Genomic DNA, 139,919 nt, shown 5'->3' with positions numbered 1-139,919 from the left:
ACATTTTGGTGGCCCGACGTGCGTTTTTTGTGGCCCCGGGCCACCGGACCACCATTGGTGTCGAGACCTGCCTTCGGGATCACTCGTCACTCTTCGAGTGATCCCCGAGGTCACTCTAAAATGAATGAAAATGAACATTTTCACTCTCGAGTGATCCTGATATCTAATACAGGAAAGCATCTACCAATGGCATAAGTTCAGATCAATTGTGACACTATAACCCACATGAAATCAGCCTAAAAACAATGTAAGAAAAATCTGATAACGGAAAATACAGTTTCAGCATGCTTATTTGTAAATGTGAATATACAGCACGAATAATCAATTTGGACAATTTTATTCGAACAATACTGAAAAGTAATTTCGCACAACACATTTAAGAGCAAAGTTGAGAAATTGCCGCCATGTTGGATTTTTTTTTTTTTTTTGGGGGGGGGGGGGTCGGATCAGAAGGGCTTTCAAGGACATCTACGGATCAGACATTATTACACATAAACCATCATCATTCACGTTTCTACAACAGCAGGGTAACATACAAGTAAAAAAGCATATCTTTGATACAGAAGCATTTCTTTTTTTATCAAAGATTGGGCCTTACCCAAACACTGGAATGAGCTCCACCCCCCCCCCCCCCCCAAAAAAAAAAGACCCTCAATATGGTTTACACTAGTACAATATCGTTCGGATGTATAGAAACATGTAATAGCCAGCAATATAAGAAGATTTAAAAAAACATATCAAATTATAAGTTATAAGTTGAGATTTAACTTTGACGCAACACACTAAAGGTATTGTTTACCATTGGGAGATATATCACATTCGATTTATATGTGCAGGTTAGTTGTATTACAAAACATTCTACCATGTAAAAAAAATATAATAAAGCCTAAAACATACGGAGATATCACCATTTCTTTTCAAGAAACCATAACCATGATAACTGTTGACATAAAAAAAAAAATTCTTATCAGATCTATTTAGTATATCTAACAATTATTTAGCATTAATTATACTGATTTAAGTTTGTACATTAATCCCTAACTCACAGTTTAGAACTAGTTTGAGGAATTAAGTAAAGCTGGGTTTTTGTTTTACGTGCACAAAGGTAAATAATGCCTTGAACGACAACCTCGATTAATTACCGCCATCTTGAATTTTGTGTGGATACTATTTTTATCGCTAAATATTACACACTGGCAAAATTTGTGCCAAATTTTAAGCTCCTATCTCTTTTTGGAAAATACTTTCTGTTCAATCTTATCTGCCTCAGAACAATCTACTATGATGAAATGCTACAGTAATAGCGACCAGCGTCACCTACCACTTGGCGTGAAAAGTTAGTTTGCAGGTACTTGCAAGTCACTAGACCATTTCAGTATCACATGTGACCATGTAAACACATTGTAAGCAAAATTTATAATGCATAAATATAATTTTTTCAAGTTTTAGATGTTAAAGGGATAGTACAGTATTGGTGGAGATGAGAATTGGACTTGTATCTTTTTGCGAGATACCAAAATAAACCACTGAAATGGTACAGAGCATATATACCATTTTAAGAGGAATTCAAAGATTATTTGACGAAAATCGGGTTTGGGATCACTGAAACATCCAAAAACAAAGTAAAACAAAGCAATCGTAATAAAAGGTGGGTCCCACACTTTATTAGAATCACTCTGTTTGGGATATCTCAGCCATTTTAAAACCAATTTTCATCAAATAAATGTTGAATTTCTCATGGAATTACATGCTGTTTCATATTTCATAGGAGGTTTCTCATTATCTCACCAAAAAATGTTAGAAACCTGAAATTAGGTCTCAACCAAAACTATACGATCCTTTTAACTTGTCAACAGTGTATGATATTGCCTGTAATTCCAGAAATATGAATTATGTCTCAATCTCAGTAAATCTCAATCGCAGGTTTCAAAATAATTCTTCAGTTCTTCTTTGATAAATACTAAATCATGCATTTTTACATTTCTTCCTTTTTTCAAAACAATAGAAAAATATGGATCCCAAAAAAGAGAAGCAAACACCCCCCCCCCAATTTATCACAATACACAGCTAAAGTGGTATCAACTTTTAGAAAGTATTGCTCTCCTTCATATGACATCAAATTTTTTGCAATCCAATGTCTCTATCAAATTTTATGTTTGAAATGTTAATTTCAATAAAATGGCGGCCCTGTTGGACCGCACTCTGTACTTTGCAGCAAATCTACTGAGGTGTACTTACGGAAGATTGCTTAGTATGCTTAATATTATGTATGGTCTTGTTTATAGAGAGAGTGGAACTCGAAAAGTAAGCACATCTTGGATTTGATCCTCTGTCTTTGGGAACAGATGCGTGTAAATAACATATTATGTAAAATGGGATTTCAAGTTTGAGACATTATAACTCCTGAACCAAATACAATACTGACCCCTAATTTTCTCCAAATATTGGTTATATGGGAAAGATGTTAATTTCTGCATTGTTTTCATAAACATTTTTGATTTTATTTTTTAAAACTTTTTAGAGAAATATTCATGGTGCATTCTGAAAAATGTCTCCATAAAAACCTAAGATGGTTTGAAATGGCATTAAAATGTTCAGAATATATAAAAACCATATAAATAGATAGCAAAACAGACAAAATTGTATCAAAATCGAAATGATACATTTACTTTGGCGCAATACACTATGTCAGCTTTGATTGCCTGCATTCTTGAATTTTTTGAGTGATTGATCCAGATTTTGTTTTAAACTTTCTATAGCAAGGTTGTTTCAAGCTTCTACCTCTATCTGAAAGATATTTTTTGCTTCATCTCATCTGCTTCAGAACAATCTACTTTGAAATAATAGCAATCAGCGTCACCTGGGCTACCACTTGGTATGAAAAGTTAGTTTGCAGGCACAAACCCTTGTTTGTCAAAGAAAAAGTCTGCGTTTGCCAAGACTACTACACGCACCACCGGCACTGCTACAAGCGCCAGTGGCAGTGGTGCGTGTAGTAGTCTTAGCGCGCGCAGACTTTTTTTTACGACCAACAAGGTCTTGTCACAACTAAAGTGGCCATTTTTACATAGTGAGTTTTCAAGTTTGAGACATTATAACTCCTGAACCGAAAACGGTACTGACCCCTAATTTTCTTCAAATATTAATTATATGTCAAACAAAATTCTTGAAACGTTTCAAGATAATCCTTCAGTCTTTCTTTGATTTATGCTGAATCAAGCATTTTCATGATTTTCCTTTTTTCAGAAAAATATCAAAAAATGAGTGTTTTTTCCTTAAAATCTCAATCCAATTATCACAATAACCCACAAAAATGGTATCAACTTGTACAAAATTTTATTCTCTTTCACATGACATCAAATTTGTTGAAATCTGATGTTTCAATCAAATTCTATCTTTCAAATAACAAATTCAGTAAATATGGCGGCCATCTTGGACGCCATCTTGGATTTGGAGGCTTTCGCAACAAATTTTTTGAGGTAGACCAGTGGAATGTTGTTTGTTACAATAAAAACTTGAAAATAAACATGGTCTACTTAGTTTGTAGAGAGAGTGCAACTCACTCGTTAAGTAAGCGACTTTTTGGGGTTTGGCCCTCCGGTTATAATGAACCTTAGGAATAACGAACCCGATTTCATTTTCGGATAAACGAGCCTCCGGAATATTGAACCCTGTTTCATTTTCGAATGAACGAACCTTCGGAATAACGAACCTTCGGAATAACGCCACAAATGTTCGGATTAACGAACCTTCAGAATAACGAACCTTGGGAATAACGAACAGCACCTTAATCACAGACCCATATCTTTATCAACTTCAATTTTTCGAATGTTAACAGAATAATGTATATCCGAACTGTAAAATTAGCGTAACTGTAAGATTAGTGCTATATTTTCAAATTTCCAGACTGGATGTAGAGAAAATTCACAACACTATGCACACGTTACTTTTCTTTGTTGAGAAGGTTACCCAATCTGTCATGCATTCGAAACATTTTCACATAATACAACATGCGTTTTCCTGAACACGATTTAAAAGAAATGAAAAGAAAAATTGAATTGAATTGACTTCCTTTCAGGATGATTTTGATTCATAAAATATACAGACACTACAGTAGAAGGAGAAGAAGTATGGGACATGAGATCAGAAGATACACTAGTTGTGAAGTTCATGAAACGTTCACTTGTTTTTTCACAGAACAGTGATTTAAAACAATTTATTTTCAAGTGAAGATTTGAATTTAGCCTAACTAATTGATTGCATTTTAAAATATGAGTTTAACAATGATTTGGGAGTGCATAATTGATGGGAAACTGGCAAGGTGATGACAACATTATGTAATTTGCATACTGGGAATTTGGAATGATTTATAACGCATTAAAAAAAATCCTTGTGATATATGTTATCATGTGTATTTAGGCAAAGTAGTACCCAAGCAACACCGATAAAACTACGCATAATCATTATTATAAGGACAATAGAACAGGATCTCGGGGCGGATTTTATGACCGGATTTCGCGGTCATTCTAAACCGGAATGGTCCGTTTTCTCCAATGAAACGTGTTGTACCTGTATGATTTAGAACGTGATCATAGATGTATGTCTGGAAAAAGGATTACTGTATAGCATAAGCCAAACCGGAAGTCGGAGAAGAAGTCAAGTTTTAGTGGAGAACTTTCCCTGTTAATTCCCACTTCGCGTGGCCGACAAACACTTAGGGTCCACAAAAGCAGGGTGAATGACTCGTATAGAATTGGTGTAGTCCGGTGTGTATCATTTGTACATGTCATATGCGGTACACAGCAGATATACGAACAAGATATATTTCACCCTCAGGGTTGATCCTTCATTGGTCACGTGAGATGTAGTGATGACGTAATGGTTTCATGACTCTCCCACTGCATCGTATCAGAATTTACTTTAAAAAAAAAACGAACATGATTTGATCTATAAATTAGCCACAACTTCCTTTTTTCGTTAAGTCAGGGTTTCTTTTTTTTTTTGGTTTCTTTTTTTCAATTCTTCAGTAATTCGATGGGGAATATGCAATTGAGTTTTACACCTGTCATTGTATACTCAGTTTGCTGTTGAAGAATTAACTTGGCATGTGAAAAGACAACGAGTGTAAAGATTAGATTGGTAATATACAGTTAGATATTTAAGTAAGCTATAAGAATCCACATGTTACCAATGAAGTTCTTTTCACGCATAAACATGCCTTGGGACAGGCTAGACCAGTACCCATACATTCCAACTGAACAATATCTTTGATCGTTACATAATTCAGTTTTTACCTAGCTGTTCATCTATCAGTTCTCGAGATAATTTGTTAACGTATCAGAATTGGTTAATACATCCTTAAAAATCTGGTTCTGTCCACTATACTGTACACTGATTCGGCGGCCACTACGTTTCAGTGCTAGTTGATCAATCACGGTCCCATACCAGTTAATTACACTGACAATAAATAGAAGTTGCTTTCTGTGACTTAACGAAAACTTTCGAAGCGATAGACAATGAATAAATAGATGAAAATTATCACACATATTATCATTGAATACTCTCGCCATTCTCTAACTCTCATTTAACAACTCGTGCACAACTCGAACGTTTGGAAGGCGCAAAATCAAACTCACTATTTCTTGAATTGAAGTGCAATTTAGTACCTCAAGAATCAGCTCTTGGCGCACCTCTCTTTCCTATCTTTCCTAAATATTAAGTGCACTTACCTTTACTTATCGAAGCTATATTCAGCTCGCAATCATCAAAAGGCTAATTTGCGTCTCGGTACAACGAAGACTCTTTATCACAGTCTCATCAGCATCGGTTGCGATACAAATGATGTCTTCTCATGGTGAACATGTTGCGTTATTTTCTACCAGCGGTGGAAGTGGGATGGGCCTATAGTGAACTGCACGGTGCATTCTGGGTGGGCCAGGAGAGAGAGAGAGAGAGAGAGAGAGAGCTGCAAATGGAATTTGTGTGGGTGGGACCAAAGAGGTTATAACATGTAAATGTACACAATCCTTTGGTGTGAGAGGGTCCGTGTGCGGATACATATTTGGGGACCCTCTCAACATAAAATAGTGAAATTGCATTTATATATGCATTATTTTAATTAATATTTTTGCATATGAGGGATATATAAAATAGACGCTCTCGTCATAAATACGATTCAGATTATACCAGGGCTGTCCACATTTCCAAGTAGGCCTATAATCCTTAAATTTCAGGAGTTGTAAACATTAAAAGCTTCACATCAGATCAGGTGTAAAAATATCTCTAGCATTTTTCTTCTCGCAAGCCTGAGATCTATGAAGAGCAGCTTAGGAACATAAAAGAATGAGAGTCAAACATTTTATGCTATCTTTACTTTAAAGGCATAATTCACAATTTGCAGATGAAACAAAAACACTGCATTAGTGCTATAAAATAGTTCTAAAATGTGAGTTAGAGATAGAAACAGTCACAGTAAAAAATTGAATCCGTACACAATCGATGTTAAGTATTGTTAAAAACACAAAATGCGAACAAAAGTTATAAAAAAATGTTTCAAGACTAAACCGTCTATAGTTATGGTTTATTGAGAAAAATATTGATATCTCCTTATATTTCAGGCTTTATATAATTGCGAAAATTCTATATATGGTAAAATGTTTTATGATACAACAGACCAACACATATGCATCAAATGTGATATCTTGAAAAAAAAAATCACTGCTTCCAAAGATAAAACATGACCTTTAATCATGAACACTCCGCATTTTTTCTTTTTAAAGTGAGGACCATTATTCATGTTACATGAAATGTACATAATTCCACTTGCAATGTCGGAATTTTGTTCAAGCTGTAAGCTGTAAGACATTATTATGAAAGACCCGCAGCTATTTCACTATATTTTCTGCATTTAAGTATTACTTAATTGTATTGTAAAAGAATTGTAGCACAGTCAAGCCAAATACAAAATATACTGTCAATACCGCTACCATAAAGTACTTGAATTCGCACTGACACTCGGTGAACAACGCGATCGCAAAAAAGTCTCCATTCTATCGCTCTATTTGGCTAATTAATATTTAATTTGTTGGAAAATGTCCACGATTTGCAGGCAAATAAGTTCCCGTCCACTTTCTCTTTTATTCATTACAAATGTTCACAATTCACACTATTTTTTTTTTCCTCCTAAAGCTCAAGGTTATTTCTATTCTTATTCCAAAGACTGACGGAGGCAAGGATCTGGTAGTTGTGTGCCTTAACAGGATAGCTACGTTCTAAGTCTAATTGTTTTATAGTTTGTCTTAAAACCGGGTGACTGATAATCAACGTGGCCTATACCAACTACAGAAGAATAAAAAAAAAATCATTTTGGTACACACTTCATAGATATCAGAAGTCATGTATTACTTTGTGACTCTCTTTTGTTATATTGTTCAAAAGGGCAATAGCTATCTGCTTACATTAAAAATTTCCACTTCTTTCTCTTTTCATACATGCAGGCCTTTATACTGGCCCAGGGTACTTTCTGTTTAAGAAAGCTAATTAGATATCAAATGGACTTTTCCATGTCATATGTCTCATACATTATACTTCATTTGTTGTATCTAAAGATACATTAAACAATTACATTGAATAAACTCTCAGCATTAACCTCTACGTTTGTAGCATACACAAATTATACACATGTGTGTATTCCCTCATTCAGTGTGAGAAGAAGCATTCAATGCATATATCTATGTATATATAATATATATATATATATATATATATATATATATATATATATATATTTATATATATGTTGATAAGGTAGTCCACGTGTTGGCAAGATAAAAAGATAAGTAACAAAGCTGCAACAAAGTTCATGCTGTATTCACCAACGGTTCTCGAAAATTTGTGTGAAGAAATAAACCGTTGGTGAATACAGCATGAACTTTGTTGCAGCTTTGTTACTTATATATATATATATATATATATATATATATATATATATATATATATATACATATATATACATAGCGGAAACTTTTGAGCAAAGAAAATGGGTTTTCATCGGGATTCGAACCTGAGACCTCCGGATTACTAGACCGGTGCTCTACCGACTGAGCTATTGAAAGCCCTAGATCGGTGTTCGTCCCAAACCCTTAACTCTCTTTGCTCGTGTGGTCAGAAGCTATAGTGTGTGTATGTGTGCCACACACACACACATTAACCTGACATAAACCCAAATTATGTAAATCAACTTTGGAATAAATGTGAGGGATCGCCGAAGCGATGCAGCTTTTTGTAATATATTTTGAAACAAGGAAGGAAAAACTGACCAGAAACAATTGTAATAATAAATGGCGAAAACTTTTGAGCAAAGAAAATGGGTTTTCATCAGGATTCGAACCCGAGACCTCCGGATTACTAGACCGGTGCTCTACCGACTGAGCTATTGAAAGCCCTAGATCGGTGTTCGTCCCAAACCCTTAACTCTCTTTGCTCGTGTGGTCAGAAGCTATAGTGTGTGTATGTGTGCCACACACACACACACACACACACATTAACCTGACATAAACCCAAATTATGTAAATCAACTTTGGAATAAATGTGAGGGATCGCCGAAGCGATGCAGCTTTTTGTAATATATTTTAAAACAAGGAAGGAAAAACTGACCAGAAACAATTGTAATAATAGATGGCGAAAACTTTTGAGCAAAGAAAATGGGTTTTCATCAGGATTCGAACCCGAGACCTCCGGATTACTAGACCGGTGCTCTACCGACTGAGCTATTGAAAGCCCTAGATCGGTGTTCGTCCCAAACCCTTAACTCTCTTTGCTCGTGTGGTCAGAAGCTATGTGTATGTGTGCCACACACACACACATTAACCTGACATAAACCCAAATGATGTAAATCAACTTTGGAATAAATGTGAGGGATCGCCGAAGCGATGCAGCTTTTTGTAATATATTTTGAAACAAGGAAGGAAAAACTGACCAGAAACAATTGTAATAATAAATAGCGAAAACTTTTGAGCAAAGAAAAAGACTTCCTATCTCAAACTCAAGTTACTGCAGCTACACTTTGCAGCTGATTTTCCCAAAGGGGGGAAAATATGGTCATTGACTTTCTTGCTGTTGCTATGGTAACTTTTTAGTTGAAATGGGTCAAAATGTATATCACTTAGTGATGTGAGTAAGTCTAGAAAATGTAACTGTGTCAAACTTTGGAAATCAATGTCTAATGACTTTTGATTATAGATTTTCATGCCATCCAGTTGTATAGCAAGTTGCATAAGATATCATACAACAAAGATGAGAAAAGAAGGATACTCAGAAGACAGGTTTGGCACTACGTATATGTTTATTTATTACCATATAGCATGCTGATTACCAAGGCATATCATATACCAATGATAGAAAAAAAAAAGAATCACATAGCAATGAACCACATTGTTCACGGATAGACAGACGGAATCATTTTTTTAAACGCCAAATTAATACTTTACAAATAATAAAACTCATTTAAACAAGAGACCCGCGGGTCTAGCGCTCACCTGAGTATCGCAAGTTCACCTTTCACGCAGTCACTAATCTAATATTATTCACAGCTCTACCAAAATTTGACCAGGCATTCGCAAGTAGAAAATGAAAATGTACAATAAGGGCCCACATTTTTAAAGATTCCTTAATTTGGGGGGAATGGGGCCCCCTGGGGCCCTCTGGGTGGGGCATGGTGCCCATTTTTATAAATTGAGATCCTGACCCCCTAGGGATGCTACCTGCCAAGTTTGACGAAAATACATCATGAGGTTTTCAGGAAGAAGATGAAAATGTACAATTCAGGCCCCCATTTGGACCTTCCCAACCGACCCCCCCCCCCCCCCCCCTGCCCCCAAGAGGGGCACCCCTGGATCTCCTATGAACAAACTTGAAACTACAGTCATTAATGTACTCACTCATAGTATTATCTTAGCTCTATAACTTCTGATTCTAGAGAAGATTTTTAAAGATTACTTCATTTGGGGGGTTTGGGCCCCCCCCCCCCCCCCTGGGGGCCCCCTGGGTGAGGCATGGTGCCCATTTTAACAAATTGAGTTCCTAACCCCCTAGGGATGCTACCTGCCATGTTTGGTGAAAATGGGTCATGGGGTTCTCAAGAAGAAGATAAAAATGTACAATTTAGGCCCCATTAGGACTCCTCCTCAACCCCCTCCCCTGGGTCCCAAGGGGGGCACCCCTGATTCTGCCATGAAGAAACTTGAAACTACAGTCATCAATGTACAAACTCATAGTATTAACTTAGCTCTATCACTTCTTGTTCTAGAGAAGAAGATTTTTACAGATTCCCTAATTTTGGGGGGTTTGGGCCCCCTGTGGGCCCCCTGGGCGGGGCATGGTGCCCATTTTAACAAATTGAGTTCCTAACCCCCTAGGGATGCTACCTCCCAAGTTTGGTGAAAATGGGTCATGGGGTTCTCAAGAAGAAGATGAAAATGTACAATTTAGGCCCCATTAGAACCCCTCCCCACCCCCCTCCCCTGGGTCCCAAGGGGGGCACCCCTGATTCTGCCATGAACAAACTTGAAACTACAGTCATCAATGTACTAACTCATAGTATTAACTTAGCTCTATCACTTCTGGTTCTAGAGAAGAAGATTTTTACAGATTCCTTAATTTTGGGGGGTTTGGGCCCCCTGGGGGCCCCCTGGGTGGGGCATGGTGCCCATTTTAACAAATTGAGTTCCTAACCCCCTAGGGATGCTACCTGCCAAGTTTGATGAAAATCGGTCTTGGGGTTTTCAAGAAGAAGATGAAAATGTAAAAAGTTTACGCACGACGCACGACGGACGACGGACGACGCACGACGGACGACGCACGACGCACGACGCACGACGCACGACGGACGCCGGACGAAGGGCGATCGCAATAGCTCACTTGAGCCTTTGGCTCAGGTGAGCTAAAAATTCCTATAAATACTGAATATAAACAGACACATGAGTAAACATAATAACAAATTGATTTTCAGTCAAATAATGAGTTGTGCAAAGTCTTCAGAAAGCAAGCTTGTGTTTGAAACAGCAAAGAACCAATGAAGAAAAAAATGCAGTTGGGCCTTTCTTATTTCACCGACTCGTGTTTCAGTCAGATATCCATTTAGAGCAGTCCTGACTCTTCCGGTGATTCAGATTGGTCTGATTTCAGACTATTGTGAGGTCCAATGACATTATGAGCTCTCAAAAGGAAAGTTGAAACTATTTTCAAACTGCAGTTCAGACAAAGTATTGGAGAGAATAATGATAACTCAATGTGTAATTATCATCAAATCATAATCATATTTTCAATGGTGCATTCACTCCGATGGTTTTATTTCTAAGCTTAACTCTTTGTTTGCCATGTTTGCATGCCTGACTCAGTCAACAGCGTGCCAAGTTCACATATTTTGCTCAAATGCACAAACTTGTCCAAACCGATTGATTTTATTTGTTTTTTCCAAAATGCCACATTTTAATGAAAGCTTGACTTGCAATTCCATTCTCTCATATGTTGCTTGCATTGTGTGGTGATTGAATATCATGTGGTGTAGTTCCCTATTGGATTTGCGAGTAAATTTTGTGTACAAAAGCCCTGCAAGGACAATCATGTAGCTAATGGTTGTCTGAAAGAAAAATGACTATAGAAATTTGTTTTTATTGCATTTCCAGCATAACAAATTCTATAAAATGTAACATGGATTTGAAATCCAGAGTGTTTGACCAAAGCATGCCTGCATTGCAGTCTCAGAATAATGTGGCACACAAGGGTTTACACCATGGCACATAAAGAGTTAAGGGGGAAAATGTTGCCCTCTGAATAACACTTGACATGTGTTCCCTCCAGACATGGCTGGCATACACTGTAGGTATAAGATACACTGTAGGTATAAGATACACTGTAGGTATAAGATACACTGTAGGTGTAAGATACACTGTAGGATCTTTGCCCAGTCAAGTACAATACAGAAAGATATTGCAAACTATCAATTTCTCATTTGAATGTGCAATTCTTCAGGTTGGAATGTCAAAATCAAATACACTGTAGAAAAAACTTACTGATTAATTTGCCCTGATTTGTCAGAAATGTTATTCTTCTTAAGTGATGCATTCTTTACATGCATAAAACCTTTATTTCATATGCATTTGAGATGCACTTTAGGTTCACAAAATTTCTAATAGCTTATATATGTAATGGATTAGGTGGATTTAGTAGCATTTTACCTTCATTTATGTTAGGACACTCTGGTATGCCATCTATACTGTGGCATCTACCTTATTTATCCCTGGGTAACTTGACAATGACTTGCATGCAGTAGTCCACTATATTAGAAAAAATATATATACATGTACGTGTAGATGTACACAATATCCTTAATACAAAGACACAGCAATCCCCTGTATCATGAGAAAGCTGAATGTCAAACATAAAAATGGCCTCCATTTTTTAAGATGGCAAGACATTGAATTATAATGAAGACATGAAAACCACAAGTGAATTGAAATGGACAGCCGAACTCTGTGCTTGAAGTTATAGGCTGACTGTAGCAAAGACAATTTACTTAGCACACAAGTTGGCAATGAACTCATACTGTTTATTGTTCACCAATTGGCATGGTGGCATAATGGAAGCAAAAGAACGCTGAACAGCTTCGCTGACAAATACGACAGGAAAACATGAACTGACATGAAAAAAACATCAACACACGTAAAAATAATAACATCAAATGCGCAAACATCCCTTCAAAGTAAGACGCGATAGATTTCAGATTCTCTTGCCTTATATACAGTATATGTTACAATGCTAGTGAATGCATATACACAAAAAGATTGAAACACACCTTCTGTCACTCGCTTCAAAAATTCAAGACATGTCTAGGACAGGTGCAGACCAAAAATATATCACAAATTTCATATAAAATGAGTTTGAGAATGTAACCAATCACAGGTGCTGACATGAGTCAGACGTGCACTCTTAATCTTCTTTATACTGAAATGTATGTGTGTAAAAAAAGTGCAGCAAAAAGACATTTCTAAATTCTCAATGACACCACAATGTACATAAATTGTATTTCAGCAGCAGGCACTCAATAAGTAGGCCTAACAAGCATGTGCTCAATCACTTGCTTACTGTAAACAGTTTCTGAGTTCTTAACACAGCTTGGCTTTTGAGCAAGTTCTACTTGTAGGCTAGCTGACTAGTATTCACCTATAAGCCTGGAGGTAAACAAACTGTATTTCATAGATCCATTTTATAAAACAAATAAGGCACAGGTTTAACTTTGTGATGGAAGTGGAGATGCAGCTCACTCTCAGGTATTCAGAATGTCATGCATGTTTCACCATTGTAAATACCTTCAAGTGCACTAGTTACTGCATCTCCGCTAACGCACTCTCACCTGTGTATTATTTGTATACTAACATGGAAAACAAACATTGAATGTTCCACGTCATGCTAAAGGTGCCCATGAAAATTTAAGAAGTATCAAATATTTGCACTGTTTACACATCAAAGACGACACGAAACTGTCCACTACACCATACACTGGCTGAAAAGTCTTCTGCAGCTAAGATCTGGCACAAAAACTGCATATGAATTTCATCTCAAGGTCCGCTTGTTACATCTACAATGTACCCACTTAGACCTTAAATCCATCCATAAGGCTTACTTGACAGTATTGAATGTTTTTACACAGACTGCGTATCTCATTCTTCATCAAAACACACACTTAAATACAACAGTAAATACTTTTAACACTTTTTTTTCCAGTGGCAAGGAAAGTACACAGCTATTACATGATGGCAAAAGAAGAAGAAGAAAAAGACGAAGTAGCAAGAAATGCAAAAATTCTACAATGAAGAATACAAAGGAACAATGCTAAACTTTCCCATGCAATGGTATGTAGCATTAACGCAAATCTCTCTGTATGTAGGTGTCTTGTATTTTGCCCATGGCAAGCTCTTCTTGTCTGCACGTAGCAATTACTCTACGCATATATGTGTATATATATTGACTTTTCTTGAGTTGTTGTTTAAATTCTAGTAACTTGTACATTCTCCACCAAACATATCACATCAAATTAAACAATCAAAATTCCACTTAAGCATCACAAACCCATCTGTGACAATCATACAGACAGATTGCCGCAACCAGCAAATTTTCAGATTTTAAACAGAAGCAAGGTAGAGCTAATGTCACGTCACTCTCAACATACTCACAGGTATTATCGATGAAAAAGAGAAACTTGTTGGTAAAAAATAAATAAAGAGGAGACTAAACAGGCAATTCAATTACAGTAAATTTTTCTACAATGCCTGGTATGATAGATAAGTATGCAGGGCATAAAGATAAGAAGGATATGACGGTAAATTGTTTACATCATGCTAGTGAAATCTGCTGAACTGACATCCTAACCTCCTCATTTTCACATCTAAAAGTATTTTACAGAACAAGAGAGAGTTTAATCACAATCTTGGAGAGAACAAATAGATTAATAACATGTACATGTACCTAGCACATTTATTCTAATAGGCAACAATATTTCAGTATATTGAATTACAAAATGCCAGTCCAATTTAACTACATGTATATCCTTTTAGAGACAGAAGTTTTAGTCTTTAAAATTTGGATCTGCAAACTGATTTGATAAAACGACTGATCCCATTTAACTATATCCTTTTAGAGACAGAAGTTTTAGTCTTTAAAATTGGATCTGAGGCATGATTTGATAGAATCATTGAATAATCATGCAGACTAACGCACTACTTTGCACTATTGTCATATTGCAAGTTTGCATTCATATCATAATACTTGTTACAACTTATCAAGGCTTCTCGATTTCATATACAATGAAAAGGTAAGAAGGTTACTATGTGACAATCTAAACTTTATTTTACGTGTTTTCTTTGACATCTGGTGAGTTACCTTCTTATCCCACCCTAAAATAGAAAGCAGCTTAATGAGTATTGAAAGTGGGCTTCATGCCTCCTCGCCCTAAATTTCTAATCCAAACGTGCACAGGATAGCCCATCAATCTTAATTACAAAGCAAGCAGATATAGCTGAAGAAAAAAAAAGTAAACATGACTAGTGAGTTTTCACATGGTTAATCTTCAACGAAAGGCAACTGTACTATGCAACTGCAACTACATCTAAAGTTCAAAAAATAGAGAAAAAACAACAAAACTGGGGTCAAAACATTTAGTAGACATTTTTCGGGTTAGCAGCATATAGGTATGAACACTTCTCTATGTGTGCAGCCACTACTTTGCACCATTTTACATGTTCAAAAACCATTCTACTTGTATTTTGAACACTATTTTACATGTAAAAACCCCATTTTACATGTACAAACACCAGTTTACATGTATGAACATCATGCCAAGCATGGAGTCATGTCTGACCCATTACTGTGTTACCCTAACTAAGTCTTAAATTCCAAAGGCTGAAAAAAAAAAATAAAGTGAAGTTGATACTGGAAAATCTGAGGGTTGAGATTCAATTACAAATTCAAAGTTGCTATCTGCATGTACCTCCTTTTCCACTGTCACAAGTCTAGGAATCTTTGGAAATAGTAAGCTTTTCAGGCTCTCTAAAGCATTAAAACCTTTAGTGAGCCCTAAGACTGGTCCAGGCCAGGTCTAAGTCAGATAAATTTGACAATCTACATTTACAATCAATCTTGGGCCATTCTTGCCAGATTAAACAACACTGATAACAAGATAAACAAGAAAACTCAGAATTTAATTCTGTGTCTGTTATCCTGCCAGTTAGAATTTTCTTTCGATACTGCCAACTGAGCAGAAAAATAACCCTTCATTTAAGCACTAGGAGTTCTCAGTATGATATTATGACTGATAATACGAAAGGAACTTGTCCCCAACTGTCCATCGCTCACATCTGTAATGAGATAGTCTTGGGCATCTGGAATGGTGTTGTCATCATCCAGTTGTGTGAGACGGAGGGTAAATGAAATCTCCACTCGCCCACGAAAATTTCTATATTGGGAGTTATGATAAGATCATGACACAACATTGTGAGTGACAGATACACACTACTGTCATTGATGAAGATTGTCCACCATTATCTATCAATTCATTCATTGTTTAGAGGGTGCAGAGGCAGTTTCAGATAACTCCGACCATTTGTGACTTCATGGGTGGGTAAAGTGAACTCCTGTTATAACGAAGTCCTCGGGACCGGCGGTTATCTTTCATGATATCGAAATTTTGTTATAACCGAACAAATAAACAATAAAAATACATGGACTGGATAATCTTGCAGAATGCAGAATTGTTACTTAGTTGTAAAAGAAATGTCATCATAACCACGTTCGTTATAACGGGAGTTCACTATATACTCGAGTATACCTTAACATCTCCCATAAATATACAAATTCACAAACAGTTGTCTCTAATTTTTTTCCTCTGCTTCACTGGAGCAGGAAATCTGCCTGAATTTTCACACCATGAAATATTCCACATTTCTAGTCCTATCACTTACTTCTACTCCTCATCCATTCACAAGAATTTCCTTTGAAGCTGGCATGAATACTGATTCATGGACTTGTACTGAAATTGTTTTAAAACTGTCACCGAGGATGGGAGGTGGATCCAAATAGCACGAAAAGTTAAAAGCAAGTTTGGTAGTTAACCAAATGTTAAGTGTTTAATGTTTTGTTTGCTTTATAAATGGTATAGAGGGTCGGGAGGATAAGCTGCCAAATCAAGGGAAAAGAATGGGTACTTTCCCTAACATAAATGCCTACTCATGCAAAGCACACACACAAAAATACTTTGTTTTGCCCTAATTAACAGGAAGCACAGATATGGTGCCTAATATTGGGTAAAAAAAGCTAACACACTCACACGAATTGATCAACAAAAACTCCATCCAGGAAACTTTCGTATGGTGATCCACTGTACGATCCTACAATCTGTGGAGAAGAAATAGAGAAACATTCCTTTGGCTTACTCTGAATAACAGCAGTTTGTCTTGAAGGGCAACTTACCATGTACTTTTTAATACATAGTTGTATCACACATATAAATATCCAATTCTATAAAGTTGCATTTTTTTTCAATCTTTATAGAGGATCTTTCACTCCTTTTGTGGAAAATTTCGCAGATTGGGTGAACGATGCACAAAATGAAAATAAAAGTGCTCAAAATGTTGAATTTCTGCTATGCCTAATACCATCATTCACAGAATGATATGAAATGATTTGAAAAGCTACTACATTAGAATGAAACATTTAAGCACAAAAAAGCATCAAATTCCCTGTACATGATTACAGGTGTTTGCAACTTTTGATGGTGCATAGTTAGGCATAATGTGCTTCCAGGAACGAAGGTTGGAAATTTATGATGGAAAGAGACTTTCGTATTGAAGTGTCATTCATCTCTTTACAAAATTATATAATATGGAGTAACAAAATACGAACATACGCCCCCCCCCAAAAAAAAAAAAAAAAAACCAAAAACAAAACAACAACAACAACAACAAAACCTTGGGGTATCATGCTCACTTGAGCATCACAAGTTCACATTCCATGCACTTTTGCAGACTATTACCTGAGAACATATCAAATGGGAGGGGGGCATTTCTACATTGAATGACACTGGCAAAATTACCTGGCAAGTATCAAGAAACTTAGCTGTGCAGTTTCAAAAAAGAAAAAGAAAGAAAGACGAAAATATCCAACTGGTCCAAATTCAGACCCCACCCTACCCCAGGATCTACCATTTATATAAACCTTGAAAGTATATTCACTAATGTATTTGCCATTACTCAGTAGTGTTTGCAGTTTAAACAAGATTTGTATTTTTGTTTGTTTCTTTGTATGTTTTATATTTACACAGATACTCAAATTTGAAGGTTCTGGGGTCCTTGTACTAAATATGTATTGTCACCCTGTCAACCCTGCCAACTCTGGCAACAAATTTGACCCCAATTTGTGCCCCCCCCCCCCCCAATGCCTAGAACCACACGGAACAGCGTTGAAACTGCAGTAACAGATCTTCTTTCTCATAGCACTATTGAAGTCTGCGTATCCATTCTTTTCTCATAGGTGTTGTGTAAATCATCATAATACATAAAACTATGGATCCAGCTTTAAGGAGACACATATAATATGCTCATAATTTCCATATTAACCCGTTGAGGACGAGTCTGAAGTACACTTGGGCAAGTGTCTATGGGAAAGGCATTTTATAGTAAAATCAGCCGTGCTCAATGGGTTAAAGAGATACCTTAGGAAGACAAGCTGGATCCAGAGTGATCTTTGATAGTAACTGCACTATATGTGAACTATGTGTCTGTCAGCTGTCCATTTTGTCTGTTTTGCTATTGTTGTCATTGTAGTTGAAGTTGTTTTACTACCTACAGGATACACAATGTATGGTACATACAAAGTATTCAGGCTGATATTATAACCACTAGTTTACTTAATACTGATAATCTTGACTGGACTGATTTTCTTCCCTTTAAAGTGGAAATCCAGTCCAAATATAAGTTAGCCTGATTAAAAAAAAAAAGAATAAAATCTTATGAGTTCAACTGTAAAAATTTAACTGAAATTGAATGAAAAGTAAGGAAGTTATGAAATTTTGAAGTTATGCTAATTTCTGCAATAACAGTTCTTGTACAGTGGATATGAATATGCAAATAAGTGAGCTAACCATGTCACACTCTCACAATTTTCAGTTGATCGTGTACAAAAAAAAAAATGACGAAAATTCAATGTTTCTGCCCTTCAAGTCTGAAACATGATGTTATTTCTCATTGAATAACTTTAAAACAGTGATCAGTTAGATACGAGGATTTGACCCTCAGGAACAATTGTGTTTGAATGAAAGACCGGAAATGTCCAAATTGTATGTACAACCTAAATGGTAAGTTGTAAGGAGATGACATGCTCACTTTTCCATTTGCATATTCACACTGACTGTTCAAGAACTGTTTCCCCACAAAGCAGCGAAACTTCAAAATATCATCTTATCACACTAACTTAGACTTTGACTGGATTTCCCCTTTAAACAGTCCACACTCTCCACATTTCATTTTTCTGACTTGGCAGTATAATAGTGATTTCTTTGGGATATAGTTTAAATCCCCCTGATTCATACTAGTGAATGATTTTCCGAAGCTACAAAAACAGATCTTTAGTTACTGGCACCGGACAGGTTTGCATCCTGTTTGGTGACCAAATATCAGGGTATCATTACTACCCACAATGACACTGTAACCACTGGCCATCTTGTGTATGAAGAGCTTTTTAACCACCATGGAATAGAGTCTATGGGCTGAACTTGAGCCATCCTATAGCATTATGAGCTGGTGGCGTCGACTTTAACAACAAAATTGTCAATAGAATATTTGAAGTGGTAGAGTATGACAATCACAATGATCATAGTTTAACTGTGTCAGTATATAGTTGAAGCCAGCTTGAAATTATTCTTTTGTGATATTGATACCCCATTAAAAGATTTCATATGCAATTTAGTTGATAAAATTTTTCCATAATGTATTCACTGCATTTTGAAATATTAGATAAATTATCGTCATTCATACACCATAATATTTCCAGGACTCGGATGAACATGAATACAATTTAGCTTTGATGGCAAAATATCACTGTAACGTTCAAAAGAGGGCATGTTATTTTTACAGCCTAAATGAGAGAAGATGATGGTTACAGAAGACATAATTTTTCATTATACATGTATATTTGTATAAATAAAAAAAGTTTGAAATTCCTCAAGATTACACAATGAAAAAAATTCAATAAATTTCTGCCTGCCAAAAAAGGTAGTTCCTGCCTGCCAAAAAAGGTAGTTCCTGGTAGTCAAAACACATATAGAAATCAAAGAATCCACATGTATTGAGAAATCAAAAGTGGCTGTACAAAAAAAGAAGAAGAAATTACTGGAAAAGTTATATTTTTGTGAATGAGGAGGTCACTGACATTTTAGCAAGATGTTATTTTTGCAAATTGACAAAGAGGTTATTATAAATGCACTATTACCTCAGTTTATTGCAACAATTTTGCATGTTGTTATATTTGCAGTCCAACAGTAATTCCTGAAACTTGTGAGGATTAAACCCTCCCAAAAACAACACTTAGGTAACCAACAATATATGTACAGGGGCCAGTAAAAATATGCATACTCAACACTAATAGGTACTAATAATAAATGTAAAGAAGCCAGTAAAATTTATGCAAAATCAAAAACTTAAAAACTGTAAAATTAATAACTTCCCAGGTTTACTTTTTGATCCCAAACTTTAAATTTATGTAGAAGAAATTTTTGTTCTTTAAGAAAATACTGTATAAAAACAAAAGACTGATCATGCTGACCAATTTCACCAGTTTTGTGTCCTCATTTAAAATTGGGGTTTGCGACTTTTTGTTGGTTTTGTAAATGCATGGTCATGTATCTAATTTTTCTTTCTGGCCAGCTTCTTCTTTGTCATGACAATGGCTTGGAGATGGGTAATGTCTACAACCCACCATCACTTTACAATTTATGGTGGAACAGAGAGCTCTGCCGTGTGATATTTGAGCAGCTCTTTACCACAAAGCTTGTATCACCCTCAAACAGCTGCTGCTTTGGATGACGGCATACATGTTGCCTGCGTTGTGTAGGTGTATGAAGGCAGGGTTTTGTTTGCACTATTCAGGCTTTGTGAAAGCATTTTTTTTTCCCCGACACAGTTGAAGTGCCAATATCACACCAGATTCAAGCTTGCATTTATAGCTAGTATAAATCAAGTGAATAAAACAGTAATTTGTTTTATTTAAATCAGGCACTAGAATAACCACAAAGTAATGGAATTTAATAACCCGCATCTTCACATAATGGTGATATTGGAAACAAATGCATATACAACTCTTTAATTGTTGCATGAGTTTGTCTTTTACTGATCATATCTCTCTCTTCTTCTTGTTTTTTATCAAATGCATAAGACTTGAAATGTAATACCTGATAAATTTACTATTTGACAATGAATTGGAACTGCAAGTGAAAACTAAAATTCAATTCAATTAAGATATCCTACATATATATATATATATATATATATATATATATATATAATCACATTCTTTATTCTGTTATAGTAATCATTTTAATGTATCATATCAATTTTTGACTGTCAGTTAGCTTTTTTTTTAAATCAAATGATTTTATACCCATGGTGTACAAGTTTTTATTGTGAACTTAGTTGTTTTATGTTAATTTTATCAAATATGTATGTCAAGTGGATCCCTTTGAAAATCAGCAACGCTGAAAGGGCTATCCACCCTACTGCTGGAAATGAATAAATAGAAATTCTATAGATAGCTAGATCTGTGGCACAGGGCATGGGTAGAGGAGAGATTCTTGTCTCTTTGCCTTCTCCAATACCTCTCTGATATGACTCATCAAGCCAGTTTATCTTGCTGGGTCTCTGAGTAAGCTTACACCCATATTACTAGATCCAGCACAGGCTTAAAGGGATAGTACAGTATTGGTGGAGATGAGAATTGGGCTTTTAACTTTTTGTGAGATACCAAGAAAACACTTATGAAATAGTACAGAGCATACCATTTTAAGAGGAATTCAGAGTTTATTTGATGAAAATCGGGTTTGGAATGACTGAAACATCCAAAAACAAAGTAAAACAAAGCGATCGTAATAAAGTGTGGGCCCCACACTTATCAGAATCGCTCTGTTTTGGATATCTCAGCCATTTCAAAACCAATTTTCATCAAATAAATGTTGAATTCCTCATGGAATTACATGCTCTTTCATATTCCATAAGCGGTTTCTCATTATCTCACAAAAAAATGTTAGAAACCTGAAATTAGGTCTCAACCAAAACTATACGATCCCTTTAAAGTGCCATGAGTCTGTAGTCTATTTGGACAGGTGTCAGACTTCCTGAGATCTGAAAGTGCAATGTCCCTCCATGCTCAAAATGACTGGCCAATAGAAAATCATATATTAATACAAACAGAGCAGTAGAACTATATCAAAATCACACATATTCATGTAGTCATGGAATTTGAATGTTTCACATGACAACTGGACATAATCACAGGAGTAATCATCTCAGGTAGTATACATATTTATGATAGGGAAGTTGATGATGTTTGAATGTGTCTTATATAGTCTCAAAATGACCTGAACATAAATATTCACTAAAATCAAAATTATATAAAAATAAGCATCTAGGTTTTTCAAATTGATAATTTTGCACCCGGTTGTTTTTATTGCAACTAATTGGCACAGTGCCCTTCATAGACAAATATAAACATGTATAATTCAGAATTTGCACAGCTTGAACTCCCTCATTTGTTTGCCCTTTTCACCAATGAAATCCTACAAAAAAGTCAAAAAAATATCCTGGATTCAGGCAGTTATCCAGATCACTACCAAAATTTAATCATCTGTTCCTTGTGTTAGTATCAACTTTTCCAGTCAGTTTATCCAAATCTGTTCACAACTTTTCTAGTTATTTTGCAAACATACAGACAAATAAAGAAACCAATGCAGACAAAAACATTCCCTCATTGGCAGACGTAATTATGTTGGTTCTTACTTTCATTCTTGAGTTAAAAACAAAACAAAAACAAAAACAAAAGCAAAACAAGATCGTTAGCTCAGGAAGAGCAAGAGGGAAAGGAGTACTGTAAAACCAGAAACATTCATGGCACAAAACTTTCACAAATTGGAGCCATTGGCCTTTTTCAGGGCTTGAAACTTTCACATCGACACGGCCACTGACAATCCATGCATAGTGTAGACATACTTTCCCATGCATTTTACTTAAATTCCAAATCCTGGCTCAGCACGAAATTCGCAAAAGTTTCACACACATGAAAATTCCTGGTTTTACGATATCGTGCTTACTGCTTGACTGAAGCTCTGTTCCATAGCCTGGTATGCCGCTGATGATGGGACATTCAAAGCCGCTGTGTAATTCTTGTCTGTTTCAAAGGTACCATACAGGACTACACCTGGATATGGTGTTGTTGGCACTGGACTTGTGGTTGTCATGGGGCCTGCTGTGGTTGCCATGGGACCTGTTAAAAGGAAGAGAAACACAGACAGAAGAGAAATTCCAATTTCAAAAGATAAATCACGAAGAAAGGTAATTATGTTGATATCAAATCACTGCATCTGTAAATCAAGTTTACACAAACATCAACATGGCATTGGACTTGTGGTTGCCATGGGGCCTGCTGTGGTTGCCATGGGACCTGTTGCTGCTAAAAGGAAGAGAAGCACAGACAGGAGAGAAATTCCAATTTCAAAAGAAAAATCATGAAGAGAGGTAATGCGTTATCAAATCATAGGATCTGTAAATCAAGTTTACACAAACATCACCTGGATATGGTATTGTTGGCACTGGACTTGTGGTTGTCATGGGGCCTGCTGTGGTTGCCATGGTACCTGTTGCTGCTAAAAGCAAAAGAAACACAGACAGGAGAGAAATTCCAATTTGAAAAGATAAATCATGAAGAGAGGTAATATCAAATCACTGGATCTGTAAATCCAGTTTACACAAACATCATCCTGGAGAGAATTTCAAAATGGTGACAACTCAGGAAATCTACAAAAAGTCACAGATGAGGATTCTCTGTGATGGACCAAGATATGTCATCAGAGACTCCAACCCCATGCACCTTCTGATCTAGAGATTCTCCCGCCTGAAACCCCTAGCAAATGGGAGACTCCAACTTGATGGGCCTGAAGTACACATCACGAGCGCAAAGTTCCTTGCGGCCGGGGTCCATAGCAGGGCCCACTAAAGGGCCCTGGAAGCTTTAGGGTTCTGGATGCTCTCTCATGCTATCTAAAGCTTATTTTTCAATATACGATGACACTAAGTAAGAAATAATTTCAAGCGGGAGACAAAGAGCCAGGACAGGAGAAATCAAATCTCAAGCGGGAGAACGGGAGATTTTGCAAAAATGGGCTTTCGGCGGGAGATCTCCCGTGGAAAACGGGAGAGTTGGAGTCTCTGTGTTATTTGGGTTGATTTCTTTACTTCTTTTAAGTTTATCTTTACACCTGGAGAGTAATATTTTCTCTACCGACACACTGATAAAATTTTGGCAGCTGGAAACAAAACCAAAATCGAAATATGAGCAATTTTTTCTGGACCATTTTCTTTTGGACAGGCACTGCTTTTCATGGGAAATAGAATACCCGTTACTGTAAAATGAGGAATGTTCATGTGCATTTTAATTTCGTGAATTTCTTGAGAGCCAAGATTCACGAAAGTAAACTGCATGCGAAAGTTTTTGTCTATATATACATCACAATGCATGCACTGAAAGCCAATATGATGCTGTATACTGTACACTGTACAGTACACTGACTTTATTGTACACCTGTGTACAGTTTCATGAAAGTTGTCAGCGCTGACAAGTTGTCATTCTCTGACAATCACCATGGTAACAGCCAGTGACCAGAGCATCTACTCTCGGCCAATCAAAACCAAGAAGTTTACTGAAATTGTCAGAGACTGACAACTTGTCAGTGCTGACTATAAAATTGCCCTCTGGCCCTCTCTGTTTTGGCTTGGGTAGCTCCCATTGTTGTAGTGGTGATGTTTGAGCTGAACTGAGAAGTCTGTGCTATTATGTACTTGTACTGGGTATGTTACTTCCAGTACAATGTATACATGTGCAAGGTGCGCTCAGGAGGAATAAACAGTTTACCCCTTCCAAAGTTCCAAGCAATAAAAATGATCCAATTCATGCATGCTGGTACCACTGTACGCTATACTACTACTGTGAATGCTTAGTACCGGTACCCTCAATTGTATGTATGCACGTGTGTACAGTACACACAGCTTGAGCCAGGCTGAGTGCGAGCGCATCTGATTTTTTTTTTTACATGCTTGTTTTTTCATTTCGTGTTCAGTTTTGTTGCATGTTTCATATCGACCAGCGCAGCAGGAAGCATCGGCAATTCGCGAAAATGGCAGTCAGCTCAATTTGCGAAAATTTCATGCCACCAAATTATCGTGTTTTACACTATGTATACAATGTTCACTGATACTTCTGGACAGCACACGAGTGACCCATATCTTTCAATCCTCTTTTGTCCATTTTCTTTCGTACATCCTTACTCTATCTTATATCAGTCACTTTTTACATGGTTATGACGGTCCAATCTTAACAAGTTTAATATCATTTCAAAGCTTACAGCTTACCCTTCTGAACTATCACTAGAAAAGGAGAAATTCATTTTGGGATACAATTTGTGGGTTTTGAGCTGGGTGGTCAAAATCGGTAACACAGGTTCTTTGATTGATAAACTTTAGTAATAAAAAGAAATGATTGATTGAAAGTATGTTTAAAAGTTGTTGTCTTGAATATAATGGAAGGAGACTAATCATACTATAAGGTGACTGCCTATATGCAAAAGTTCATTCACAAAAGTGAGCATAAACCACCTAGATAGGCATGCATGATGGTTATAAATTGTTCGTTATTCCAAGGGTTTATTAATCCGAAAATGAAATCAGGTTTGTTGTTCCAAAGGCTCATTAATCTGAACATGGTAAGGTTCATTATTCTGATGGTATGTTAATCTGAAAATGAAATAAGGTTAGTTATTACACACCTCCTTTTCATCTTTTGATTAACACCCCACAATTCATTTTCAAATTAACGAACCTTCCGAAGAACAAACCTAATTTCATGCTTGGATTAAAGAACCTTCTGAATAAGGAACATTTCATTTTGGGGTTTACAAACTTTGGAATAAACAATCTTTTAGAATAACACCACAGATGTTTGGATTACAAACCCTTTACAATTTTCGGATTCACAAATCTCTAGGTATAGGGATTTGTGCATTTTGGAATAACAAACCTTTGGAATAATGAACCTTATTTCATTTTCGGATTAACACACCTTCGGAATAACGTACATTATCTAGCATGATTGCTAGTTTGTAGGACACCATATAATATTGTGATGGTAAACAAGCGAGATTAAAGCATAGTGTAGTAATTGCAGAGCTGATAGTGTAATTTGAGCCAAATATCACAGATGCAAACAAAAGAAAAGAGGACAAGGCAAGTGCCAAACGTGTCTCGCCCATTCGTGTAGAAGAAATTAATGTTTTTCTATATCCTGGAAGTTCATTGACCCCGACTATGACCTTTGACTTTGAGGTGACCTTCAACTCCCCAAGGGACATTTACCAGCCAAGTTTTGTCACAAACGGACATATGGATCAAAAGTTATGAGCCATACTTGAAACGCACCGTAAAAACTTAACATTGGGCCCTAAAAGTTTGTTGACCCCTGTCTGTGACCTTTGACCTTGTGATGATCTTCAGCTCCCCAAGGTTACTCAGTTGACGAGAGCCACCCAGTCATATTCCTATCGGTACCATACTCCAGAACTGAATCACATCGCCATTCGTTCTTTCCAAGAACTGTAAGGAGCTGGAATTCCCTGTCGACAGATTGTTTGAGCACGATCTGTAGGATCATTCCGTAACCGACTAACGGTTGATCACAGTGGTTACTTATTTTCTTCAAATTTGTTATGTGCTTGTAAATATCTGTAAATAAATTGTATTATAATGTTAATAGCACAGTCTGCATGAATCTTCAGCCTAATGAAGGAGGCAGACTTAATCAGAAAAAGAAGAAGGGACATTCACCAGCCAAGTTTAGTCACAAACGGACATATGGATCAAAAGTTATGAGCCGTACTTGAAACGCACCATAAAAACTTATCATTGGGCCCTAAAAGTTCTTTGACCCCTGTCTGTGACCTTTGACCTTGTGATGACCTTTAACTCCCCAAGGAACAACTATCATCCGAGTTTGGTCACAAACGGATATATGGATCAAAAGTTATGAGAAATAATTAAAACACGCTGTAAAAACTTAACATTGGGCCCTACAGTTCATTGACCCCTGCCTGTGATCTTTGACCTTGAGATGACCTTCATGTTTGGTAAAATGTGCAACTTTGCATAACCACTCTTCCCTCCAAGTTTGATTGAAATTGAAGTCCTCAGTAGAGAGTTATGTAAGTTTTTGTAGCGTTACAGATGGACGACAGACGGACAGATGCCACAGGCGATCCCATAGTTTCCCCACACCTTTGGTGGGCTTGACAAAAACCATATCATGACAAATGTAATACTAACACATGCAGCAGCCAGCAGGAAAGAAATGAGCTGAGCATAAACAATGACCCATGACATGCAAGAAGACTTCTAAAGTTGCTACAATTACAGAATTCTGATTTGACTTGGCATTCTATCATATTCTTCTACAAGCCAAGAAGTGCCCTAAATTTTATCACAAGGGCATCCATCACCTGCCCACCTTCATGTGAAAACCTCCACAGATGGGGAAAAAAACAACAACTAAATTCCCATTGTTATTTGTGTGGAAATCATGAAACGCTTTTCCACATTAAACAATTGTAAATGTGCATTGGAACAAAGAGTGATATAATTACAAACATGTTAGTCTTTTAAATCATGTACAGAATGTTGTCAGCGGTGATGCTATTCGTGCAGGAAATCATATGAATTTGTATGCAGATTTAGATGGTCATCGTCTAAACTGTGGTACTATACCTCCTGATGTTGTGGTCAAAGCAGAAAGCCCTGATACTGGATAGTGAACACAAGAGATAGGTATGTTGTAATTGCAGAGTTGACAGTGCCATTTCAGCCCAATATCAAAGATTAAACAAAAGAAAGATACAAACTTTCACCTTTTTTTTTTTTTGATAACCCAGGGTACAGCACTGAAAACAAGGAAAAGTAGAGTTACGCAGTGCGTAATATATGTCCCCGCCGGAAGTAGCATTTAGTAGCAAAATGTACAATATAGGTAAAAAGATCAAGGTCAAAGGTCAAAGAAGTCAAAGGTCAAAATTCTGTGTAGAAGTTTTGAAGCCCTCACCTAGTGCCATCACATAAAGCAAACGGAATCGAAATCGGGTTAGAAATGGCGAAGGAGTAGCATTTTGTAGCCAATGTACAATATAGGTAAAAAATCAAGGTCAAAGGTCAAAGAAGTCGAAGGTCAAAATTCTGTGTAGAAGTTTTGAAGCCCTCACCTAGGGCCATCACATAAAGCAAACGGAATCGAAATCGGGTTAGAAATGGCGAAGGAGTAGCATTTGGTAGCCAATGTACAATATTGGTCAAAAATCAAGGTCAAAGGTCAACGAAGTCATTTACAAGGTCAAAATTCTGTGTAGAAGTTTTGAAGCCCTCACCTAGTGCCATCACTTAAAGCAAACAGAATTGAAATCGGGTTAGAAATGGCGAAGGAGTAGCATTTTGTAGCAAAATGTACAATATAGGTCAAAAATCAAGGTCAAAGGTCAAAGAAGTCAAAATTCTGTGTAGAAGTTTGAAGCCCTCACCTAGTGCCATCACATAAAGCAAACGGAATCAAAATTGGGTTAGAAATGGCGAAGGAGTAGCATTTTGTAGCCAATGTACAATACAGGTCAAAAATCAAGGTTGAAGGTCAAAGAAGTCAAAGGTCAAAATTCTGTGTAGAAGTTTTGAAGCCCTCACCTAGTGCCATCACATAAAGCAAACGGAATCGAAATCGGGTTAGAAATGGCGAAGGAGTAGCATTTGGTAGCCAATGTACAATATTGGTCAAAAATCAAGGTCAAAGGTCAAAGAAGTCAAAGGTCAAAATTCTATGTAGAAGTTGTGAAGCCCTCACCTAGTGCCATCACTTAAAGCAAACAGAATTGAAATCGGGTTAGAAATGTCGAAGAAGTAGCATTTTGTAGCAAAATGTACAATATAGGTCAAAAATCAAGGTCGAAGGTCAAAGAAGTCAAAGGTCAAAATTCTGTGTAGAAGTTTTGAAGCCCTCACCTAGTGCCATCACATAAAGCAAACGGAATCGAAATCGGGTTAGAAATGGCAAAGGAGTAGCATTTGGTAGCCAATGTACAATATAGGTCAAAAATCAAGGTCAAAGGTCAAAGAAGTCAAAGGTCAAAATTCTGTGTACAGTTTTGAAGCCCTCACCTAGTGCCATCACTTAAAGCAAACGGAATTGAAATCGGGTTAGAAATGGCGAAGGAGTAGCATTTTGTAGCAAAATGTACAATATAGGTAAAAAATCAAGGTCAAAGGTCAAAGAAGTCAAAGGTCAAAATTCTGTGTAGAAGTTTTGAAGCCCTCACCTAGTGCCATCACATAAAGCAAACGGAATCAAAATCGGGTAAGAAATGGCGAAGGAGTAGCATTTTGTAGCCAATGTACAATATAGGTCAAAAATCAAGGTCAAAGGTCAAAGAAGTCAAAGATCAAAATTCTGTGTAGAAGTTTTGAAGCCCTCACCTAGTGCCATCACATAAAGGAAACGGAATCAAAATCGGGTTAGAAATGGCGAAGGAGTAGCATTTTGAAGCAAAATGTACAATATAGGTCAAAGGTCAAGGTCAAAGGTCACAACTGAAATTCTGTGAAGTTTCAAAGCTCCCATGTAGTGCTATCATATAAAGCAAACAGAATCAAAATCGGGTTAGAAATGGCGAAGGAGTAGCAAATTGAACATTTTGATCACACACGGACGCACAGACGGACAGACAGACAGACGGACACACAGACACACACACGTACGGAGCCCGTTTCATAGTCCCCTGCTCGAACTCGTTCGGCGGGGACAAAAAAAGATAATTCAACAAAATGGCAGCTTTCTCATTGTTACCCCAGGGTACCTAAAAACTGCATCATGGCAAATGTAGTACTTACCCACACAGCAGGAAAGAAATGAACTGAGCATAAACATGACATTTGGGATATTTTGTGTAGTGTTTGATGGTTTTTATATGACCTTAATAGTATATGTTACTCATGAAATCTGCAAAAGATTTTTTTTTTTTATTGAAGCATCAAGATCTCATGTTTATGTAAAGAAAACAATGAGAATTTGGGGTTTACCTTATTGTGAATACATGATGTTAGATAATGTTAGATAAGATGTTAGTATGTGATGTTAGGATTTGGTATTGTTATTAGTGGGGTTTTTTAATTAAAAAGTTAAAGTGGAGTTTTTGGAAAAAGAAATGAATAAGATATAAAATCAATTAAAAGATTTGAGAGTAAGGAAAAGGGCAAAACTTAGGAGGGAGATGAGTTTAAGAATAAGGAGGGGAAGGGAAAAAGAAAGAAGAGTGAGAGAGGGAAAGATGGAGAGAAGGAGAGAGGAAAGCAAGGAAAAGAGAGTGAGTTAGTCAGAGGGAAAGGAAGAAGAAAACAGAAGAACAAAACAAAATTGTATTAAGATAGAAATGTCAGTATTATAATAAAATACTGCATACAGTTGAACCTCTATTATCCGGCCTCCCTTTATCCGGATCTCTCTATTATCCGGACGCAATCTCGCCGTGATTTTTTTATCTTTTTTTAATGATTACGGGAGGAAAGGGGGATTCCCAACTCCTTGAGAACAAACACACATGAATTACATATACTTGATACATTTCTTAATAATTATTTAGGTAAATCATCCCAAGAATTCATAAAAGAAAATGATTTCATTCTTGCAAACACGGACCTCTATTTTGGGGTTTGTTACTGAGTGTAACAATGAAAAGGTTGCAGTATGCACATTACTACATGTGGTACTACAATGGGCTACATCAGTACATGTGTATGTATATGTACATGTATGAAGCATTGAGTCTCCCGTATCCGGCCAAATCCCTTATCCGGATGAGCCCCGGTCCCGACTTGTCCGGATACGAGAGGTTCAACTGTATATATGTTCTAATTTATTTGTGCACCCTGGAGAATTTTTTTTAAATCTCATTAATTTGTTTGTGGGTATGTAACTGTAAAATTGCGTGGTCTTGTATCATGCAAGATGTATTGTACATGTTATTCTCTTGTTGTTGTTGTTGTTTTTTGTCTTTGTCTTCTGTCTTATCGAGGAGACAACCTAGGTTTTTGATGTCACATTATTTATTTCAATACAATAAAGAATGTGGAACAAACAAAATAGTGACAGTAAAGTACAACATATAATGTTCAATATGTGTTATGGCTGAATATAATCATAACAACATAACACTTTCAAAATGGGTGAAAATGTAGCAATAATTGCTACCTGTGAGATGAAGGTACAGTTGTGGGCGGTGAAAAGAGGGCAGATAATGACAGATAAAAAAGGGTGATACAATAAAGTTGATATGCACAACAACTAATCAATCTGAACTGAACGTACAAAACAAACATTACCATTATCACATACAATGTATCACAACTATTTCCACGCAAACACTTCACATTTTGCACAATGCACTTTTTTTCCCCTTTTTTTTCTTCCCATTCTCTCTCTCTCTTTATCGCCACTCAGTGAGCGGTAACTTGAATATCATATTCTCACTTTGGTGTATTGTTTAGACAATTATTTCTGAGGCCATTGTCCTCGTCAAGCGTTAACTTATGAGAATGATCTCCTAAATTTCTGTTGCATCCAGAGCTCTTTGAACGTCATATGGGATCCTATGTTCGCATTAAAATGTCTGTTCATTTTCATTTTGCATTGAGTTTATAGAAAAAAATGTGGGATATTTGAATTAATAATTCATCTGTTTTAATTTTCAGATTCAAATCATACTATGTTCAATTAGTTTGTTCAATAGACTTTGTATTTCATTTATATGAAAAATAAATTTAGAAATAGAATAAAATCAATCAATCAACAGTCACTTACATCTAGACTGGTTATATTTCATTGATATTAGAGGTATAAACATGCAGTTCACTTTCATATCGATTTTCAAGACTAATAAGAGTTCCTAGTAGCCTCTTGTTTGCTCTGGTTGATGTTTGCATTTTTTCACAGTCTTAATACAATCTGTTTTTTCAATTCAAATTCAATTCAAATTCAATCCAAATTCAAAGCTTTCTGCATTGAACATATCATAAATGAAATACACCTTTTCTGTTCTTTTTTTTAATACAACGTACTATACCTAAATCTTTTTTTAATGTGTATGATGGACTGATAATGAAATAAAAAGACATGTTGATTTAGATTATCGTGTAGGATAAAGGAACAAATTTATGGTGATCTGACTGAATTATGGTAGAATGTGCAAGGGAGTTGGAACAAAGAAGGCTTGCAACTACTAAACACATAATTGCTTGAAGAACTGACAGTCTGATACTAAAGACTAAATAGTAAACATTTCTCTCTCATGATCTATTGCTTTAAAAGAGATTTCCAGATGATTTTTAGGCTTTTGTGTTTGAACCTCCATAGATTAATTTGTACCAGGTGCAGTTTCAGAATTTTTAGTGATTAGGATGAGGAATCAGAATGTTTTCAAAATTCATAACAAATCTGAAGGATGATGACATAGCAGAATTACATGAAAACTAGCAGCACCCGTGGAAATCCACGGGTCTGAGGGGTTTTATTTTTTTTTCTCATAATACGATTTTGCACATTTTTATTGAAGAAATAAAAAGAAAAGTCTTCTCATTCTTTCGTTAATTGTGCTGTCTTCTAAATGACCACCCTTCCCAGAAATTTTATAATACATTTTTGTAGTATATGCCAGGCTATCCGGTCCATTGGTAGGGATCATTCCCGCCACTACTTGCTTTTATTATAAAACTTGAGTTTCGAGGGGTTATTTGCACCCGTTGAAGTCCAACAGTTGTCTTGTTGCCCCTCACCCCTCCCCCCCCCCCTCACGCACACACACATTTCCATCTCCGCAGGGCAAAAAACAAAAACATTCAGGGAAAAATTACCAAAAACGCAAATGAGATTCCCCGAAAGTTCTGCCCACAGGTTGTTCCCGTTGAAACGGGAAGATATTAACACTATGACTTTGATTACCCCCTGCTCTTGCATCGATCCACGCGGGCACCCGCGGGAATCCACGGCTGGTCTCAAGGCCTCGGTTTGTTTTGTGTTTTTTTTTTTCATGTTTCTTTTCCCCACGTTATGAGAGAAAAATAAGATATTTTCGTCTTCATAATTTTGCTCCCTCCTTGTTGTTTTTAATCACCAAAACTTGGCTTGATATATCATATCAATATAGAACTACATCTGCTTCAGATTGTACATTATCATAATTAATATTAGGCCTACAATTATTGCTCCTATTATTGTTATTATTATATCATTATTATCATTATCCTTATCATTATTATTATTATTATTATTATCATCATCATTGTTATTATTTGGGGAGGGGGAGATCATAGTCATCAGGTTTAATAGGCACCCGTGGGAGTAGGTTCTCACGACCTCGTATTTTTTTCTTTAATATTTTTCCCATGTTATGGAAGAAAGAAGAATATATACATCACTGCATTCGTCTTCATTTGCTCCCTCTTTTTTTGTCACCAAAACTTGGTTTGATAGACCATAGAACCACACATTCTATTTCCACTTGCAATTTTAAAAATAGGCGGTCGGCAAAGCGAGGTTTTCCTCTACGTCCGCTCATCTTATGAATATGTATGATTACAGCAGCTCTGCAGTAAACGAATGGACACAGCTGCGCGTGTAATCTGATATGTAAGGGTACGATCGGCAAATATATTTAGCCGCGTCCTAAACAGTCTGCGTACAATGACACCGGACTTGAGAGCAAACGGCGAGCAAACTAAAAGACGTACCTGAGCTGCATATAGTATTCTGCAGTTGTGCAAAATACAATTACATAACCAACGTTCGTTGTTTTCATTTGGGGACGCCAATAATGGCGAAATGTACGTAAATGCCCTTGTAGTCCATGTCACGCACACACAGATTCGTGTAACCATCGTCAATACATTCAGTACACGTAACAGGCGGAGGCAAAGGTACATCACAAAACTATATACACACAGTGTTATATGTAGAGTGTGTATAGAGTTCTGCGAGGTACATTGTGTGTGTGCGTGCGCGTCCGCCGGAAGATGTCAGAGATTTCGCTGCACCATCATCTTTAGTATCCCCCAGTGTCTCTGCAAGCTAAAAGATGGAAGATCGAGAAAGCAGGAGGCCAGCGCAGGTTACGTGAATATTGAAACGCTCGGCTCTTTCGTCACGCACAAAAATGCATTATGCATGTAGCTAATTAATTTTTCTTTTTCGTCCTCGACGTCGACACGGAGGCGGAGAGGGGACGAAACCCACGCCATTCGATGTAGGATACTCTCCTGCGGCCGACGGCACCGGTCGCAACTGCCCGGAGCCGACGGCTCGGGAGGAGATAGAGAAACCAGCAACGCCGAAATAAAACAGGAAATACATAAGGCCGCGACAACAACAACAACTTCGAGTATTATAGTATAGGATGTTTGATTGGGGGTTAAGAAATCAGAATAAAAATGGAAAGCATGAATTCTATCTAGCCAGGTGAGCTTGTTAAGCAAGTGGTATTGTAATGGAATGACACTGCTACATTACTGGAATATGTGAGGCTCTATGTCATTGTCCTTATTCAGTGTATTGTGTTCGTGGTTTGTCAGAGTATTGGTTTATCTGCTCTAGGACCACAATAATTCCACAAATCTATACATGGCACTTCATGATGTGAATATATGCGACCTGCTGCAACAAAAGGATCCGAAAGTCGGGGGAGGGCAATTTTCTGAAAATGACATGACATTATTCCCTTACCCTTCCGCTCTAATGTCATACAACATGACTCATAACAGTACTCTGTTGCGGAGATATGGATGATTTTATTAGCACATGTTGAGGGGTTTAACAAATCAGCATTTCGAGAAAACTGTCATGATCAAGTGGAAGCAAGACAGTTTTCACCGTTTGACAATAGAAGGTACACTCCTAGCAACCTCCGCGATGCTCATTCAAGCTTAGCGCCAGCAGTCTACGCACGACCAATCAGTAACCAGGATGCCACGCACTGACCGATGAGATCACTCCCTTGTTGCTAGGGGCGGAGTCTAGCTGCAGCGCTAAATCCAAATCTTCGGACACATTTCTTTCCTGTTGAAAGTCGGAAAATCATGACCCAGAAAAATGCTATTGTCTCGCCTTTCCTTTGATCATTTAGCTTCGAAATTTCAGCAGATGGTAGAAGATACATTAGACTACAAAATAAAGTCAAAAACAGAAATCCGAATGTTTTGACGGATTTTGATGATCTGACTTCTAACTCGATTTTCTCGGCTCACCTGTCAACGACTTTAGGATCCTTTTGTTGTAGCATGTCACATAGTGACATATCAATTGTCTGGAATGCCCCTTTAAGCCTAGCTCACACCTTTGCGTTTGGAGCCTGCGTTTGGAGCCTGCGTTTGGAGCTTGCGTTTGGAGCTGCGTATTGCCCGAACGCAGTCTAACGCAGCTTAACGTAGTACTACGCAATGAAACGAGCTAATACGAGGTCAATACGCAGACTAACGCAGAGGCTTTGCGTTCTAGCTCGCTAGTTTGAAATTTTTTCAAACATCCGCAACTGAACACAAGATCAAAATTCATACGAGCTAAGACGAGGGGCAACCAGCTAATGCGAGCAAGGATGAGCGACAATGAGCGACAACGAGCTGCTTAACGCAGGCCAACGCAGCTTTACTTTGAACTGCATTTCACTGCATATGGTTGCGATACCTGCTCGCTTCACCTCGCATAACCTCGCTTTAGTTTGCATTACCTCGCTTTAGCTCACATCACCACACTCTATTCCTGGTACTCTGCTCGCATTAGCAAGGACCGTTGCGGATGTAGCTCACTACATTGCGAATCTAGCTCGTCCGTCGCTCGCTCCCCCTTGTTCCTCCTCGCCTTACCTCGTTCCTCCTCGTTCCTGTTCGATGCTGCTCGCTTTAACTCGCTATGACTGCGTATATATCTGTGAATACAACATCTAGTTTGATTTAATTAAAATTCACTTATTTGAAGTAAGAAACACAACATGCTTATCAAATCATGAAGCTTTTGTAATGATAGTGTGCTTCCAACGACATCCGATCCAAACACATCAATTTTAAAAACGCCTCTGAGTTCCCCGCTATTATTGTAGATTTTGTGGGCAATCCTGTTTTTCTTGAAGTGTATTACCACACATATATATCGCAGAAAAGTAATTTTGTGTGTGTGTTTTTTTAACCATGCAGTTACATGCTCTGTTCAGTTCTCAACAACTGCAGGTATATTAGCAAGGTTGTCATTCCTGCTATGGTGACCATGGGCAAGCCATTTAAAAAAAACCTGTAATGAAAATAATGTCTTGACCAAAGCTACATCTAGGGTGACCTTATCAGGACAAGTTGAATTCAGACCATAAAAACAACATCAGAATCGAGATCATTTTACCCAGAAAACCTCTAATATACATTTTGAAAATGATTGTGAAATGTTATCCTTTTTCAATGCAAAGTAACTTTTGAATTTCAGATGGTGGCCTTATTGGATTTGGCCAGAATATGGCCGCCCGGAGGGCGCCCTTCTTGGCGCCAATCAAAAATCGAAATAGTATGGTATGGGCAACATGTGTACCAAATGTGGTGCTTTTGGAAGAATTGAACCAAAAGTCCTTTGTGCCCCTCCCCCCCCAAAAAAAACCCTGCAAAATGTCAAAAACTTATATACCAGTGAAACTCTCTACGAGCTTGTACACAGCAGGGCGAACTGATACGCAGCGGAACGAGCCGGAATGAGCAACAGTCTAGTTAAAGCGAGTGGATGAGCAGTGAAACGAGGAGAAACAAGTTAATGCGAGTTGATAACGAACTAGAGCAAGATGCTAGTGAGCAACGAACGAGTGGCGAACGAGGTACATTGTACACGCGCAACGGGGCGAGCAATCTTCGTATTGAATCGTACTGTTACGAGCAAAAGCGAGCTGGAGTGAGGTGAAAAGCAATCTTAGGCAAGCGTAGGCAATCATTTTGTAAAAATATACGAGCTACAAAGCAACAATGTGACTGCTACAGAATATTTTGCCATGGAGTGCTGCGTTAAGGCTGCGTTCGACTCATGCAGCTATATGTATACGCAGCTAAAATTGCAAAGGTGTGAGTGGGGCTTTAAGGACTATCATATGCAGCACTGATTCTGAATATCTTGCAACACTAACCCTGCTGCCAGCAGACCCGAACCAGAGACCTCATGATTGTGGGTCCATTATACTTTGAGCTGAAACAGCTCCTCCTGAGGGGTCCAGAAGATACTTTATTTATACATAATGTGAATAAATTACCCAGTACCAGATATCAACATCCCTTTCATTCAGGAGAACTGCTATTGGATTTCTTGAGAAATTTTAGCAGTTTGTCAAATGAATGCATGTTTACCAACATGTGCATTCAAGAATTCTGGATCGGAATTCATGAAGAATGCTTCGATAATAAACAGAATTATATATTAGAAACACAAGTGTCATGATACCTTTGACAGAACATGTACTTTGTACTACAACATGCAGTACATATGACTAAGAGCTTCAACACTGCTGTATATATACACTGCTCATGTACTGTATACGCCATATATTTCTAAATTTAAATATGTCTAAATTTTCGCAAATTGGGAATTCCCAACGATTTCGCGAGTGGTTAAATTTGGGATCGTGCAGTCCTAATATTGAACAGAGAAGTGTACACATGTACGTCACATTCACATTGGGATCAGAGTCAATATTTTCGCATGTCTTTAATTTCGCGAATAGCACCTGACTTGCGAAATTCGCAAAAATAAAAACTCCGTGAAATACTGGACGTATACAGTATTTGAATGCTTTGATAAACATCAGTCTTCAATGGCAATGGTGAAACAGAAAGAATGCAAGGTGACAAAAACACACTGGTCTCCTGGTCTCGGGTATGGCTCCTTGGATATTGAATGAGGGCTAGCTTAGAAAGCAAGTTGCAGTACGGGCAACCACTTACCTGTTTTACGTGTTGAAAAATACACTCCACATGCGACAGCCACGATGACAATCACAATTCCAATAATGACACCAATGCAGATCCCTTTGGCCATATCCTTGGATACAGTACAGCAGCAGAGCTTCATCGTTTTACCAGTAGTTCCACCTTCTGGACTTGTTGAAACAGGATCATACTTGGCTTTTGGAATTAAAAAAGAGAGACAGTGTGCATGTGTGTGTGTGAAAGATGAAAAGGGCAAGCAAAAGAAGATTTCTGACAGATCTAATAAAACGAAGCAAATGCCACGCAACATATTTGTCTCGCCTACACAATTTGTGAAGTGTTTGTCAATGTAAGTTCATTGACCTTTTGACCTTTGATCGAATCAGAATTCAAGAATTGTTAAACTTGACTAAACAGCCATTTTTATGTGCAGTCTGTTATGTGAATTTGGTGGTCATTGCTCAAAACTGTGGAAAATTCAATAAAGAGTACACCACAGTACTTGGATAACAGTGCTCATCAGGTGTTCATCGACCATTTGACCTTTGACCTTATCGGAATTCACCAATATTCATACTTGATCCACTTCATAAGATAGTGTACCTGTGGTATGAATTTGGTAGCCATAGCTCAAAGCTATGGAAAGATATTCAGTACACCACAACACTGTGAGGACAGTGCTTATCAGGTAAAATTTATTGACCTTTTGACATCTAACCTTGTTGGACTTCGCCCATATTTGAACTTGACCAGTATGTTTACGTTATTTACGTGTGGTGTCAGTTCGGTGGTCATAGCTCAAAGCTTCATAGCTCAAAGCTATGGAAAATCATTCAGAAAACGCCAAATTGTTTACAACAAATTATAACGGAAAAGTGATGCCTACTTGTACATATCACGTACGTATGAATGTCACGCTACTCAAGCAAAACAATTAATTTATTCTAGGAAAAGGAAACTTTTAGAAAAATCATGTTCATCTTTAAAAATCCAGTAAGAAAAGATATTTTTGTTTGCTATGACAAGACATTAAAATCATGTCATTAAAGTCATAATTCATTAAAATGATAACCCATTCCTGAATAATCCTAGTACAGTCGTACTTATACCACATAATAGCCTCTTTCCCTCTACCTTCCAAGCCACCCCAACCCCCCCCCCCCCCCCACCCATTAGGTGGTCTAAAATAGGTTTGCAATACTGTACGAGCTGAAATTTTCACGGTGGTTTTATTTTCACGAATTTCGTGAATCTCCTTTGAACCACAAAAATAACAACATGCGAAAATAACAACGCGCGATTTCACGGTGGTTTTATTTTCGCGAATTTCGTGAATCTCCTTTGAACCACGAAAATAACAACATGCGAAAATAACAACGCGCGAATAACTAACTTCAGTTAGACCCTCGCAACTGTAAAATTAACAGCACGCAAAAATGTCCAAGTAGCAATTTGCGAAAATATCTGTACGCGAAAATTTCAGCTCGTACAGTAGTATATAAAATGATTCATAAAGGATTTTCCTACCTTTCAACTCTGTGCCATTTTCAACATCTGTCATGCTGAAATTACTCTCCTCACTCACTGATGAAAATGTTACAGTCTGTTATCAGCTGGTGTAGCACTCTCATCCAGCCTGGACTGCTCACGTATGTAGTATCCTGGAAATGTAAAAAAAAAAAAAAAGAATCATTACATTGATGATGATCAATATAATATACATGCAACATGTTTTTGCCTTTCAAATATGGCATATCATCTACATTCCCTGGGACCATAAATATGCAAATTACATCCATTCATTCAAGCAATAAAGAAAAAAACAACAACACACACACACACAACAGGGCCAAAATACTAAAGAACACACTCCTCCTGATGTGGGCTCATGAACAAAGCTCCAAAACAGAGACTAACAGAGCATTTGATAACCTACAATGTATACTCACAGCACATGACAGCTGATTACAAATAATAGACATACTGCCCTTAATTGACATTAAAGGGAAAATCCAGTCCAAATATAAATTAGCCTTATAAGAAAGAGTAAAATATTACGAGTTCAACAGTAAAATTTTGATCGAAATCAGGTGAAAAATAAGGAAGTTATGACATTTTGGAGTTTTGCTAGTGTTCAAGGAAGCAGTTCTTGAACAGTCAATATGAATATGCAAATGGCAGAATGAGCATGTCATACAATCTTACCCTCACAACTTGCCATAGAGTTTGTACATAAAATTTTGAATTTCCAGTCTTTTCATTCAAATGCAATTATGCCCGAGGCTCAAATCCTGATATTATCTAAATGATCACTATTCTGAAATTAATCAATTAGGAATAACATCATGTTTCAAACTTCAATGACAGAAACATTGAATTTCGTCATTTTTTGTACACCATCAATGGAAAACTGTGAGGTTATGACATGGTCACTTCACTCATTTGCATATTCATATCCACTGTACAAGAACTGTTTTGCAGAAATAAGGAAGACTTCAAAATGTCATAACTTCCTTATTTTTCATCCGATTTCAGTCAAATTTTTACCGTTGAGTTTGTAAGATTTTACTTTTTTTTTTATCAGACTACAATGTAACTTATTTTGGGGCTGGATTTTTCCCTTTAATACACACTGAGAACATGCATGCTCTAACAAAATATCAATGCAGTTCTCTCAAAGTCAACTATAACAATAACAATATACATAATATTCCAATTTGAATCTGTTCTAGAGTTGTAATATGCAGTTGGATTGAAACCATGTTTAGAATCTGCACATTATTGTATTACTGTAAGCTTTTATTCCACCTGATGGTGTGTCGTTTATTTCAACTCAATACAACACCATTGGAGACTATGCACCAGGCCAAGCTTAGGAGGCTCAAGAGATGGAGTCACTGTAAGTCATACATATGTATGCCCTATAGATCCCATGTTTGATGCTGCAAGTCAAAAATTGTTGCAGCTTGTGCCAAACTGGAGCTTTACTACAGACAGGAAGACAATAGATTCACGTCTTATTGCAGAATGACTAGGCACTCTGATGTCTGGTATTGGTAATTACTTCTTGCTACAATGTATCACCACAAAGATAAGACGCCCTTTCTCAAAGTCTACACTTTAATAAGCTTGAACAACTTTCCTGATCTCAAATATCATACCTTCAGTTCACTCGCGTCCCGATCTATCTGATTCAAACTCAAAGTATCTTTCCGAGATACGAGATGACGTGTACGTACGTGTAAGCCCGACCGGCTTTCACCGTCCCGACTGCCTCTGCAGCGCAGCGGCAATAGAGTTACTAGCTAGGCAGCGGCGGGCCGGAGCAAGTGGTCGCAAGCCATGCTAAAAAATGCCAGGCCTGTCAGACAGCTGCAAGCATTGCCATCTCTCTCGCTCTGCATTGCATGCCCGCATGTGCAAGCAAAATGGCGCCGGAAGTGCTCCCAAGCGAGCGCGGCGTATGCGTTGAAAACGTACTGTATTACAGAACCTACATCATATTGCGTATCGCGTCATGGCCTACTGCCTAACGTCGTCTGCTGCGGAGAGATCTTATGCGTGCGTGCGCTGCTGGAGTGTAGCAGCGTGGTCGATAGCATACAGCTCTATGGGGCATTCACATCACGTATAAACAACCAACATGCCCTTTACAATGTGGCCTTGGTGCCCCTCTGACTGACCTAAGTGCCCTTTAATGGCGGGCCTCTTGGAAAAAGTGCCCTTTTCTAAATGGCCTTGCCCTTCCAAAATCCTATTTCGAGGCCTGATGAACCATTGACGTAAACACAGGGATGTGCAAACAGAAATTGGGCAAAGACTGATGAAATCAAAATCAAAACTACTGTAAAACAGAATATATTCGCGGCACGAAGATTTCGCGAATCGCAGCCGATGGCCTGTCTCGAAGCATGAAATTTTCGCGAATTCCAACAGGCATACAATGCATAGTACTGTCTGTGTAGGCAAGAATTTTTGTGTAAATTTTAATTTCGCAAATGTTGGCGCTCGCGAAATTTGCGAAATTAAAATGCCACACGAACATTCCTCGTTTTACAGTACATGACTGCACATGTCCGGGCACTAATCTGACATGTTTTTAAATTTGTGACGAACTACAGTGTAGGTCTATACTAGCTCAAAGAATCATGCAATGAAGTGGAAAAGTGAAAATACTGGTTTTCCAAGAGTTCAGAGTTTCAAACATTTTCACAAAATACAGCTCTGATTTCAGATATTTGTGAATGGGATGGACTTTTTTTTCCATCATTAGGGGAAAACTTCAGTCATGTGGCAGATGAATAGTCAAGCAAAACATATCCAACATTACATTCAAGTTTTCATTCCAATCTTCAGATTGCTCAGAAAGATGGCAGCTTCAAACACAAACATTAAACTCATAGGCTCAAGTGGACTTTCTGTGGTTCTCTTTTGGGCATCCATAGAAAACTGAAAGCTGTTTGAATAATTAAGTTCACAGCCAGTTGGAACTCCATTTCTTGAATATGAACCTCCTTGACCAATATTAAACATCAATAATCTCCTAGATATTCAATTGCTGGATTCCATATGGAGAGCTGCAACATATAAATCAGCTTTACATTTTATTTTCTGTGTGATTGTTTTTGTTTTAAACCAGACATTTTAATTTGTTGTGATTGTGTATGCCTGTACTAAGCCACTTGCTGTCACTCCCTCATTACTCGCTGTTGTTCGCATTAGCTGGTTGCTACTCATATCCACTCATGAATAAGCAATTTGCCTATCGTTGAGGGCAGCAGACAATTTTTGGCACTGGGCGCAGCCATGAGGTGTCTTAGCCGACCCCCCCCCCCTCCTCTCCCCCACCCCCTGGGCAACATGTTTATCGCGCACTTGTAACAAAGGTTCGCGCACTAAGCAAGCATTCGCGCACTCAGTACGACACGCCCATTGGCTAAAACAACCATGCATCAGTTTTTCATTCCGTGCCCGGAAGGGGGTGGGGGAGAGGGGTCGGCTATGACACCACGTAATGGCGCTGCCCATGCCAAAAATACATATAGCGCGTCACAGAATCGGTCAATAACAAGCACTAGCTTGCGATGATTAAAACAGAAAATTTAAACTAGCAAGCAACTAGCGCAAGTCTTTATTTGAGCTCATCTGTGTACATAGTACTGTAAAACGAGGAATTTTCGCGTGCACTTTAATTTCGCAAGCGCCAAGATTCGCGAAATTAAAATGCAAGCGAAAGTTCTTGTTTACACTATATACATTGCACGCCAGTGGCACTTCGCGAAAATTTCATGCCACGAAAAAGGCTGTCAGCTCCAATTCGCGAAAATTTCATGCCGCGAATATATCATGTTATACAGTATATAGCGAGCATGTTTCATTGTGCTTTATTGGGTATGACTGGATATTTCACTGAGGCAATACAAAACAAAATGCAATCTGAATACGCAAAGATGTGACCGTAGCATTACCTACATGTAGGTATTGGGTGATTTACTGAATTTATTGACTGCTCCACTGCACTAGTCTCAGAGACTTCTGATCTGGAGATTCTCCCGCCTGAAACCCCTAGCAAACGGGAGACTCCAACTTGATGTCCTCGAAGCGCTTAGTTCCTTGTTGCCGGGGTCCAGCTCAAGGGTTCTACAATTTGTAGATGTTATTTCATGTTATATTCCACATACTAAGAATCTTGCTATAGGATTGGTCAAGAGCTGATCACGTGATAAAGAGTAGTTTTGCCCATCACGTCACCTGAGAAGAACTAGGTCACTTGATAGTACACAGTGCAACGCACTTTCCCTTCAGTGTCGCGCGGTGCGCGCAGCAAATTCATTGTTTTGTCATCAATAAAGACAGCTGTTTGTTTTGCTGATCTCTGGCAGTCCGAACAGTCTTAACGCGAGATGAGTAAGCGCAAAACAAAAGTGCGTTGCACTGTGGACTATCATTTAACTAGGTCACTTGATAGTACACAGTGCAACGCACTTTCACTTCGGCGCCGCGCAGTGCGCGCAGCAAATTCATTGTTTTGTCATCTACGCGCACACGTAGCCTAAGCCCTAAGGATACCTAAAGACAGCTAAAACGGTTTCAGATGTGGAATAAGATGGGAATTTCTAGGACCGTAGATGTGGAATATAAAGCAAATAATCAACTTCTGGTTTCAGGCAATGAGACAAACTATCACTTCCTCGGCGATCTGAATGTGTACGCTATCTTTCCTCAGCTGCGCTTCGGAAAGATAGCTACATCCAGATCGCCTCGGAAGTGATAGTTTGTCCCATCACCTTCACCAACGTTGATTATTTGCTTACTATCTAAGGCTTATTTTTCAACATAAGATGACACAAAGTAAGAAATCATTTCAAGCGGGAAAACTTAAATCTCAAGTGGGAGAACAGGAGATTTTGCAAAAATGGGCTTTCGGCGGGAGATCTCCTGTCGAAAGCGGGAGAGTTGGAGTCTCTGTAGTCTTTAGGTCTTTGATAGTAGGGTAACACCCCCAGTATTCGGTCACTTAAGCTTTTTTGCAATATTTTTCAAAATAAAATAATACATACATATATCATATCTACAGCAATGTATGTGAAATATATCAAATTTCTTTAATCTCAATTTTCATTTTGTTAAATATCACACAGAATTTCACAAAATCCGAAACTATATCACCTTGAAAATTCCCCAGAATACGGACACCGCGACCAGTATTCGGTCACGCAATATGCGTGTTCCGAGTCAATGCGTGTTCAAGGCAGCTGAAAAATGCGCCGTGCGCTACCTTGTTGGCGCAAAATTGCATCGGCGACGCTGCGGCGCCCGTTGGTGACCGAATACTGGGGAATCGGCACTTGCATTCAACCCTTGTACATTGAGACACTGCATCGGCACGTACGGAAATTTTGTTTTTCTTTAGCATTTTTGAGGATACCATCACACTCCAAGCTTGCGATAAGCAAAAAATCCCGCGAGAGAACGCCATATTTCTCGATTTTTAGCGCTTTTTCGGCGACCCGTACTCTTAAAAGTAGCGCCGATTCTGCACTTTTGACGGTAAAATTTGGGATTTTGGATGGATTTTTGGAGGGGGCTAAGGGAGTTTCCTGTTGTGAATGACTCTGAGTAATGTGCAAGTATGTGAATTGCTGTGATTTGCGTGTGTTGTGACAGCTGAACTTACTGGCTGGTGACAAGTGATAAGTGACCGAATACCGGTAGCTGACCAAATACTGGTACCATTACCCTACAGTTCTTCATTCTTTTTATTTCCATTGTTTCTTGCACTAATATTACGTAATAAATTGGATACAATGTATAAAATATTGTTCATGTAAATTATGTTCATTTGGAAGTTCTCCTGAGGGCAAGTAAAGTCTAAATAGCCTCAGAGTCAGAATAAAATCAGAGGCTGACAGACCACTACGGTAGTACCGGTACTAAGCATTGAATGCTTCTGGATCAGTTTGCCATCAGGCTGCCTAACTCCCTTCTTCAGTGAGTTTAGAGCCTATATTTATTAATGGAATACACTTCAGGGCATAGTTTATGAAAGTTGTCACCTCTGACGAGTTGTCAGTCTCTGACAATCTCAGTAAAATCCCTGGTTTTGTTTGGCTGAGAAGCTCTCGGCGTCACTGACTATGAGTAATGACTGTTACCATGGTTACTGTGGTAATTTTCAGAAACTGACAACTTGTCAGGGCTGACAAGTTTCATGAAACGGTGCCCAGAAGTTTAAAGCCAAGAATAATAGTCATTTCGACATGCTACAATGCAGCAGTAGTATCTAGTTTAGATCTAGGGCTATCCTAGGTTTTAGGGGGCTAATTATATCAGGCTTCTACAAGTGTATCTGTACTATTTCATAACCCTACCTAATGCCGGTCGCTGCATGTGCACCAATCACAGCGAGTGGTTGACCGAAAGATCGGTCTGTATCTGGTCGTTCGGGCGGGGAATGTTCCGCGGAGACTGCGTCTGGCTTCACGGATAAATTACTAGTACTGTATATCAGGGAGGAGAGCGATAACGTCAAAGAAATAAAAGACTCCTCCGTCCAGACAGACGATTTTTCTTATCTGTCTGATCTAAGCGAGTGGCTGCGCATGGCGTCCTCAACATCCACTAAAAGCAGCCACTATCAACGCATGTAATTTATAGTCAGCTGTTCCATTGCTAAAATCTCTGAAATTCTCCAAATTATTACAATCACAACTCATATTTGAAGCATTAGAAACAGGCAAGAATACATACTGTTCGTACTAGGCTGCTTTAGTCCTCCTAATTATGCGATTTTCTTTCAGGAGCTGCACCAAATACCTACTGTACTGCGCCAGTGGTGGTACAAAGAGCTAACGTTAGAGGTCACGCCAGCGCCAGAAGAGGTTACGCCAGCGCCAGAAGAGAGGTTCACGTATTTGTGTTGATCATTGAACAGAACGAACGTGCAAGGCTCTGTGTGGGGTGTACGTGTATACCACACCCCTGTGCGCGCGCTGCACAAAGTGTGGTTCGTGTGTGCGTGCGGGGTGAACGGACAATAAAACGGGATTTCCCCGAATGAGTGATGAGGGTCCGGGTGCACAACCACATCCGCTACTAGTATTGTATTGGAATTTGGAACCACAACAAAGACTTCGATCATGCGAGGTGTCAGAAGGTCAACGTTGCCATAGATATAACATTACATCGCACATTGTACCTGGTAAAACAGCCAAAAACCTTGGTGTGATATTCGATCAGAATATGGTCATGGACAAATTTGTTTCAGAGAAATGTAAATCAGCATCCTTCGCTTTATTAAGCTTGGAAAAGTTCGTCAGTTTTTGGATGTAAAGACCACTAGGAAGCTTGTTCAGGCTTTTGTTATAATGTCATTTAGACTATTGTAACAGTTTGTTGTATCTCTGACTCACAGTTACATAAACTCCTGGCAATTCATAATGCAGCTGCAAGATTGATCACCCACACGAAGAAGAATTCTCACATAACCCCCATTTTGAAACAGCTCCATTGGCTTCCTGTTCAGTCACGTATAGTTTTCAAGATACTGTTACTGACTTATCAGTGCCGCCATTCAATGGCACCAGAATATCTCAGTAAGTTCTTGGTCAGGTACGCTCCCTCTCGTAATTTAAGATGAACTCAGAAAAATCTTCTCCAATGTCCTGCTATCACAACAAAGTTTTATGGTGAGCGATCTTTTGCTCATGCTGCTCCCATGCTGTGGAATGCTGTTCCGTGTTATATAAAAGAAGCTCCCACAGTGTTAATCTTTGAAACTGCTCTTAAGACATTTTTGTTCAAAAAGTATTATGAATGAGTTTGGTTCTGCATTTATGGTACACACATTGTCCACTACATTTCCTCTTTCTACTTTCATCCCTCTCCTTTAAAGCGCATAGAGACACTACGGTAGTGATATGCGCTATATAAGCACTGTGTTATACATACAGTATATGATAAATTTGGGCAGGAGAGCCAAAACAGCCAAGAAAGCAAGTGAGACAAAAAAAAAAAAAATGATGCGTTAATTGGCTACGGAGTATGTGAAATTTGAGTATGTGAGATTCATAAGGGGTTGTGCATTTGGATTAGTATCGTGTTGAAGACCACGAGCTCTTTGGTTGATTAAAGATTTACCCCCTAAAAAGAGCACCACAAAGTTGTTTATAGCAAATCTGGTGAATTTTTAGATAAAAATAGTAAAATAAAAAATGTAGGGGCAGCAACTCTGCAGCTGAAGCTCATTAGCAATTTATGTTCATATAGTGACTCATCCCAAACTTCAATACTGTATTAGACAATTATTTCAAAAATATTTGCACTTTAACAATAAATTAACAATCCATGTCTAGTAACACATACAAACACACACACACACAGGGCAAAATAATACAAATTTTCAACAAAGAAAAAAAAAGCCAATTATAACCATAATACTTAAAAACTGACTGAAATGAAGAGCATTCCGTGTGGCATACAACATGGGAAATAACAAACATACTTTTTCATGGGATGTACACTCAGCAAAAAAAAAAAAGGTAAACACTCTTTCCAGTTAATATTTTTCATAGAAGATTTTGATAAAATCAATGTGTCATATACCATATCAAAGATTATCTAATTGCCTATCAACCTGGTAGGTTTATACAAAGGGAAATTTTACGCATGAGTGAACACATTCGTTTTTGTCCTCCAAGGCAGAAAAGTAAAAATTGCAGAATTGGACATATTGAAATTCATCTGCAAATGCCCTCCAAGATAGCAATGATAGCAAAAGACCATAATTTAACGCAATGAAAGACATGAATGCAACAGCAGAAATAAGTTTCCGTTCCCTTGTTTCCCTCTATATTCAAAACAAAAACATAGTGGGGAAACTGAAGGTGGAACATAAACATTTTCCATCAAATCAAACTTTAAATGACGTAGGGAGTAAGCCGTAAAAGTGATAAAATCGACTGAATTTCTTCATTTTACCTTTTAATTAAGGAATATAAGAATGCATGACACAAAGTCAGGAACCAAATATCGTTTCAAATTTTTTTAATTTGGAATAACGTTTCAAATTTAACTTTCTTTGTTACCATATTTTTTTTCTCTTATGTCTTTTGACTGAGGATTTGACAGAAGATTCTTTATTTTCCTCCGTTATTTTTTTTAACTTTCTTTATCTTTGGAGGGTTACAGAGACATCATATAGAGCATAGGTTGATTTTTATAAATTAATTTGCGTTTCTATTGTGTTGAATTAATCTTTTATTCTCATTATTATATGGAAGAGCAAATACGCTTGAATAACAACTTGTCCATTTTGCAATTTTTACTTTTGTGCCTTGGAAGAGAAAAACGAATGTGCTCACTCATGCATAAAGTTAACCTGTTTCATTGACATACTAGGTTGATAGCTACTTAAATTTGCTTTTAACACGGTATATAAAATATCATTCTTAGCCAGATAGTCTATGAGAAAGATGAACTTGAAAAAGTGTCTACTCTCTTTTTTTCTTTTTCTTTTTTTGCTGAGTGTATTTGGTACATATTACATACACATACGTTGTAAAAATAAAAGTAAACACATTTATGCAAAATGACCAGTAACAAAGATATCACATTGAATAGATATAATGAAATCAAAATTTACAAAAAAAATCATCCAGTATTTTACTTAACAAACCTTGCTCAAACTAGATTTTCATTCCGTTTCATAAGAAATAGAATTCAAAAATGGGAAAAAATGAGAAATGTATTATTGATGATATCATTATTATGGGGGTATTTTTGTCATGTAATTTCTCTTCCACATTTTGAAATATGTTACAAACTTGATAATTTTTGTAACTTGCATATGCCTTGTAATCTGGAAGCAATAATTACCGATCAAATGACAGAAGTTCATAAATAAAACTTGTTAAATACGTTTTTCAGCTATTTTGAACTTTCTGAAATATTTCCTATTTTCTTATAGGCCCTACATTATCTTTTATACATCATTGCTAATCTGTTTATCTATTCATGTATTGATTCATTCATTTATCACTTCACTAATTCAATAATCATCGGATATTCGATGTTTTACTTTTATCATTCACCACAAAATCGTCTCACATCAATTTGTATCAATATACATAATATTAAAAAAAATGTTAATTGTGCATGATTACACCGTGAATCATTTTGAAACTGTCTGTGCAGGTTGTTTTTATAGCTCCTGAACTATGAACGTCTTTACTCTAAGATAGTAAACATGTCATCATGATATAATTCTGCTGCAATTTGCATGGATGCTCCCTGTTACAACTTTAATGCACGCAATGCACTGACGGTACGTTATGTGCTGGTCGTTACGGCTGTTTTCACTTAGGAAAATTATACAAAAACGTACTGGGTTGCCCGGAAAGCAGTAGGTGACAGGTTCGAGTTCCACTGGTGTCAGCAGCTTCGATCTTAACAAATTTCTTTGGTAAAGGGAGACAAATTGAAAAAAAAAAACCAACTCACACCTGAAAAATGTGGGTTGCAGCCGCGCTGTGAAGGCAGAGGTAATTATTCAGGAGCCACGGAAGACTGCGGGGGGGGGGGGGGGCGATGGTCGATGCCAATTATCCCCCCTCAGCTCCAACTTGAAGAATTTTCAGACAAAAGCATTGGAGAAAAAAGTCATGGGTTACCCCCTGTTTATTTCCATCTTTGTTTCTCTGTCTGTTTTGTCTTTTTTTTTCGGCGAGGGGGGCACATTTTTGAAGATCTAAGGGGGGGGGGGGGCAACTGCAACTTCCCTCCCCGGTTCTGTATGGCCCCCGTGTAGATCACATCAGTGAGGTTTGAGGAAACTTTATACACTGGTGATCAGACAATTCGTTCAAGTTATGAATATTGTATTTTCGGTGCCTCCCCCATCGCTGGGTGACATGACTAATAGTTTGTGATGTCACCGCAAGATTCACAAAGTTTTATTTTCTATGATAAGTATTCATTCCCTCGATTTATTGTTACTGACTTATGTTATAGGCCTATGTAATATCATTTTTCCTGCTTTCTGAAAGAGTTAAGTGTCATTTCTTGTGCTAGAAAAATGAAAATATGTTAAAGTTTCAGATATTTTATAGCGTTGTCCTGCAGTGACGACACAAACCTTTGCTGTCTTCTCATTTACTTTGGCGATGGCAGCATCAAAACTTTAAAAGTTCATATCAATTTTTATAAACTAACTGTCCGATCTTAAAACTGTGGATGAGTTCTCCTAATATTGCTGCATTCGCTTAGTCCACATATTTGGGTGTCATTCCGCCTTAATTACATAAAATGACAATAGGCCTACACTTATTGGAGATATAGATATAAGTTGAAATTGAAAATTGAAATGAATTTTGAATAAATGAATTTTGATTTTATAAAGATTGAACAATGGGAAAGAAACGAAAGGGGTATTTGGCAGTTGAATACCACATCAGGTGTCATGAACAAGCATAACATGTGATGTTTCATTGCAGATCTATTGCCTTTACTGATCTGCCCAGTCTCTTTTGGTTTTCGGTCTTCTCGTTTTGTGCTTTACCCCCCCCCCCCCCCTCCCTTTCTGTTATTTTGTAGCTCTGAGGGCTTAGCTTTTATTGCCATAGTATTCAGTCTACATAATTTCTACATCAAAACAAAACTTTAATAAGCCAAATAAATCTTGTTTAGATTCGTGTTCCAGTGGCGGATCCCAGACCAAAGGCGGGGGCTCACCGGGCGCAGCACCCCCTCCCCCTTAATTTTTTGTTACAGCAACATAAATAAAAAGAAAAAAAGTGTTCCACCTTAGATTGATAAATGTCCCCCTTTACAGAATTCCTGGATCCGCCCCTGTGTTCAGCACCCCCAAAATAAAAAAAAGATAGAAAAACAACTCTTCATGAAAATTAAGAAAAACATTGAACTTGAAGAGTTTGTTCGCAAAAACCGATAAGTCCATATTTGCCAAATGGAGATATTTGCGATTAAAGGTCAAGAAAAATAAAGAGAATAATAAGAAAATTTTTGCTTCTTTTGACCATAACTTCAAAAATATACCTTTATATGTAGTGACCAATATATCATTTAAAAGGTATTATTTTGTACATTATGACAGAGATCGTACTTCAAAATCTTAAAAAATGGACTTATCGGTTTTTGCAAACAAACCCTTCACTTGCTCGTCGTGTGATACACGTAGGCTACCATAGCCGAAAAAACTGGCAACGTAAAAACCACAGAACTCTTACACAGAGTTCTGTGGTAAAAACCCACTAATATAGAAATACATCAACCATAAATGTAGAAATTTCTAAGAAATTTTCTACATTATTTTGTTATTGATTACTACATCTGTGGTCGTTTTCTTCATTAGTGGGCGCTGTTCGTTTATACGCTTGTGATTGATTTTTTTTTTTTTTTTTCATTTGTGGGTGATGTTTTCTATATTTGTGGGCGTTTCTATGTTCAACTTGAGTTCAAGTCATGTCCATTCTCTGGCTGCAAATCGATAGATGGCGCGATTCTAACTTTTACTCGATCGGCGGTTGAATTCCTCGCGATCGGTCGCCTGGCGTATGGCCGATCGATCGCACACACAAGCCGGTGATGTGTGTATCTTCGGGGTTTCGCCCACTGGTTGATTATCGAATATCGAGGTAAGCATTTTCATTATTGTTGCTTCTTCGTGAAAATATTTGATGAATGCCCATATGGTATTTCTGTAGGGATTGAATTCTAGTTCAAAAATGACATGTACTGATATACATCTCGAGAAAAGGCCCCTCTATTTAGTTTTACAAGCTTCACAGGACCTGGCCTGTTATCCCTAAGTTATTTATTAGTCCGTACTGCAGTAAACCGTGTTAGTGTTGAAAAAGGTTGTTGCCGGCGAACCTTGTTGCCGGTGCGCCGGTGCCGATGTAAACGTAAATTTACACGATATGTAGCAAGTGTACGTAAAATTACACACACAAGCCAGGGCTATGTACTGTAGTGTAATTCTCTGTCCATCCTGGCCTGGTCGAGGTGGCAATGGTTTCTAGGAAAGGGAAAGAGTTCCTTATCTACCCTCACTAATTTTGCTGATGTATGGTTGGGGCACCACCTATCGGCAGGGCACCTTCCCATCGGCACCCTGCATATCATGGCTGTTTGCGTATAGAACGAAAAATTATGCGCAGGATTAAGTGTCATTAGCTAGAAAAACAATAAAAACGAAGAAACGAAAATCAAACTCAAACAAACCAAGCTAAAAATTACACATCCGCTCAGTAACGACGCATGGCTGTGAAATTCACGTGTATTACCTATGGCCTGTGAAATTCACATGTATTAGGCCTACCTATGCTGTGAAATTCACGTGTATACCTATGGAGGGGAGGGGGTGCCGATCGCAAGGTTCCCTTTTTAGCTGCGCGAAGAAAACGGAACGCACGCACTAAAATTGCGCTATTTTAAAACTGAGATTCATAATCAACGAGACGGTCACGACATTCAAAACTGCAGTATTTATGGCGTATTTGAGGTAAGAATTAGGCGGATTTGTATTATATTTTTAGAATAAACAAGCTAACGTTACAGATCCTCCGGGTGACGATACGTGGTACCCCCAACCCTACATATTGAACAAAATCAATGGGGAAAAAATAGGTTGATATATTTAACATACATTTTTATCATAGATATAGTTTTGTAGAGTACAGTATTATTATTATTTGTATTATTTATTCGACCAGGTAAAGAATATACATATCATAAACATTACAAACATGAAACAAAAAACAGAATGAACATTACAAAGGATACACTGTACTGTACATGTTACACACACACACAAAAATACCGGTACAGAAAAAAAAAATATTACGTGAGTTGAACAAATTTTTTAAACAAGCTTAAGTGTCCGAAAATTGGGGGTTTTACTCTAGTCTAGTTTATACCGCTCTACAGTTATGCACTTGTCAATGTAATGACGCACCCCACTACCCCCGGACATGGGTGCGTCATGGTCATTTTTTGACTGACCACACGGGGTTTTTGACGGACACCACAGTCACTTTTTTGACGGACAAAACGCTGCAAGTGACGAACACCACAGTCACTTTTTTGACGGACAACACGTTGAAAGTGACGCACACCTCGGTCACTTTTTTGACGGATATCCCCGGTACTTTGACGCACCCCCGTAAATACTGAAACGATTTTTGCATACGTTTTATTCACGCAATTTCATTTTCTTTTGGTTCGTAAACATAATTTGTAAAAGTTTCGGCAAGTTTCCCTTACCATGGCCCTGTAAGCACCGTACCGTCATTCACCGTACATCACGCTGCTGCTACGATATTCCGTACAGTAGTATGTATTCTGTGCATGCAATCCATACATGACAATCACATGTGTTCAGATGCGCTGTGTGTGCGTTGCCATTGCTAGTGCGGTGGATGCGTACTGCTGCAGCGCAGGTACACACCACGTCACGGCATTCCCGCGAGTAACTACATACAGCCTAGTGGCTGTACGTACCAGAGATTCGCACAGCTAACAGCGTCGCGCGTCTGGTCGGGCTATCCCGCGAGCAGAAAATGGCATGCTGCAGGCAGTTTCTTCTGCTGCCGCTTCTTTTACTGTCAAGAATTCGCCTTTGTCACCACAGATTTCCTGGGTTTGTTGGAGGGAAAATGTAAGGAGAAAGGGTGGCTTTTAAATTATGTGCTTGCCAGATTCTGGCAAGCATTTTTCCCTCTTATTCCAAAACACTTCCCGAATTTGATTTTCACTTGCCGCGGGACACCGCTCACTGTAATTTCACTCGCGGTACGTGTATCTGGTACTGGTAGCGTGCAAAAATGCGTGCAGTTTTCCATAGCCAAGTGACGTACCAGGACGCACCCCTCGGTTTAAAATAATGCGTGTTATTTTCCATAGCCAAGTGACGTACCATGACGCACCCCTCGGTCAAAAATTTGACCGACAATGATGGGATTTTGACGCACCCCTCGGTCAAAAATTTGACGGACAAAGCTGGTAAAATGATGAACACCTGGGTCACAAATTTGACGGACCAAACGAGGAAATGACGCACCCATGTCCGGGGGTAGTGGGGTGAGTCATTACATTGACAAGTGCATTACAGTGACTACTCTAGACGGTCTATACCAGATCATCATCAAAATAGATGAGATACTGTAAAAGTGGATATTTTCGCGCGACTAATTTTTCGCGCTTGGCGGGGTAAGAAGAGTTTCGCGTATTTTTAATTCTGCGGAATCAAGACAACAACTACTGGAACATATGGCAAGCAACAAATATTTGTGTGGAAAGAGTTCCTTATGCCCCCCCCCCCCCCCACTAGTTTGCGCAAAATGGATAGATTGCTGTTTTTTTGTTTGTTTGTTTTTTACTAATTTAATAATGGACTAAATAAAGGTTATGCCATTTATGGGAAGACTTCCCATAACCTTTATTTAGTTTATTATTAGTAAGGGGGAATAGTGGTTTGTTTATTTTGTGCAAGTTGGTGGGGGGGGGGGGGGGACATAAGGAACTCTTTCCATTTGTGTGCTTTTATCTTCGTGCTAGTTTCAGGTTGCGCGAAATGCACGAAAATGTCAACACCGTGAAAATTTCCACTTGTACAGTGTACAGTAGGGTTCTTCTAGAGTAACTGTGGCAGTATGTATGGCCGTGCGCCCGTTCACAGCAGGTACAACATGCTTGGTGATATACAGTAGACCTATTGCTAAACACAGCGGCACACTCATGTGCATGCACACTACACTTATATCAGGGCTCGACACTAACGGTGGCCCGGTGGCCCAGGGCCACCAAAATTGAAAGTCGGGCCACCAAATTTCCCAAAAGGGCAAATTTGGTGGCCCGCCTCGGGCCACAAAAATATTTTGAAAAGTACGTCAAGTAATTCGTAACTTTTTGCGCCGGAAATTAGCAGTTATATTTGTTTAAAGGATGGATGAAAAGGACTGAATGAGTGCCTGAGAGTGAGTGTTGTGAGTTTGTTGAGGTTTATTTATGAGTAGATGAATGTCCAACTTCCAATTCTTACTATGACTGGATAAAACTTAGATATTTGACTCATTAAAAAAAACAGGACTTTTAATGTTTTTTTATTGGTTTTTTTTTCAGGCCCACCAAATTTTTCTCTCGGGCCACTAAAAATTTGAAATTGAGGATTTTGGTAGCCTCATCGGGCCACCAAACAAAAAAGTTAGTGTCGAGCCCTGCTTTACGAGCACACTACTAACGTATAAATATCAACCGATAAAATGGGCTCAATCTCTGACAAAATGAAATTTTCTCACCTAAATGACAACATATCGCATCCAACATTTTATTTTCGGTACTTCTTAACATAACAGTTAAGAAACAAGGGTCTAAGAAACTGGATTTTTTGTTGGTTTTCCGATATTCATGGATTTTGAAAATATCTTCACGTAAAATAGAAAGTGGATGTTACCATCGAAAAAATGAGAAAAACACAAGAAAGACATCAACAACACCGCCAGAATTGCGATCCGTGTTTGCAGCTGGTGCATGTGTGCCCGCTATTTTCACGTGCTTTCGCAATGGGAATTGGTGCTTATGCAATGTTCGCGAGACATGTGAAGGCGTTCAGCTTAAGATCACAGAGCACGCGCATATAGCATAGGAATTGTACATTGTGCCGCAAGCAGAGCTACTATGGCGCATATCGGCGAAAATTCTGGCGGGTTTTGCCCTGGTAAATCATGACAACTGCGTTTGTCATTAGTAAAATTTTTTATGATAACAATAGCGTTATAGATAATCTTGTCTATGATATATGAAATGGTTGAAAATAATTTGCCTGATTTGTTTACAGTGTGGAAAAACACTTAAACTGCCACAAATGGGGTATTTTACTCTGGGTCTTACTCTACCTACCCCCTGTTCGCTTACGGGCTATGCACACCCCTACATTATGTGAATGCATGCCCGCACACATATTTGGCAAATGGTCGTGACAGCCTGCAATCCGTGCATAACACAAAGGTACATTGTAATTAATCTATACGTCATCAAACAAGGGTGGAGTACTAGTAGAATTCTAATGAAGAATAGTGGGTACTGGTAGTATGACAAAATATTAGCGGAGGATACCAAACAGGGTTCGAAATTGGCGATGGTCCGCTGGCCATTGGCCACCCAAAATCACGTCGGACTAGCCAAAAATCATAAAATTCTGAAGTTACTAGTCCGTCTGGCTAGCCAAAATATTGCTTCAGTGTCAAAATTGATTCTAAGTAGTCCGCCTGGCTAGTTCAAAAAAAGTTAAGTGCTACCCCTGCCAAAGGAATTCTTGCCTGTTTCTAGATGGTCTACCCATTCTCTACCCCATACAATCTGTGTCAAAATTACAATACAACAAATAGTTCAGTTATGGGTATGTAGACACAGTCTACATATGTTTAACTGCAACACAGATAGTAGGATTTTTCATCTCATGAGGGGTAGTATCATGCATAAAAAATTTGCTTTAGTTTGAATACATGTATGTACAGAGGTAGTTTACTTGTTGACTGTAACTGGCGTTGTGGAGCATTTGGTTCCTCCAGTAGTATCTAGACCCTTTCTGTTCAAATTTGATAATTTTTCTGGATTTGGTCAAGTGGAATCTGTGACAAGGACAACCACTTTAGTCAGTGGATTTGAAACCTAATACACATGTGCATGCCCTGGCCGTTCATTGCTTACATGTATACAGCACACACAGTTGGTCTAACATGCATAATGCTGACCTGATTTGCAAGAGCCTATCACATCGTACGGTCATGAACAGATATGTGAATATTCATCAGTATAGATTTTGCAAAGTTCCACTAAAAATTGTTTTGAAAAGGAACGGCAAAAAGGAGACAAATGCAAAGAAAAATGTCTTTTCAAGACCATTGGACAGTCTGGGAAGTAGTAAGTTCCATGAGTGGTGGCTGTATATAAAAAACATTTAGATTTATGTAGTATAAACATCATCCTATTGCTGGTGAAATATGACACTTTTGGAGGTTTCTGATGTTGAGATTTTTTTTTGTGATCATTCAAAGCAAGCACCCTTATAACTCAGGGCGCTCCCACAGTTTATACTGTACCCAGGAGCATCTCAGGGTTAGTGTTATGATTTACCTAAACAGGCAATGTATTGATTGCAATCTAATCTAGTGATCAGTATAGCATCGGCACTAACATATTTAACGTATACTTTGGTGCAAACAATAACCCATTATGCAGGGTGGTCCACGAGGGGTTTTAGCATGTCGCTGCAACGTGCTAAAATTCTTGTGCAACATCCTCAAAAGCCAGCAACATGCTATGCAACATCCTCAAGAATTTGCAACAAGCTCAAAGTAAAAGTATTCGAAAATGTGCAAAACATGTGCATAACATAAGAAACATCAAACTACCTGGTACTTGGATATTTGTGCGCAAAACATGAGAGAGAACATTGAATGTACAAATGTAAGCAGCACAAAGAGAGATAGGCAGCAAAATATTGCGTACTACGTACTCATTGTGTGCGCTCCGTACATATTCAATTTCTGCAATATTCTCAGATTCTGAGCTTGCAACATGCTCAAATTTCAAGTTATGGACAACCCTGATTATGGGTAGAATGTCTGACCACTCAGGAATGAATCCAGCGCTCACTGCTCACAAAGGCGCTGTCCATCGGAGGAGCCCCTCAAAACATCACAGTATCACCACTCTTAAAGCTATCACTTCACCCTTTGTGTGTTGTCACAGGTCTGATGCTGCTGTATAGCTCTTGCTACTGTCATGATGTCGGCAGTGCCAGGCTCCTGTATGCAGCGTTTGCTCTTCCTTCGCAACTATGCAGTGCAGCAGGCTAGGTGTGCTGCTGTCTCTCAGCGATGGACCCCAAGTGTGAAGAGGGTCACATCTGGCCATCACAGATTCGGTAACCGGCTCGATCAGGCCCTTCCCCGGCCCTTTCACAGCTCCACTACATGTCTGGATAATGGTGACTCCAACAGTGGACCGAGTGGGTAAGAAAGAGCTCTACCACTGTGTCCGGGGCATATATATCAGAGGCATTTACATGATTAAGGTGCATAGGTTAACCCCTACATGCAACTAAACCCCATGCAAGACCAGCTGGTGCAACTGAATATGGACTATCCAGCCATCTTCTCAAATGGGAAATGAAACAAACAGACAGACAGACAAACACACACACAAATCTAGTCTTCTTGTGTAGGGAAAGTTTTTCCAAATGTACAGCCTTTGTGTGTGCATTCAGCAAATTTGGAATATGAAAAGAACAGTTCTATTAAAAGTGTTAAGCAAATGTGATGAATCACTCAAAAGTTTTGATTTTAAAATCCAAGTGTTGCCTTTTCTTTAACATGCTGTCACAGTAGGAGAATATAGCACTGTAAAAAAAAAAAATCAGTTTCACAAGCCTTTAATTTCTTATGAAAATTACACATATGACCTTGACCTGTTACTGAAATGTTGTTAAGGTAACAATGATTCTAAATGCCTTCTGGGGAAGGTAGAAGCATATTCTGTTGAAGTCATAGAAAAACGAAAAGTGCAAGTACAAATTACTTTATGTAATACGTGGATTGTAACTAGTATTATTAGCATGACTTTAGAACAATGCTTTACCAAATTTAATGTTAGATGGTAATCAATATCTGCTGTATTTCAGTGCTTGGTGTAAACTGTTGCATTAGATGACCATAGATAGTGTGTATGAAAATGAACCTATTAATCCCATATTGACCACTTTATTCTAGTCACAATGAACAGATTTCTTTCTTAATTACATAGTTGTTCCCCTCTTCTCCCACCCTCATCCTGCAGTGATGTGTCAACAATTTATGCTTATTCACTTCTTTTGCAAGGACTCCTAGTGGAAAGGATGAATAAAAAAGAGTACACTCATTCCATACAAGTTGTATCATATGCTTGCATTCTAAACTTTATCAAAGAGAAAGATCATTGTGCTAATGAACAAATAAATGTCCACTGGCAACATCATGTTCATGTCGGGATCAGTTGACAAATTTGCATGTTGTGAAAGGGATGGTATAGTTTTGTTTGAGATGGGGGGATTCAGATTTTAACTTTTTGCAAGATAATTAAGAACCACTTAAGAGTTTTCAGTTCACAGCAAATCTTCCCCCTTCCCCTTGGAGACAGTAGATAATGTATGTCAAACGATGTTGACATTATGATTTTATTTTTGGTGTGTGCAGGAATCCTGGAAGACGTGCCAGGTAGGGGTTTCAATTACAAGCAAACATTTGCATAGCAAACATTTGCATAGCACATTCATATACGAATTTCATTGTGTTGTCACAGAATAATATATAAAAGAAAAACCCCAAATTAATTGTATTACTTCCTCCTGGTATTTTCTGCTTGCTCTGTATGTGTTACCTTGAAGTTACAAGTAGCTTCATGGTGTTATGTGCATAATTTCTGGTTGTATCCAGTGTACAGTTTTCACATTCATCCTTAACATTGCATTCTTCTCTTTTAGAAAAAAAAAGAGAAAGCATGTGGGAGTTTAAGCATACAAACACACAAAGAAACTCTGATGCCCTTTTTGATTCAGTAGCTGTGATTAATTCCAGACAAATGAGCATTCGGCAAGGTCATATTTAATGATTTGATTAGGCACAAATCCTTTATTCTCAAAGTCGTAAACTGCTTCTATACATGTACAATGTACTGAGTAATGTGTTTGCATGAAGATGTGCATCCCACCAGAGTTCCTTTGAAAACAGTTGAGTCAGGCCTTAAGTTTTAGAATAAAGTTGACTACAACTTTGTGAAAGTGAAGCCAATTATGGTTTCAGTCAATTAAAGTTCTTTTCGTTAAAGTAAAGAAAAAACACAGTGACAATTCTCAGCTAAATCTAGCATACTTATGAGTCAAGTCAATTGTATTACTCTAGGCTCTCCTATGTGAACACAATCAAATTTTAGGTCAGTCCACGGGGTTGGGACATACTAAAACTGAAAATCTAGGCATCATTAACACCAAGCAAATATCTGCCAGTAATGACTTCGGAAAGAAAACAGTAATACAATATCCCACCAAGGTTTACTGCTCAGGCATATTGGGTATTGCAATTTTAGACCAGAGAATTTATTGCCAGTGTTAAACGTGATGTCCATGTAACGGAGGTAAGAAAATTAATTTGTAGTGCTGCAAATCCATGAAAGATATCTGATTTAATATGCATCACTATAGCAGAATGCAGTTTTAACTTTAGTTCATATTGATACAGGAAAACGTGATAAACCTAATTTGAAATAATCTTCATTGTGAAATAAAAAAGTTGATACCTCTGTTACATGGACACATGTACTTTGTTGACCCAACATATTGGACTGGCCCTTTTGTAACAAGAGAAACATTCATGAGGAACCAGGAAGACGATCATAATCTTACCAGTAATTGAGATCCGATACACAATTATTACTGTCAGTGTTTTCAAAACATACTATATATTTGATTTTATTTTGCCTCCGCCACGAAGTGGTGCCGGAGGCATTATGTTTTCGGGTTGTCCGTCCGTCCGTACGTACGTCCGTCTGTCTGTACGTCCGTACGTCCGTACGTCCGCTTTCGTTTACGCGATAACTTGAGTAATATTTACTGGAATTTTACCAAACTTGGTCCAAGTATGAAGTAGGATGGGGCAATAATTTGATTAGATTTTGGGTGAAATTGGCTAAAGGTCAAAGGTCAAAGGTCAAGGTCAAATCATGAAATTGTATCTGTTTATGCGATAACTCAAGACTGAATGGAGTAAATTTCACCAAACTTTGTTGGAGGATGATGTATGATGGGACAATTACTTGATTAGTTTTTCAGTGAAATCGGACAGAGGTCAAAGGTCAAAGATCAAGGTCAAATCCTAAAATTTATCTGTTTACGTGATAACTCAAAACTGGATGAAGCAGCTTTCACCAAACTTGGTCCAAGGATGATGTATGATGGGACAATTAGTTGATATGATTTTAGTGACATTGGCAAGAGGTCAAAGGTCAAAAGGTCAAGGTCAAATGCTGCAAATGTTGCAATTTCCCCCATATCTATGCAATGCCCAAAGGTATTTTCTTGAAACTTGGTGTGGACATGTACTACTGTGTAAAGATTCTCCAGAGAGAGTTTCATGTCATAAGGTCAAAGGTCAAAAGGTCAAAGGTTAGGTGAAAATGTTGCAATATCACTTTTCTCGCCAATGGTTCAATGTATCTTCGTGGAACTTGGTACTTACGCATGTACTGACTGGCAGGGATTATCTAGGGAATTTAGGGGTCATGGGTCAATAGTCATGGGTCAAAGGTCAAGGTCAACTCCTCAAAATTTTACTATTACCCTCATATACTAGTATATGCAATGCTTGCATTATTAGTTTCAAAACTTATTACATGCATTACCTAATGGAGATTCTCTTGGAAATTTCCAGCCAGAAGGTCAAAGGTCAAAGGTTAAGGGTCAAAGGCCAGGTTTCAATGCCCCCCCTCAAAAAAAAAAAAAAAAAAATTCAATTTTGTACCGTCATTACACTCTTTCTTCATACCTTGGAAATTACTCAATGCATAAATTTATAAAAAGGTCTGTCAGAATTCAAGTAAAAATTCTCAATTCCTCAATATTATATGTGTACCTGCACTCTTAGAAAATTAAAGCAAACCCAGTTCAAGACATTTCTGACAAACCTGTCATTTCAATATTTTGCCAGTTATGTGAAACTGTCATGGATCACACATTGTGAAGACATTGTACTATACGCCTATTGGGAGAATCATGCATTATGGCGGAGGCATCAGTCGCCATAGCGACATTTCTAGTGAAATATAAAAGAGTTGAGATGTGGCTGGACAAATTCATTTAAACTGGCAGCTTACTCTTAGGCAAAAATATTTCACAGAACAGTCGCAGTTACGCGAAAGTAGCATGTTAATAATCCTTGACTATTACCCAATAGTTTATCGTGTACACTGTATTCCAAATACCAGATAGCAGGTACATTATTTATATGCTGTAGGCCAATTTATCCCTCCCTAGGATCTCCTGTTACAATACATGCAGAGGCAATGCTAGTACAATGTATTGTGCATTGTTAATGTCTTGTAGCCCAGCAATGTTATCCTTGTCATTTTAGCAGGCACTAAAAGTTTGTCACTTCCCCCACCATCCTCCCTCCCCCCCCCCCACCCCAAAAATGAATAAATTAATTTTTTTTAAAAAAGTTGAAAGAGGTGACGGGATGACCTGTGCATGTCAGTTACTTCACACTAGTTCTGAAACTGCTCACTACTTGAATTAATCTGATACACATATTTACTTTTTGCATGAGCTAGATGGCAGAGATCGTCATTAGTATCTGTTTTTTTTTTATACTTGTCCTTTTATTCCCTGTATGCATTTGTAAATTTTCCAGCATGTTGACCTTTAAAAGGACTGTACAGTACTGGTTGAGGTGGGGATTCATGTTTTGAACATTCTTAGGTGAGATAGTGAGAAACATCTCATGAAATATGAAAGAGCATGTAATTTTAGAAAGGATTCAACGTTTATTTGATGAAAATTGGTGTTCAGATGGCTGAGATATCCAAAAAAGTGATAATAATAAAAGGCGACATGCCCCACCTTTATTAGGATCTCTTTGTTTCACCTTGTTTTTGGATATCTCAGCCATTTCAAAACCCATTTTCATCAAATAAACTTTTGATACCCCTTAGAATTGCATGATCTTTGACATCTCATAGAGTGCTTTCTGAATATCTCGCAAAACGTTAAAAGCAAAATTCTCACCTCGACCAGAACTGTACATACCCTTTAAGGTTAGTTTCCTTTCAAAATTGGGGCATTTGGTTAGAGTACCAGGTATATAGCTTTTGTTTCATATTTCTCCCAAATTTGATAGGGATTGTTTAGTAGGTAAAGAGGTTGCAAAATTGGTCATATGGTTCAGATGGCCCTAGGGAAGAGCCTTATGTACTATCGCATGAATTTTAATTTAAATATATCTTTAACTCAAGATCCAGGACTAGTATGACCATTTTATGTGGCATGTTGGTGTACTCTTGTACTTGGTTGTTTATGATAGTAGCAACTGTGACCCATTTGGGCACATACAATAGGGAGTTCTTAGGAATTACTAGGGAATTCAGAAGTTTGATTTAGAGCAAATGAACTAAATTGATGTATTATCTCTTCTTTGTTATGCATGATCATTTTTTTTTGAACAATTTGTTTGAAATTGAACTCGGCAGGAGTCGATCCTTTGGGCAGGTAAATACAAAGTTGTCAGGTTGCGTACATGATCCCTGTGAGGACCAAGGGGGCAGAGCCTCAGTATCAAGTCTTGATGAATTGTAAACATCTTTTTCTAGATACAGATAATGCAAATCCTAGTTGCGTTGTTGTATTAAAGTACTTATTACGAATATATTTCTTTTAAAGTTGTTTACAACTGAGGCAGTGGTGGTCTAGTTGGACTGCTAAATGGGGTAATGTATTGTCGAGAAAGCAAATTGTTATGATTGACATCTTTAAAAAAAAAGAAGAAGAAAAGAATAATGTTTGGAATAGATCATCCTGGATAGTTTAATGTATGTGCGTGTATATTGGCATATGTCCCACAAATATGGCCCAGAATCATAGCCCTAAAGCAATCTCCAATTTCCAAGTAAGTAGGAAAAACCTTGCATTTTGTGTCTGTAGGTACATGTACTTGTACCAACAAAGGGAAAAGACAGTCACAAATTCTCTTGGCAGCTGCACTAGCTGATCACATCAATGAACAGAACAGTGGCATATGGTACAGTAACTGTAGTAGTTTTAGTGTTTAGTACACTCAAAAACCTCAAGCCAAGACTAAAATTCATGTTTCACATAATGTAAGATTAGAGCTGTTCTAATAGTAAAGATTTCAAAATTTGTGTTGCGATCAGGGTCATATCTTTTTGATTCAGTGATCTCACTGGAAAAATTTTGATGGGGTTGCGATAATTTGCAGCTGACCTGTGCATGTAGGTCATACATGAATGATATGCTCATTATGTTGTAATACCAATTCAATATACCATGATGTGCCACAGGTGGTTAAGATAGCAAAGCATTGGGGGATCATATGGAATTTTGAAATCTTTAGCAGCTTTTTTTAATTGAAAATGAAATGACAACATTACTATTGTAAGATTTCATGTACTGCAAGTTGGGTGGTATTCCTTATTACTACAGGTTTTGTATGATTTCTGTTCACTCAAGCTGTACATTCAATGAAGTCATTAGTTCTTATAATGACTTCATTAAAGTAGAGCCAAGCAGTTTGACCCTGAAAGTTTCCTTTGAAACCACAGTGAAGATTACAACACACTTCCTATACTTCTGGTAAAGTTGTTTTAAAACACAGTTAAGATGCAGATGATGTTTCCATTACAGTGATAACATATGGAGGAGACCCTCGTACCAATATGGTAATCAGAGGCAAGTACTAATTTCTTCTTCATATGGAAAGAAGTTTTGATGTGCATTGTCATCAAGCTTTGTTGTCTACATATATTGCAATTGTAGCTACCAATCTCAATATGTGTGCTTTTGTCCAGACAATCAACACAAACTTTCTTTTTCACATGTATGTGTGAGAAGTTCTTACTATTCCCCTGTAAAAGTGAAACATCTTGTGGCACAGAAGCCAGGTAAATTTGCATGCTACAAAGACCAATGTGAAAGAAATGCACACGAAAATGAGTTTGGATATCCAGCATATAAATGAATAACGAAGGAAAGTACTTTCATTTCAAAATACATTTAAACAGGTATCTAAAGTAGACTGAAATCAGCCCAATACCACAAATTAATGGAGTGATATTTTTCTGCTTTTACAGTAATACTGATCAGTTACAACAATACACCCTGCTGCCTTCCCTCAATCTGTGGAATGATTCGTACTCACACAGTAACCGTTGCATGGGAAAAACCAACAATTGCATATATCCATGGATTGTGTATTGTATTTTATTCAGAAGAAATGGGCATCAGCTTCTTTGGTAAAGGTTGAGTTGCTTTCCCGGAATCTAGAGGCCGTGGAACGCTTTGCTTTTGTTGGGCATGTACTGTTCCCTGAATATGGTCATTATAAATGCACCGTGCAATGCAGCTTCTAGTGCATGAGTGTCGCTACATTGTGAAAAGGCAACCAGTTGCCCCTCCAGTGGTATTATGCTTTTTGTGGTTAGACTTTTACATAATGTATGTTGATATATTGTATTAGGTCGTGATAACAGAGCTTTTGAAAACATATTCTCAAATCTCTTTAATTATTTGTTTTAATTGTCGTGGCAGTGCTTTTCTTTGACCAATGTTACCTCCCATGTATGATTTTCTCAACAGAATGAAACAGAATTGCATGTTCAAATTTCCTGTGAAAAAAAGAGTTTCATTTAGAATGACGAAAAAGAAAAGAAATTAAAGGGATCGTATAGTTTTGGTTGAGACCCAATTTCAGGTTTCTAACATTTCTTGGTGAGATAATGAGAAACCTCTTATGAAATATGAAAGAACATGTAATTCCACGAGGAATTCAACGTTTATTTGATGAAAATTGGTTTTGAAATGGCTGAGATATCCAAAACAAAGCGATTCTAACAAAGTGTGGGACCCACCTTTAATTACGATCGCTTTGTTTTACTTTGTTTTTGGATGTTGCATCGATTTCAAACCCAATTTTCATCAAATAAACTTTGAATTCCTCTTAAAATGGTATGATCCATACTATTTCATAAATGTTTTCTTGGTTTCTCGCAAATAGTTAAAAGTCCAATTCTCATCTGTACCAATACTGTACCATCCCTTTAAAAGAGATTTCAAGTTTTACACATAACATTTTTAAACAGTTATATCAGACACATTTGTACGTGCAGTGTAGATAAGATGGTGATACTGCCTCACAACTGTCATTCACATGTAAATGAGTAAACATGCAAAACTTACATTGTAAGATGCCATAACCAACATACTTTTCTTAATCCAGTTCAATGTTCCTGATAACAACCAGGTCATTTGACTTTGCACTATTTAGTAAAGTCAGTTTGAATGTGGAATTTAGTTTGAAGGGATATTGGTATTGTCATCCACAGGAAATGTAACAATTGTCTGGAAGGTATTGGTAGATTCACAGTTTATGCTGCATTTACATCATGTTTCCTTTGGCCATGTCAGTCACATCACTTGGAGGCAGTCCGTAGTGGGACGCGACAGAAAATATCATGTAGACTAGCCTGACCAGACTGTGAGAACGGCGTCTAGTCTAGCCTGACCAGACTGTGAGAACGGCGTCTAGTCTAGCCTGACCAGACACTGTGAGAATGGTGTCTGATAGCTACACTGTACATGCTCACCGGAGTAAGGACTGGAACGAACAAGAGTAGAATATGGAGGGGGGAAAATCAGGAGAATGTCCCATCTATCCATGGCGCATTTCATTTAAGGCAAACAGGGCTGCCGTGGCTGCTGGGAACATGGTGTAAACGCAGCATTATCTGTAGCACAGTCTTTGAAGGACAAGTTCACCTTCATAAACATAAAGATTGAGAAAGTGCAACAATATTAGTAGAACACATCAGTGAAAGTTTGAGGAAAATTGGACAATCGATGCAAAAGTTATGAATTTTTCAAATTTTTGTGTTGGAACCGCTGGATGAGGAGACTACTACAGCTTGTGAGTCATATGCGTACAACAGTATAAAGAAAATATAAAAGAAAATTCAACATATTTTCACTTTTTTCGCATAATAAAAGAGCAATTGACTTTCCTCTTTCTAAAGGCAGGGGGAATAATATTACCCATAACATTTATCGGTAACGAGTCAGGGGAATGTGTGCTTTTTTCAAAAGATGGAATTTTGTGAAATTCTCTTTATATTTTCCTTATATTGTTGTACGCATGTGACATCTAAGTTATTCATACACTGCAGTAGTCTTCTCATCCAGCGGGTACTGCACAAAAACTTCAAAAATTCATAACTTTTGAACGGATTGTCTGATTTTCCTCAAACTTTCAATGATGTGTTCTACTAATATTGCTACATTCTCTCAATCCTTATGTTTATGAAGGTGAACTTGTCCTTTAAACTGGGTAAATACAGTGTACAGGCGTGATACTGAGATGAAGACAAAGCATGTCACAGAGTTCAAGGTTATTCTTAATGAGCTTGCAACATAAATTTTGTTGAGCTTCAGATTTATTTGTCTGCACAAACAGATGAAATGAAAAAGACATGCTAAACATAAATGGAGGTATACAAGACTAAAATTTGGAACAGTAATAAATCAAATATTAAGGTAGGAAAAACAGAATTTTACAAGATTTTGGAAGGAACATGATTGGAGTGGATAAAACACATACAATGTAATTCAATATTCTGCATAAGGTTGAGTTAGAAGTTAGAATCCATAGTATATATTTTATATGATATAAGAATGCAGAATATCTCTTTATGAAATAAACATAAAAATACATTATATATTTTTTTAAAGACACATATATTGCAAATAAGCAAACAATGGGTTTTCTGTGTGTTTTGTATTTCTGTACATCCATTAGAGCAGACTGGACCAGCTGTTGTACTGTAGCTGAATGTAGAAAGATTAATGTACAATTTTGTACAGCAACTCTGACAAATTGTGTGCAGTTCAGATGTTCTCTGACTGGGTTTCCAACAGAGATGAAAGCAGTATGTGATACTGGGTACTTTAACCCGTTGAGGATGAGTCCCGATTATACTCAGGTGTCTATGGGAAATACATGTTGTAGCAAAATCAAAACGTCCTCAACGTGTTAACCTGTTGAAGACTTGTCCCAAGTATGCTTGGGCAGGTGTCTAAGGGAAATAGTTTTATGTTATAACAAAATCAAGCCGTCCTCAATGGGTTAATGAGCAGACTTGGTCCTTTTCTTTTTAGATACAATGTGTACAGCTGAGCTGCTCTTTGCTATGCCTGACTGTTTGATTCAGTTTCTTCATGTGCAGTCTGTATGTTGATCCTTCTGTTTTGGGTTTTTGTTTCTTGTCTATGTTGCACAGAAAGCTCTGGTACGAAGTTAATGATCCAGCAGCAATGAGAGAAATGCAGGGATCCAAGGATAATAAGCCGTATGTGATCTTAGAGGATGAATTTTAGAGCTTCTCGTCTGTGTTTGCATGGATTTACTGTGATTTCTCCTTTGTGGTGTTTATACAGTGCATGAATGTCTGGAAGGAAAACCCCCAAGACACACCCTCCCCCCCCCCCCCCCCCCACACACACACACACGAAAAAAAAAAAACCCACCAAACAAACAAAAAAAATCCAGCCAAAAATGTAATCATTCCTTCTGTTGTTGTCATAGTGATATCAATTTCCAGTTTGAGATGGTATTTTATCTCATAATGTACGGTACAGAGTCCAGCTGTACAGTAGCTGCGCTTTAGCCATTGGCTGAATTTGTGTAATATGATGGTATTTACTTTTATTCTTGCAGAGTGTTGCATGTTCACTGCTTGTTTGTATTGACTGATGATCACTTTTGGACTGAGATTAAACATGAGATTAAACTTGAGTTGGTCACATATCAGCTATTTTTCAACCTGTTGTGACACATAGCGTTTGTACGTGCAACATAAATCCTTAATACCTGTAGTCACAAGTCAGCCTCATCTATGAAGTCAAATCCACTTGGACCAGGGAAAATCTTTTGACTTATGTGATTTTTTTTTACTTTACAAAATAAAATTTGATTTTTTTTTTCATCCATCTGGAGTGGAATTTTCCTTTGATGATAGACTAAACCACCTATTTAACTGTTTGGGGTCGGCGTAGGTGAGGTTGACTGTTTAAAAGTATCAATATCCCTCCCACATGACCTTTTACTGGGGGCTATCCCATTTTTTGTTATCATATTTCGGCATTTTGATTTTGTGAAGTTCTGTGTCTGCAGTAATCGCTCTAAGGCTTGTTGTTGTGGGCTGCTTCCTGTTTGTGTTATGCAATGTTGTTTGAAAGCAGGTTCAGCACCATTTTGAATTGTATTTTGACTTTTGGTTTAGTGCAATAACAGATTTGTTCTGCTTATATTTTTATAAAAGTTATTGTGCTTTGAGTGTTACTACTGTAATTGAAGGGGGGGGGGGGGGGTAACATTTCCGTTCAGCTCAATGCCTGCCATGTTTAAGATGATATGTACTGTGGTGGCTGGTAAACACAGCATAGAATATTATTCTTTACCAAGCAGATAAATCAATTCCTGTGCTCCTTGATTGAAGACTATAGAATTATGGGGGGGGGGGGGGGGGATAGCACATGGTGTGTATAAAAAAGGGGGCATAGTGAAACCTACATACATTATATTTGAATTTCAAGAAGGAATATATAACAATATGAGAAGAAGACATCAGCAACATTTCAGGAAATTTGAACAATCTGTTCAGAAGTGATCAATTTTTGATATTTTGGTGCAGCCATTGCTGGGTAAGAAGACTGCAACATTTTGTGATATAATGTATGAACAATTATATAAAGAAAAATAAAGAAAATATAACATATTTTCACTGAAAGATACAGGGTCTCTTACCCTTAACATTGTATGTACATTACGTCGGGTACGTAGCAACTCAAGGAAATATGTACTTTTCACTTTAAAAAAAAAAATGAAATTCTATGGAATTCTCTTTTCATTTTCTGTACAGTTCACTGTTTTACAAATGATGTCACAAACTGTTGTAGTCTCTTATCCAGCGATGGCTGCACAAAAACTTTACAAATTTGTTTACTTGTCGACAGATTACCGGATTTTCTACTTCATTGATGTGTTCTTCTCATATTGTTGCATTCACTCATTTCCCTTTCATAGTCAATCCTGTATGATATGATATATCCAGCCAGGGTCATATCTGGGGCAAGGAGCGGCAGGAAAAACGCTCCCTAGAAGGTTTTGGAGTATGCATGTTTGTGGAACAAATACTTCACTCTTTTAGAGATCAGATAGAAATGTGACAATATGTATACTGAACTTGAATTTTAAAGATAAGGGCATGTGAAATTTAATGCACACTTAATGCATGGGGAGACGCACTGCCCAGGGAATGTGGTTTGATAGCTGGAACTTCAGGTAGGCATGTCTGATGGATATGTACAAGGGAGAGAAATATAGTGTAAAAAGAAAAGATGCGTATGATCTTAATTCAAAGAGGTTTGAAGTCTTCCCTCTATGGTCAAAGGTCTGAACTTCACTTGAATACATACAAAATGAAAAACAATATGCTATACTTTTAGGGGCAATATTATGATCCACTGAGGAGATGGAGCCATCTCAGTCAACTGCCTTTTGGTATACAATCACTGTTTCATGGGAGGGGGAGGGGGGACTTTCAGTGATTAGTGTTTTGGTATGAACATTGCAATCTTCAAGCCTCCAGATATACACCCAAAATTTTCTGTGAGATAACACAAGGTTGCAGGATGGCGGATGGTACATTTAAAATCTAGTGTCAAAAGAACCCCAACATATTTCATTCATTTACTGTAAAAGTGGATATTTTCGCGTGACTAATTTTTCGCGCTTGGCCGGGTCGAAAGAGTTTCGCGTGTTTTTAATTCCGCGGAATCAAGACATTACGCACAGGCACATACATGTATGGCAAGCAAAAATATTCGCGTGCTGTTATTTTCGCGCTAGTTTCTGGTTGCGCGAAATGCGCGAAAATTTGAACACCGCGAAAATTTCCACTTTTACAGTATTCTATACCCTTTTACTCTTTGGGATGCCACAAAGCATATTAAAGGGATAGTACAGTTTCAGGTGAGATGGGGCCTCAGGTTTTCAGCTTTTTGGATGATAATTTTTTGAGATGATAAAAAACCTCTTCTTGAATATGAAAGATCATATAATTCTAAGGGGAATTCAAAGTTTATTTGACGAAAATTGGTTTTGAAATGGCTGAGATATCCGAAACAAAGCAATCATTTATTCCTGTAAAGATGGGACTCACCCTAAAAGCTCAATCCTCACCTCAACAAATACTATACCATCCCTTTAAGTGAAGTCATTTGATAAGGTGGGATGCTATTCTCTTTTTTCTCTTCAGTGGCCATCATGTACGTGATCGCAAACTGAGGTGAGATCTATCTGGACATTATTTGTCTTTATCACTGCTTTTATGGATACTATGCACATACAGTACAAACCCTGTATGAATGCATCCTACCATGTGTGATAACGCTTGTCATCACAAAATGGTATGACCTGATCAAGCCAACACTAAATCTGCCTGCTATAGTGCCACACTCTATGTTTGCTAAAGCCTGTAGGACTGAAATGCCAGGCTTTTCATTGTTTATTGCTTCGTAGGAATCCATTATTGTGTAGCAAATACAATTGTATTCATCACAAGGCTCGCTGTAGTGTAATAATCTGCATGTATATACTGCTCATAATATATAACATATAGCAAATTGCTAAAGGGTGTAAAAAGAGCAAAGCCAACCCACTAGTATACAATACTTGGCAGTGCTCATTTACATTGTATGTAGCACATTGAGAACTCCAGTAGATTTGAAAAGGCTACGGCTTTTAGGTTAAGGTTTGCAATATGTTATGCATTTTGCAGAGAAAGACAGAAAATATAGATCTTCATCTGATTCACATCATTCCTGTATCAAGCTTCTATGCCAGCTAATCTTCATTTCATGAATCATGATGAATTCGTCTAAATGTATGCAAGTAGTGTAAAAAAAAACAGCAACTAGAAAAGCACTCAGAGAGCACAGACCCTCCACCAAGCCAGCAACTCATTTTCACAAATATGCATGCAGTTTCCAATATAGAAGTCTCCTGTTTACGTCATCAGCAGAGCATGCACTTAAGTGCATGTATGTAACCTCCAGTACGTGCACCTACAAATTGTAGAACTCCCTTATGTGCCAAAATATAAAAAAATCCTTTAAGAATCCATAAAATTCCTAGATCACTACCAAAATTTAATCATCTGTTCCTTGTGTCAGTATTGAATTTTCCTGCAAGTTTATTCAAATCCGTTCTCAACTTTTCGAGTTATTTTGCAAACAGACAAACCAACGGCCATGATTACCTAACCTCCTCCTTCAGTGGCAGAGGTAATAAAGCTTCCCAGAGGAATTTCATTGCAAGAAACATCTACCCCTGGGTACAATGTAGTTGCTAAGACCAGGCGTCCACTAGGGCGCGGACAAGACGCGGACAAGCCCCGGAATGCAAATTTGGTATTCCGCACTCCTGCGGGAACCTGTCCGCACGTTCCTGAACGTGTCCGCTCACTGTCCTAAACATGTCCGGGCGTTTCCGCACCTTCGGGAGAGAGAAAAATTTCCGCGTCCAAATTTTGATCGAGACCAAAATTTGGACACGGAAATGAACTTCCTGAGACCTTCGGCAACTTGTCCTGACGATGTCCTGAGGATGTCCCGCTTGTCCGGAACCCTTCCGCTCCTTCCGCACACTCTCCGGAAAGAATCCCGCGGTGTGGGGAAGCTTCCCGAATGAAAGCGGAAGACACCAGGAATGTTTTAGGACAGCGCGGAGCCGATACGGATCTATATATGCAAGTGTCCGGAACCGATGCGGAAATTTTGTGAACCGATGCGGAAATTTTGTGATCCAGACACGAAAATGTCGACACTTTCCGCGAGCGTCATGCCAATGACACGCAAAATGAGCAAGAAGGGAGGCGAGCCCCCCATGCAAATATCCCCATCACAGGCACACCTTTCGTCTAGTGATGAAGAACAGGTAAATCTAAGGAATTTCCGGTCCCAGAAGACAAAGAAGAAGGGAGTAGAGACTGTGCCAAAAGCAACCAGAAAGAAGTGAAATCAGCCCCCTAACTTCCTAGTCCTAAAGTTTGTTTTGATTTGATCTTTTCAGAAATTATCTTTCATCTGAGTGACTTTCCTGGTTCCTATTACTTACTACAGTACATTTCCCTTTATGTTGTTTTCGTATTTTATTTGCAAACAAACTAGGTTGTCCCATGTGACAGCCCAGCTGAAAAATCACAAAAGTAGGTGGAAGTACACTCAGAAAAAAAAGCATAATATTTTTGGCTAAATATTAATACATTATATAAACATGAACAAGTTGTTATTCATACGTAAATACTTTCTAATGATACAACATATTAGAACAAAAGACAAATTCATCACACTAAAAAGCATGAATTCAATTGCAAAGATATACCTGTGGTCTCATTACAATGTAATATCTTTGAAGCCCAAAATAACAATTAAAGCTAAAGATGATGGAGGAAAATGAAGAATTTTCTGTCACTTCAAAATTCAAGTGAAATGAGAGAAAAGGCAATAAATCATGAACTCGAAAAAGTGTTACATTTCTGTCTTTCTTTTGTTTTATTTTTTGCTGAGTGTATATATTTAAGTACACATTAAGCATCACAAATCATTTCAGAAATATTCTTTACCTGAATGATTTTCGTAGTTGTTATTACCTAATATTTTTTTCTTCTCTTTTTGTTTTAGTTGCAAATAAACTCGATTGTCCAATTTGACAGCCCAGCTGACCCCCCCCCCCCCCAAAAAAAAAGTAAATTAAAGTAGGTTACAAATATTTCCCCATTTTTACACTTCATTGACAATAGGCTAGTAAGCTCTAAGCATAAAACAAATTCTCGGACTTGAAAATGTTCAAAAGTGATCAAAATAAGGGAGGGTTAGAGATGCACAAGGGTAAAAATAAGAGAAAGAAAAACAAATTTAATGATTAGGATCATTTTGGCATGCTCTACAGAAGTATCAGACAAAACGTGTATAAACTTCACGATGGATAAAGCACAGGTCTAAAAAAGGGAATAAAGAATATATATATATATATCGGAAAGTAACGAAACTGCAACAAAGTTCATGCTGTATTCACCAACGGTTTATTTCTTGTGAAGAAATAAATCGTAGTGAATACAGCATGAACTTTGTTGCAGTTTTGTTACTTATCTTTTTATCTTGGCCACACATGGATTACCTTATCAACATGATTATATATACATATATATATGTATCAGTATATACATTTACATTTTTATGTATGTTATATATATCATATAATATAATTTATATATATATATATATATATAATATGCTATATATGGTTCAAAAAGTTTGCGAATATCATCCATGTGACTGTAGGCAGAGACAAAAATTGTTCTCCCAGATAAGACAAATTAAAAAAAAAAATGAGTAGTCGGCCGACAAGTAGACAATCCTATTCTTCGACTTTTGTGGTCACATTTATCAAATAATATTGACCAATCATATTAATATAATACCAGCCGCTACTGCGGAAGCACAACAAGGAGCATCAATGACGGCTAGCAGTCAAATGAGGAAAAGTCAAAGTCGGCGCCAAATTTATACCTTTCCATTTTCCTGGTATTGTCCGCAGTTTGTCCGCATGCCTAACTTGTGTTGTCCGGAAGGCATCCTGATTGTCCGCGTTCATTCTTGGTGTAATCCTAGATGTTTCCGCGCTGCCCGGCTACGATTAGCATATTCCGAGGTATTTCGCGCTCTTCCGGAGTGATTCCTAGGAATGTCCGCAGTCAGTCCGCGGACAGTCCGCGGACAGTCCTAGGAATGTCACAGGACAAGCCGATTCACAAAGTTATTCCGCGTCTGTCGCGGACAGGATGCCAAAATAACAAAATTTGCTTCCGCAACCCTTCCGGAGCTTGTCCGCGCCCAAGTGGACGTCCGCCCTAAAGGGGATGCATACTCTTGACATTTTTAAAAGAAATGAAGCGTGCATTCTTTTCTATGCTTTGCTTCTATGAGAGGATAGTGCTGCAGTGATCACACTTCTAGATGTGGTAATCAGTCTAAGGATCATGTTCAGATATCGACTGTCATCTGCCCATGTTTTGAATTCACAGAGTGAACAAATAAGGCAGGTACACCCTGCGTACAAGGTGACTATATGTGCTAAGTCATTAACTAAGATATGATTTGAAATCATAGAGGGGCACCGTGGCATGTGGATAAGACGTTTGACTTTCTGTCAGAGGTCCCGAGTTCAAATCCCTTCCAGTGGTTATGTCCTTGGACAAGATGTTTTATTACCTCCAGGGGCGGATCCAGGAATTCCGTAAATGGGAGGTGCCTTTACAAAATTAAAAGGGGGCGCATGCCCCCATTTTTCTTTTTATTTCTTTTGTTTTAACATAAAATAAAGAGGGGACGAGCGCCCGGTGCGGCCCCCCTCTGGATCCACCACTGACCTATCATGTCCCTCTCAACCCAGGTATATGAATGGGTACCTAGCAATGCTGGGGTACATAACAATAGCAGGGCCCTCTGGTAGAGCAGTGGCAATACTGAAGAGGCTACCCTGGGTAAAGAAGGCCTTTCCTATGCAGATGATGACATCATCCCTCATCTTATTTTTATGGCATGTGTTGTTGGAATAGATTTCACTATTCCACAAAAATCTGCACATGTTCACCATTTTCTTTCTTCATCTTGTGTCTATTGTAATGAAACTTGTTCCCTTTTCTTTGCTTGCTTATTCTCAATTGATTATAAGCCAACTTGCCCATGGATTTGCTTTGTACTCTCTCACCTTCATGATGTAAAAAACCTCAAATCTAAAGTATCCTTCCGTTGATGCCATTGATTGATGGAACTACCAGTTTAAATTCCACTAGGATGTTTCAAAATCCATGGCACTTAACCTTCTGTGCCAATGTTCAGGCTCATGTATGCAATGAATAAAAATACTTTGCAGAATTCCTAATCTATACAGTTGTGGTCTACATCCTTTGCACCAGGAAAAAGGGGGCAAACATAATCATCAGATAGTATTTTACTAGTTGTAAAAATCTGATCACTGACAGCAATTTGTAATATTAAAGAAATATATGAAATTTAACTCTGTGACCTCGTTGCATAACAGTGCCTCATATATGTTCTGCACCAACATCATTTCTGTGTTTCTCATAGTGTATTTCATGAAGTGCCTACTTTTTTTTCTCTGTACATATAGGTTTTGGCTTTAGCACTAGAGAGGCATTAATTCCACTGACATTTTATTCATACATCAGTTTTCATGTTGTTGTTTTGTATAGATGTGTAATATTTCATTCCAGTGAATAAAATCAGCTTGGATGCTGCACATTTTGAACTTAAATGATGATGATTTTTTTTTTTTCAGCTGACTTAACTGTGGTCCCATGAAAATGTCCAAAAGTCTAAAATGCCAATTTTTTAAGACCTTCCCCTTACAGCCGAGCCCCTCCTGTTTGCTTTGTTTGGTTTCTGCTCTATGTCACAGGAGTATTTAAACACACATGTGTTTCTGTGCAAGTGTCAAAAAGGCTTTTTAATCACATGGTATCAAAATTAATAACGTTCATGTCTTGATAAGCAGAATGTCATTTGCTTGCATGTGATGTGTTACAGTGCTCATGTGAACCCCTACAAGAAGAAGAAGAAAAAAAAGCTACTGCAAACACATCTCAGAGAACATACAGACTTGTTGAAGCCCCAAAGGATGAAATATAAAGACCTGTATGAAAAGTGACAAAATCTGGAATCTTCTGCCATATATTCACACACATAAAAAGCAGATACAGCATGAAAAACGCAAAAACATGTATGCATAAAAAAAAACAATTTTGTCAAAATATGCTGAAGAAAGGATGTTGGGGAGTTTACATCATCATGAGTATGCTTACGAATGAAACAATAATGATGTGTTACCATATGAAAAAGAAATACACCATACGATACCAGGGGGGAAAAAAAGAGAAGAAAAAAAAGTGGCATGAATTATGCTTTCTATACACACTTTTCCACTTCTTTTTCATTGTTCATCATTACACCTGTGTGATATTTCATTGTGCACAGCTCTATCGTGTGTGCAACATGTATGATTGGAACTGAATAAAAATCCAGTGGATACAAATTACTACTTTGTAGATAGAAAGGAGTAAGTGATATCTCATTAGAGCTCAAAATGTTAGAACAAAAATATAAATTAAAGTAAATAGGCAAAGAACAGATACAACTAGATCAGAGAGCAGCTAGGGAGTGCAATTTGGTGTGTAATCATATTTTGTTGTTGTTGTTGATTAGTTAAAAAAAGAAAGTCATCTTTTGTGTGTGTTTGAGGCTTGTCAGAAAGCATGCTAGGTGTGTAAGCCTGAGAAAGACCCCAGAAGCATAATTGTCAAGCATGATGCTTGAGACACAAAGAGTAATTTAAGTTTTTGTTGATGTTGCATGTTTTGTTTCATTCATGCCTTTTTTTCTGGCTTGAAGTCTGAATCAAAATAATAATTAAAAATAAAACAGTTTCCATTTTATTGAACCATTACAGTTTGTTAAATCATGCAGTGTTTTCACTAAATTATAATTTGGGTTGTTTTTTTTTTGCCATGTTGTAGCAAATATTGTTTTCAGTTTTAAAATTTTAGTTTTTTGTTGTTGTGTAATACATTTGCTTCACTTGCTTACAGGATTGAATCTCCTCATGACAGAATGCATCCTAATAGGTGATTTCTCATGGAGAAAAAAAATGATTGTTTTCTTTTCTCTTTACAAGAAATTTACATATTGACGTAACTTGCTATCTTGATTGACTAAATTGACAAATCTTGGTTCAATCAATTACTCCTCCATATATATGTGGAATCTATGCAATACATTTCAACTGCACAAAAGATGCCACCCGTCCTATCTGCAGAAAAGTTGCATACACGGTACATGTATGTACGTATGATTATCAGCAGTCCCTACTTTCCTGATAGTTTTGAGAGGTAGAGTGGACATACAACAGAAATGAAGCTATTTCATAAAAGTGGTTTTGATCCAACAGCAGCTAATGAGATTGTCTGTAAGTTGTATTAGAGGGAGGGGAGCTGAGAAAGGGATTTGATAGTATTGGGCTCCATAAACCTAGTACAGTCCAATTTTCTATATGACTTGTTATATCACTGGCAATCTTGCAGTATATCTTGCAATATTAGCTTGAGTCTACTCATAAATGCAATGGTACATGGAAGTAATGTATGCTCAAAGTATGTACATAATGGAAATCCACATAATGTATGTGTTATATTTAGAATGTGTACATTATTTCCTTTGTGATATATTGCTTCTCCTTCTCCCCACAGCTTTCCAAGTCTCGAGGAACTTGTATTCCACATGCTCAGCCATGGCAATGGGACAATCTCAGTTGGAACCTTCTTCGACGTGAGACTTACTCCTCCTAGTTTTTCACATTCTTTCATCAGTATGCTCTGTAGAGTGAGCCACCACCATACTCCACCAGTGTTCATGGTGGCTTGTAGTAGAAGCGTGAGCTTTGTAAATAGTTGTCATACTAAAGGAGCCATTTAAGTACCGGTACCTGGTGTGCTGAGAGTCAGTGGAGCTGATGCCCTTTTAACACAACATGGCCAGAATGTTACTGATGGAAAAAAGATTGAATAGAAAAGAATGATGATCACTGTTAATACCAAGATTGACAGAATTTATGCTTCTGTTAATTGACTACTGTGATAGCTACTTTCTCCCTGATCTATTGTAATCTTCAAAAGTCGTCAAGGTGTAAATTGTGCTTGTCATGCAAGATTGTGTGTGGAAATGCATAAAAATGTCTACTCTAATACAGAGGACAAGTTCACCCAAATACACTGTAAGTGTGGTTTTATTGAATGCAGCAAGATTGGTTGAATCTGTCGGTGGAAGTTTGAGGAGAATCAGACAATTTTGCATTGTTAATTCAAAGTTTGTAAGCAGCTATCGTAGGATGAGAAGACTGCTACAGTTTGTTACTGCACATATGAAGAATGCTGTAAAGAAAATAAAAGATCGCTCACATTGCCTCTTTCAGAAAGCAGGGGGAATAGTATCACCCGTAATATATATTGTATGTCAGACTTAACAAGTCGAGGGAAAGTGCTTTTCATTAAATATGAAATTTTGTGGAACTCTCTGTATGAATTTTATTGCTTTTATACATATATCACAAACTGTAGTAGTCTTCTCATCCAGCGATGGCAACATTGATACTCTCAAAATTAATAGCATTTGAATGAATTGTCTGATTTTCCTCAAACTTAACACTGATGTGTTCTGCTAATGTTGCTGCGTTTACCCAATTCACATACCTGTACCATACATTTGGGTGAACTCGTGCTTTATAAACCCCTTATTGTGCATTGGATCACTGTTGGGTAGCGAATTTAACAACATGCAAAAATGGCGCCATACGCTTAATTGATAGTGCCCTTGCGATAGCCTCGGTGTCAATTCGCGAAAAACAACATCTCGCGAAAAGGTCTGTGGGCTCGTCATTTGCAAAAATATCTGTACGCGAAAATAACAGTTTATACAGGAATTTTTGTCTCACCAGTACATATGCATGGACATTAAAGCGTTGCATGTCATTCACCACATAAACTTTAAATCATTAAGTATTCATTCAACATTTTGCTGTAGCAGTTTTGATCACACATCATTTGATTTCTTTTCCAGGCCTTAGCATCAAAGGGACTGACCCTCCATGACCCCAGGCTCAAGGAGTCCATGGACAAATTTCGAGAGAAGCACCTGCCTCTCTTTCCAGACCGAATAGGTGACAAGAACCTCACACAGGACGAGTTTAAAGAGTAAGTCAATCTGTTTATCTACAGCATTAAAGGTACAGTTTACCTTTTGGAACAGTGCTTTTTTCGAGATATCACATTTAATGCATATGTTTAGGAAAGTTATATCACAAAACACCCTACCATGTAATCTTTTTTTAAATAAGGCCTAAAATATAAGGAGATTTCACTATTTTTATGCCTCCGCCAGGAAGTGGTGCCGGAGGCATTATGTTTTCGGGTTGTCCGTCCGTCCGTACGTACGTCCGTACGTCTGTACGTCCGTACGTCCGTACGTCCGTCCGCTTTCGTTTACGCGATAACTTGAGTAATATGTACTGGAATTTTACCAAACTTGGTCCAAGTATGAAGTATGATTGGGCAATTATTTGATTAGATTTTGGGTGAAATCGGCTAAAGGTCAAAGGTCAAAGGTCGAGGTCAAATCATGAAATTGTATCCGTTTACGCGATAACTCAAGACTGGATGGAGCAAATTTCACCAAACTTTGTTGGAGGATGATGTATGATGGGACAATTACTTGATTAGTTTTTCAGTGAAATCGGACAGAGGTCAAAGGTCAAAGATCAAGGTCAAATCCTAAAATTTATCTGTTTACGTGATAACTCAAAACTGAAAGAAGCAGCTTTCACCAAACTTGGTCCAAGGATGATGTATGATGGGACAATTAGTTGAGTAGATTTTAGTGACATTGGCAAGAGGTCAAAGGTCAAAAGGTCAAGGTCAAATGCCACAAATGTTGCAAATTCCCCCATATCTATGCAATGCCCAAAAGGTATTTTCTTGAAACTTGGTGTGGACGTGTACTACTGCGTAATGATTCTCCAGAGAGAGTTTCATGTTATAAGGTCAAAGGTCAAAAGGTCAAAGGTGAGACGAAAATGTTGCAATATCACTTTTCTCGCAAATGGTTCAATGTATCTTCGTGGAACTTGGTAAATACGCATGTACTGACTGGCAGGGATTATCTACGGACTTTAGGGGTCATGGGTCAATAGTCAGCTCCGCAAAATGTTTATTATTTCCCTCATATACTAGTATATGCAATGCTAGACAGAAAGATCCGTCTGTCCGGAGGACTCTTTTTATAGAACTATTTTGCCATTAACGCCGTCCTCCGGAGACAGACGGAAGGTTGCAGTACCCATTGCTGTGTGGATGTTCTTAACCACTGTCTCTATGGAAAATTGGGTGAGGTACCTCACCCTTCTCGATTGCATCTAATTCACGGCCCTAGGTCGGCAAATTTAAGCTCGTATTGTGAAATTAGCTTTTTTAATTTTAAGAATACATTACACTCACCAGATTAATGAGTAATCCAACATTTTAGTAGAATTTTCAACTTAAAACACAGCCTGTCGCGTTGTCACGTTCAAACTGCAGAAACATACACTATGAATCTATTAGCCAATCACATGCGAGGTAGTTTCTACGTGTTTGTTTTACTAAAACACGTACCTCGCATGTGATTGGCTTACAGATTCAAAATGGCGACTTACAGCTAGCGAACGGCGATGTTGCGATATCGATAAAATTTCTGCGTTATAACCGAGTTTATGTGAGTATTTCGATTGCACAATGTGAGAAATTTATCCCAAATATTGCTGCATAACGTGTCATGTCATGTCAAACTTGTTCGAATGTAAAAAAGCTGTCTGAAATTTGGTTTATCGTAACGTTTGATCTGTGCGCGACTGCTCCACACAGGAGCCGCAATCATTGACTTCGGTCTGTATACGGAGGGGATCCGTGAAGCCAGACGCAGTCTCCGCGGAACATTCCCCGACGGACAGATACAGACCGATCTTTCGGTCAAATGCAATGCTTGCATTATTAGTTTCAAAACTTTATACATGCATTACCTAATGGAGATTCTCCGGGAAATTTCCAGCTAGAAGGTCAGAGGTTAAGGGTCAAAGGCCATGTTTCAATGCCCCCCCCCCCAAAAAAAAAAAAAAAAAAAATCTATTTTGTACCATCATGACACTCTTTCATCATACCTTGGAAATTACTCAATGCATAAACTAATAAAAAGGTCCGTCAGAATTCAAGTAAAATTCTCAATTCCCCAAATATGTGTACCTGCACTCTTAGAAAATTATAGCAACCCAGTTCAAGACATTTCTGACAGGCCTGTCATTTCAATATTTTGCCAGTTATGTGAAACTGTCATGGATCACACATTGTGAAGACATTGTACTATACGCCTATTGGGAGAATCATGCATTATGGCGGAGGCATCAGTCGCCATAGCGACATTTCTAGTTCTCAATATACCATAACTGTAGACGGTTTAATCTAGAAACATTTTTATTATAACTATTGTTCACGTTTTGTGTATTTAACAATACTTAACATTAATTATACTGATTCAAATTTTTACATTGGTTGTTTCTATCCCTAATTCACATTTTAGAACTATTTTAAAGCACTAAAGCTGGGTTTTTGTTTCATCTGCAAATGGTAAATTATGTTTATAACTAGAGCATTTACACATACCATTGACTTAATTTATGAGTTACTGGTACTGTAGTAATCATGAGTATCAAGATGCAATTAAGTACAATCTAGAAAAATGCTGATGAATGAAAGCTTGAACTCTCTGTATTAAAGATGCCTTCAAATTTTACCTGTGTGCCAGTGGTTCAAATCAATTAGGAACAGTAAGTGCTCCATGTTCAGTAGTGTGAAGAACTATTAATCTATGAAAAGGTTGATATAGACTTAGTCCAAGAAGACAATGTAGTTTTCTGGTTTTCCCAATTGACTCAAACTGTAATGCTTATTCAGACTGTAGGTTTATTCATACGGAGGCTGATCATTGATGATGGCTAGTCAGCAATGATGAGAGCTGTGAATACCCTTTACATTATGATGGCCGTCCATATGACAATTAATCGTAGAGATTTCACTTTTAAGAGAGAATCTCACTCAATGATTAAACCACAGAATTGGAAGAGATACACACACACAGCACTGTGATAAATTGGATAATGTGCAACACTACAGTAGTGTACTGCATGCATGTGCACTATACTTGTACATTTTAGAGGTATAGAGCAAGAAGCTAAGGGGGTGTAGGGGTCATGGAGAGGTCATGCAAACTTTCAAGTTCAGTGGATTATTGTGTTGACATGTTGACTGGAATCTGCAGGTGGAGACCCCCTACAACTTGTAGACAGAGTGTAAACCATATATTAAATCTTGTATTTTAGTCTTCATCTTGTCTTTAATAGAGATGGCCAACTTTCAAATCCATCTACAGTGTATACGGGGCTAAAACTACAACCTAATTGTCAAAGTTAAAAAACGTTGAACTTATCTTTGATATTAGCCAGGTCCTATGAACGTAAACTACTGTATCTCCTGTTATGTGTCTGTCCCACAATGTAGGTGTATCACAGACAACATTGTCCTGATCGGCCGGGCTCTTCAAAACAAGTTCATCATACCAGATTTCCCAGACTTTGCGGCTGTCATCCAAGAGACATATGAAGAGCAGATTAACAACACTGATGGAGAGGTGAGTGGTATTGGTTATACACATGTATGTCACATGTGAAACACAAAACTGTCTCTACTTTCTTTCTTTTTTTCTCTCTCTCTCTCTCTCTGGGTTAAACCCATCCATCAAGCCACATTTCTGTGGCTTGATACTGTATCTATTTATTGTAATTTTACTGATCATTGCTAGTATTTAAGTTTTACTGACTGCTTTCATTTGAGCCCCATATGGTAATTATAAAGGCATTAATTTTGTTATCAAAAGACTATAAATCACTGAATTTATAGGTGACCCCCAAATTAGCAACATATTCTAGAGAACTAACGTTATGCTCTGTGACATACTCTTGTGACTACAGAATGGAGATGTCCTTCCTCCTTTTTGAAAGAGCTTGAAACCTACGTGCCTTCTTTTTTTTTACAGTAAATCTCATGCTTTCGTCTATCCAAACTGTATTATCTTTTCTAATGAAGCAATGTTAAAAAGAGGTCTTGCCCTTCTATACCAGGGATGTTACTGTGTGACACACACAGCACATCAGAAGACTTTATTGTCATTAGTGGTAGTAGTAGTGGTAGGAGCAGTAGTAGTAGTCATGTTGTGATAGTGGTGGGAAAAATAGTAGAAGAAGTAGTAGTATATTAATATAGAAGTAATGGTAGTAGTAAAAATATTATTATGATTATTATGATTATTTCTATTATTATTATTATTATTATTATTATTATTATTATTATTATTATTATTATTTCTATTATTATTATTATTTCTAGTATTATTGTTATTATTATTATTATTATTATTATTATTATTTCTATTATTATTATTTCTAGTATTATTGTTATTATTATTATTATTACTGTTATTGTTATTATTATTATTATTATTATTATTATTATTATTATTATTATTATTATTATTATTATTATTATTATTATTATTAGGAGTAGTAGTAGTAGTAGTAGTAGTAGTAGTGGTGGTGATGGTGGTAATGGTGGTGGTGCTGCTAGTGGTGGTGGTGGTGGTGATGGTGTATGCATTCTGAGACATCATGGCTATGTTTGCCTGTTCCCATCTCATTCCCACACTCAGCTGGCAGACTACATACCCCAGCTGGCCCGCCAGGACCCCAATGGCTGGGGAGTGAGCGTCTGCACGGTGGACGGCCAGCGGTGCTCCTTCGGCAACACCGATGTCCCCTTCTCCTTCCAGTCGTGTAGCAAGGCACCCTGCTACGCCCTGGCCTCCACACTCATGGGTGCCGACTACGTGCACAGACACATTGGATTTGAACCCAGTGGCCAGCCTTTCAACGCTCTTTTCCTCAACAGCAATAGTAAGTTTCTGATGCAGTGACTATTCTAGAGAAGTCAAGATCAAATATGGTCCGATGAAAATGCAAATACCCTTGGTACTCTTGGTAGTTTGAGCAGAAAAATTTGCCCTTTTTGTTAAAGTTAGATTCTGTTTCAGAATTGATATTCTGCTGTTCAAAAAATGACAGAGACATAGAGCTCTAATGTATTCATGCATATCTCACACTGGAATGGGTTTATATGTAGCTCCTAGTGATCAATCAAGTTAACGTGTCACTACATTCAATTTATATAAATGATTTGAACGTAACTTGTAAGTGGGAAATAAGTAATGAGAGATATAACTGTCTAAGCTGTTATTTTCGCAAATTTTGCAAATCACTGTTGGTCCATGAATTTAACAACGCACAAAAATGTCGCCATGAGCTATACATAGGGTTATAATGCACTTACAATACCTTGGTGTCAATTTGCAAAAACAACATCTCGCGAAAATGCAAAAATATATCTGTACGCAAAAGTAACAGCTTATAACTAATACAAGGTGCATTAAATGTTGCGAGATGAAGGCGAAGAATAATTTCATTTACATTGCATCAGTATTAAACTGAAGAGGCATTTTGTCTTTGATTCATAGTAGTCCAATTCCTATTCTTTTAACTATCTATAAATAATTGTTTTGATTGTGTCAATCATGCAAATGGGATCTAATACCTTCAAAGCTAATCTTTAAAATCACAGATGAAGTCAATGATCAAAGGCAATTGGTATTAATTTGCAATTTCCCTGTTAATGAGGCCTTTGAAACCATGTTCTAAATTGTGACCCTCAACCGCCTGTTTGAAGTGGTCACCTGCTGTTTTACCCAGATCAGTGGTGACAGTCATATTCATAACCACAGTATGACTTCAGTCTTAAATATATGTGCCAATGTTACCATGAACATCCAGATGATTAAAGGCAAAACAGAGTTTTGGTACACCTGCAAAATTGTCAAACTTCGCTCCAAAATGTACATGTATGCCTAAGAAGTGTGTGGAATAACGCTGTAATAACAAGATATTCGTTGGGTGATGATGAAAATGTGAAATATTAACGAAAAAGTTTTGCATCTCAGAACTCACCCGATTGGGGTCAAGCTAACTCGGACTCGGGGACAACTCGGCCTTGCTTTGACGGCGCGGACGAGTTGTCCCTCTTAATTGTACAGTGTTGTGCTATGGGAGCACTTCGCATTCTTGCTGGTCGAAGTTATGGGCAGAGTTGATACAATGCGCGCATCAAAGAACCTCTTTTGCGCACATGTATATTAAACATGCGCCTATGTATAGAATACTGCGATCACGAACTGAGTGTAAATTGTCTGAAATAGGGCCGAGTTGTCTCTGAGACCGAGTTAACCTGGATCCTTCGGGATAAAAGTCGATATACCAACTTTTACCTTTGATCTCAAAATACTCCAAAACAACTCATTTTCCCGGCAAATCGCGTCAGCCAGGTAAGTTTTTTGATAGACTCTTTCGATATATTGCAAGCAAATATGAAAAGGTGCAAGACGGGTTCTCAAACCTTTACCAGAACTATGTTTTCACTTTAAGGGGAAAACCCTTCTTGCAGACTTTCCCCAATTTCCAAAATATCTAACCTGAAGTTGACAGCCTTGCTATGAATAATAGCCATTGAACTTTAGATAAAAAAAAAAAAAAAAGAACTTTTGGACTTTAGAACTTTTCAGACCTAAATTGTCCTTGGTTTGGCAACAGAGATTAAACCAAAGGTTGGTTGCTCATCTGTTTTCTCTCAGTGAATGGCATATCTACAGTGTATAGTGCCAAACATGAAGTGGAGCAAGACAATATTATTACGGCATTAGAACACTATAAATGTGCTGAACCGAATTCTTGTTTAAACCATCTGACATAAGTTGTTGTTGTTTTTTTTTCAATGAGAGCTTCTGTGCAGTATTCAATAAGATGCCCAGTTTTCCATTTTGAAGACTCTGTTGTCATTTCAGTTCAGCACATTGTGACCTTGTGTTTATTTGAAATGAGTATTAATTACAATGTATCTTTGATCGTTGAGTGTGCATTTTTCATAGAGATCTATGCTGTGTCTTCAATTACAGATAAGCCCCACAATCCTATGCTGAATTCTGGTGCCATTGTGACAGCGTCTTTGTTAAAGGTAACCGCAATGATCTTGAAGAAAATTAACCTCTTGTTGGAGATGGTGACATCAATATTTCCTTTGCCTTTTGTGTTTAACTGTTGGTACATGACACCAATAAGGCTGTGGGGGTACTCACAGACGATATAATATGCAATGTGTCGTGATATTCAGAAACACAGCTTACAAATGAAATTCTTCTTTGTGTTGCATTGTTAGGATTTATGTAACCACTATTGGATGTTGTATGTTGATTTGATTTCCGACACTTTCAATCCCCAAATATAATATTAAGAGAAAAAAAAATATTTGTCAGTATCTGATATGTTTCCTGAATTTGTTCTTACCCTGGTGTTCAATGGGCGCAGCCTGAGCTGAACCCAGCCGACAGATTTGACTTCATCATGTCCAAGTTCAAGGAAGCAGCGGCAGGAGAATACATCGGCTTCAGCAATGCCACGTAAGTATTCTATCTTAGAGTGAAATCAGCAAGAGTTGAAAAATGAGTGATGTTCAGGTTTGCCTGAAAAGCCATTACATTTTATTTTTTTTTTCAGATAAGAAACAAAATCTTTGATCACAAAGAATCTTTTATTGCATTAATGTCTTCTACTTGGTGGATTTACAGAAATGATACCCCCAAAAAATCCTATGTACAATTGATATGGTAAGTGGATGAAGCAAATCCCATGTACATGTATGTGTGTGCATGTGTGTGCTTGTTACTAGTACATCCCATGCAAGTTCTATAATATGCACACATTTACATATCCACTCTTCACTAACACACTGCGAGTACCCCCTCCCCCCCCCCCACACACACACATCAGAGAATGCAGCACAACATACACACAAATGCACACACATACACACACACAAACACACACACACACGGACACACATCAAAAAACAAAAACAAAAATAAAACGCACTAAACGAATCTCTGTCACCATTACACACAGCCCCGTATACATGAACAGTGGTCGTCGACAATTAAAAAAAAAATACAAGTCTATTTTGCTTAAAAACACATATCTTTCTTTGTTTCTTAAAGGGATAGTTTTGTAGTGGTTCCGAAATTGAAATTTTCTCCAAACCTCATTTTAACTGTATATTCTTATGATAAACTGCACACATATGACATTTCAAAATATTTGGTACCGTAATATTTTTCCTTCTTAGCGATGTATGGGCTAAAGTTATATAAATGAATTCATAATTGATTACTTATGATCAATTAACTAACAATCTTTTTTAAAGTATATGAAAGATATTTGCTGTTAATTGGCATGATTGACAACATTCTTTGTCATAAAACTAATATTGAAATCTATCAAAAATTACAAAATATGTGTAAATCATGTAGATTTTCTTTGCAAAGGTTCATTTGAATTTGAGCAAAAAATGCCGGCTGTGGTCTCTTACTCGATTTTTATTTATTAATATTTCAGCCATTTCTGAGGGGATTTTTCTCAAACAAAGATTTGAAACACATGCACAGAGACATCAATGTTCACGTTTAAAGAAACGTATCGAGGCAATGATTTTTTTTTCCTCATGTCTAATTTCACAATGAGTCCAAGTTATTCACGCAGTGAAGAGCAGTACAAAATGAAAATGAGTCAAACTCAAAGAAACAGTTCAATTGGATATTTTTATCCAAAGATGGAAATTGTATAAGTTATTCAATTTATAGATGTGTAAAATTAATATCTATTTTATAAACTTTGTTCTTAAAGTCATCCCAGTGCCCCATTGGAAATGAACGTTCATTCCTTGCAGGGCTACTCTGATGGATTTTGTAAAATATTCAAAAATAGATAGATAAGTACCAATTTATTACTAAGCTGTTTTACGCAAACTTAAAAAAAATGTTAGTTAAATTAGAGACATGTAAATGAAAACAAACTTTAATACACTTCGTTAACACATAATGCTATTAAATGATATTGCACAAAAGTTAAAACAAACTTGAATATACATCGTTAACAAATAATGCTGTTAAATGATATTGCACTAAAACAAAAACAAACTTGAATACACATCTTTAACAAATATTGCTATTAAATGATATTGCACGTGCTTATTCTGTTAGATGAAATACAAGAGCTGATTATATGCTGACTTTATACTTAAAGCAATATAAGTTACAAACATAAAGTGGAAAAATATGTTTTTATCTATTTGACATGAACATATTCATGTCAATCTATTTAGATAAGTATGTATTAAGTATAAATAAGAAAAACACAAGATCAAGTTCCATTTTCACTCATTCGTTTATTTGAGTCTGATATTGACGGACGAACATAAATTTGCACCACCAAAATGAAACTCTAACTTCATTGCACATCCTGTTTACAATTCAGCTATTGCAGGGAATGGAAAGTTACGCAGTAATAAAAAAGACCAACCAAACCAAAAACGTGTAGCATAAATCTAATATCTTTCATGCCAACACTTATTCGACGTTCCCAGCTGCTTGTCCCTCCACTTGTGCCCCTTTCAACTGGATGCACAATTGTGCTCTCCTATACATGTCAGCTACAAACCAAATGATGACGTCACTGCATACATCTGTCAGAGTTGCTACCACACATTCGCGCAATACAGGCGGAGTCTGCGCAAATGGCGGTTGGTACACGACCGACTTCACAAACCCCCAGAGAAAGAAGTCAAGGGACGTAAGGTCGGGGGAACGAGGGGGGAACTCGATGGCATGCCCCAGCACCACCACTCTACCTGGAAAAAGTTCTTGCAGTCTTTCCCAAGCAGCTAGCTTCCTGTGCGGTGGGCAGCCATCTTGGAACCACCGGATGTTGTGCAGTTCAGAATCATAAACATCCAACTCAGAATAAGATGCACCACTAATTTCAAGTCAGCCCCATTGACACTTTGCCAGTTAAAGTTATGACACCATTAAACATGTCAACATTGACTCTTACGGGCAACGGCATACAAGGAAGGGGCTGGGCTGTAACAATGTTGCATAACGTGTATTAAACACTTGGGGGAAGGGTGCTTGCAAAGAAGTATGACCAGAGCCCCCCTGCAGGGTTTGCCTGGAAGAAAATATTCGGGAGAGACGTGACAGTCTTACTGGAAAACTGGGTCCCGTACTCCCATAATACGTATGCTCATGTAACTAATTATGAATACCAACACACATACAAGGAAAGATTAACTGTCAAAAACGTATCCGAGAAAACCACCTGCAGAAAGCAACCTGCTGTTCATGGTCTCCCGCAACAAGACCATGCCTCCTCTGGATCTTATAGGGATGAAATTTGATGTCATGGATGAGACGGGAGAACGATGATCTAGATATGCCCAGGTTGTTTCTCCTCCTATTCTGGTGCGGGTCCTCCTCAATGCTCTGCTGAAACTCGGTGATTCCGGCATCCGAACGGACGTTTCTCGAACGTCCCAAGTTGCCATGGCACAAACTGGTTCTGTGCTCTTCATATTTGCGATAGTTCCGTAGGATGGTGCTCTTGGAAGGCCGACGGGCTTGAGGAAATCTTCCTACAAATAGTCTTCTCGTGTCTGAAAGACCGTCTCAATATAAGTAAGCACCGTAAGGGCATGCTCTTTGCTTGAAAACTGTGGATGAAACACCACGTTGCCTTACAGGCACGTGTCACGCGTAAACTTTCTTGCCTGCTTTGTCAACGCTCATGTCTGCACAACTTTTGTTGTTACAGTGCCGTGGCCGGCGAATACGGGACCCATAACCCATCCAAAGGTTTTATTGATATCTAATCTATGATCCCATTATAAGCAAAAACCAGTCGGTGACTGGTCACTGACTGGTCGTCCACTGCTTATAATCTAATCGTTATCAAAAGCTTTCGTCACACATAAATGAAACCAGTTGCTGACTGTTCATAGACTACAATTAATTGAATCGTTAGGTGGTTGTCAGTCGCGGAAGGTGATTATGGGGCCGATTAGCCTCCGTATGTTTTTAATATTTAAAGCTTTGGTCACACATAAGCAAAATTTCGCAGATCAGATTATCAGTTAGTTGGTGACAGTTCATATTGAGAAATTTTAAAATCAGTCAGCCACATTGTAAAATCGTGTCTTTAAATTTCTTGCGAATGCTCGAAGACACTGTAATTTCACAATAGATGTCTCAGAGTCATAGGCTAGCAGAAACATCTCAGCAACTAACAAAATCTGCAGTCACGATCTAGTTTCAAGCCCGGTGAGATACCTCTTAATTCGTTCATAAACTGACACAGCAATATTCTCAGTTCTCATTGTATTTATCAATGTGTACTTAATTAAAAGTACGAGCTTTATTCCTAAACCACTCATGAACTCATGTCACTGCCAATCATGCCTTTGAATAAACCTTGCTATTTTCCACTAAATCTATAATTTCAATGAGCCCAACAGGTCGTCTCATTCACAATGATAACGGACAATGACAATCACACCATCCGCCCCTCCCACTCCCTCTTCCATTCACAGTAAAGAGCTAGGAGTGCAATGTTGCGTAATGTTGTCCACATTCCACAAATTGTGAACGCTACTGGTTCTATGGCAAGCCAGAATTCTCACTGGTTACGGTATCTCTGAGAGTGCAAAATGATCACATTTTGAAAATTGCAAGAGTTCACAAAAATGGTCCTAAAATCATAACACATTAACCAAAATTAAAGAACTTGTTGTCACTCTATTGGAAAAAAGAATGGCCTTTCCAATAGTATGCAAAATAATGACATATTTGCAACAATACTGCTGAAATTAAAGATCTTAGGTGTTCCGTTCTTTTCTGGGCCACCCTGTGTAGCGCATTTTCCATGTATATGTTCAAATGCTTTTTTCACAAGGAAATTATTATTGGAACATGAGTTTTTGGATTTTTTTTAAGAGGAGGAGGAGATGTTGAAGAACTGCTGGTTGAGGAGAGTTTAAGGTAATAGATTCCACAGTTTTAGAGCAGAATGCTGCAGTCCCATATGTTTTGAAATGATGATGTCTTGTGTAGTAGCTCCTTTTTCATGACAGACCCCTTGACATGTCTCTTCTACTATATCTCACAACAGGTTCCTGTCAGAGAAGAAAAGTGGTGCCAGGAACTTTGCCCTCTCTTACCTCCTTCAGGACTACAACTGTTACCCCTCGGGGGCTGATCCCCTGGATGTCCTAGACCTCTACTTCCAGGTAAGAAGGAAAAGTGTGTGTGTGTGGGGGGGGGGGGGGGGGGGGGGGGGGGTTGAAGAGGAGGGAGAGAGTGAGTGAGGGGCAAAAAAGAATGGTACTATGGATGTGTTCGAGCGCTCTCTGGAAACGTGCCATACCCGTGCCAGAGGAATGCTCAAACGATTCGAAAGTGCACCATACCGTACCGAACAGTGCCATAGGTGGACCACTTCCCATTGTGCCTCAAAAGTGACTAGACCATGCCATATTGTGCCACAGAGTGCTTGAATGCAAAAAGGCCCAAAAGTGTACCATACTGTGCTGCAGCTTGTTTGAAAATATAATTGTTTGGGCAAGATCAATTGTCACACAACACTCTACCTACCCACAATGCTGAACAGGGAGGAATAAAAGTTGTATGCCTATTATTACAAAATTATTTTACACCTTTGATCTCAAAACACTCCAAAACAACATGTCATCCTGGCAAATCTTGTCAGCCAGGTTTCTTGGTAGACATCTTTCAATGTATCGCTAGCAGATTCCAAACGATGTAAGATGAATTTTGAGCTCTTTTTAGAACTATGTGTTGGCTTTTAATTTCAGTTTCGTGACTTTACTAAGCTTGAGAGCCCTCCATTTTTTTTTTCTGTATACAGATTTGTTCACTAGAGATCACCTGTCAGTCGGCCAGCATCATTGCAGCCACTCTGGCCAACGGGGGCATCTGTCCGCTGACCGGTAAGAAGGTCTTTGAGTCTGTGGCCGTTCGGGACACCCTCAGCCTCATGCTGTCCTGTGGCATGTATGACTTCTCAGGACAGTTTGCCTTCCAGGTGAGTAGGCATGTGGTAGAAAACATTTCATCGCTGCGGCAACAAGACCTTGTATCTACAAAATGTCAAATGTTCAGGAGAGCCAAAAAACATGGTGGCCAAAGCACTATAGCGAATGGTGGCTTCATTTTTGGAATAACGACAGTTGGGATTTGGACAGGACATCACTTATCCCATTGTTTGACCATTTATCCAAAAAAGTCATTTTCACCAAAATTTCAGATACAAGGTCTTGTCACCCCAAGCGATGATTTGTGTCACACCTTACTGGATTAATGACCCCATAACATGGGGAAACATGGATGGTCCAAAAGACTTCATCTTCATTTGCTGCCCTCGGTATTCATTCAAAATCCACGAACAGCACCCATCAGCCACGTGTCAACAAATGTGTGCATACACGCTAATTAGTAACAGTTGACTTTACAGTACGTCCCAAAAAAAATTACAATCGGATTTTCGCAGTGATAACACCCAATGTGATTAAAGTGTCCAAATGCTGCTTCAGGGTCTTGAAATACAGCATCTTAGCTCTATTTTGCAGAAAACCCCATTCAATTTGGTTAAGCGGTCACAGAGAAATGTGGATTATTGTAAAGCATGTCATGAGTCTGATTCTTCCAATTTTGGCACTTGAATGCTCTTGGAACTGCATATTAATGTGTAAACACAATAGACATAACTTGGAGGGAAGAGATTCCTGACATGCTCTACAAAATTCCTCATTTCTCTTTGACCACTGAAGCAAAGCGAATGGGGTTTTCTGTCAGATGTGGGCAATGAGATATAGTTTCATACCCTGAAATTGTATTAGGATTGATTCACTGTTTTTAAAGTTATCATTGCGGATGGTCCCATTGTAATTTTTTTTTTTTGACATACGGCACATCTTCCGCTGAGTGTCCACTTTCATACATGTAGAGATCAGTGATAGAGCTGTACACTGTTTGTTATGGAGCTCTCAAAGATATCTTAGCCGGGCTAACCATCCCACTCTACGGTATCCTTATACTATAAAGTCTTATGATTTCTTGAGACAAACATGGAATAGTCACATCAGTAAGACCCGTTATATGAAGAAACAAGTACCCCTGTATAATCATTGTTCTTCTTTAAGGGATCGTATAGTTTTGGTTGAGACCTAATTTCAGTTTTCTAACATTTTTTGGTGAGATGAGAAACCTCTTATGAAATATGAAGGAGCCTATATCATTCCATGTGCAATTCAACGTTTATTTGATAAGAATTGGTTTTGAAATGGCTGAGATATCCAAAACAGAGCGATTCTAATAAAGTGTGGGACCCACCTTTTATTATGATCGCTTTGTTTTACTTTGTTTTTGGATGTTTCAGTCATTCCAAACCCGATTTTCATCAAATGAACTTTGAATTTCTCTTAAAATGATATGTTCTGTACTATTACATAAGTCTTTTCTTGATATCTTGGAAAAAGTTAAAAGCCCACTTCTCATCTCTACCAATACTGTACCATCCCTTTAAGCAGTGTTCACATTTATGACACTACAAAAGTAAAATTTGCAACTAATTGACAAATTGCCCTGCATCGACGTAAATAAGCACTGAATTGATCAGTGTTTTGTAGTAATAGCCATGATAAAAAATCATAGGCATACATGGGCTTATTGACGTCGATGCAGGACAGTTTGTCAATCAGTTGCAATGAAAACATCTCGACTGAAGAATTTCATAAATTTGAAAAAATAAAATTTGCCAGTAGTAAAAGTTCACTGTCCATTGCTCTGAACTCTCTCAGGTTGGAATGCCAGCCAAGTCTGGAGTATCTGGTGGCATCTTGTTGGTGGTTCCCAACATCATGGGCATCATGCTCTGGGCCCCTCCGCTTGATCGCTTTGGCAACAGCTCCAGAGGCATCCAGTTTTGTCAGGTGTGTATGGAAAGCCATGTGTGACCAAGCACAGGTTCACATACAATGTATGGATGCTGTACAATTTTATTTGCCTTGCATTATTAAGAAATAAAATAACAGTTATATGATTCTTGCTATGCCTGTATTTCACAGAAGACCAAGAAGCAGTTTACTCAAGCATATCTGTTACGCTCATTGCTTGGCTACAAAATCTGCTTTTTCACTTTGACTTTTTTTATTGTCTTCATGTCTCTTCACTATTGCCAATATTTCAGCTCATAGATACCATATAATTGTGTAAAAAATGTCATATTTATGCATGGTCATATCTGCAGTTTCTGAATGATACAGAATGATGTTAATGCAGGACTTTGGTAGAATAATTTACTATTTTTGCTTAGTTTTGTTGACCGAATACGACATGCTGATTATGTTTTCAATTTTGCAGGATTTAGTGACGCACTTCAACTTCCACAACTATGACAACTTGCGGCATCATTCGGCCAAGAAGATTGACCCGGTCACTCAGCGAACACACAGCCAGGTAATTTAAAGACCTCATACCAGTCACTTTCTGACCACATAAGGATGAGGGATGGGAGGTCACTAAGTTTACAGTGTGTCTGATTCAGACACGGTGGATTGCTGGACCTTCTCACAGAGGAACCAGTGTGTGACTGCATGTCTTAATTCTCCCTATCACATATAACAGTAAAAATCTCAAATGGTGGTGGTGCTACTTGATATCTGTAACAATGTGTGGACAATGCTGTGCCGGTGCACAATGCGAGCTCTATTTTATCATACAGGAAAAACATGGAGCATTACAATGTATTTCTCTATCTCCAAATTGCTGTAAAAGTGGAAATTTTTTGGTGTTGAAATTTTCGTGCTTTTCGTGCAACCACAAACAAGTGCAAAAATAAAAGCACACAAATATTTTTGCGTGCCATATGTTCCAGTAGTTTATATCTTGATTCTGCGGAATTAAAGACATGTGAAACTCTTCTTACCCGGCTGAGCGCAAAAAGTTAGTCACGCCAAAATATCCACTGTTACAGTATGATAGTTTTGTAGATTTTCTCTGCAGTTGTTACATGTTTGGAAAAGAAAATCAAGTTATAAGTTCTGAAAATGCAATGCTAATTGTGAAGTGACAATTTTTAGTCATGATAAAAAGGGATAAATTAGATATGATTACTGCATATACACTCTGTCTGTGCCTGCTGCGCAATAACTCTGTATTACTTGGAAATGGACAAGTCACTGCCCTCCATGCATTGTGTGTGGGTGCGCAAGATCACCTTAATTCATTTTCATGTAGCGTACAATGTATGGTCAGTGAACAGACCCACCCGCTAGCCACAAAGTGTTTAGGTACATTTATGTGTGATAGGGAGGATCAAACTTCTTAAATGCTTCTTTATAGTTAATACTCTGTCAAAACACAGCATTACAGACATTTGTTGATTTGTCATCTGCAGTCTACTGCAATTAACATTGTTTTTCAGGGGCCCTCATGAACTGTACTTTATCTTTTATTCTGATTGGCATGAGGTCACGTTGCATAATTCTTTGTGATGTAATATTTGTAGTCAACTCTCATACAAGAGTTAGGCCAGAGGGCCTAAGATACTATCCCTTGATATCAGTCAGACACTGAGGGTGCCTTCTTTAATCTCTAAGCCTTTTTACATAACAAGGTCTCCTTCGTAGTGGCAGTGTCTCCTTTTAGAACAAGGCCCCCTTGATATGACAAGGTCCCCCTTACAGGGTAACCCTTGTGTCAATGCCATGGCTATGCATCCTTGTATATATCAAGGAAACCTCCAGATGATTTTTGGACTTTTACATATGAACAACTATAAATTGGTTATACTGGGTACAGAGTTTTAGAATTTAAAGTGATTGTTTTGAGGAATAAGAGTGTTTTCAAAATTTATAATAAATCACAATGAACAAGGATGATGACATGCAGCCTCATAACAAGAATGCATGAGGAGGGGCTCAAGGAAGCAGAACAAAAGAAGAAAGCATGGATAGATTCTACACAGGTTAACTTGTTAAGGGTGGGATTTCACGGAGCACGCGAGCGATTTGCGAAGGACGCGAATGACAAAATCCAGCATTCGTATTTTAGTCTGCAAAAGATCGCCAAACATACGTGAGGGTTCGGAAGCATCGTCAATTGTTCGCAAATGACGTTTTTACTTCGGCGAGAATTTCAAAAAAGTTTGAAATTTTTTGCGAACCTTTTCCGCACACTTGGTTGTGATTTGCTCGTGAATTGTTCTCAAAAGTGTCTTTAGAGCCTCGTCATATGCGCAAGACCTTTGCAAGACACGCGCGATGTTCGCAAAATGTTTGTGAAACCCCAAACAGACTCCGAAACTTTGGAGAATGTCTCGCGTATGTTACGCGAAATCTGCGAAGTTTTTCCGATCATTTTACAACGTAATCGCAAACTGTTCGCGTACCTTTTGAGACATTCTCGCGAACGTTTAGCGCACATTTGGGGGATGTATGACCTATATGCTTTCTACAAATAAAAATCGTAGCATACATCTAAATATCAAACAATTATGAACAACTATAGTAACAAAAGAAATTAAAGACTAGCAAAGAGAAAGAAATGTTAGATATACAAAAGAAATCGCAGAATACACTTAAAATTTATAATCTAAAGTATGTAAAATATCATTTGAACTACAGAGATTATGTGTTGGAGGAACTGCAAAAAAAAACCAACAACAACAAATGCTTTACTAGTGGAGATAGGTCCTTGGAAAAAAAATGTAGGCAAGCACACGATAGCGAAATGAGAGGAAAAAAAAGGAGAAATAGAGGAAAGAAAAAAAAATCAACTCAAGACAGCTTCCATCTCTCCTTGGGTACATTTTCTCCCATGACTATTGAAAAATTTTCGTTGTTCACATTTCCGTCGCGTGTTCTTCGTGTACGTAACATGCTGTACTTTAGCAATGATACACACGACATTCGCACGTACGTCGTGAAAACTTCGCACAAATTGCTCAAGAATAGTTTTCGGCTTCATTGTCGGAACACATTCGGAGAAAAACTTTTCCGAATGTTGGATTTTGTCATTGGCGTCCTTTGCAAATCGTTTGCGTGCTCCGTGAAATCCCACCCTAAGCACATGGTATTGTAATGGAATTACATTGCTACATTTCTGAAATATGTGAGGCTCGTATGTCATCATCCTTGTTCAGTGTAATTTGTTGTGGGTTCTTTCAGAGCATTGCTTTCTCTGCTCAAGAACCACGATAAATTCCACAAATCTATACAATGGAGCTGTTGATTTATGTACATGTACTCCATGATGTGAAATTATGAAAATTGTCTGGAATGCCCCTTTCTAGCAGAACAATTTTGCCCCTCCACACTCACCACACACACATACACACCACCACCTCAACCAGATACTTTGAGTGCAACCAAAATGAATGATGTGAGAATGTGTTTGTGTGTTCTCCATGTGACCACCAGGCCACTAGGATTATGAAGTTACTCTTTGGTGCCTACAATGGCGACGCCAGCGCTCTACGTCAGTACTTCTTACAGGGTATGGACATGGGGGAGTGTGATTATGACAGCCGGACGGCCCTCCACCTCGCGGCTGCCGAAGGTAGGACGAGCCTTTTCTATCTGTCAAAATGTGTGGCGTTTCGCCCCATTGCATTTATTTGTAAAAACAATTTTATCATGATCGCTTTTTTGGATATCTCAGCCATTTCAAGGCCAATTTTCATCAAGTAAACATTGAATCCTTCTTAAAATTACATGCTCTTTCATATTTCATAAGAGGTTTCTCATTATATCACTAAAAAGTGTTATAAACCTGAATCCTCACCTCAACCAGTACTGTACAGTCCCTTTAAGGCAGTGCGAGCACTATTTGATGGTACATTAAAAGCATGAGGCACTTTCTCTATCTCCAAACTACCATAGTTTTGTAGATTTTCGTAGCAGTTGTTAGTGTAGGGAAAAGAAATGTGATGTTATAAACTCTGAAAATGCATTTCTATTGTGAAGTGACGATGTTTTAGTCATGATAAAAAGGGAATAAATACATGCGGTTGTTCAGCAAAATCTGCATGCCATAGGGAGGATGCAATGGATGATGTCATTTAAGTTGTTTTTTCATTAATGCAGACGTATCTATTTGACATGATTTGATGGGATTTGATTCAATCAGAGTCCACCCCAACTATCAAACTGGATTCTGCATTATCATTGTATGTACGTTAATCAGGGAACAAGTTGTCTTTTGATTTTAGGATATGCAATTCTTTTGTGAATAAATAGTAACGCTAATGCATCAAGCAAACTGGATGGCTAGAGCTGCAGCAAAACTTGATGCGTTTGCAACCATTATGAAATCTTAATTACGCTTACACTCTTTTGAAGTGACTTACCTCAAAAGGAGATAGAAGATAGACAGAAAGAGGTTATTCATGAACTGCTTATGAAATGGTTTGCTGTATTAACTGAATCTCCAGCGATATTATAAAAAGTCTTTGTGTGAAAAGTTCAAACGATTATATTGTAATATAACCGGATTTCTCCAGTTACTGTGGGATCTTTATTGGGTATGTTCGCGGACACCTCACTCGGACTCACAACGATCACATCATATCGCATCATCACGTAGAGAAAGCATCAATAATTCACCGAGAAGACAATCGAAGTGCGTGCGAAGAAGAACTTTATTACCGTACTCGCCAATCCGGCTACCCGTCAGGACCAGTCGCCTGACACGATGCACCACTGTATCGCCGCACGAATGGCCGATACACACGGCGTTACAAGACTTTAGTGTACAATACACTACAAAACCACGGGGGGACTCCGCGGACACGTCCGCCCCCGACGAGCGTCAGCTCACCACTCCTCGCTCCTTCTACCCGAGCGAGAGTATAACCACGTGCGACCCGTGACCCCCATCGAAACTCATACGGTCATGGGGTCACCGCACGCCCCCTACGTCCTAACCAGACGTACCAGAGACAGCAACTTCAGTGCTCTAACCTCATTTCATTACACAGCCCCTCCCTAAGACTAGTCAGTCCCTTGACTAGGGCAACTCGGGCTTTACATAAATAATGAAATGACCGAAACCGGATACTACAATCCCGTATCCCACACAAACAGAAACATAAACAATAAACGCTAGAACAACATTTTTACATAAACTTCACAGATTAGCGTAAGCACATTTACCTATTCTTACACGCTAAAACAACCAAGTGTATGACATACATACGCGAAACACTGGTTCGCAACTTTGCATTTACATTTATTTACATAACTTAATAAACAAAAAAAAGATGTGAAAACCGCATCATTACTGAACAAGCGAGGTATTTATCACTAGGCCTATGCATCATGGTCTCCCGCCTAGCTTAAACAACGAACTCCTTAAGTATAGCTTGTCCGATAGTTTACATTGTATTTACACGTATTCACACACACACACACAAAATAAACAAAGCTCTCTTAATAGCAGTCCACATTTTAAAGACAAATAAAACATTGTAGCGTCATAAGTCGTTGCGCCTTCCGCTACGGGTTCCCGTCCTGCACTCCAACCATAGCGTCTCCGGAGAATTCCTTGCGCCGCCCCACTTGGTGTAGCAGATACCCTTATCGTAAGTCTTCTCGCAGACCACATGACAGATATGACAATACGTCACTGCTGGTTCAACCTGTCGAAGTAGCACATGGCGTTGCAGGTATGGTGCACCTATTGCAGGGATCCCGCAGTTTCCTACATTATATACATTAAGTTGCGGCTGTACACGAGTCACTACAATCACCTGGCGCTCTACCCAGCATCCCTGATACGAGTCATCGCATCGCTGAGGAGAGTTTCGCTTCCTTGGTTGATTGCGCCGGAGATCAGTATGGAAAACGTCGGAGAAATGGATTCATCTTTGCCGGTATGCGAATCGATAGGGTCAGACTCTGGTCGAACGTCTGCAGTTTCGTTGAGGAACTTCCGAGGTGAATGGTGCCACGAGGACATGACGATCCGGCTCCTGTAAAGGAGCATCAATACCTCCACCAACCTCGATCAAAGACTGTAACAACGGCTCACCAAAGCACTGTTTCATTCGAGCCAGGTGCATAAAGCTTTTCTTTCCGATGTTTTCTATTGTGTTCGGCAGGTCACGTCCGACAACCTTCCTACAACCAGGAACGGACCTTGTCATTTCCGTTGTCATGATGTGTAGCAACGCAGAATTGCATTAAAATGCACCAGGAATAGAGTTTCGGTCTGATCGTGAAAACATGCATGTGCACGCATAGCAGGCATTCGATTTGAAGGCACTACTAACGACACTGCAGGCATGGCAGGCATTCAAGGTGAAGGCACCGCTGGCACTACAGGCGCTACTATTTCTTCTTGACGAGTAGGGTCCTACTGTATTTTCTTGCGGCGTAGACTTCTGCCTCTCAAACAACTTCAACTTCATGATGTCGGTATTGACAGATGAACTTGCAGGCATACCGGGCATTCAATTTAAAGGCACCGCTGACACTGCATGCGCTATAGGGTCCTCTTGACAGGCGCTATTCTCTCTTTATCTTCTCCAGGCTGCGTAAAGTCTAAAACAATACAGGCGCCTTCGCCGGCAAGCGCCTTTCCCCTGCAGGCGCCTTCGCTCGCAGGCGCCTTTCCCCTGCAGGCGCCTCCGCCTGCAGGCGTCCTTCACTGCAGGCGCCTTCCCCTGCAGGCGCCTTTCACCTGCAGGAGCCTTTCAACTTCAACTGCAGGCGCCTTTCACCTGCAAGCGTCTTTCACCTGCAGGACGAAATATACGCAAGATGAATTTACTGATCCAGACTCACCCTGCAGGTAACGAAAAATATAGTAGGCATTCGTAACGAGGGCACTACTATAGCACTGCAGGATTAATCATCTCTCCTCTAATGCAAAATATGTCACAACAACATGAAAATGATCGTTATAGCAGTCTCCTGGTCCACGCAACCCATCCCACCGCTGCCACCAATGTAATATAACCGGATTTCTCCAGTTACTGTGGGATCTTTATTGGGTATGTTCGCGGACACCTCACTCGGACTCACAACGATCACATCATATCGCATCATCACGTAGAGAAAGCATCAATAATTCACCGAGAAGACAATCGAAGTGCGTGCGAAGAAGAACTTTATTACCGTACTCGCCAATCCGGCTACCCGTCAGGACCAGTCGCCTGACACGATGCACCACTGTATCGCCGCACGAATGGCCGATACACACAGCGTTACAAGACTTTAGTGTACAATACACTACAAAACCACGGGGGGACTCCGCGGACACGTCCGCCCCCGACGAGCGTCAGCTCACCACTCCTCGCTCCTTCTACCCGAGCGAGAGTATAACCACGTGCGACCCGTGACCCCCATCGAAACTCATACGGTCATGGGGTCACCGCACGCCCCCTACGTCCTAACCAGACGTACCAGAGACAGCAACTTCAGTGCTCTAACCTCATTTCATTACAATATCATCCATCTTATTAAACCATTTAGTTATGTGTACTGTAGTTATGGCACATGATTTTCACGAATTGGAGCCAATGGCCTTTTTTGCCGGGATAAAATAAAGTTATGTAGCACCCTTTAATGTACCATTGGAACAGTGCTGTCTTTTCTTGGAGTCTTGATTAAATGGAGATGACTGTTTTATTACATAGTGTATTGACTGTGTGCACCCCATTCATCCCCAGGTCATTTAGAGTGCGCAAGGTTCCTACTAGAGAGATGTGGCGTGAGTCACCAAGCATTGGACAGGTGAGTACAGCTCCCTCTATTGGTGGTTAGTGGCCAGCATTGTGAGTTTTCAATAGGACCCCTTTTTTCATCACTAGATTCAAGCCCAGGCACTCAGTCTGTCTCCTCTCATACTGCAACACACTCTTGTAGGTGATGGTATAGAAATTTTATTTTGTGTGTTGCTATGTAGAATTATGTTTCATTGAGTTGACTCAGAATCACTAACAACAACTACTACAACAATACACCCTTCCTTTCCTTGACTAAATGATTTCTAAGAACATAGTGCATTTATTGTGAGTGTAGTGAAAATTCTGAATATTAGCTTTTTATTTGTGACTGTACTTTACTGTCTGTATCTTGTCAGTGTGTAAGTTGTATCTCCACTCATCAAAAATCTACTGTATTTGTATCAATTTCATAAAGTTGGAACAAGTGCAACGTGCCTGTGTGTATGCATTTGTAAATTTGTTTCGCAGATATTCCAACTGTTTGTTTCTCTCCCGACTGCCCCCCCCCCCCCTCTGTTTATCGTTGTGTATTATCTATCCTACGTGTATATATTGCCCATTTCCTGTCCACACTTGCAAGAAACATATATTTGTTTGATTTGACTTGTAATTGAAGTTAAGACCTTAGTTAGATCTCTTGACCTGAAGGATGTCGGAGGGACATTCAAGACTCTATCTGTATTACCAATAGATTTTCTTCAAATTATTTCGTTTTTATTCATTGCATGATGGATTTTTACACTCTTTGTATCTCACATTACTGCTGTGTGAGATCAGCATCTGTATTTTTTTTTTTCTCACACTTTTACCTCAATCTGCCATTTCTGCAGTAAATATTGTGTGGGTAGATATTTTCAAGAATGACAAAAGAATTATACAGATTACATGAGTTATTTAAATACAGTATTTATCCAAATTTATAAATGTTTAAACTGTGACTACTAATGGTGCAGCTTTTGGACAGTTTTGAAGATAGGCAATGTTTAAAACCATTTGAATCAAATGTTACCATTCCAGTTTTGTAGTCCTCTTTTGAATATCACATGAATAGAATTCAGAAATTATGTATATCTTCACGAGCAAACTTCCCTATCATAAAACATGGTAATGTTCTCTTCGAGTGCAGAATGATTAGAGAAATACTTAGTGTGAATTTACTAAAATATCACACAATATTTTCAGAGGTTATCCATTCTGAAAGATATGATTAATTTCATGTAAAGCCCACTATAGTTGTTTCACTAGTCTTGTATTTTTTTCCCCCATGTACTGAATTTAAATATTTGGGAAACTTTTTCTTCGAGTGTATTAATCTACATGAATAGAGGGAAAGATATCATATAATGCATGACTTGCTAAAACCATCAATACAGCTTTATTTCAAGGAACGCACATTTGTACTACGTTAGATTACTATATACAGTGTAGAGGAAAGCATGAAAGATTGATTAGGATACTGGCTACCAGCATGACTGTAAATTTTCAAAGAAGAATTTCTATGATTGTATTTAGTGTTTGGTTGGGTGTACTTGTATTCTAATACATTTTGTTTATTTTACAGTTGCATGTATTGTGCTGTGTTTAAATATAATCATCCCCTGCTGTTCATAGAATTGGTAGTAAGAATTTTAATTTTTATCTCAGTTTGATGAAGTGATGATTGAAGTACAAAAAAACAAAACATGCATCTTTGACTTCAGTGGGTCAAAGTATTTCGCAGAGATGACAACTCTTACTTCTTTGCAGTATTCGGCACTATTTTTTAAGCCAAAAATAATGCAAGTTTCATGGAAAATGCTGTTTTTTCCCAAATTGTATTCTCATTGTACACAATCCTGTCATGTCTATTTACAGGAAATGTAAAAATACTGTCACCAAAAATATGCCTTTTCAGCCCTCAGAAGTGTGTTTTGTTTGTTTGTCTAATGTTTTTTGCGAGGTTAGCATCCATGAATTTGATGCAGCAGTGTCCCAATTATTGGAAAGTGTGGCTTGTTTACCAGCACTGCTTGTACATTATCATTAATGTTTGTGCTTTGAATTATTTCACCCCAGCATGCTTTCCTGCATCATAGGCAACATGTAAAGAAATTTGACACATTATTAATAGACTTGGGCTCCAAATATCATCTCTATCTTCTTATCTATTGCATGTCATGGTGAGCATGTTCAACTGGGATTTGAACCTAGCACCTACCAGTTTAAGATACCACACAAATGGTGCCTAATCACAGACCCCATGAACTGTGCATGGCAGCTACTGTTCCTAGAGTTCAGAGTTTGTCCCTGGTCCTCCACAGTTGGTGGACAAACAAAATCACGAAACCACCCCAAATCGCCTAAATCTGCGTATCAATCAACGTCCGTTCCACTGATAAGTCCCTGAAGAAGCTTTTAATAGATAAAAGTGACTCTTTCAATCTCATTGTTTCCATCGCTCTGACTCCTTCTGTCTCTCTATTTGATACCCTACAGTGAGATCTCCCCCCCCCCATCTCTCAATCTCTCTCTTTTGCCTTCTCTCTATCTCTTTGTCTTTCTCTCTCTACCTCTACTTTTTGGTCAGAAGTTAAGTTGTCCGTTGTTATCACAAAAGTATATTAGTTTGGACAGTCATAAAGTCATTAGGCCTAATTAAGGTGTTGTCTTTAAGATAAAACAACACACTTATCTCGTCTAGTGAGTCAGTCATCCAAGGAAAACACTACCTTGATTGATTTCCACTATGTTTGTATATGGTCATCTCTGTTCAGTCAGGTATCTGTGGAAGCAGTCATAATGGGGGTCTTTAGGGCAGTGTAGAAATACTCTATAAGATGTTACTTTCGCGAGGGTTTATTTTTTGTGAATTTTGCGAATCACAGTTGGATCGGGAATTTATCAACATGTGAAAATATCACCGTGCACTGGGTTAAAGGGATGTATAGTTTTGGTTGAGACGTAACTTCAGGTTTCTAACATTTTTTTTGTGAGATAATAGGGAACCTCTTATGAACTACAATTGTATGATATTGCATGTAATTCCAACAGGAATTCAACGTTTATAAGATGAAAATTGGTTTTGAAATGGCTGAGGTATCCAAAACAGAGCAATCCTAATAAATGATGGGACCTACCTTTTATTAGGATTGCTTTATTTTACTTTGTTTTTGGATGTCTCAGCCATTCCAAAACCGATATTCATCTAATAAACTTTCAATTCCTCTTAGAATGGTATGTTCTGTACTCTTTCATGAGTGGTTTCTTGGTGTCTCACGTTAAGTTAAAAGCCCAATCATCATCTCCACCAATACTATACCATCCCTTTAATAGTGCATTTATGATAGCATCAGTGTCAGTTTGCAAAAACAATATCTTGCAAAAATGTTTGTGACCCCCTTGTTCGTGAAAATATCTATATGCGAAAATAACAGCTTTTACAGTAAATTGATGGCCATGGATGCCGATCCACTGTGGCTATTCCATTTGCATACACTTCTTTTGTTGTGGTACCAGTACATTGTGTTAGGAAAATTGTGTTCGTTCTTGCATGTAGGTGTGTGTGGGCATTGCATCACTTTTTAAGGTTGGGATTAGAATTCCTTTGCGCAAAATAGGAAAACGGATCTTGTCATTTCCTGTTGCTACAAGATTGATGACATGATCAGAAACATTCATATGGATGCCTCCTTTTGTCTAGCTTTACTTCTTAGATCACTTTATATCACAAATTATTTAAGAACTGATCACCTGATAGAATCTTCTGTGTACCTGGGCCAGGTATGCTGCTACATGGTTTGTACAGGCAGTGATTAGATAAGGGAAAACCCCTTTAGGTACAATTGTTGATGTATGATGTCATGAAACTTAGGCTAGAAATATCATATTTCAGTGGTAATGTAATCTGGACAGAAGGGTAGATGTGAATGTAGATTGATCTCCATCTGAAAAGGTAGTAACGAAAGATAAACAGACAAGGTCAAAAGTCACTATACATTACTTACCATGCTAGCTTAACCCGTTGAGGACAGGCTGATTTTCCTACAACATGCATTTCCCATAGACACCTGCCCGAGTATACTCGGGACTCGTCCTCAATGGGTTAATATTCTCTTGCTTTATTAATGCCTTGTCTGCCTTGGAGTCAGGACTGCATAACATAACAATGTCGAAATTTTGGAGCTTGGGTATTTGTTCCAAGTTCATTGTGTCACTGATGTGTAGTGTTGCTGCCTAGAAAGCAGTAGATGACAGGTTCAAATCCCACTGGTTCCGTTTTTTTAGACATGTTTGTGAAAAATGTAGATCAGCAGTTGCAATCTTACAAATTTCATTTAAAGACTGAGACAAATTGAAGAAAATTCACACTTCAATATATATCATCTTAACTTCCTGAGTGGGGAGCATCAAATATCGCTTAAGTGTAGCTTTTAGAGAATAAATAGTTGAACAAGACTTTATATTGTCCGGAAGATTATTCTAGATACCCGGACCTGAGTGTCTAATAGATGTGTCAATGTGGTTATCGATCTCACAAAAGTGTCTTACAAGTCTCCATGCACAAATGTTATACTCACAAAATATTGTAAAGTGTGTACAGTGATTTGTTAGTTGAAATTAATGAGGAAAAGTCAAAGGTTACCAAAATTTGCGGTCCCAAATTTGAATTTGTAACATATTGAATAGAAACATCATTGAAACAGCATTACCTACAGGCCGGGAATACAAATTTTGGTACAAAACTTCTCCTAATCTTCTTCACAGTGTGTTTAATTGATGATATAAGGATCATTTTTATTTCAATAATATACACATGTTAAAAACAGCAATAATATCAACACCAACTCTCAGGGATATTGCTTGTTTATACTAGGATTAAAAAAAAATAACTACATGTTTGAATGCAGGATATATTGTAGATGACTTTTGGAGGATTATCTTATAAGGTGGCTTTTTGTCACCACATATTGACTTTGCTAGGACATGCAGTAGGATGTTGCCTTGGTGGTAGAGTCCTTCTACTTACATCTTTTGCTATTTTTAGATCCCCTTGTATGTAATACGAAAGCTTCTCTCTGGTATTGAACACATCCTTAATGCCTGCTACATTGAATGTGCATCACAAAATTTGAGAACACTTGAACAGAGTTGGCTGACTTTCTGTAACCAGCAGCAGTGTACAAATATAAATCATTTTATAACACATTGTATAAAAGAAAACTGAAGATACCCTCACAAGATACAATATCAACACTGGAAGAGTCTCGGATGCGCAAGATAAAGCTGGATGTGTGTCCTGTGTTGTATAATTCCTGCCAGTGGGTCATACTGCAGACATACTTCACAGTACTAAAGTTATGAAAAGCGTGACGAGGATCTGTGGCTGTTTCATTGCATCTATTGATCCCTTATGCTGAATGATATTTCATTATTATTTTTATTTCATCATTATTTTCATTATTATTAAGTGATAACTTTTCTGAAATGCTGAAATTCACCATAACACTACCATTCCCTGAATATGTGCTGCAGGCAAATTAGCTGTCAAAGTTTGGACCAGTCATAATTAATTTCAACTGTATGTATCTGATCACCCTCTTTTTATCAACTCTCAGCCATATCGTTTGATAAGAGTCCAGAGCAATAAGAAATTCCAAAAGTGGTGGATTATTCCTTGGAAAGGAATGATCAATGAATGAACAGTTGTGTACATGTTCATACAAATATCATGTGCTCCTGTGTCTTCTGGCTTCTATTCTGTCAAATGTTCAATCATAAAAGCCTCTTTTACGATAGAGCTCTGTGCATATGCTGACGGTCATACAGTGTACATCATAGTTATGTGCACTTCAGTTAGCATCAATGGCATGATGAGTAACTGATATGGGAGACTCATGACAGACTCATATTGGAGACTCATATGGTGGACTCACTAATATGGGAGACTCATATGGGAGACTCATATGGTAGACACACTAATATGGGAGACTCATATGGGAGACTCATATGGTAGACTCACTAATATGGGAGACTCATATGGGAGACTCATATGGTGGACTCACTAATATGGGAGACTCATATGGTGGACTCACTAATATAGGAGACTCATGGGATACCCATGAGAGAGTTATATAAGAGACTTGTATGAGAGACATGAGTGGCATGCTGTATGGAAGATTTATATGGGAGACTCATTTGAAAGACAGTATGATCTTAACCCGTTCCATACTGAATTCTGAAATGCCTATAGATAGACTTAATACGCAGGTCACCAGGTTACCATATGGAAAAGGTTAACACGTTATCCCATAAAAGCATGTTTTGTGCATGTTGCAGTTTTGCTTTTCATTTCCTTTTGGTTATGGAAAGAATTAGAGTGTGCCTGCATGCACAAATGTAGAATTTCTTCAGAAAATGATGTGAAAAATCCCACACTAGTTTATCTACCACCATGCATCAGAATCACTTGTCTGTAGATGCTACTTTTAGCTTTCATTTACTTGATTTTCTTCAGAAGAGGATGCAGTGTCCCATGTTGAGTGCCTCTCAGCAAATATCTAAGTGTGGTAGAAGGACCCTCTTGAGTGAAATGGTTTTATAGCACCCTGGACTAGACCGGGTGGAGACATCTTAAAGGTAGGGGATACCTTTTACAGACCTCCCAAAATGCAGCAAAACATTAAATATGAACCTCAGGGGACTTGCTTAGGCCACTGCTTAGAAATTTGGAAGTCAACCGTTATCTAAAATTTGAATAATGCACAAAACTCAACTACTCAGTAGTTCTGTGTGTCAGCCACACTTAAGCATTTTTGTTGCATTCTTCTGTATTTGTGATCTATAAACACAAATCTAAAAGTACTAGAGTTGATGTAATAACATATAGAGTGTGTGGTAAGAATGTATATAGAAATGTTTGTAAGTGTTGACGAACTTTCTTCACAAAATATACATGATGGACACACATGCAGTACATGGGTCTGCGAAGTTAGCCTAGTAATGTACTGGAATTTACGGTGAGCCCCGAAAACAATTCAATTCAAAATCTAACCGTCAAAAAAATGTACTAAATGTTACCTTCCACTTTCAATACTTTATGGGAGTTTCTAAAATGATATTCTCTTCAACATACCACTGTATTTATACAACTCTTCATTTAAGGCGTGCAAATGGGATTCCCTACCTTTAACTGTCCATGTAAACACTGTGATTGGGGTGAATCATGAAACAAGTAGGTCAAACCCTTTACCAGCCCAGTCTTCAAAGATGTTACACAAACAGGCAGACATGTGTTTGTTTGTTGTTGTTTGTGTGTTTTAAGCTAAGGGTATGTTCTTACAACACCAGTTGGTAGGTGTAATAGAATTCTCTCTTTTTTCATACTTTCTCACAATATACATTTTAAGCTGACCTATGCAAGGTGCTACATAGCACTTGCCCAATTGCCTGGGACAAGTGAAAATTAAAGTTGAGCAATTGATTTGGAACAATGAGAATGAATGCTTGCCTGAATTAGGCAAGCAAAAAGTTTTGAAGCCACCCTTTTTTTCATTTTCCCCCTTCAAACCCACAAAGTCAACCATACAGAAGCCCAATATAATGACTGTTTAGTGATGCAATGCACTCTGATTTCTTTTCAGCAACCTTTAAACAGTGAAAATGTGAAGAAGCCCCAATGCAATGTAACACCAACACTTGATCGAACAAAGTTTGTTACTCCAATATGTCTTAAGCGAGTGAATCAATGTGTGCTGTTTACTGACTTACAAGTTACTTTCTACTTATATTTTTGGACTTTCTTTTCAGGTAAATGTTCTGCAACAGTTTGAAGATCTACTTGCCCAACTGGGCAAGTAGTAAATCAAAAGTTATGTAGCACCCTGGTTCTGTAATCTTCCCGTTCATGGTGCTTTAGTGGATGATGTTTAAACAACCCATTTTCATGTATATTGCAGGAGATGTTTGATGATAATACCTAACTTGAAATGATCGTGTCAAAATTGTAGGCACTTGGACAGTATGAAGGGAGATAGAAAGTATTCTGCTGCATACAAAGTCCTTCAGATTCTAGCTATGTCATATGTATTTATCTATTCATTCATTCATTCATCAGTATATTTTGTATATTCTCATTTGTCTTGCATTCAGTAGTGCCATAGTGCATGTCAGGTGTAATGTTGACTGAAAGCAACCTGGCTTTACAATGGGGGTCTTTTAACTTTGTCTGATACATTGTACAGTTACACTATGTGAGCTTTTGCTTTGAAGATAAGATTGTAAATGAGAAATCCATTGCCTGAACCAGCAATGCACATTTCTATAGTTGTATGTTAACCTCTCATCAGCAGTAAAAATCATTTTTGGTTATTATGCTCTGATACCCCCCCCCCCAAAAAAAAAAAGAAGAAACAAAATAGCAACAAAAAGACAGATAGGTAGGTCACTGGTTGGTGTGATGTAAGAAGTCCTAGAGTTTTCAAGAGTCTTTCGCAATGAACCAACCAACCAACAATACTCATGAAATCCCATTGAGGAATCGCCATCAAAGTATCACAGGTCTGCCAAAAGTGTGGGGGCAGACCCTGGAGCTGGTGTAAGGAGGGTGCCACCCACTTGGTAAGGGGTGACTAACAGCTAGACAATGCCATGAGGAAATACCCTACCCACTTATACCAAGTGCAGTAGGTTCCCTCAAATTGGAGATCCTTAAAGCTGCACTCACATTTTGAAGTGATTTTTTTTCCTGCTCTTGTTTTAAAAGTACAGAATCTAAATGACACTTAATGAAGAGGAAGAATTACTTGGAATTAATGTTTTCAAACAAAAGAAAACAGGTAACACCAAGTAAAGATCATCTCGAAGTTAGCAAATGAACTAATATGACATCCTCCATTACAATACAAGGTAGGGGAATATATTTTGTACTGAAGTAAATACCAGGTATCACTCCTCCAAGTTGATGAAATGCCACTAAAAATGGCACATTCTTTCATAATTAATGTGAAAATAGCATCATAATTTTTAGCTCTGTTTAAAACTTAATGTTCGTAGTTTTTCTTCACATTTACATCAAAACAAAACAAAAATTGATTTCCTTCATACAGTACAAATATAAGAAGTAAACATTACCAGTCTTGTTGCACTTAAATCTGCCGTAGAGTTCTTTGCATGTGATATATCACATCAGAATTATTTGTTGCTTTTAGGATCAGTTGTGTAGACTTCATAATGACTACCACTGCTGTAAGAACAGAGCAAACCCAGGATAGTTCCTTTAAACTTTATCATCCATCATCAAGTGGTGGACACCATTGTTTTGGGTGATGACTAAGTTGGATACGTCAGAGATTTGATGTTTAGTGATAGCTACTAATTATTCCTGCACGCTTGGCCCTTGGCAAACACATACCAGTCAACCAACTTTGATGTTGCTGGTTACTGCCTTAAATCATTCATGCATTGATACAATTAAAAAAAAAAAAAAAAAAAAAAAAAGAGAAGAAGAAGAAAAAAAAAAGAAGAAGAAGAAGAAGGGAGATGTATATAATTGAGTTTATTACGTCACATGTGATTGCCAGTTTAAGGATTTTTAAGGATTTGTAAACAAATCATGATGATTCACACAGATGGAATATCTTCCCCATTACATAAAAAACACCAACAAAAGGTTGTTTGAAGAGATAGATACTTTATATAATGATAGGAAAGGGAGAAGAAACTTTTATGGTATATTTCTTCATGTCAGGAGTTCGGGATCTAAAAGTGCAATGAAAATGTTAGAAATGAATGGAATTATCTCCCATTGTAAATTATGTTTGTGTTTCGAGCATATAAGTTTCACTTTCCCATGTAGCACCTTTGTCATTGACTTTATACAAATATGCTCTGACTGGATGTGAAGTCATGAGGTCTTCCTATATAGAATTGTTGCTGAGCACCACCTATCCCCAAGGATTATGTAATGTACCGTCCATTTGTGAAACCAGTTTATTTGTCAGCAACATATCTCTTCTCTTTGGGAATGAACAAAATGTGCACAAGGCCACGTTCTAATGATTAATGGTAGAAACTACCCTATCTTAGCTGTCTAACACACTTGTGAGTTGTAAAGTGATCATATTCAGCTTTTGTTTTGTATGCTGGTGTTATGTATATTAAGTCACATGAATTGTTTCACTTCTTCGTACAACCACAGAAGAGTCAAAACCTAAAATAAATGGCTTTGCTAATAATTTGTGTAATATGTGTATTGATAGAAATTGGAGTACCTAAAATGAATTTCATGTCATATGGCATTGATATAGCCTTCCAAAACTTGAGTAAATGTAGCAAAGTTTGATAGTGGATGAAGCTTTTAGAGGACTGGGTAATCCTCTTAATCCATCCTTATTTGATAATGGGAGTATCATGAAATGTCCCCATATGCATGTTACATGCATTGTGGAAGTTTTTGTCAATTATGAACCAACCCATCCTATGGTAGTCATATCCGATATTTAGTGGTCAAAGTAGAGTAGAAGTAATCCCCTCCTCACCCAATGCTAATCCCCAACCTCACCTTAATGCATCATGAAGTCCATGGGTATTGTTTGACCTGTCAACAGTCTTCATCTTGAGGTTCCTAATCCCTCTCTCTATCATTTGAGGAGTCTTCTGTCAACTGTGTCCTGTAACTTTTGTGTATGCTTTAGTGTAATGTACACTTTATTCTCCGCAAGTTTGTTCTTCTTTGCCACACTTTAGAGGAGAATTAGATCAAATATGTATGTGGCTTGAGGGAGTGCAGCAATGTTAATAGAAAACATCTACAAAGTTTGAGGAAAGTCAGACGATCTGTACAAAGTTATGAATTTTTGAATTTTCAGTGCCACCATCGCTTGATGAAAAGACTACTACAGTTCAGCATGTTCAATGGTAAAGAAATCATAGAGAAAAATCAATGTGTTCTCACTTTTCCAGCAAAATGAAAAGGCACTTGACTTAACCTCTTTTAGAAAGCAGAGGGAATAATATTACCCTCAACATATGTCAGTAAAAAGTTGAGGGAATGTATACATTCCATTAAAACAAAAAAATGACATTTTGTGGAATTCTCTGTATTTTCTTTACATCATTGTACATGTATGATGTCATGAACTCCAGCAGTCTTCTTATCCAGTGATGGTAGCACTGAAACTTAAAAAAAGAGAAGAAATTCACAACTTTTTAACAGATTGTCTGATTTTCCTCAAATATTCACTGATGTGTTCTACTAATATCAAGCCTGCAAATATTGCTCCATTCACTCAATCCACATATATATTAGGTTTCATTTCCCATTAAGACCTATTTCTACTCTTACACTTCCTAGCATCTTTTTGTCCCACTCTCTCCTTCTTTTCCTTCCCCTCATCCTTCTTGTGTGCCTCCTCTTCTCCTCCTCCTCTCTTACCTCCTTTTCTTTCTCCTACTTTTTCTTCCACCGTATCCATCATCCCCTCGTCCACTTCCCATCTCCTCCACCACCACCATCTCCATCGTTTCAAGTCCATTTCCACCTCCTGGTGCACCCCTCTCCTACTGTTTATCCTTCTCCTCTTCTTCCTTTCCTTCCTTTCCTTTCTTCTGCTTTTTCTTCTACCACATCCTTCACCCCCTCATCCACCCCCATCTCCTCCACCTCCACTACCTCCATCATTTCTTCCACCTCCAATCTCCTCCTCCTGGTGCTCCCCTATCTCCTACTGTTTATCCTTCTCTTCCTCCTCCTTTCCCTCCTTGTACTTTTTCTTCCACCAGTTCTTCCTCTTCTCTTCCACCTCCAATCTCCTCCTCCTGCTCCTCCTTTCCCTTCTTTTCTTTCCTCTTCTTCTCCCTGTTTTCTCCTTCCATTCTATCAATTCCTTCTCATCTTTTGTCCTGTTCTCAATATTTGATCAACTCATTTCATGATTTGTTAATTTTCACCATTATTCAGTGGTAGGGTAAATGAAATCTTGCTGCATCTTCCTTGTATTCTTTCCTGTAATGATACTGTTTCTCTCGTTTTAAAAGATGTATCCAGTTTTTCCCCACGTACCAGTGACAAAGATGTGGCCTACTTTGTTGTATATCATGCAGTGACCTATTTGTTGTGTCTATTTTTCTTTTTTTTTTTGTAATGAACACATTTCTTGATTTACCTTACTTTTTACCCATTTTGTCATCATATGACTGCGATTGTTCTGTTATTATCATCATTTGGCATCAGTATTTCAGTGTGTAGAGAGAAGTCATTGCAAATTTTTTTGTATCATTTCCTTCCTAGTTTAGATAGTCAGTTATCACCTTTCATGTTATATGATTGTTTATTTTACTCTATTTCTGCTAGGAATATATTTCACTCACTTTGATTTTTTTTTGTGCCTTGTCATTTGCATTGATTATGATGTCTCCCTGAAAACATACTCTTTCAATGATAGATAAAAATAGTTTGTTTGTTGCATGATTGTTTTTTTTTCTGTCTTATTCATATATTTATTGTATACAACGTACAAGCCTACTTTACCTGTTACATTCTCACCCACCTATCTACTTTAATTCTCTTTCTGTCAAACTATTTGCCAATACTCATTCAACATTTGATCAGTCTTATTATGTAAAGCTTCTATGTGGCAAACTTATATCCTCCATAATTAGACTTATAAATTTATGCATTTTATATCAATGTATTCTTTTTCCCTTATGATATATAGTATCTCAGGGCTGGGTCTGAGCATCTGTAATCCCAGTTTTGTCAATATCCTCCACTTTGTACACTACTTCAGCTCTTTTTCTCACCCTTTTCTGCCAATTTATCCAGTATCTATTCTATGTAGATGAAGAGACTTTCAGTCTATCTTTCTGTTTATGTAACACTGAATCTAATACGAGCCTGGTCTGTACTTACTGCCACCTATGAGTCACGCTAAATTTATCCGTGGTCCCGCGTGCGACTGTTTATCCTGAACTCCTCCTGGTTTGGTTGCATTGCATGACTCACAACTGAGCACGAACACCAAGTTTCCCATTGAAGACGTGAATGGCAGGTGCTTACCAAAGCCAAACTTGGAAACTTTGTCAGCTAATAGTGCTCTCTCTATCCTGTCCTTCTCTTCACAAGGTCATGTTGAAGTGTTGCTGCTTGACCCCCCCCCCCTCTTTTTTTAACTCTCCAAAAAAAAAAAGAAAAGAAAAAGAAGGTCCAGTATTAGCCAATAGAGATGGTATAAGGAAATATACTAATCTCATGACATGTTAGAAAAGGCTTACAAATTTGATATGACAAAATTTGTATTGATGAAACAATGGTGATTGTATACATTGTTTCTTTGTTGGATTGGGTCCAACAAGCATTAGAAATGGGAAAATTTTTTTTTTGGTGTTCTTTGATGATGAATAGAAGTAATGGTTTCGTACAATACGTGTACATTGATTATCGCGGTACCGCGTCGAGTCAAACTAACGGCTTGTTCGAATTTTTCAGAGCCCGCTCTGCTCGGGTACAAAACCATTATTGCATGATTACTAAAGACATGAGAGCACTTTGGGGCGAGTAAGTCTCACAGTGTTAGTTATATGAAAGGCACTTTAACCTGAAACACAAACTAGGACAAGGAAACTCAGGGGAAATTTTGAGGTACCAAAACTTTATATTATCTTTAAATGGGAGATTCTCCTGCCTGGACCCCTGGCACAATGGACTCTGATTGCACAAACTTATGCACGATATCATTTGTGCATAGCCCAAGCGCGACCCAGTAGTGCAAAGTCCCATTCCATTTGGGTCCAGGGCCTAGGAAGCTGGAGGGTTATACAGATGCTTTCTGATGCTGTTTTCTTTTTGGACACATATGACAAAACTAAATGTGATATAATCCAGTGATAAAATGATTCAGTAGTTGGATAGGAGAAAGGCAAGTTTTAAGCAGTAGACACACAGAGGGAGCAGGAGAAATTCAGACTCAAGCGGGAGGGTGGGAAATTTGGCAAAAATGGCCTCAAAACAGTAGAGTTAGAGTCTCTGTTATAGTGACCAGTGTGAGGAGATACATGTATGAAGGAGATAAGTTCACCTTCATAGACATGTGGGTTGAGTGAATGCAGCAATATTAGTAGAACACATCAATGAGAGTTTGAGGAAAATTTGACAATCCGTTCAAAAGTTATGAATTTTTGAAGTTTCTGCTCAGTCACGGCTGGATGAGAAGACTTCTATAGCTTGTGATGTCATATGAGAACTGTACAAAAAAGTATAAAGAAAATTCAAGATATTCTCACTTTTCTCACATAATGAAAGAACACTCGACTTCTCTCTTTCAGAAGTCAGGGGGAATAATATTACCCCTAACATAAGTCAGTAACAAGTCGAGGAAATGTTCACATTATTCAAAAAGTCAAGTTTTGTGAAATTCTCTTTTTATTTTCCTTATATCGTTGTATGCATGTGACATCATACACTGCAGTAGTTTTCTCCTCCAGCAGTGATTGCACAGAGATTTTAAAAATTCATAACTTTTGAACGGATTGTTGGATTTTCCCCAAACTTTCACTGATGTGTTCTACTAACATTGTTGCCTTCACTCAATCCACATGTATAATGAAGGTGAACTTGTCCTTTAAATGGCTCATTTCTCATTCTCATCACATCCTCATCTTATCATAAAATAAAGCTCTGTGAATGAATCAGATATCTTTCTAGCAAATCAGTGGGTATCCAATAGTTACAAAAGCATTCCTTACAGTGAGGAGGCTGTACTCTAAGTCTTTTTTGTTTCTTTTTGAGAGGCCATAAAGGCATTTTCTGCAGCATTTTAACCCATTGGAAGACTCGTCCCAAGTACACTCGGGAAGGTGTCTATGGGAAATGCCTGTTATAGCAAGATCAACTTGTCCTCAACAGGTTTTTGTGATAGTGACAATCTTAGCACTCTTTCTATTCTCTCAGTGGTTTTAAATAGTTCTCTGTGATTTTCCATTTTTCATCAATGCCTTTTATAGATTTTGAATTTTTATGTGAGTGGTCCTATGACTGGCAATATATATATATTATAAATTACTCTTGTATTTTTGTCATACTACTAACTCAGTAAAACTTGTGATTCCTTGAGGAATATTGTTTAGTTCCTGTACAAATGAAATATACAACTTTCTTTAATTCTTTGCCTTTGCTTTTTTTTTTTCAGTGGAGCCTTTTAGTCACTGAAACAAAACTGAAACGAAAGAAAACAACTTCAGTGGAGGCGTATAGATATATGGTTGTTTTTGTTGTTGCTGTTATTATTATTATTATTATTATTATTATTATGATTATGATAAGTATTATTATTATCGTATTGTTTTTGTCAAAGTCTGGATGTTTAACCCAATGTGCCTCTTTACATCTCTATGTGTCGTCATTAACCACCACTTTTCCCCTTGTCTGACATTGTTTACTCACCAGATGGGGCCATACACCGCTTGATGACGCCCGTCTGTTTGGACACACAGAGGTCGTAGAACTGTTAGAGCAATATGAGAACGGCAAAGGAAAATAGTGACGAAACAAGACTCGATTTATTCTTGTGCGTAAGTATCACATTTGTTGTCTCATCCCTAAGTGTCCCAATCCGTTGAGGTAGGTTATCTTCAGGCAATTTTCACGCCTCCGCCCTTAAGACCACCAAAGGAATCATGTTCTGTTGTTCCCCATCCCACTTGACTACGAGCTGTAATCTTACAGCTCTGGTTTTCTTTTACTTCTCCGTTGACTGGAATCAAATCAGTGAACATGCATATTACTGATGGCCAAAAAGTGCATCCGCAGTTTGCAGGTATGGATTCCAACGCAGCACATTGTCAATGTTCAGATCACTGTCCGCTGTATGGGACACCAGGACATATTGAAACATAACACGCTACTTGTAAGGAAGTTTGTAGAGTTTCGACTACAGAGGTAAACTAAAACCCAGTAATAACTGAAACACAGTCCGGCGCAGCACTACTAAAGAAAAATAGATGCTGAAGATCTGCCACCAGAAAGATAGCAAAGCTTAATATCCATTAATTTACTGAGACGTGATATAGTACAGCACTGGCATTGAAGTTAAGTAATGTCACAATACCATCCCTCTTTGTACAACAAAGATTCAGAGTAGAACCCCTGACAGTTGGTATTGTGACCCCTCACCGTAGAGGACAAAAGTTATTCAGTCTGAACATAAAATCTATCGTGGATAGGCCTATGTCTTTGGGGTACTTTGTATGTTAGTAACATAATTTTTGACTGGTTAAACTAGCACAATGTGACATTCACTGTTTTTGTTACAGCACATGGTCATACAAAATCACTACCAACGAAATTATTCATCACTCTGGGAACATCAAAACTTGAAGTGAAGGCATAAATGTTTTAGATACACATCATGTACAAGAACAAATGCTCTGCATGCACTATTTTGGACTGTGTACACTCCAAATAGCCTTCATGCAGTTTTATTTTACCAAAGGCCATGGCCTTGGTGAAGGAGAACTGCACTATTAAAGGCGCGTAGTCCCGGTGTGTGCGGGGGCGCTGTCGATGATACTGCCAATCACCGTTAGCATTGATACGAAGATTGCCAAAGTTGAGCTGTCATCAAGAGTAAAGCGCGTAGGTGTTGCTAGGTAGCGTTGCCTTCGTTGTCTTCTCTGCACATCACGCAGTCTGTAGTAATGCCAGAGTGCGTGCATATGTGCTTCTTAGTATGACATCACAAAAGAAGTTTGTTAAAGCTGTCATCCCCCTCAGCCAAATCATGAGCCGAACTGTGATCGGACCACTGACTACAGTGGATTAGACTTTTTCGGACTCGGGGAAATGGGTCAAGGCATAAGCGCTAAAGAGGAGTCAATAGCATAGGTCTCTATTGGAAACTTGCGCCGTGCTCCCGCGTATGCATTCGACTAAACCACCGGGATCATGTGCCTTTAACTGAATATACCGAATTTGTCATGCATGTTATCGCTGCTACAGTGCCATCAAGACCACACACCATTCATGTATCTGCAATGTTGCATTGTAAAACTCAATCTCTTGATTGAACGCCTACAAACATGTAGCGTATTCATACTCATGCGATTGCCGTAGATCTGCTCCACAATGCATTACATACACATTACGCATGGAACACTGACATGATTTCAGAAACAACAGAGCTGGTCACTTATGCCCAAACATTGGATGCCCTTTTAGCAGCAACCTCAGAGTCAGACCACATTGATCAAATATTTGCTTTGGACCTTCTGAAATTACATTCACCATTTCGGAGAAGTTGTTGTATTGAAGAAAAAGAAAAAGAAAAAGAAGAAGAGAGGGAGCCGATGTAGGAAACAGTAAATCGAAACTACCGTGAGCTCCAATTTCTACCCACAAATGTATAGAAACGGTGAAAACCTATACCCAGCTGTGATTCATATGGTAATGAAGTGCTTTCAGGTGCCTTTAGAAACTTCTCTCATTACAAGTTTTATATGGTTTGACCACGCCCACTTGTTAAGATCGATGGACCAGCATGTCAACAGGTGTAGAACTATTTACCTGCTAGAAACAGATACATAGTTTGCGTCAAAGAGCTCATCCCTGTGGCATGAAGACTGATGAATATGTTGTACTGTAAAAGTGGATATTTTCGTGCGACTAATTTTTCGCGCTTGGCTGGGTCAAATAGTTTCACGTGTTTTTAATTCCGCGGAATCAAGACATCACGCACAGGAACATATGGCAAGCAAAAATATTCGCGGGCTTTAATTTTCGCGCTAGTTTCTGTTTGCGCGAAATGCGCGAAAATTTCAACACCGCGAAAATTTCCACTTTTACAGTACTTGACTCAGAAGCACTCTCTTTCTTTATTATTTCAAAGCAATCACTCATTATGCTTAGTTTACACCATTATCCCAGTGGTCATGGCAGTCCCGTTTGCCCAAAAAAGTAGTGCTCCCTGGGTTGGTGGGATATTCTCCTTTTTTCCCCTTCTGTGCCCTAGTCTTGTTAGTTTCCTTCCTCGCTCCAGTGAAAATACAGCTTTGAGATGCCATTCTGAAGGCAGTTGGTCAGGCTAGACTACATATGTGACCCTGCACCTCAAAACAAACAAAAAATCGCCAGACATGAATTTTTAGTTAAGACCATATTCTGAAAGAGCAGACTTTAAGCTTTAAAAAGATGTATAACTCAAATCAAATGGACTCTCTTAACCTATCTAGATATTGGAAAGAAAGCACAAACTCAGGAAAAGTGTGAACTGAGAAAAGATGCTCTGAAGTACAATGTCTATTCAAGCGCTTAATCTTTACCAAACCGTGCTGGCTGTGCGATGAATGGGACAGAAGACAGGAAGTAAACCACCAGAGTAACAACAATAAAGGGATAATCAGATTAAACTGAAATTAAGCATGCCTCATTAACACATTCTGTCCATAATTAATGCCAACTTTCAAAGCAGTAGCACTATCCTTTCAAAAGTTATTAGAGTTGTGGAATGGTTGTGGTGGAATGGTTGTGCTGTGTGGTTGTGTGGAAGGATGTCGTGTTAATTTGTCTTATTTTCTGACTTTTGGACTGTGCTGGAGGATTTCACATCTATACAGAAAGGATCCTGCATGTTCGAATAAGCTGTAAGTTGAACACCTGGAGATCAAAAACTTTATATTCTTGAGTGATATCCGATAGTTTTTGTATGCTGTTCTCAAACTGTTGTGGCAAAGAATATCATATAGTCCCACAGAATCTTTTTGGAGTGGGGTGGATTTCTTCTCTCTTACCTGTGTACAGCTCTTAGACCTTTATACTACAGTGCACACGTACGGGTCGGTGACCAGCATCTATCCCTCACCGGACACCTGACTCATTTGGTATTCTGCAATCCTGTGTTCTCACCTTTGGTCTGAACAATGACCCGTCAAACAGCAGCATTGGTGAAGGAAATTCTTGAGGACAATACATTTCTAACAGCCATCAAAAATGCTGTTGCAGAGGCCATTGAAGTCAAAGTGAATGAACTCCTCCATCGCATGGAACAACAGGAGGGCAAAGTCTTTGACCTGCAGTGCAAACTTGACAAGTGTGAAAAAGACCTTGATCAACTGAAGAAGGAGAGAGAAGGTGCAATGAATGAGATCAGCAAGCTCAAAACAAAAATGAATGACCAGGAGCAATACTCCCGAAGGAATTGTGTTCGCTTCTTTGGAGTTCCAGAGGTAGACAAAGAGAACACAAACGAGACAATATGCCACATTGCCAAGCAGATGCTTGGTGTGGATCTCCCGTCCAGCGCCATTGATCGCAGTCATCGGGTGCGACGAAGGAATCCTCATCAGGAAGGAATGCGCGGCAAGCCACGACCCATCATCGTCAAGCTGACTTCATACCAGCACCGCCAGGCCCTGTTGATGAACAGAAAGAAACTGAAGGAGAAAAAAACTGGGATCTCGATCCATGAAGACTTGACAGATGCAAATAGAGCATTGTTGTGGGATGCCTTCTCCAAGATAGGCAAGCCGAACAGCAAAATCGCCCATGCATGGAGTGTGGATGGCAGAATCTGTGTGTCGATCAACACATCAAGTGGCGGTACTCTGAAGAAGATGGTACACTCTAGAAGAGACTTGGATAGTTTGTGAAATCTTGCCAAAATGTGAAACGACAAACATGAATCTACACACAGTGTATTTATAATGTATGACATATAAAAAGGCCGCTTTTGGCTCTTTGGCAATAGATCTCCAGGTGTAATGTATAATTTAATTTGATTTAGTTTGATAAGTACTTTTTTTTCAGGAAAGCTTTTGCATACTCCAATACCCTTTTTTCCTTCATACTCCAATACCCTTTTTTCTTCATAGGTCTACATCTTATTGCATTTTTTCAGTTGATATTTGATATGCATGTATATGCAGTTTTATTTAATGTATTTTTGTGAAAGTAACTATAACCCTGTGTATGTGTATGTTTCCTTTGTCCAAATTGTGTACTACATGTCGTAGGCAAACTGTATTAAATACCTCCAACTCAGATTGTGACGCGTGTATATTGAATGGTCATGAAGACGAAAGCATTTCCAGTGAATATATGACTCTTGATAATGTGAATTATATTCTTCCAAATGATTTTAACGACTTGATGAATAACATTTGTGCAGAAAACAACAATGTTTTGTCAATGGTACATTTCAATTGCAGAAGTGTGAAGAAAAACTTCGATAACCTTTGCAGCATTATTGCCAGTATTTCTTGCCAATTTTCATGTATAGCGTTGTCAGAAACCTGGTTAACAGATGTTGATTCTATTCATATACCAAATTATACGTTTTTTGGAAGTGGGAGAAATGATAAACGTGGGGGTGGGGTTGGATGTTTGATAAGACAAGATTTACGGAGTAAACGGCGCAAAGATTTGGAAGTTTTTGATTCATGCATAGAAACCATATTCATAGAAGTATCTTTTAAAGCAGGTAATATCATTTTTGTTATTGTTTATAGGCCACCTGGGCAAAGTGTATATGACTTTTTATCTGCATTGGAAAAACCGCTAAGTGCAATAAGTTGTGAAAATAAACAATGTTTTATTGTAGGTGATTTTAACATAGATCTTTTGGCCACCACTCAGCATGTCCATAGTTTTATTGATCTTTTAACATCTTTTTCTTGTATTCCACTGATTCTAAACCCGACAAGGATAACTCAAGAGACGGCTACTCTCATTGACAATATATTCACTAACAATGTTGAAAATATTTTAAAAAGTGGTATTCTTGTAAATGATGTTAGTGATCATTTAAGTGTATTTGCAATTGTCAATCATCAAAAAGATAAATGTTCCCAATTTAATTTATGTAAACGTTTTGTAGATGATAATAGTATTAATAGATTCAATAGTTTATTACAATCTGTAGAATGGAACGATATAAATGAAAGTAATGATGTTGACTGCAGATTTGATATTTTTATGACTAAACTGTCTACTGTTTATGATGAATGTTTCCCTCAGAAAGAAGTATTGTATAAAAAAACAGATGTAAATCCATGGTTTACAAAAGAATTGAAAAGAATGTGCAGAAAAAAACATATTTTGTATCGTAAATACATGAAGAACCCCACAGATTATAGGAAATCGGTTTATACCCAATACAGAAACATAGTTTCCCGTTGTATTCGTCAACAAAAGAAATATTATTATAAAAGCCGCTTTGATAAAGTACGTAAGGATATGAAAGGGACATGGCGTATAATAAATGATATTTTGAATAAAACAAGGGACAAAGTGCAATATATACATCTTCAACACAATGATAAGGACATATCTGATCCTCAAGAAATTGTTAATTTGTTTAATGATTACTTCAGGTTTATTGGATCCGATATAGTAGATAAGATACCGAATACATCCAGAAAATTCAATGATTACTTGTGTTTTAGGAAGTCTTCTGCTTCTTTTTTCATGAAACCTATAAAGCCAAAAGAATTATTTGATGTTGTTTTAACATTTCAAAATAACAAGAGTCCAGGCTGTGATGAAATTGATTCTTATGTGTTAAAGCAATCTATTCAAAATCTTGCCAAACCACTGTGCAGTATCCTTAATCTATCTCTTGAACAAGGTGTATTTCCCACATCATTAAAAGTTGCTAAAGTTATACCAATTTATAAGAAAGGTGATACTTTTAGTATATCAAATTACAGACCAATCTCTATTCTATCTGTTTTTTCCAAGCTATTCGAAAAACTCGTACATAAACGTCTTCTTTCTTATTTGTGTCATGCTAGGATTTTATATCCCAAACAATTTGGATTTAGACCTGGGTACTCAACGTATATGGCTCTCCTTGACTTTTGTGATAGAATTGCACAGGCATTTGAGAAAAAGGAGTTTGTTATTGGTGTCTTTTTAGATCTTTCAAAGGCATTCGATTGTATAAGCCATGATATTCTTTTACACAAATTAAGTTTTTATGGTGTTAGAGGTATCGCTTTAGAATGGTTTAAAAGTTATCTACAAAATCGTAAGCAGTATGTATATGTAAATGGTTATTCTTCTCCAACTCAGAACATTAATGTTGGTGTGCCACAAGGCTCTGTTTTAGGTCCGTTACTTTTTATATTGTACATAAATGATCTGCAGTACTCAAGTAGCATTTTACACTCAATTTTATATGCAGATGATAGCAATCTATTTATCTCTGGCAATGATATCACTAGTACCTGTGCAATATTGAATAATGAATTAGCCAAAGTTCAAGATTGGTTTTTAGCAAACAAATTAAAGCTGAATATTGACAAGACATCATGTATGATATTTAAAACAAGAAATAAAGTGGTAAAAGTTAATGATATCGATATTTGTATTGCAGGTATCAGCCTTCCCATTGTACATACAGTAAAATTTTTAGGAGTTATACTAGACGATCATCTTACATGGAAAAATCATGTTGAGGATGTATGTTTTAAAGTATCTAGGGCAATTGGAGCAATAAATAGAATAAGTGCAATAGTTCCTCCTGCCGTACTCTTAAGTTTATATCATACCATGATCTTGCCTCATTTCATGTATTGCAATATCATCTGGGGGAACTGTGCAAAATCTCTTTTAAACCGTATTTATATTTTACAAAAACGTGCAATAAGAATTATTACCCACTCACAGCCCCAAACCCACACAGGTCCCTTGTTCAAAAAGCTAAAATTGCTTTCTGTGTATGAAATTAATAAATGTGTTACCTGCACATTTGTATATTCCTATATTAACAATATCTTGCCACATTTTTTAGACAACTGCTTCATTGAAAACAATACTCGTGTTGTATACAGTACTCGTCAAAGTAATAAGTTATATATTCCATTTTATAAATACAATGCTTCTAGACGTACTATAAGGTATGCTGGCCCACTTTTGTGGAATAACTTACCAGACAACATTAAAAGTACCATTAGTCTTTCGTCATTTAAAAGAAAGTATAAACAATTTCTTTTGATTCAGTAATCTCCTTTGACACACGCATGAATGACTTAGATAATATACTGCTTGCCTAATCACTTGTTTATTGTAATGTTTTGTCATCTGTATAGTCCCATGTATTCTGTAATGTTTTGTTCTGTGATAGTAATTAATAATCGTACCATTTTTAATTGTCAGGGATCAGCCTTTGAAAGGCCTTTATGGCCTATTGTTGATTCCTCCACGTGTTATTCATTTATTGCATTGCATCTTGCATAATGTAAGTTGCGCTCACGTAATGCTTGTATGTCTTTTTATCTACCCTGTGGAAATAAATGAAATGAAATGAATGAATGAAAGTGAAGAGTGTGGACAAGGTTTTTCAGAAATGAAAAAGGGATTCTAAAGACACACCTAATCACACTATTCTACCAAAAATGTTCGAGATAAAATGCTAAAAAAAACACTTTCCTGCCCGTTTTATGATATCAAATTTTAGCATAATGTAAAAGAAGACCCGCTCTTTCAGAAAATATGAAAAAGTCAAGTTCGGCTAGGTTGACCCATTTCACTTATTTTCAGTCCTTACGCAAAATCAGTGTGTGCGACTTTTTGTTCGTTTTGAGGTGCACGGTCACATATATTTCCCGTCGCATTCCACTATGGACTGCCTCCCAAGTTTTGTTACGGCCTAGTACATGCTGTCGCGTTTTACTGTGTTCACCCCATTTTACTATAGCCTTCTAGGTTTCTCATCAACCCCGTGACTGCTGTGACAAATTTTTTGACGGTCTAAAAATCTGACACAGCATCCACGGCAATCATATTGTCACAGCCTGTCACATTTGCCCATCCCGTCCCCTCACGTTGTGTCACGTCCATCACGTTTTGGCCACGATGGCCTGAAATGTGATTGCCGTGGCTGCCGGGAACGTGGTGTAAATGTAGCAATAGGTTACATTGCTACTCTATTCTAATCCTTTCTCTTGCAGTCCATCCTCCCATTGATATATTTTGTGTGATATCTGATTATCCTTTATCTCTTTTATCTCTATCTCTGCGGTCATAAAATCTATCATATATTTCTATACTCCTATTCCAGTTCCAAGTCCTCACAATCCCTGCACTGACTTGGAATGTCACTCTTCAAGTTACACAGCTCCACCCCAAACTTTACTTAGTCGTTTTTGTCTTCACAATGGACTGTCAATCTTCATCTCCATTAAAGGGAACGCAAACCCAAAGAGCAATGTGGATTGAGTGAAAGTAGTAACATTAGTAGAACACATCAGTGAAAGTTTTAGGAAAATTGGACAATCGATGCAAAAGTTATGAATTTTTAAAGTTTTGGTGTTGGAACCGCTGGATGAGGAGACTACAAGAGGTTATGACACATGAGTGGACAATAATACAAAGAAAATATAAAGGAAATTCAACAAAAATTCACTTTTCTAGCATTATGAAAAAGCGCTTGACTAACGGCTTTCAGAAAGCAGGGGGAATAATTGCTACCCTTAACATATGTCAGTATCAAGTTGATGGAATTTGCAATTTTCATGAAAAATGAATTTTTGTGGAATTTTCTTTATATTTTCTTTATATTGTTGTCCACTAATACGTCATTACCTCTAGTAGTCTCCTCATCCAGCGATTCCAACACCAAAACTTTAAAAATTCATAACTTTTGCATCGATTGTTCGATTGTCTTAAAACTTTCACTGATGTGTTCTACTAATGTTGCTGCTTTCACTCAATCCACATTGCTCTTTGGGTTTGCCTTCCCTTTAATCCGACCTATCCTTCTATTTGCATATCAACGTAGCCTGTGTGGTTTGACGCATAGAATATATTAGTTATTTTCAATTCATCAAATCTGGAAAAGGTACAGCAGAGTGACAATGGAATCAGTAATTTTAGCAGTATCTTATCCTTCATCCTCTCCGATGGAGGAGGCTTACTTGTGCAGTATTTTATCTCATCATGCTCAGATTGTAGACGCTAAGATGGAAGGATCAGGGCTGGTGTGGGTTTGACCATTGTGATGTCATTAGCAACCAATTTTATTGATCCTATAACTATGCCTCGTAGCGAGAAGAACAATCAAAACTCGCGTTTGATGACTCACTGAATATGCGTACCCCTATCACATTCCGCATTGAGCACATCCATTTTGCAATTGTTCCTTTGTGAAGCTGCATGTAAGCTGATCTGAAATGTCCTCTGAAGATGACAAGATTATGAATACCGACACAAAAGAGTAGCTTTTTCAAAAGTGAAACAGAGAGAGCAACCTATGTCCTTGGCGGAGGTAATGATAGACCTGACGGCATTATACTGGTTGCACGACAAGCACTTTGTGGGGGTTAGATGCTAGATTGCCTCATTAGTCGGCAACCAACCACAAGAAAATGACCGCATGGCACATTCTGATAAAGGTTTTCACAGAGTATGATACATGTAGTTTATGGTATTCATCAACTGATATCTATCTCCTTGTCTGAAATGTTTTAGGAAATCAAGACTATTGGTCGATTAGAACCCATTTGCCTGTGATGCAGTTATATATTTCAGTCATGTGAGCACATCTTTCTCTGCAACAGGTTTTTGAATGAAAAAAAAAAAATCTTAAGTTTGTAGATTAAGCATCTATAGGATTCAGTATTCAGTAGATACAGCTGTATATTATCAAAGATGGAAATTGCAATTTGTGTCGTGTTCCACAAGTTCAAGCAAACACAACCAAATATATGGGCACATTGATCTGCCCTGACCAAGGTATGCATTCTCAAAGTGTTGTCCTTTTTTTTTTCTATGCGTGTCTGTTTCAATCTCATTAATAATTCACAATCAATTTCCTATTTTCAGTTATGGAAAATGAAAGACTTGACCTCCAGAGAAAAGAGCCCTACTTGTGCTACAGCAAATACAATTACCCAGTTACCATTTTATTGAGTACCAGACCTCCAATCTTCCTTTGTTGCGTGTGTGATGGTAATAGACCCTTAATATACAAATTACATCGTTTACAGATCATTTTAACTTTACTTTCCATTGTAAAGGTAAATGAAACTGTGTCTCATTATGGAGACTGGTCCTAGAGTACAGCCCAAGAAATTAGTAATTGTTAACCAAATGTGGTAACTGATTTCACTTTGCCATGCATTGTAGTCAGTTAGTCCATACACCCTGTTCCTCATAATTACACAGCTTTCTTTGTTCATAACAGCACTCCGAATAAAGAGCTGTGGTGTGCTCAGGGCAGCATCCGGAGAAGGCAGATATTGTAACAACACCGAACTTCTTGAGACCATTATCTGGTTTTTAAAGACCCTGTTATCACATCTTTATGAGGTTCCTCAGTGATTAGTAGCTCTCAGACCCGAGGCAGATTAAATTGCAAATTGCTCTCTCTAGATATCATTTTGACTCTTGCATCCGCATTAAACCCGCGACGCGTATGACAAAGAGGCCAGGGAGAGTGAAGGAAGTTGGGAGAAATAAACGGTAACGAAACTGCCTGACAAATAAGAATAACAAGATGAAAAGGATAGGTGCTGTTTGTTGCCTTTCGCTCGGGATCCATACAGAGCGAAAGGAAGTCTCATTCAAAAAAACAAAACATGGAAACAAAGTCCGTGTAAAACAATTAGCAAGTGGTGGTAGTTAGCGATATGACTTGCAGTCGGGGGAAATGTTGTGTGAGAAAACATAGCAGTCTATAATTGCTTATCACAATACTAGTCCTTGCTTTGGTGAATAAACACTGACAGTTTAGCATTTCAATGCCAGGTCACTCCTTACTGTAGCCATGCACAGTCTATGCCACATTGGGGATTTTACCTGATTTTGCCCCAATTTTGACCCTGTAGTTTTCAAAAGGGAACTTGTATTTTTGGAAAACAAATATTGTTCATTCTGTTCTACACATGTAATTGTTACACAGTATTTTTCATACTGTATCCTTGTTTCAGTGATGTTTCAGGAAGATTGCCAATTTATCACTCTATTGCTTTTCAATCATGGTTGCATGGATATATCTTGTAAGTTTTAAGTGTGCCACAGTGAGCTCTAGCCTTAAAGGATTATTGTTTTCATTACATCCAGCCACTGTAGTCTTATCTTCTTTGTATTCCATCTCATGAATCAAAGTTTGTTTGCTTTTCTTGGTTTCTACTGGCCACTGAATGGTTGCCCACTAGTGATTTTACATGCCGAGGGATGTGTACGTAGATAATGTTGTAGAAAGATATCCCAGTAATAAAATATCTTTAAAGTGCCTTCAAAATACTCTTCATCTTCACCAACCATGATGCAATCTCTGTTCATTGAACTCACAAAAATTACAGGTACTTTGAATCAAGCATTATTGGGGGGGGGGGGGGGGGGGGGGGATCATGCTTTTTCATACATGGGCCCAAAACTTTAGAATAGCCTTCCAACATCTCTTCAACAAGCACCTTCTATTGATGGTTTTAAAAAGAACCTCAAGACCTACCTTTTCAATTTAAATTGCCAATTGTTTACCTGGTAATATGTATTGTTTGTTTGTTAATTGTTCTTATATCTTCTGTGATACTTTGTTGTAATGTGATACATATATACTCTGTTCCGCAGTACTATGAGTATCTTTTTATGTAGAATGAGCACTTTATAAGAGTCTCTCTATCATTATTATTATCTATAAGAGAGGTTTTACAAAGTATGAAAGAACATAACAAGAGCACCATAGAGAAAGGGAATACATAGTCAAAATAACCTTTACCTCCCAAATTGTGTTGTAAAGGTTAAACTTTTCATATCACTAGCAGGCAGCCAGACTTAAGTATCTTAACCCGTTCCATACGGGAACCTGGTGGCCCGTATATTACAATGTAAGTCTATGGGGATTTCAGAATTCACAGTGTAGTATGGAATGGGTTAAAATTGTTTGAATATCACTTCTGGTCCAGACTGGCTGGCAGTGATTCAAGGGAAATGAAAACCACAACATGTGGATCAAGTGAATGCAGCAATATTAGTAAACGACATCAGTGAAAGTTTGAGCAAAATTGGAAAATCTGTTTAAAAGTTATGAATTTTAAACTTTTGGTGCAGCCATTACTGGATGAGAAGACTACTACAGTTTGTGATGCCACATATAGAAAAAAAATAAAGAAAATGTAAAGAAAATTAAACAAAATTTTCCTTTTTTAAGAAGAATACAATTTCCCTCAACTTGTTACTGACATATGTTGAGAGTAGTATTTTTCCTTCTGCCTTCTGAAAGAGGTATGTGTGAGTCAAATGCTCTTTCATTCAGCTGGAAAAGTAAAAATGTGTGATTTTTGCTATATCATTTTCCTGGGAGTGAAATTAACTTGTTTGTATTCAGATATACAAAATAAGAAATATGTAATCTGCATGAAATGTCATTTAGAAACACATTTACCAAGGGTTAATTACACCTCCACTATGGAAGGAGGTAATGTTTTCATCAGTATTGGTTTGTCTGTTTACTTGTTGGTTGGTTTGTTTGTCTTGTGTGCAAAATAATTTCAAAAGTTATCAATGGATTAGGATCAACTTACAGGAAAAATTAAGAATGACACAAGGAATAGATGATTAAATTTTGGTAGTGATCCGGGAATTTGTATAAATTTTTGAAGGATTTTCGATATTTTGGCAAGTAGGGTCAATGAACTTGGGAGTTCAGGCTGCACGTATTTGAGGTTTGCATACGCGCGCTAAAGTGCGTGCTCTAGTTTCTACTAGGCTGGCGAGGTGATGTAACAAGAGGCTTCTATATTGGGAAATCAGGTGATTTTCAGCATGTGTACGAATGGATGGAAATCGCTATAAATCTCATTTGGAGAACAAGATCAGTGGTGGAAATGAGCTGCTTGGTGGAGGTGTGCGCTCTCAGAGTGCTCCTCTAGTTTGAGGTTGTGATTGCTCTCCAAGACTCAAAAAGGGGCATTTTGAATCCCCATGAATCTGCTTATAAAAGCCTCACATGTGAACATACATGTATATTGTACTCACCTCTCTAAACATCAGTTAACATTACCTGGTACACCTATATTCAAAGTGCCATGCGTAGAAGCATCATTTGAGAATGTAAAACACGGATCATTAAGCGAAGACATGATATTCAAGGTTACCACCAAGCCATAGATTTCGAGCTGTGGTACTAAAAGCATTAGTCCAGATAAAGTAAGGCAGCAGGACACAGGTAAGAAGCCTTTTCTGGAAAGCCATCATGTTCTGATATCAAGAAAGTACAGCAACATCATCGTCTATATATATATATGTGCTGGTAGTGAACCAACTGAATCAAAAGTAAATTAATGATGAGATGTCACTGGTTTCAGTACACCATGAAAACTGATTTCTAGTCAACTTTTATGTTTTATTAGTGTTGTCAGAAATAGACCAGAATGATATATGATATGCAAAATAGAGCAAATATGTGTCACTGGGTAGCTGTATGCAGGCGCATAATCTTTGAATAGCATGTATTGGTTAGTGTGAGAAGTTGGGGGCAAAATAAAGTATTTTGTATGTGAGCCCTGATTTATAGGCATATTGAGCTATCTTGGAAGCGTAAGATTTTGTACTGATCCCAAACAACCATCATGTTTGGCTTTTACTTGTCCCTCTTGCAATATTATCAAATACTAAAAACAGACTATTATCAATACTAAAAACAGACTTTCTAGGATTTTAAAAAAAAAGCTGCATACTGAATAGCATGGCTGAATGGTGGTCAGTACTCTAAAACCAGAAATGTTCATGTGCATTTTGATTTTGCAAATTTTGCGAGGGCCAAAATTTAAGAAATTCAAATGCACACAAAAGTTTTTGTCCACATTATATATGTTGAATGTCCTCCCCCTCCCCCCCCAAGAAAAAAGGCTGTTGGCTCCAATTTTGGAAAATTTCATGCCGCAAAAGTATCTTGCTGTACAATGTCCTCTATTTGTAATTACTGATCTTTACTGGTATACTATCAGTAAGACACTTAGTCTTCAGCGGTGTCTTCAGCGCAGTCAGTAGCCACACCCAGGAGATATCAGTTTTTTTGCATTGCAATATGCAAATTGATGTTATATGCTACTGTTCACCCAAGCAAAAAACAAAAGCAAAACAAAACCAAAAACTAATACACCTGGCTGCAAATTGAAGGGGCTTCTTAATCTCCAGACTGTGTGTGCCTGAACAATGAGCTGAACTTGACCTCATGCGCACAAGTGTGTGCAGACCTATTATGGTGAGTTACATCATAGGATGGTTTCTTTGCTCGACGTTCACACATGTTGCAAAGGGCCAATTATGGCAACAGTTATTTTTTTCTTTAATCAAGAAGGACTGATTTTCACATTGTGATGAACATGTATATCTTGAGAGATACAGTATTTTTGTGTGTTTTCACACATGAGAATAAACAGTTTTCAACAAACACCATTCACCATTTCCTCTGAGCAAGAATGCTTCAGCCAAACTGCTGATCAGTGGTCTTATAGAATTTATGCACTCATTAACATGCTTTGCAAATGAGAGATTAAGAAAACCATGAAGCCAAAGAAACTCAAGCCCACAGAAGTGCCAACAAAACACTGCTTTCACACAGTTCAATATTTCCAAACTACAGACTGAATAAAGAATGGATTCCTCCTTTGGAAAATGCCTATAAATGTGAATCATATTGTTGACCCAAAATATGTATTTTCATGCAACCTGGTAAATCAAAACCATGCGACTTTTTCTTTTCTCTTTTTGTTTATTACTTCGTACTCATTTCATGGCAATACACTGTAAATGGGGATGTAGGTTGTGCAACAAGGCAAAGGCTATCTACACTTCCATTCAAAGCAGTAAAAAAAAAAAGTCCTATATAATTTTCTTGTTGATGTAAGGGCTAACTACACCCCAGTGATGATCATTACTCATATATCTCCCACCATCACAGTGCTAAAATGTCCAGTGTATCATCTTTGCTTCCTGATGATGACAAGGATCTACGTATCAGTAAACATTCAATCAAAACAGTGTGAAAACGCAGATACACCCTCCGCGGCCATCATTCTTCTCAAATCACAGACCAGCGTATTATTCCTACGTATCTAGTTTACCTGTCATACCAAGCGATCACTTACTTTTCGTCATGAGGCAAACTTTTATGTTATTTTTACAGAGGTCAGTTTAAAGGACAAGTCCACCTTCATAGACATGTGGATTGAGTGAATGCAGCAATATTGGTACAACACATCAGTGAAAGTTTGGGGAAAATTGGATAATCCGTTCAAAAGTTATAAAGTTTTGAAGTGCATGTATCTGCACAGTTACTGCTGGATGAGAAGACTACTACAGTGTATGATGTCACATGCGTAGCACGATATAATTTTTTTCACAAATTTTACTTTTTGAAAAAAAGTGCACAAATCCTCGACTTGTCACTGACTTATGTTAAGGGTAATATCATTCCCCGTACCTTCTGGAAGAGGGAAGTCAAATGTTCTTTTGTTGATGTGAGAAAAGTGAAAATATGTTAATTTTTCTTCATATTTTCTTTATGTCGTTGTACACATGTGACATCATGAGTTGTAGTTCAGTCTTCTTGTCCAGCAGTGATTGAGCAGAAACTTTAAGAATTAATAACTTTTGAACAGGTGATCTTTCTGGATCAGTTTGTACTGCAGACCACTCAACTTTCTTTTAATTGCTGTGCAAACACTCCAGAAGTTGCTGTTGTTGGTGTTGCCAAATGCATATTGTTGTTAAGACTCTGGTTGCTGTTGTTGTTGTCTGGAATTGTAAATGAGTTAAAGTATTCATTTCCAAAATGCAAGATGGTGAAATGTGCAGATGACAATGTGTATTGTACCAGAACCTTCCTTTATAGAGTCAAAAATTTCATGAAATAATATGGTCTGATCTATTGATCTGAAAGTTCAAGTGTCATTATTTGCCTCTTCTATCTAATCACATTCTCCTCTAGTATACATGTATTGTAATTTCTGAAACTGTACACACCCTTTAATCTATTGTAATTGTAATTTCTTTAAGGACACGTTCATCTTTATATACATGTGGATTGAGTGAAAGCAGCAATATCAGTAGAACACAGTAAAAGTTTGAGGAGAATCGGACAATCCATTCAAAAGTTATGAATTTTTAGAGTTTCTGTGCAGTCCTCACTGGATGAGAAGGCTACTACAGCTTGTGATGTCACATGTGTAGAACGTTAGAAAAAAGTTTCCACAAAATTTTATTTTTCTTAAAGTACAAATTCCTTTGACTTGCTACTGATCATATGTTAGGGGTAATATTATTCCCCCTGCCTTCTGAAAGAAGCAAGTCAAGTGCTCTTTTGTTATGGAAGAAAAGTGAAAATATGTTGAGTTTTCTTTATATTTTCTTTATGTCATTCTATGCATGTGACATCACAAACAGTAGTAGTCTTCTCATCCAGCGATGGCAGTGCTTAAGCTTAAAAAAATAATGACATTTAAGTGGACTGTCGGATATTCCTCAAAATATCTCTGATGTGATCTACTTACACGCGTATAATGCTGCATTCACTCAAACCACATGTATGTTAAGGTGAATTTGTCCTTTAACTTGAATGTCTCGCTCTTCTGCGAGAAATAATCCCATAATTGTGCTGCAGTTTTGAAGGTTCCTAACCTCTTGTAGTAATTCATTTGTTCGTGAATGTAATTATTTCTTCTCCTACACACTAAAATTAAATGCTTCATCTTTGTGCGATATTTGGAAATGTGAAACAACAATAAATTAAATGAATGCAATCAGTATGATGTGAAAGTGTGATATTATTGTACCATTGTCTATATACTCTAAAACCAGAAACGTTAGTGTGCGTTTTGATTTTTCAAATATCATGTGTCACTGAGTGAATGCAGAAAGTAAAATGCATGCAAGCATGCAAGAGGTCTTATCTACACTATATGCATTGAATGTCTGTGGCAATTTGCGAAAATTCATGCCATGAAAAAGGCTGTCGGCTCCAATTTGCAAAAATTTCATGCCGCGAAAATATCTTGCCTTATAGTACACATTTGTTAATCTTCACTGTCTACCACAGGCATTATTGGAGAGGTCTTTGGATCCAGAGAGGAACACCAGTGTGGACTGAACAATGTGACTCCATCTCCCAAAGAGCTTTCCATCTATCCAAAGAGGACCCACGAATACTGCCTTCCCTGTCCCATCAGAGCAATGCCAGAAGCTCCATACCCCAGCTCCATCCCAGCTACAGCCCAGCTCCACCTCAAGTTGCAATCACGCACAGGAGTTATTCCTATTTTTTTTTTTTTTTGCTCGATGCAAAGAGACATATTATAGAATGGGTTCAAGAATGTAGCCAATCAGCAGTGCTGAAATGAGTTACGTGTGTGCTCCTTATTTTCTTACTAACATGCACAGCCGTGCAAAAAGTGTGCAATGAAAAAGCGTAACAGCAAGGCGTGTCATCTTATGGGACATTACCGAAAAAGCATAACTGCAGGCTCACTGATGTCACAATGCATACTTTATGCATTTATAGTCACGTGGTTCATATTTGAGAGGAATGACCATGGTACACAAGTCGCCTCAATTAGCCTAAACTGCAGAATATTCTCACGTGCCTGTTAGCTCAGGGAACACTGCTTTTCATTTTGGCAGGGATATCTTCTGCCCATATTATATTATTCATTTTAATGTAGTCCTATTTTAATAGCAAATGATCATTGATGTGTGTGCTACAAACCAGAGATTGCATCCCATTCAGCACCTTATACAGATGTTCCTGCCGTTATTACACACATTACACACATATTTCTCTTACATCTACAAACTGTGCAGAGTGTTCTCTCCAAATTTTGCGGGCATATTTTAGGGAATTCTGCATTCCTACTTCGACTCTTAGAGGATAGTTTTCAGGAGAGATAGCCGTTCTGGGGACCATACTCTTGTGAGAAACAATCATGTACAATGTTAGGCAGTGCCTCCATGGATAGAGAGCTTTCAATTTGCCCAATTGACACAATCTAGAACACAAACATTTTTTAGCCATGGCATCATCCCACGCAAGTCCCTGTCCCACAGGGAAAAAAAAAATGTTTTGATATTGATGACGCTTGGCGAGACTACACTGTGCCTGGTCACATGATCACTGTGATTACATGCATGGATAATGCATTGTAGAATCAGGAGAATGATGGTGAACTTCGCCAGCTTTTGAAACCATCCTTTCAACTTCAAGATTAAGGAATTGAAATCTGAACTCAGTACTGTACTGTAAAACGAGGAATGTTCGTGTGCGTTTTAATTTCACGAGAGCCAAGATTCGCGAAATTAAAATGTACATGAAAGTTCTTGTCTTCACTATACGCATTGAATGTTAGAGGCAACTTGTGAAATTTTCATGCCGCGAAAAAAGCCTTCGGCTCCAATTCGCGAAAATTTCATGTCGCGAAAATATTGTGCTTTGCAGTATCTTGTGAACAAAGGTGTCAGAGTCCCACTCTGCTTATGATTTGTTAAAAGTCCTGTATACACTATATATTTTGTGAGTTTTTGCAAGGTGGATGTTAATTGTAACAACATGCAGAAATATTAAGACTGATCTTGACATGAATGCGACATTCACATGTACATATCTCTGTTCATTACTCTGCTCCACGACTGTGAATTTAAGCCACTTGCAAAATTGTTGGAAACTTCCAATTCACAAAAAAAAAAATCAGACTTGCTAAATATATGGTGTATATAGTAAGCAAATAATCAACGTTGGTGAAGGTGATGGGACAAACTATCACTTCCGAGGCGATCTGGATGTAGCTATCTTTCCAAAGCGCAGCTGAGGAAAGATAGCGTACACATTCAGATCACCGAGGAAGTGATAGTCTGTCTCATTGCCTGAAACTAAAAGTTGATTATTAGCTTTATATTCCACATGTAGGGTCCTAGATATTCCCATTTTATTCCACATCTGAAACCGTTTTAGCTGTCTTAGGGTATCCTCAGGGCTTAGACTACGTAGTTTACTTTAGACGTGTGCACGTAGATGACAAAACAACGAATTTGCTCCGTGCCCCGTGCGTGGCACCGAAATAAAAGTGCGTTGCATTATGGTCTATCACTTGACCCAGGTCAAATGATAGACCACAGTGCACGCACTTTTATTTCGCGCGTACTCAAAATTGTAAGTTATTCGTGTTAGGACTGTGTGGACTAAGAGATCAGCGAAACAAAATGACTTTTATCATAGAGTGTAATGAACTTTTCTTCTCAGGTGATGTGATGGGCAAAGCTACACTTTATCATGTGATCAGCTCTTGACCAATCTTATAGCAAGATTCTTAGTATGTGGAATATAATACCAATTAATGGATGGTCATGGAAAGTTAGTGTCTTGTAGTACCCTAGAATATCGCCATCAAAGCTGGCAGCCCCATCATGCTGGCTGGATCACTGTACCTTTTGTGCCTATCTTTTATGCTCAATACACAGCTGTATACGTAAACAGATATGGCCTTTACAATGTAGAAATCAGTCTTGACATTCCCATTTTCACAATGCAAAATCAGTGTGAAAGCAATTCAATTGCAGGATTTGAACATGGATTTGATCCGCACCTGGTCATATGCTGATATTAGGTCTCATTGTCTTGTTATAGATTACATCAATCGTGCAAATTGAAAGCTCGCTATTGCTGGGGGTTGTCATTGTACTCTGTTTAATGTTACAGGTGTAGTGATACCCCTATGGCTGGTAGTACATTGATGTATGTGTCTGTATCACAGAGCCGCCTACTGGTACATATTTTCTTTGTGTACCATGTTTGCATGCCCTACTCAGTTGACAGCTTGCCAGCTTCACATTTTTGCTCAAACGCACATTTGCGCATAAACTGCAATTGATATTAAAATCATATGCCACACACACAGTATACGTATCAAGTGCGACTCAATTCCTCACACATAGAGCTTGCGATACATGGTGACTGAATAGTGGTATTGCTTTAAATACGGATTTTTTTGAGTAAATTCTGATTTCTGGAGAGGTTGTGTCTTAAAAAAAAAATAATAATAATAATAATCATGCCTCCCAGACTTATTAATAGATGTACGCTGTATGCATAGTCATGACCTTGAATACAATTTTGCAGTCTGTTTTGGGGTTATGTTTTGAGCACTGACCATTTCCAGGAGAAATAGCCATATGATTGCTTTGTCATAAAATTTACTTCATTGCAAAGCTTTCTCTCCGACTTCACTGTACTACATTACTAGTATAAAAACTTCTATAGAAAAGCCACATGGCTTTAAAAAAACAAGACAAAAAAAAAAAATATTTTCTGAAAGTGCTCAAGCTATGAAGTCTCAGAATGTGGCACACAGGGGGTTTACACCATGACACACAAATAGATCAAACGATATATGGTTTATCTTATGACCCGGTATGTGATACTGAAAAGCAAAGAGTACAGAAACACATACATGTACAATGTATGAATTGAATGAGAAATTGTGTTTAAAAATATTTGAAAACTCTAGCTATGTTTATCATCCGTTAAGGATATTAGTGTGCTTATATCTATTCTATATTGTATGTTTGATATTAAAAACGAGACGAGTACACAAGTGGACTGAATTGAAACAAAAAAAAAATAGAATATATTTGAAAGTATTTGAAATCTCTCGCTATTTATATCATGCTGCAAGAACTCCAACATCCTGTATATATGAAAGTACACCTTGTACTTGTTACAAGGGCAAGTACACTTGTTGAACTGGTTGAGATGCAATACTGTTCTAATGTTCGTGCTTGTATTGTATGTAAAGTGTACAGTAACATATTTACAAGGAGTCTACTCATAATAGAAGCCATCAGGACACTCAGAATGGCTATGGTGGCTTCAAAGAGTCTGAGTGTGGAGCTCATCTTCACTCTTCACCCACCTTTATGAGTTGAAGTGTCTGTTGTCTTAACGACTGGCTAATAACTGGACTTCTTTTGTGAATGAGTCATGCACTCGGTCGAGACAATTATTAGAATTTGAATTTATAAGATATTATGTAGATAAGCAATTCATGATCTTTGTAGTTATAATTATCTTAATCATGATTTTATGGTCAGGGGAAACTTTTGGATATTTGAAAATGACCACCAAGAAATGCATTGAAATTAGTCATTAATGATTCTAAAGGTTGTCCAAATGTATGTATAAGTTCATTT

General features: G+C 37.9%; 2 protein-coding genes across 5 annotated transcripts; one reads left to right on the top strand and one right to left on the bottom strand.

The window, feature by feature from the left end:
* Positions 1–10,958: 10,958 nt before the first annotated feature.
* LOC139714881 (uncharacterized) lies at positions 10,959–46,223 on the bottom strand. Of its 4 annotated transcripts, XM_071626532.1 has the most exons (8): positions 46,128–46,223; positions 39,405–39,538; positions 37,893–38,072; positions 27,621–27,656; positions 23,384–23,458; positions 22,907–23,079; positions 16,880–16,947; positions 10,959–16,009 (listed from the first exon to the last, which is right to left on the bottom strand). In XM_071626532.1, the coding sequence occupies exons 2-8, from the start codon at positions 39,436–39,438 to the stop codon at positions 15,832–15,834; spliced, it is 744 nt and encodes a 247-aa protein (XP_071482633.1). In that variant the 5' UTR covers positions 39,439–39,538; positions 46,128–46,223; the 3' UTR covers positions 10,959–15,831. The 4 variants fall into 4 exon arrangements, 3 of the variants coding, with proteins under 3 accessions (XP_071482633.1, XP_071482637.1, XP_071482645.1); XM_071626536.1 differs by lacking the exon at positions 27,621–27,656; XM_071626544.1 differs by lacking the exons at positions 23,384–23,458; positions 27,621–27,656.
* Positions 46,224–58,184: 11,961 nt separating this feature from the next.
* On the top strand, positions 58,185–136,197 carry LOC139714079 (glutaminase kidney isoform, mitochondrial-like). Its single transcript, XM_071625805.1, has 15 exons — positions 58,185–58,411; positions 78,594–78,672; positions 79,960–80,093; positions 83,484–83,613; positions 84,688–84,931; positions 87,037–87,095; positions 87,446–87,537; positions 92,135–92,252; positions 92,891–93,067; positions 94,842–94,973; positions 95,404–95,499; positions 98,463–98,601; positions 102,716–102,779; positions 118,191–118,315; positions 135,781–136,197. Exons 1-14 carry the CDS (start codon positions 58,185–58,187, stop codon positions 118,282–118,284), a joined length of 1,785 nt encoding a protein of 594 aa, XP_071481906.1. The 3' UTR covers positions 118,285–118,315; positions 135,781–136,197.
* The last annotated feature ends 3,722 nt before the right edge of the window (positions 136,198–139,919 follow it).

The sequence above is a fragment of the Diadema antillarum genome, unplaced genomic scaffold (assembly GCF_040938485.1).
Source record: "Diadema antillarum isolate AM-2024a unplaced genomic scaffold, OU_Dant_1.0 scf00000045, whole genome shotgun sequence".
NCBI lineage: Eukaryota > Metazoa > Echinodermata > Echinoidea > Diadematoida > Diadematidae > Diadema > Diadema antillarum.
Note: the sequence above shows the minus strand (reverse complement) of the source record. Positions and strands in the feature narration are given on the sequence as shown.

Bases quoted from the DNA above. Each gene is read 5' to 3' on its own strand.
- LOC139714881 (XM_071626532.1), bottom strand. From the start codon at position 39,438: ATGACAGATGTTGAAAATGGCACAGAGTTGAAAG. The intron at 23,080-23,383 runs GTGATGTTTGTG...TCCTTTTAACAG, and splicing joins GCCAACAATACCATATCCAG to GTCCCATGGCAACCACAGCA. The intron at 16,010-16,879 runs GTGAGTGTGTTA...CTCCCAATATAG, and splicing joins GTTTTTGTTGATCAATTCGT to AAATTTTCGTGGGCGAGTGG.
- LOC139714079 (XM_071625805.1), top strand. From the start codon at position 58,185: ATGTCGGCAGTGCCAGGCTCCTGTATGCAGCGTTTGCTCTTCCTTCGC. The intron at 87,538-92,134 runs GTAAGTATTCTA...ATCTCACAACAG, and splicing joins ATCGGCTTCAGCAATGCCAC to GTTCCTGTCAGAGAAGAAAA. The intron at 93,068-94,841 runs GTGAGTAGGCAT...GAACTCTCTCAG, and splicing joins CAGGACAGTTTGCCTTCCAG to GTTGGAATGCCAGCCAAGTC.